General features: G+C 41.2%; 16 protein-coding genes across 18 annotated transcripts in view; 1 reads left to right on the top strand and 15 right to left on the bottom strand.

The window, feature by feature from the left end:
• LOC308287477 (calcium-dependent secretion activator 1) overlaps nucleotides 1-6540 on the bottom strand; it is a gene marked incomplete at both ends in the record, with an annotated part of 156978 nt that extends 150438 nt beyond the window's left edge. For 2 of the 3 annotated variants that reach the window (XM_080728659.1, XM_080728658.1), the window contains one exon: nucleotides 6166-6540. In XM_080728659.1, coding sequence (XP_080584785.1) covers nucleotides 6166-6540 — 375 coding nt within the window. The remainder of the gene's footprint in view (nucleotides 1-6165) is intronic. The other variant, XM_080728660.1, reaches the window with a different exon arrangement.
• A 31504-nt stretch (nucleotides 6541-38044) lies between these two features.
• On the top strand, nucleotides 38045-46909 carry LOC308287016 (synaptoporin-like; the record flags this gene model as incomplete). The annotated part of the gene is made up of 6 exons (XM_080728137.1): nucleotides 38045-38068; nucleotides 39076-39200; nucleotides 41233-41431; nucleotides 42305-42496; nucleotides 43125-43346; nucleotides 46778-46909. The coding sequence occupies 6 exons, from the start codon at nucleotides 38045-38047 to the stop codon at nucleotides 46907-46909; spliced, it is 894 nt and encodes a 297-aa protein (XP_080584263.1).
• An 11330-nt stretch (nucleotides 46910-58239) lies between these two features.
• On the bottom strand, nucleotides 58240-60374 carry LOC308287376 (green-sensitive opsin-like; the record flags this gene model as incomplete). Its single annotated transcript, XM_080728528.1, has 5 exons — nucleotides 58240-58338; nucleotides 58990-59229; nucleotides 59425-59590; nucleotides 59689-59857; nucleotides 60011-60374. 5 exons carry the CDS (start codon nucleotides 60372-60374, stop codon nucleotides 58240-58242), a joined length of 1038 nt encoding a protein of 345 aa, XP_080584654.1.
• A 2855-nt stretch (nucleotides 60375-63229) lies between these two features.
• Nucleotides 63230-65346, bottom strand: LOC308287377 (green-sensitive opsin-like; the record flags this gene model as incomplete). The annotated part of the gene is made up of 5 exons (XM_080728529.1): nucleotides 63230-63328; nucleotides 63523-63762; nucleotides 64452-64617; nucleotides 64709-64877; nucleotides 64983-65346. 5 exons carry the CDS (start codon nucleotides 65344-65346, stop codon nucleotides 63230-63232), a joined length of 1038 nt encoding a protein of 345 aa, XP_080584655.1.
• A 1513-nt stretch (nucleotides 65347-66859) lies between these two features.
• LOC308287378 (green-sensitive opsin-like) lies at nucleotides 66860-68802 on the bottom strand (the record flags this gene model as incomplete). The annotated part of the gene is made up of 5 exons (XM_080728530.1): nucleotides 66860-66958; nucleotides 67259-67498; nucleotides 67895-68060; nucleotides 68152-68320; nucleotides 68439-68802. The coding sequence occupies 5 exons, from the start codon at nucleotides 68800-68802 to the stop codon at nucleotides 66860-66862; spliced, it is 1038 nt and encodes a 345-aa protein (XP_080584656.1).
• Nucleotides 68803-71380: 2578 nt separating this feature from the next.
• LOC308287587 (green-sensitive opsin-like) lies at nucleotides 71381-73139 on the bottom strand (the record flags this gene model as incomplete). The annotated part of the gene is made up of 5 exons (XM_080728812.1): nucleotides 71381-71479; nucleotides 71715-71954; nucleotides 72189-72354; nucleotides 72447-72615; nucleotides 72776-73139. The coding sequence occupies 5 exons, from the start codon at nucleotides 73137-73139 to the stop codon at nucleotides 71381-71383; spliced, it is 1038 nt and encodes a 345-aa protein (XP_080584938.1).
• Nucleotides 73140-79703: 6564 nt separating this feature from the next.
• On the bottom strand, nucleotides 79704-81869 carry LOC308287590 (green-sensitive opsin; the record flags this gene model as incomplete). Its single annotated transcript, XM_080728815.1, has 5 exons — nucleotides 79704-79802; nucleotides 80124-80363; nucleotides 80955-81120; nucleotides 81206-81374; nucleotides 81506-81869. The coding sequence occupies 5 exons, from the start codon at nucleotides 81867-81869 to the stop codon at nucleotides 79704-79706; spliced, it is 1038 nt and encodes a 345-aa protein (XP_080584941.1).
• A 3853-nt stretch (nucleotides 81870-85722) lies between these two features.
• LOC308287591 (green-sensitive opsin-like) lies at nucleotides 85723-88130 on the bottom strand (the record flags this gene model as incomplete). Its single annotated transcript, XM_080728816.1, has 5 exons — nucleotides 85723-85821; nucleotides 86017-86256; nucleotides 86908-87073; nucleotides 87480-87648; nucleotides 87767-88130. The coding sequence occupies 5 exons, from the start codon at nucleotides 88128-88130 to the stop codon at nucleotides 85723-85725; spliced, it is 1038 nt and encodes a 345-aa protein (XP_080584942.1).
• An 11115-nt stretch (nucleotides 88131-99245) lies between these two features.
• Nucleotides 99246-101042, bottom strand: LOC308287592 (green-sensitive opsin-like; the record flags this gene model as incomplete). The annotated part of the gene is made up of 5 exons (XM_080728817.1): nucleotides 99246-99344; nucleotides 99588-99827; nucleotides 100074-100239; nucleotides 100349-100517; nucleotides 100679-101042. 5 exons carry the CDS (start codon nucleotides 101040-101042, stop codon nucleotides 99246-99248), a joined length of 1038 nt encoding a protein of 345 aa, XP_080584943.1.
• A 3768-nt stretch (nucleotides 101043-104810) lies between these two features.
• LOC308287589 (green-sensitive opsin-like) lies at nucleotides 104811-106717 on the bottom strand (the record flags this gene model as incomplete). Its single annotated transcript, XM_080728814.1, has 5 exons — nucleotides 104811-104909; nucleotides 105065-105304; nucleotides 105528-105693; nucleotides 105797-105965; nucleotides 106354-106717. 5 exons carry the CDS (start codon nucleotides 106715-106717, stop codon nucleotides 104811-104813), a joined length of 1038 nt encoding a protein of 345 aa, XP_080584940.1.
• Nucleotides 106718-110582: 3865 nt separating this feature from the next.
• LOC308287586 (green-sensitive opsin-like) lies at nucleotides 110583-112319 on the bottom strand (the record flags this gene model as incomplete). Its single annotated transcript, XM_080728811.1, has 5 exons — nucleotides 110583-110681; nucleotides 110861-111100; nucleotides 111352-111517; nucleotides 111627-111795; nucleotides 111956-112319. 5 exons carry the CDS (start codon nucleotides 112317-112319, stop codon nucleotides 110583-110585), a joined length of 1038 nt encoding a protein of 345 aa, XP_080584937.1.
• A 4300-nt stretch (nucleotides 112320-116619) lies between these two features.
• On the bottom strand, nucleotides 116620-118999 carry LOC308287588 (green-sensitive opsin-like; the record flags this gene model as incomplete). Its single annotated transcript, XM_080728813.1, has 5 exons — nucleotides 116620-116718; nucleotides 116886-117125; nucleotides 118092-118257; nucleotides 118349-118517; nucleotides 118636-118999. 5 exons carry the CDS (start codon nucleotides 118997-118999, stop codon nucleotides 116620-116622), a joined length of 1038 nt encoding a protein of 345 aa, XP_080584939.1.
• A 1445-nt stretch (nucleotides 119000-120444) lies between these two features.
• LOC308286279 (green-sensitive opsin-like) lies at nucleotides 120445-122691 on the bottom strand (the record flags this gene model as incomplete). Its single annotated transcript, XM_080727273.1, has 5 exons — nucleotides 120445-120543; nucleotides 120721-120960; nucleotides 121789-121954; nucleotides 122041-122209; nucleotides 122328-122691. 5 exons carry the CDS (start codon nucleotides 122689-122691, stop codon nucleotides 120445-120447), a joined length of 1038 nt encoding a protein of 345 aa, XP_080583399.1.
• A 1372-nt stretch (nucleotides 122692-124063) lies between these two features.
• Nucleotides 124064-127029, bottom strand: LOC308286477 (green-sensitive opsin-like; the record flags this gene model as incomplete). Its single annotated transcript, XM_080727512.1, has 5 exons — nucleotides 124064-124162; nucleotides 124342-124581; nucleotides 126122-126287; nucleotides 126379-126547; nucleotides 126666-127029. The coding sequence occupies 5 exons, from the start codon at nucleotides 127027-127029 to the stop codon at nucleotides 124064-124066; spliced, it is 1038 nt and encodes a 345-aa protein (XP_080583638.1).
• An 11910-nt stretch (nucleotides 127030-138939) lies between these two features.
• Nucleotides 138940-140581, bottom strand: LOC308286476 (green-sensitive opsin-like; the record flags this gene model as incomplete). Its single annotated transcript, XM_080727511.1, has 5 exons — nucleotides 138940-139038; nucleotides 139192-139431; nucleotides 139666-139831; nucleotides 139935-140103; nucleotides 140218-140581. The coding sequence occupies 5 exons, from the start codon at nucleotides 140579-140581 to the stop codon at nucleotides 138940-138942; spliced, it is 1038 nt and encodes a 345-aa protein (XP_080583637.1).
• A 1632-nt stretch (nucleotides 140582-142213) lies between these two features.
• Nucleotides 142214-143855, bottom strand: LOC308286598 (green-sensitive opsin-like; the record flags this gene model as incomplete). Its single annotated transcript, XM_080727683.1, has 5 exons — nucleotides 142214-142312; nucleotides 142466-142705; nucleotides 142940-143105; nucleotides 143209-143377; nucleotides 143492-143855. The coding sequence occupies 5 exons, from the start codon at nucleotides 143853-143855 to the stop codon at nucleotides 142214-142216; spliced, it is 1038 nt and encodes a 345-aa protein (XP_080583809.1).
• Between the last annotated feature and the right edge of the window lie 324 nt (nucleotides 143856-144179).

The raw sequence follows: 144179 nt of genomic DNA, 5'->3' as shown, positions 1-144179 counted from the left end.
GAGCAGCAGAGCCTCGATAAGAATGAGAACAGGCTCCATGCGACGCCACTTCCGGTCTGCGGCGAGTTCAAAGCGTGACGTAACTCTCTTATATACACTCTGGGTGGGACTTGCCAAAGAGTGAATTGCTCACGTGCTCCTTGTGGGCAGCGAATCAGCTGGGTTGGGCTGAAAATACGGAATTTCCCTTGCGGGAGGATGCAGGTATCTATCACGTTTACTGTTGCAGATATTACTGTTGCAGATAATAATGGACAATACTGTCTAATATAATTTACTAATATACACGTCAGACTCTAACGTTTTATATTTTAATAATTGGGTGTATGAGGCAGTTCTCTCAACAGATTATGATATGTGGATATAGAAGCAGGCACAGAACCAGGAAAGGAAGCAGTTAACATAGAAAGCAACACATCCCTGCCCTTTACAGCACCTCACTACATTATTTATATAGAAATGTTTGCTTTGTGAATTGTATATGTGGCTTGGTGGATTGTGTACGGTAGATTCTGCTAGAGTCACAATAACAATATGTATGCAAAGCAACATCAGCTACATGGAAGGGTTTAACTGCTGTAACTGCAGCCCAATCTTCCATTGACAGACTTGACATCTCTGAAAAAGCCAGAGTGACTGTTGTCTTTTTTATTGTTGTGACATTTAAAGCTCTTCTCCGTTAAATTGTGCAAATCACTGCTTTCATACTTGAAAACTCGTGTCTTCATTACTCTACTCTTTTTTTCCATGTGACCCTATCTTTTATGAACTTAATGAGCTTGGGTAGTTCCACTTCAGTTATCTCAATCTCCGTGAATCATTTGCATAATAATCTTTAAAAAGCCTGACTTGTGTTAGTAATTCAAGGAGGTGTGAGTCGGTGGAACAGTGACATGACATCGATGACATGAGATGGTGCACCACTGTTGCAGTGGCATTTTTCATCTTCTCAGTACAAAAGATGTGTTAATAACTACACCTTATTACCATGCTTTTGTTTTTCGCTTACATTCTGCAAAATATTCCACAGAAGATTATATGTGGCATTTTCTGTACAGAACATGTGCTTTTCCCTCCCACACATTTCTAGCACAGAGACATTTTTGCCAGCTTAGTGTCCCTGTGGTTAGAGCATCCGCCCTGAGACTGGGAGGTCGGGGTTCGATCCCCTGCTGGGTCATACCAAAGACTGAAAACTGGGAACATGCAGTGCTTCCCTGCTTGGCACTCAGCATCAAGGGTTGGGTCGGGGGTAAGTCCCTGAGAAATACTGTGCTAGCGTCATGTCCAGGGAGTGTACTTGTACATCAAGCTACCTCACCCTACAGAAACAGGAGATAGGCTCCAATGGGCCTCATGGCTCGGCAAGGCTTACTTACTTACAGAGACATTTTCACTTTGCTTTCCAATGTCTTGTTCTAGGGTCTGCCCAAATCTCCATCCTTATCCTTATCTTTGCTTAACTCTTCCCAGCACAATTGGCTATGGAAATATTTCCCTCATTCCACTCATAACATACAGAAAAAACAATTAGCCATTACATGTGTCATTTTTCATTCATATCTCAAGCCAACCAAGGGCCATGACCATATCATGACCCTTAGTTATGATTATTCTTGTCACTTAATTTCACTGGACAGTGCTCAGACAAGAGTGCTGACTGGACTTTATACTGCAGCTGTACAAATTCTAAACGTCAAAATAAGCCTGAGTCAGAGAGACCACTGTCACTAATAGAAGAATTTCAAATTAGCATTTCAATCTTGCCTTCTGTTCGTCAGCAGCTATGAACTATTACAGCTAGTGTAGTAGAAACACAAGTCATCCAAACCAAATTGGCTGAATGAAAAGGATAACAATATAAAGGATAATTGACAATAAATGAACAGAGAAGGAAGTCCGCACACTGTTTACAAGCTCCAGCGACAACTTTATTTTAATGGAACAACGTTTCAACCCTAGTGGGTCTTCTTCAGGTTTTGAAAACCTGAAGAAGACCCACTAGGGTTGAAACGTTGTTCCATTAAAATAAAGTTGTCGCTGGAGCTTGTAAACAGTGTGCGGACTTCCTTCTCTGTTCATGGTGCGTATTTTTGGTCCAGCACCTGTAAATACTTTTTGGAGATGTGCGTGCTTCCTCCTCTGCTCTGAATTCTAATTGACAATAAAGAAAGACTATCAAAGAATACCTAATGGTCACACATTTAAAAAAATAACTAGTTGTTGTTATTAAATGTCTCTCCTACTGTCCTGCCCCCAATTACACACACAACCACGTGGCTAACATTGTATAATTTCTGACTAGATTTTACCTGATGAGTTAATTAAATGACCTTTAATTAATGTTTAATATGATTAGCCTACTCCTGATGTGGTGATTAAAATGACCAACAAAACCTCTGGACAGCCATCATGTATAATACATTGCTGGCTGTCTGGTTCCCTCAAAGGGAACCAGACAGCCAGCAATTTGTCCTGTTGTTAGCCTTTTGAATTCAATTGAATTCAAAGCAGCAGTCCAGCTTATGTATTCTGCAGGCTAGACTCTTGTATTGTGATAGTAAAGCCACTGCTGTAACTGATTATAAAAGGATGTGATCCAAATACGGTAGTTCACAATTCACATAAAGTAAGTCTTTTCATCAGAGAAATTGTTTCATCACATCCCTGTAGACACCTTTTTACCAATCAAAGTGGGATAGAGTACAGTATCAGATTGTGTAGCAGAATTCTTTTGTTATTAAGTGAGAGAATATTTCTGGAAAATATTACATGAGCATAGTTTCAAGTTCATCTCCATGAAAACGTTCCCAGGGAATTAAGTGGAATCTATCTATTCTTCATACAATGTGGTTGTGAATTCTCTGTCTTAAATACATTTTTAAGCGATATAGCAGCCTCCAAAACATTATCTTATTTCCACCTTTACATTTAGCTCACCATTTACTGTAAGTTATTTTGTGTGACTAGTTGAGAAACCCAGTTTGGAATGATTCTGTTTGGTGATCTTTGTAATAATTCACAAACAAAAATAATAACCTGCTCACATAAAATAAAGAAATAAAGAAAAGATAATAAAATCGACTTAATTACACTGCACAAAGCAGCCACAAGGCAAATACAATATCTGAACAAACCAGATATTATAGAATGATTTAATAATGCCACTTCCTCCATTTAAATGAGTAAGTCAATGATCTGAACATCTATTTTGTGCATTTACAAAATGTGTTTGTGAAACAATTTATATCTTGAATCACATTCAAACACATAAGTGGTTTTCAACCAGTGGTCCTTGAGGGGGTACCAGGTGGTCCCCAGCTAAATGATGGAGAGCTGTTAACCAAATGGACACTTATAGATCTTTAAATCTTGAGAGTGTAAAATGCAGGTCCATTTGGTTTCATTTTACGCTCTCAAGAGTTAAATTGTTGTTAAGAATGTGTTAATTTGGTCACCGTTTGCGGATAAATGTCATGAAATGGTGGTCTGTGGCTCAAATGCCAAATAAATAATGGACCTTGATATGAAAAGGGTTGAAAACCACTGAAATACATCACTATCCATTGGAGGGGCAGCTTGACAGCTAGAGGCACAGTTTGTGTCTAGAACTGTATTATGTTTGTTTTCTTTTTCGTTTTTTAATCAACATTTGATCACTGCTGAACAAGACTGCCAAACTGTTCCTGCAGTTGCCAAAAGTAGGAAACAGTGTTTTTATTTTGCATCATACACCGCGCACGTGTGTGTGTGTGTGTGTGTGTGTGTGTGTGTGTGTGTGTGTGTGTGTGTGTGTGTGTGTGTGTGTGTGTGTGTGTGTGTGTGTGTGTGTGCGTGCGACTGCGTGCGACTGCGTGCGTGTACGTGCGTGCATGTGTGTGTAGTACACATTATCATGGGGATTCAGAAAGAGTGCATTAATTAACATTCTTTGGATTAAAAAACAAACAACAAACAAATTAAAAAACCTGCAGTTGATCCCTGCCATGAACTTGCATGACTCAGCAAAATCTCGGTAGGCATAAATATCACGTGATAGCGGATCTGTGGATGCACTGAAACAGTGAATGGTGGTCCATATGGAGCACAGGTGGAAAGGAGGAGACATCCTCTGTGATGCAACCTCTCATGTGATAACAGGCTAAGTCAGTGGTTTTTCAACGCTTTTTCATGTCAACTAAGGTCCATTATTTATTCGGCATTTGAGCCATTTGATGAAATTTAGCCTCTCAGACCCAAAACGCAAGAATATTGTTGTTGTCGTTGGATAGGAGTTTGTCCACAATTCCATGCTCTATTGATGTGGCACCGCATAGGTGATAGCTGATAACAGGTCAATGAAAATAACAATTATTCTACTTTCTGTAATTGTGTAGATCTCTTGTAAAGTAAGTAATGCAGGTGTCTAAGTAACAATAATTGAACTCTTCAGAGTGTAAAATGAAACCCATTTGGTTTCAATTTACACTGTCAAGAGTTAATGATCTACCGATACGGGTCTATTTGGTTACCAATCTCAATCATTTAGCTGGGGACCACCTCAAACCAGGTTACACCCCGCCACTCCGACATGTCTCCTTACTGACATGTCTCCATTCCGACACTAACCCTATCTCTAACCCTTACCCTAAACTTAACCCCTATATGGAAGTGTCGCCACTCCGACAATAAGAAGTCAATTTCGGAGTGGCGACATGTCGGAATAGAGAGCGACACCCCTCAAACCTCCTCAAGGACCACTGGTGGTCCTCGGACCACTGGTTGAAAACCACTGGGCTAAGTGACTATGTTTGACCAGTCATATTCACTGATGTAAGCGAACATTGATTTTGCATCAGAATACTATGGCTATATTTGTTATTATCAGCTGGATGTTGATCCTATAGAGTCTATAGTATATCGACAATGTTGCTAAGCTGAATAGGTCTAAAATAGCAAAAATAATGAGAAGCTATTGACCTTGGCTTTTCCAAGGTCTACCATAGGTCTACTGTACAGTAGACCTATCTATCGGCTCATATACAGGTGCCTATCTTTTAGGCCTGAGAATAGGACCATGCCTACAGTATGGGCAATAATAAATCAAACTGGTTAGTTTGTGTAACTGTAGGCCTATATATGTGTTTCACAAAAACAATGCAAAGAGAATGCCATAGAACAGAGCAACAGACTATGATATCTACTGCACTCCACAACTAGCCTGCAGTAGGCAGGCCTGTGTTATGTAATAAACTAAAACAATAACAACGGCCTAAGTCTTGAGCGTAATCAGGGTAACTTCTGATTCGATAACAGCCTCGACCCAGCAAACCAGAAATCAGATTAAACGCCATGCAACCCTGTAGTAGCAGTCATTAGTTATCAATGGACATCATCATCTGGGAAGAAGGAGAAAATCTACCCCCCATAGCCTAATTATCTCTCTCTTTCCCTGTCCGGGAGGTTCTAGCTGTGCCTTAAAAAGTCACCTTGGGAGAGAAAACAAATGACTGGATAAAAATGATGGCGCAAATGGGTTGGAATTGGGTGCATCCGCCAACCAACAGGAAAGAGCATATGGCATGTCGTTGCATGCCGACCTTAAGGGGGGCGAATGATGGTAAGAAGACTTCTTTGGCGAGAATGTGTAAGCCACTATAGGGCCAGCAATGACACTTGTTTTTTATCAATCCAACATCTCTTGAAAGCCAGGCTACTAATGAACGGGGGGGTTGCTGTTGTTGAGCCTCTGTAACTGGTTTAGTTTAGTGTTTATTTGTGGAGCTATAGGGACAACTGACTGCACAGTGTCTGCCATCCTGCATCTCTTCTCTGCAGTGCCATGTCTCCTCTCTCCTCTCCTCACTATCAAGGGCTTCGAAGCGCGATAATGTCCTTATGTTAGGCTACTGCATGGACCAGTGCTTCATTTCAATATTTCATTGTCAAGGAAAAAAACAAACCAGTCTTATAGCCTATAAATAGGTCTATACGTGTGCCCTAGTGAATTAGGCCTAGCGGTCAAAACCTATACAGTGGTGTGTCTTATGTAGGTCATCAATGACAGCATGTTAAAAAAAAAAAAAAAGATAGTGGGCTTATCTTTTCGTCAGCATGTGGCCATTATTTCTCTCTCTTGTTTTGTGTAACCTTTTTGCACACACAGAGTTCCACTTCCATCCTTACCTTCTGCTGTCGCCTGGCCATGTCGGTGGGCTGCTTGGCGTTGAACGGGTACGCGATGCATCGCATCACGAAGACGTACAGCTGCAGCTTCTTCTTGCGCTCCTCTTCCTCGCGCTGCAGCCTCTCCACCTCCTCCTTCTCGCCGTGCCCCTCGCCGCTGGCCGCCGACGGGCTGGGGCTGGTCGGCCGGCCCGAGCTGCGGCTGCCGCCGCTGCTGGGCGCCAGCCCGCCGGAGCCCTCGCTGGTCCGGCTCGGGGAGATGCGCGACCCGCTGCTGTGGGTGTCCCTGTCCCGGGGTGCCATCACCTCTTTGTGGCTTTCCTCCTCCACCATCCCACCGTCCGATTCCTCCTCGCTGGATGACGGATCCAACATTTTGAGCTCTGGAGATTTAGCTTTTTAATGCAGTAGCCTATGGTAAAAATGGATTGGTGTAGGCCTTTTTTTAAAGATAGTTTTGCCGTAGATTTGTCCGAACCGAACCGTATACCTCAGGCTTGCAGCAGGTTACGGTAGATAATATGAATGAAAGTCTCTAGATCTGATGATGATGATGATGATGGCCCCAATTCTACTCGCTTGCCTATGCTGAGCGATGTCAGCATCAACACGAACGAACGCTGCTTTGCTTGAAGAGGTCTATGCTGTGATAGCGCTCTGCAAGTGCACGCACAGCATCATCATACTCCCTCCGCCTGCGTCGAGATTCGTCGATGCTTACGTATTTTTTTCTGTATTTTACTCGCCAGTCACCGCTGCGGATGTGCACGCAGGGGCGGGGGGCAGGGTGTGTGTGTGTGTGTGTGTGTGTGTGTGTGTGTGTGTGTGTGTGTGTGTGTGTGTGTGTGTGTGTGTGTGTGTGTGTGTGTGTGTGTGTGTGTGTGTGTGTGTGTGTGTGTGAGATGAGTGAGTGGCTTTTCCAGTGAAAGCAGGATGGCCTTTTTACTGCCAGCTAGTCCAGGGACGCAGGCGCGAGGAGAGGAGCTGCTGTCCATGGTCCTGAACATAGCTCTACGAGCACACAGTAAAAAGACGGGCTCGAGAACTAACTGTTGTAATTCATCATAATATTCTGCAGCGGTACACCTAAGATGGCTGCCGTTATAGAATGTAAATAATATTGGCCATGGATGCGAGCATTGTTTTGGTCTCACCTGAAGACATGCATGGTATGGCATGCATTTTTTTTCTTCTTTTTTTTTTTACTCCTACTGTTGCTGCTTGACATTTCAACCGCGCCTGCCCCATGCATGCAACCTTGTTTTCTTGAAGGGTGTGGTAGGTTCTGGGGTGTGGCTGGCAGGCTTCTGTTCTTGATCAGAATATAATTAATCAATCAATCAATTAATTAATTAATTAATTAATTAATACAGTAATATATTATATAATATTTTATTCAAAGGACGACTTCACCACGTTTCAACCTTTCTTCATATAATTGGTCCTCTCTAATAGTTACGATAAAATAATAATAAAGAATCTACTCGCCTGTGGCTCTTAGGAGGGCTGTGGGCAGTTCAGAAACTTTCCTACCAGTGACATCATCATTAGGCAGATTATTATTTATTTTTTTGAGCGGTGGTCACACCGTCTCCTATGCGTGACTGCGTGTGTAACTGGCCACAGCCCTCCTATGAGACGCAGTCAGAGAAGAAAGAAATTGTGCTATTTTATTCATGAACATTAGCAAGGACCAATTATATGAAGATAGGTTGAAAAGTGGTGAAGTCGTCCTTTACGGTAAGGTTATCGGGAAACAGACTTTTGATGAAATAAAGTGATTTTGAAGTCACTGATTCATAAGTCAGTTCGATCCAGAGTCAGAGCAGTGATGATTTTGGCAGACGATTTTGTTTAGTTTTAGTCATAGTCTTTTGAATACAATTCTGTTGTTTAGGTATAGTCATATTTTAGTTGACTGAAATGTTTTACTTTTAGTCTAGTTTTAGTTGACTAAATATTATAAGATTTTAGTCGAATAAATCAACACTTGATTTAGTCGAATAAATCAATACTTAACTCATTGAGTGCCTATCCCGAATTAGTTCGGGATATATTATCGCATCCCAGAGTGCCTATCCCGAACTAGTTCGGGATATAAAAAAAAAAAAAAAAAAAAAAAAATTGAAATTTCTTTTTTTGAGATTTTTTTTTTGGACCCCATCAAATCTAGTGAACATGATTTCAATCGCGATTTTGCATGTTCCACCCCCATACAACCCCATCTAACATACAGGGCAGCCATGTTTGTTTACATAACATGTAAAACATAATGGCGATTATCTCAAGAATGCCTGAACGGATTTCCAATCGGATTTTTTTGTTTGAAAGCTGTGAACAAACTGCACAAATCTACTCCAATGCAATCCAGGATTGCATTGGATTTTTTAGAGCTCATTCTTCTCTGTTTTTTTCCCATGCATGAGGTGTGCAAGGTTTAATCATGGCTAAGTTGACGAAAATAAGGCTTCTAAAATGCTTGGTAGCCAATAGCTAACTTCAAGCTAACTTCATCCTCTTCCTGTACATGCACAAAGGAAAGTGTTCAGGCAAGTCATGGCTGCAGGGCTTCTGCATATACCAGCATATCTCTATGGGATTTTCTATGGCCACTGGGCGCCCTCTAGTGGTGAAAGGGGTGGCACTAAATGAGTTAATGGGCCTGATGGCATCAAAATGGCAGATTTTCACCTAGCTGAAAATAGCCGTTGCGACGCATTGTGAGCTTGTAGATCGTCTCCACGCTCACCCATGATGACTTGTCTTTTAGTTCTATACTGGATCTCTTCTCCAGTCCACTAGTCCTTCCCAAACATTTCTAGTCTAGTTTTTATTTGTTGATGAAATTGTCAGTCGACGAATATTTAGCCAAAGTATTAGTCATCATAGCTTTTTATTTAGTTTTCGTCAGTGAAAAAAGGTAGACGATGATGATTTTTTTGTCATAGATTTAGTCAACGAAATCAACACTGACTCAGAGACAACCAGAAGAAGTGAATACGCACTCATACACTAAGGGGTTACATACTGTACAACTTAAAAATGTAATTAGGGGCCAGGCAATTAAGTACCTTAAAAGTAATGAGGGAATCATAAAATCAATCCTAAAACAGCCTGGCAACTACAGTAGTGTAGGACAGTTTATACGAATAATAATGTTCAAATGATATGTTCAAATGAATATTGGGACATTCACACATTTTGATATATATATATATATATATACACACACACACTATAAATACAAACCTATTCGTCTATTTTCAAGAGACACACATTCACACAACCATGTGCGTGCGTGAGTGCGTGCGAGTGTGTGTGACTGTCAAATGAATATCATTTTGATTCATATTTTCATTTTCCTCTCCTTCCCCATTAGCCCTCCTGATGCCTGGTTCCCACTCTGTGACCCTGTGAGCTACGCTACACTGAGGGCCCGGCGTTGGAGGAGGATGATTCTATCTGCTTTCTTCACCTCTGATGCAATATTGCATCTGACAGCTGGACTGATGAGCTCCTCCTCCAGATGTTTACTGCCCCCGGTTTAGTCAGGAACTACGTGTTCCTTACTTTGTTACCGCGGTGGAAAGCCTGGTGACGCCAGGTTATTACTTTTTAGACTGAGAATATTGTGTGCACTGGCATCTTATCTGGGGTCAACTAGATTAGACAGGGGGACACAATTACTTGAAACACAAAAAAGGAAAAAAAAAACACAAAAAAAATCATGGTTGACCGGTTAACTGGAAACCATTAAGAGACCACTTATTCATATATATATATATATATATATATATATATATATATATATATATATATATATATATTAAGGCTGGGATGCGATTAAAAAAGTTAATCGAATTAATTACAGGTTTTGTAATGAATTAATCGCAATTAATCGCATTTTAATCACATATTAATATTTGACCCGAGAAGCATTTTTTTCAAGTAAAACACATTTTCTTGTACAAGTGAATCAACGAGTGAGTTTTTTAAATCTAAATTTCGCATCCACTGGGCCAAGCAAAGCGCTCTGATCGGCTACTTCTCCCTTTGCGTTGTCTCTTCTTGGTTGGTGCATCGCTATGATCAGTACGCCCGAAACTGAAGGTTCATTGGTGCAAAAATTAAGTGCGATTAAAATGCGTTTAATTGTTTTAATCGCGTTAATTTTCTGTAATTAATTCATCGCAATTAATCAGTTAAAGTCCCATCCCTAATATATATATATATATATATATATATATATATATATATATGTCACCGGATATAAGAGAACCAGCACATTCGAGACGCGGAGCACTCGTGATGCGGCACGGGGCGGAGCAAGCGGTCGCCACAACAACGTATTCCAGGCGGTGCGCCGCTCTATTGTCCACGACACTGCGAGCGGCTACCGAAGCCCCCCTGTATCCACGAAGCCCAAACGAGTTACGAGGCCCCCCTGGGTCCACGAAGCCCCAAGCGGCGCGAAGGCCAGCGGACCTTGGTCCTGCTCTTCGCCCCCGAGCGCCGCAGGCGCGAGTGGCCGCGAAGAGCGGGCCAGGGCCGCGCGGCCGGCGGAGCGCCGCGCGAGTTACGAAGCCGTGGTGAATGCAATCGTTATATTTATGCCCAGGCCGTAAGGCCTGGGCAAGCGCACGTTAAACGCCCTGTCCAAGTGACTACAATGGAGCTAATGGCTAGGCTAGGCTAGGCTAGGCTAGGCTAGGCTAGGCTAGGCTAGTAAATAAAGAGTAAACACTTCCGGTCTGCGGCGAGTTCAAAGCGTGACGTAACTCTCTTATCCAGTGGCTGACGTCGCCATCTGGTGGTGATTAGTGTGTGGTGAACGTCAAAACGAGTGCTCCTTGACAACTTTTACTGGTTTCTTGAACATACTGTAACATATATATATATATATATATATATAGTAAATGCTTTCTTGTTTGTTTTCTTGCTCTTTTCTTCTCTCTCTTTTTATTTTTTCTTCCTTTAATTATGCTGAAACAGAAAATTGTTACTCTGATAACATGTCCATTGTGTAACATTTGATAATCTGTTGGCAATAAAACATATTTGACAAAAAAATATATAGTAAATGCAAGAATAATGGCTGATATTATAGCACGCTAACCTTCCAGGCAATTCTGCCTTATAAGTTATACACAAAGAAATAAACAATGATGTGTAAAGTACTTGAAAGCCATACTTCTCATCCATGAAATCTACTTGAGTCAAATTGTTAAATTAGCTCACATTAAATTTACTTATGAAAAGTGTCTGGTGTTAAAACGTAGTTAAGTATCAAAAATAAGTACCGGTATCAAGCTTTTCATGCAAAGAAATATAACAGCCAGAAATAGCCTATCTACTACTCTTCTCACAAAGACACTTCCGTGGCAGGGATCCGCACACAGAACAGATTGAAATGCATAGGCTTACTTCCTAACCCTAACCCTAACCCTATACTGTGCAATCAACTGTATGCCTACTTTTGTACTATAGCACAAAATACTGGACAGCAGGCAACAATGTGATGTTTTAGTTTTAGTTCAACGGTTATGAAAAGCATAAAGAAAAATGTCCTGTACAACCAACCATCCAGAATATATTTGTTGAATTTGGAATGTGTTCCAGTTGGAATGTCTTACAGGGCCACAAGAAAACTCCATTGGGGCCGGATTTGGCCCACGGGCCTCCAGTTGAATATCACTGCTGTACAGTATTTAGGTGCTGGACATCAAGGCGAGAAGCACACTGTTTTTTAGCTCTGGTCCATCGCGTCACCTCCAGTGACGCTCTGACAGACCCGTCGGCAAATGACTAGACCGCGATTTCTCAGTCCCTACAAGCGCTCAAATTAAGTCAAAATAAACAAAACTACTTCACTACTCACCAAACCAAAGGTAGTTTTGCGTTGTTGAAAGTCTATTCTCCGCAGTGGTGAACCCATCAGCACCCCACCTACTCTGTAAAATACATTATTTTTGCCATGAAATAAAACGCACCCACCTCGAGCCATCCAGCGACCACCGCAGATACAATGGTTCACAACCCGGAAATAAGCGGCGGTCGAGTTGGATGCACTTTATTTCATGCAAAAAATAGTGTATTTTGCAGATTGGGTGGGGTGCTGAGAGATTCACTACCGCGGAGAATAGACTTTCAATAATGCAAAACTTTGGTGAGTAGTGAAGTAGTTTTGTTTATTTTGACTGAAGTTGAGCACTGCAGGGGCTGAGAAATCGTGGTCTATTCATTTGCCGACGGGTCTGTCAGAGCGTCACTGGAGGTGACGCGATGGACCAGAGCTAACTTCTTTTTTTTAATTAATGCAACGTTTCAACCGTTTGGTCTTCATCAGGCATGGTTTTGGAGCTTAAAAACAGTTTGCTGATGTTTTATCTTCTATGATGATCACATCACGTCTTTTTTTTCTTTTCTTTTTACCTCAGTTTTTTGTTTATTTGTTTGGTTTGTTTTATTATCTTTTTATTTATGGTTTGTTTCACAACAGGATAGAATTAAAATGCAGTATTTACATTGCAGGAAAGGAGGGAAGCCTGTTGTAAGGCTTCTAACTTGCCTACTTCATCCATATGGACTGTCGACATGGATTCTGCTCATGCTCCTGTTGGTTCTTCTCTTCTCGCACAGCTCTCTCCGTGGGCGATTATACCTGTCACTGCCAGGTAAAGCTGGGAAGCCCCCGTCCACACACACACACACACACACACACGCACACGCACACGCACACGCACACGCACACGCACACACACACACACACACACACACACACACACACACAGTAAAATCCTCAGTGTTCATTTGAGCTCAGAGCGTCCAAAGGTGGACACAAATGGACATTTGGATCCTTAAGTGGTCCATGTTTCACTGTACCACCCGATGCCTACTGCAGAACCCTCCTTGCATTCAGAACATTAATAATTGACTGATGTTCTCTGCCCTCCTCTGCTACAGTACTTCTGCTAGAGTGTGTGCACACATGTTGATGTGCTTGAGGGTACTACAATACATAGACAAAGTGGACCAAGATTGTCTGTCTGATTTGATCACTGTCAGTGTCAACAGGATATAGCTGGGATTTTCATTTCATCTTTAATTAGCAACACTTTTATTTTTGCGTTACAATGTGATTTCCCTTTAATGAAAAGTCAAGTGACACATATATAATCACATAAAGGAAAAGAAAAGAAAACATATTCAAAAATAGCAGATATACTAGCTCATAGTGTGGCAAATTTGAAAATGTGTGCAAATCTTGAATATATATTCTTTTTAAGCGAACATTTTTTGCTTCTGGGGGTCCTTGGAACAATATCTTGAGATGGGGGACCGCGCTCAAATACATATAATTCTAGGGGTCCTTGACATTAAAAACAGATATTGAAACATGTTTTTCAGTTTACAGTTTACAGTTTACAGTTTAGGCATTTAGCAGACGCTTTTAATCCAAAGCGACTTACAATAAGCAAATAAACATCACAATAATAAACAAGATTAAGTGTCAATACATCAACAGCAATATAACAAATGTGAATGAATATACAAAAAACTATATCATCCGTAAGAAAAAAAAGGTTTCTAAAAACCTAAAAACAAATGCTAACTAGCTTCATGTATGGTCATTGATTTTTCCAGTAGTGCTAAGGGTTTAGGTGGAGTCTGAAAAGGTGAGTCTTCAGTCCTCGGCGAAAGCTAGCGAGTGAGTCCGTTGTTCTAAGTGCGACAGGGAGTTTATTCCACAACTTGGGGGCCAGGAGGGCAAACTGTCTCGGACGAGTGGATTTTTGCCCTGGGGTTTTTAGCGAGGGTTCTGTCAACATCCCTGTGTTGGTTGATCTAAGTGCACGGGTGGGGGTGTAGGGGTTGATCAGGTTTTGGAGGTATGGAGGAGCCATACCTTTGGCTGCTTTGAAGGTCAGCATCAGAGTTTTGTATTCCGTGCGGGCCGCAACCGGAAGCCAGTGGAGGCTGCGGAGAAGGGGAGAGACATGTGAGAACTTAGGCTGGTTGAAGACCAGTCGTGCCGCGGCATTTTGGATCAGTTGGAGAGGTTTAAGTGCACATGCCGGGAGACCAGTGAGGAGAGAGTTACAATAGTCAAGTTTTGATATGACAGATGTCTGGATGAGGAGCTGGGCTGCCTCCTGGGTGAGGAAAGGTCTGATTTTACGGATGTTATAGAGTGTGAACCTACAGGACCGTGTGACTGATGCAATGTGTGCCTTGTATGATAGCTGGCTGTCCAGGACCACACCAAGGTTTCTAGCGGTAGGAACCAAAGTCACCAAGGCGTTATCTATGGAAATAGTGAGATCTTGCCTGGGGCAAGACTTAGCTGGGAAGAAGAGTTTTTCAGAAAACCATTAGGATTTAGAAGACATGTTTTTCAGGTCTTTTCAGGGTTAATGAAAAGTCACCTGACACATATAATCACATAAAAGAATAAAAGAACAGAAAACAAGAATAATCAAAAAGCAGTTAGTGCCATGCAGTCAGTTAAAGCTGTAAAACAAGACAGTGATGTATCAAGCCTGAGCTGCTCAGGCATTGGACAGAATATCTGTCCAATGAATGTTAATATCCATGAAATCTTATAGTCAAAGTACAGTGTTCATTTTCTTCTTTATTCTTTTTACTTTGTTTATTGGATTTTCCATTGAAGCATTCAAAATCAAAGTTGGTAGACTTGGTACAGTACAATACAGATACGTACAAAGATTGCAATAAACAGATTGAACACCCAAAACATAGAGAGAATACAGGTTAGATAAAAGTTTAAAATATAAAAAAACAAAACAGATAAACAGACAGATGAACAGAACAAAATAAATCAACATCAGTTGAACATTGTGTGTTGTTTTTGGTTCGTTGATATAATGGTAGACTGGCAGAAATGTATAGAGTAACAAATATGTGTATTGTGTACTTGTTCTCCTTCCACTCAATCTCATTGAATGGATAGTCAACCAGCTTTCACTGTGCACATGCTAATTCAGCTCATCTACAGCTGTCAATCTTAACAGCTGAGTTCTCCCCCACACACTCTCTCACTCTGTCAGCAAATCTGTACTGTGTGTAACTATTTGTAAGTTGTCTTTATGTTTAGTGCATGTCCTTATAAGACCATGTTTAGAATAGCATCTCTGTTGAATGAGAGTATAAGAATTGCATGAAAATGAGGCAGGGGGAGGCTTGTGCCCGGAGGGGCTGACAGGAGAGGCCAGGAGGCCTGCTCTGTTCAAACTTTTTTGCCTTTTTGAATAAAACTTTGTCAATTCTTCAAATCCGGCATCCTTGTGGAACATTAATTTGTTCCTATCACATGCTTTGCTTGGGTCTAGTCTAGACTCTGAGTTTAGTGTGAGCTCGAGTCCAAGACTGCGAGAGATGTAAACATGGAGGAGAAAGGATGAAATTAAGGGGGGCGAGGGAAAATAAAGTAAAGTAAAGGTAATAAGTAATGAGTTACTTGGCAAGGAAAAGCAATATTATTACTTTTTAATCAAGTAATAGGTAATATATTGTTTTTTTGTAACTTGCCCAACACTGCACCAGACAGTGTTCATTTTCTTGAACAGGCCATTGATTACATCTGCATGAACTCAAGGAGACACAACTGGGTTTTTTTTGACTGGTGATTTCTTATCTCTCAGCCAGCGATCTCTCACACTGACTTTCTGTTTCTCCAGTCTTTTGTCTACCAAAGATAACGAATGATGGGACGGTCAGGTCTGCTGTTTGCAGTCCAACCCTCCTCATCTCAGTGTTTGCCAACAGTGCTCATCTCTGTGGTCTAAAGGTTCAACATCAGCATATAAGCCGGCACACACGCACACACACACGCGCGCGCACACACGCGCGCACGAGCACACACACACACGCACACACACGCACGCACACGCACACACACGCAGGCTCTGAGCGTCTGCGGAGGTTGTTGAGGAGCTCTTTGAAATATTTAAATGCTGCGAGTGTTTTTAATCTGAGATTGACGGAATAGGGTCAGCAACACACAGCTATTACAGCCTTCTCACAGTTCTCCCACAGTGACAACACTCAACAGCCTCATCACAAACATGGTATTTTTACATTTCATTTGAAGATGCGTACTGTATATGCTGGAAATCTGTGAAATGTTGATAGAGGTAAATGAATTGCTCGAAAGAGCATAATTAGAGTGTTATTATAATCCCGTTACACGTTTCAAAAGTAAGGAGACCAAGGCAAGCAGAATTTCGATGCAGAGAACTAGGCAGAGTTATTAGTTCCACTATAAAGACCAAGTCTTTATAGTGGAACTTTGCAGGCCCCGGAATGTGGGGGATAATATCAATATGGAGCATATTTTGCGTGAATCGGTTCAAATGGATGCACCATTTGCTATGCTGCCTCTCTGGGCGACTGTTTTCCCCCCTTGGGATAAAAAGGGTATTTATCTATCTATCTACCTTTTACACTACTTTAGTGTCCAGGTACTGTAGCTCAGTCTGTCTTGGGTTTGATCCCTGACACCACACAACCAGGGACGTGCTGGGCCCCTGATTCAGCCCGGGAAAAATAGTTGGAGAGGCCCTCATTGCGCGCTATAGAGAGAGATCTCTCTATAGCGCTGCTGCTACTCAAAGATTTGCCGTTTCAGATCATGACAAGTGACAAGCCAGTGGGACAATTACTGTACATGAGTTATATTTTGTCGTTGTCAGGTGGAAACCTTGTATGACCAAAACCGTTTGTTATGTATTTATCATTTTAAAAATGTTTTAAACTAGTGAAAACAGATGATCTACAAGCACACAACGCCTCGCACCGCGAGGCGTTGTGTGCTTGTAAATCTACTGTTTTCACTACTTTTGTGCAATGGCCTTGTATGGTGAAGCAGGGCTTTGCTTTGTGAAAGAGATAGGAGGTTTCTGCCCGACAGTGACGATTTACTTTGTTGGCCGCCCAGCCCCCAAAATGGAACGAAGGCCGACATTTTTTTTTTTTTTTTTCCTAATGGCCGGCCTCGACCGGCCGGGAATGAACCGGCCCACTTTTCCCAATGGCCAGCACGTCCCTGCACACAACTCAGTGTACGAGTAGCACGGCTTGGGTGTGGCAAGTGGTGCAGTAAGCATTATAGGAGCTGGTGTGTGGCGCTCCACCTCAGCAATCCCACATTTTATATTGGTTGAATCAGGCCTAGAATTCCGTCGTTTTAGGGGCAAGGCCAATTGGCCTTTGGTGTTGTCAGTTTTTTTAGGGCACAAAGGCCAAATGCTAGGGCAGGAAGGCCATCAAATAAAATAAATAAAAAGGTTTAGACCATTGAAAGAATTAATTGAATTTAGGGGTTAAGGATGATTTTGAAATGCAGATTATCTGCAGTGAAAGAAACCTCAGCCCTGCACAAATCAAACTTACTGCGTTGGTCAGGGGTCGTCAACCCCTGGGCTTGTGATGGACATTTTCCTCAAAATATATTTTTGCCACGGACATACAAAAGGAGTGGTCAATAATATTACTATGAATAAAATACTAAATGTATACTAGTCAAGTAGACATGATGGAGAACACATGTGTGTTTTTAAAGAGGGAGAGTGGTTAGTCCTCATCCCAGTAAGTAGGAAAGCTGAGAGAGAAGGCGTAGATGGAGCAATTTATAACCCATTTTCAAAAATTGCTTTAAAAGTCAAGTGTATTATTTCCATGACGATCTCTGAACTTTTGTCTACTTTCTTACCTTCTTCACTTTCTATTTTTTCCTAGTAATGGCTTTAAACCTTTCAAAGCACTAAAGACAATTAGAGAAGAATTGTGATATTGACGTCATCTACCGGTCATCATTCATTTGCGTAAAAAACCCAGGCTCTTTATTAGAGTGTTAATGTCAAAGGCATTTGAGAAACGTAGCTCTTAAACTCTTATGTTAAAATTAGATCATTCATTGGCTTGGAAGATATTGTTTGGTATGGTGACAAGTAAGAGACACTGGTGTCTACATATTGACAAGAAAGAGACAGAGGAGAAAGTGGTAGGCCTACAGTCAGCTGGGGCATTAAGGCCACAGTGGCCTCAGGCCATGCCATTTTTTTGAGGGGCACAAGGCCAAACCGAGGGGCAACGACGGCCATGGCCTTCATGGCCTCCCTGAAATTCCTGCCCTGGGTTGAATGCTTGATTCTGATTGGTCAATCGCTGAAATCAGCGGTGTGTTATTATTTCTTGATAACAGACCAATGCCTATAATCAAAGGTTCAGTTCAGTTCAGTGCACCTGGCTGCACTGCATGAATGTTATGCCGTATCCAACATTACAGCCATGTACAGAAACACAGTGTCATTTACAACTAAACGTTGTTCTCTAGAATGTTTTTGAAAACATTTGAAACGAGAAATAGACGATGCAGTAACCAAATATGTATTCTATTTGATCAACACTTCCTTGTTTATTGTTTGAGGCAACATTGTGCTCTGCGAACACCCAGTGCGACACTTGTGGAATACTTTCAATGTTGTAAGCAAGGATATATTTAATTTTTGTCACTTTTGGGTCAAATTATGAATTATTATTCATTAAGTAGCCGTGTAATAAGCGGGATAAGATCTGGCATCAGCCTGTCGACAGTCTCCCGCGGTATCGGCTGATACCGTCATTAAGCTTGAGAACACAGAATTGGCGAAAGTGGCGAGAGAAATGCACCCTTGTGCACATTGTCAGGCCCTTTTGGCCCTTGTTCAATCTTGAAAGATGTTAACACTGCTGGGGTGCCCGCTGGCCTACTGGTCCAGGCACATACCGCTTAGGCATTGCCACATAGGCATGGATGCCTGGTGGTGTCGCCGGTTCGATTCCTGCTCTGGATGACCTTTGCCACGTGTCACTCCCCATCTCTCCACCCATTTCCTGCCAGTCTACTGTCCTATCAATGAAGGCATTAAAGCCCCAAAACAAATCTAAAAAAACAAACAAAAAAAGACTGCTTTAATTTCCTTCCAAAGCAGCCAACAGTGTTCTAGTTACTGGCCACTTTCATTCCTAAAAGCAGACTTAGAGATTTTACACATGTTGTTGAGGTTTGTGTCTTCAGGGACACCTGACACAACAATCAATAATATAATATTCTTATTATATTATTAGTAACTAAGTATATTACTCTGTAACTGCTTTTTTCAAAAGTATAAAAATATTAGACATAATATATGATAACTTGGGACATTCTGCATAATGAGTACTTTTACTTTTGGTACTTTATTTTGATGTCAATACTTTTGTACTTTTATTCAAGTAAATTGAGTAAATGTAAATGTAGTGTTTCTACATTGCAGTATTTATACTTTTACTTACACATTTAGTACCTTTTCAACCACCGAATAATACCTCCAACCATAATGGATTCCCAGTCAAGTCCCACGAAAAAAAAAATCGATTCTGTGGTTTAATGACCATGCAGACTCAACTGATAAAGACAGGTGGTGAAAATGGAAATATGACAACTTGCAAATCCCTCATTGGATATTTTAAAATCTCTCATGGCAGAATGTCAATGTGCATGTCAGGACCCCGGGTGTGTTTGGACCCACATGCAGGAACTCATCTCAAAGTAAGTGCAGGAAACCAAGAGGCAGATAATGTCAGAACATCAACAACAATATAACAAATGCATTATGAATATTAATCTAAAAAAAACTATAATCAGTAAAGAAAAAAAAAGGATTCTAAAAAACCTAAAAACAAATGCTAACTAGCTTCCTGTATGGTCATTGAGTGTTTCAGTAGTGCTATGGGTTTAGGTGGAGTCTGAAAAGGTGAGTCTTCAGTCCACGGCGAAAGCTAGCGAGTGAGTCCGTTGTTCTAAGTGCGACATGGGGTTTATTCCACAGCTTGGGGGCCAGGAGGGCAAACTGTCTCCGGCGAGTGGATTTTTGTCCTGTGGCTTTTAGCGATGGTTCTGTCAGCATCCCTGTGTTGGCTGATCTAAGTGAACGGATGACTTCACTTATGAAATAATAATAATACAAACACAGGTACACCACACACAGAGCGGAACTCAGGACACAGTAGAAATACACAGGAAGTCGGGAACTCACAGGAAGCAAACACAATACAATGTAGGCACAGGCAGTCTTAAAGGAGAATTCTGGTCTAAATAAGAAAGCCTTATTACCATATTTTGTTGTTATTTTGTCTCCAAAAAAAACAGGTTAAGGTGTTACTTTTAACCACCACAGCCTAACCACAGCCTATACAACGGGAGCAGTGGGGTACTTCTCTGCTGTTTATAAACACGCTGAAGAGATAACATGCAGAGGTTACTCCATGTTATTGTTGAGATTACGCCGTAAAACGGTTCGCTCTGGAGATACGGAAGTCTCGCGAGATGAGATTTAGAACGTGACTGAGGTTAGGCTGTGGTGGATTCGGCCAAAATGGACAATATATATTTTTTCTTCTTCTTTTTTTCTTGACCTGTTTTTTTTTGGAGACAAATTAACCAACTAAATAAGGTAAGAAAGCCATTTAGACCATAATTCAGATGCCCATATATGGACATTGTGTCTCATGTGGTCTATGTCGTCAGACATCTATGTCAGACATCAGTTGCAAGTGTCTTGGCCATATATGGAGCATGAGGTGTGACAGACAGACAGACAGACAGACAGACAAATGGACATGAGGACACGTTTTCGCAATTAAAGGTAGCAATTTTCTTCTGTCAATTGGATCTTATTCCGACAACAATTCAAAAGGAAATGCTTTGTACTGTTAAATCCTGTACATTTTTGATGCGTCCTTGTCCACCGGTAGTTTCCCCTTGATATCTTCCCAACTAACCACCTGGACTATAATGACATCTTTGAGAAATTTCAGTTTGGATTCAGAGCCTTCCACAGCACAGTCAGATACCACCCCCAGAAAAGACAAATAATTCACTCTTTACAACCGTGTGTAATACTTTTTGTTCTTAGACTCTACATTTGACACAGTTGGCCATTCACTCCATCTTGCCAACTCGCTTTGAGACTTGCATGGAACGGCCCTATAGAACACCTGCGTTCCTACATTGCAAAAATAACCTTCTCTGTTGTGTCCGGAGTCGCCTCAGGCTCATCCTCTTCGGCCCCACTTATACTGCCCATAAAGGGTCTGCTCTCGGACCATTTAACGTCGTTAATTTGTATGCTTGCTTTGGGCTACATCCTCCGCAAGGATGACCTCCATTGTCAGTGTTATGCAGACAATTCCCGATTGTGTGTGTGTCCTGGATTGCTGAAAGGCCTGCTTTGCTGATATAGATTCCTGGAAGACGCAGACATTCCCTCAGTTAACATAGAAAAAAAGCTTCCTTTTTGGCCCACCAGAATTCACCAACCATCTCAAAGACGACCCGGGCAGCTTAATGCGAAAACACCAGAAGAGGGCCCGGGGCTTGTATAGGGGCATGGCTATAATAATAATGTTTATTGTCCCCGAAGGGATATTTGTCTTCAGAAGTCCGTTCGAAAACAACAACAGAAACGACACATAACCATGTAACACAAAACAACATGTCACAAAGACAAAACATGAGGTCCCCACAGTGCACAGAAAACAGATCAACGGGGCAGTTTAGTGCCGCAATGGCTGAGGGGACAAAACTCCTGCTTCTTCTTCTTCTTCTTTCGTGTATCATCGTCTTTGATGATTGGTTGACGACATTTAATTTCACAAGATTCCTTGTTACTTAGGGGAGGCCATGCTAAACCGGACCTTTTCCCACTTCAGGGTTCTGTATCTTCGCCCAGATAGCATGAGGTTGAAGTAGCGATACAGGGGGTGATCAGTGTCATTTGCTATTGAAAGTGCTACGTGTCTGATGGCCTTATTGTTCATTATGTGACCTATGACTACCGGCATAATTAAATGACGGTACATGTCTTGCAGACTGCCCTGCAGATTGCCCTGCAGATTGTCCCTGTAAAAGTCCTTGGCCACAGTCAAAGTATCTGTCTATGGAACTGTATACCTTCTTAAACACTGGCATACAGTAGGTCAATAATAAGGTCCAATCTGACAGGATTGTTCAAGCTTCACAATATTATGTAGTATAAAATGTAAGACAGAATTTTAAACGAAACATATTTTTCCTAAAAACATTTGCAACCAGTTTCTCAGAATGTATCTAGTTTTCTGTTGTTTTGCATGCCACACACTAGGTGAAGTTCATCATTGTTTTGGAGATCTTTTGAAAAAATATAATAGTTTTTTTCTTTTACCTTTTCCTTTTGTGTCAAGACAAAATACAGTACAGTGCACAACAAGACCAAAACCATGACACCACCAAAACAGACAAAACATTACAGTAATATTAATAATAAATATAGCTGCAATCCGGGGGCCAAGAAATGCAATATGCAATATTGAAAAAGCAATATGCAATATGCCATAATAGAAGCTGGGCTTAGTCTGTATCCTGTGGCAGACCCCTGTTACCGAACAAACATTCTACAGGCAACCAACGAGTAGCCTACTACCAGAATATAAAGCAATTGAATGTGTATTTTATCAAAATAAATCACTTAACCTACCGGTACCTTTAAAACTAAGATTAACTCCACCTGCAGAATGTCGTCTTGCTGACGTTCAGTAGGGTACTCTTCCACGTAAGAGATACTGCAATTTCATGCCAGTTGTCAAACACACACACACACACACACACACACACACACACACACACACACACACACACACACACACACACACACACACACACACACACACACACACACACACACACACACACACACACACTCTCACACACACACACACACACACACACACACACACACACACACACACACACACGCGCACACACACACACACACACACACACACACACACACACACACACACACACACACACACACACACACACAGAGAGAGAGAACTTACAGAACTTACACTTTTTGACATGAAATAACACAAGTTAAGTAATAATTCAACTAATAACAACCAACTAAAGCAATTTCATTCTGTAATGGGAGATGGTATGGGGGCCATACACCCCAATATTTGATCAATTTCTTTTCATGTTAAGGACCGAAAAATTAATAGACATTTGGCCTGTGGACCCCACCGGCCCATCTGAAAATGTTTTTTTTTTTTTTTTTTATATCTTATGTACAAGCTCACAGCTTGGCACAGAGTGACACGATGTGAGCTTGTACATCTGCTTTTTTACGCTCCAACATCTGGCTTCCGGAAGAAGCGTCCCGGACAACGCGTCTAAAGCGCTCAAACTTTGTTGAACACCCAGGGTCACATTGGCCAAGCTTCGCAGGAGCAATGAAATTGTGAAAGTGTTTCAATACATTTTTTTAATAGCCAACGTATAAATGGATAAATCGGTTAAAATGATTTTTACCCCCCTTATCTCCCCCCTCCCCCCAAGGACCCCTGTGGGTCCCCGGACCGCACTTTAAGAATCACTGCACTGCAGGGGGACATTTTATGGAGAGATGTGTTCCATTCAGGATCTATTTAAAGAATTTGAGTTCCTTCTCTTTATTTCATTTACAGTTAAGATCAGCTCTTAAGGGCTAATGGAGTTCCGTGGTAAAATCCTCTTGCACCAAACCCACATATAACATGTTATACAACACTAGAAGCAGCACAAGTGGCCTGGTTTCCAGCAGCCTCTTATCTCACTGCACACATACGGTATAGATAGACCCCATGGTATTCAGTGGTGGAAAGAAAGTACTTGTATTCTTTACTTGAGTAAAAAATATCAATACCACCATGTAGAAATATTTGTTCCTAGTGAAAGTCCGGAATTCAAAATTTACTTGAGTAAAAAAGCATAGGTATCAAAATATAAAGTACTAAAAGTAGAAAGTACTCGTTATACAGAATGTCCCTATCCACACGTAAGTTTTTGCCAGACCCATGAAATGGGTAGGCCTACATAAGCAAATGTCGGTCTGTCCTGTTTTTCTCCATAGATGGTCATGATGATGACATGATGATGACATGAGGGAGGGATAGACCGACAGACAAAGCCTTCATGTCATCACAATGACATGAGGGAGGGACAGACCGACAGACAAAGCAAAAGGCTTTGTCTGTCGGTCTGTCCCTCCCTCTTTTCTCCATATTTGGTCACAATGATGTCACAAATGATGATGACATGAGGGAGAGACAGACAGCCTATAAAGGGACAGACAGCCTATAAATGTACTATTAAATTTATAGGCCCAGAGGGTTGGCAGAACCGGGGTCTGGCACAACCAGGTTGACCTGGTCTAGTTTACTTGTAGATCGGCTATTTTCAATAGGCCGAAATGCATAGGCCTAAAGTAGTAAATGTATGTTTTGTAATGATATTCAAAAGCTCCAAAGTAACTATAGTAACTAAAGTTGCCAAATAATTGCAGTCGAGTAAAAGTACAATGTTTGCCTCTGAGATGTAGTGGAGTAGAAGTAAACGTACCGAAAATTGGACATACTCGAGTAAAGTAAAAATACCTAAAAATTGTACTTAAGTACTGTAGTACTTGAGTAAACGTTACTTTACACCACTGGGTATAGACCCCATGGTATTGGATGATTAATGAAGGGCTGATATTTCAGACCTGGACCTATATAGGCTAATGTAGCTTTTACCATTTACAATGTGGGCATTTAAGCAGACGCTCTTAATCCAGAGCGATTTACAGTAAGCAAAGACAACATGGTAATACATGAAATGCATAGAAATATAGTAATCTAGGATCATAGGTAAACCAAGAACCTATCATCAGTCTAAACAGTACAATACAATATGTGTGTGATATATATATATATATATATATATATATATATATATAGTTATAGATCTCTATAGTATTGCTATAGAATGAGTGTGTAACACCACTCTTAGGAGTCGCTTGGTATCTTAAGAGGCTAGTCTTGTGACTAACAGTCCAGGGGCCCAGGTCTTCGTCGTCAGACCAACTAGATCTCCGTCTAGCTTCAACCAACGTCCTTGAATCCCTAGTGAATCTCTGAATCTCTTAAGAATTCAGAATTTTTAAGATAGGCCGGTTCAGAGGCTATCTTCACTGCTACTATACGCGTCGAGCAAGCTAACTGAAAGCTTGTGAGTCGATGCTCATTGAGGTAGACTTACCGAAGGTCTGTGGTCTCAGCGATGTAGGCTCACTCGAGGTAAACTTACTGAAAGTCTATGTCTCGGTGGCAAGTCACTGAGTGATTCCTTTACACCAGTGGGTTTGACGTATAGTGATTTGTGGTATAGATAGCTATTGATTATTGAAATCTCACATAATCTTCTTCACGGAACAGTTACTTATCGAGGAGCATTGTCCCTCCCGGATGTTTTGGGGAAGGTTCTGACAGCTTCCCTTTTGATTTGAATACTTTGTGGCCTCCAGAAATCCTGTATAAAGGAATGTATAATCCGTTCTCTCGGTACGTCTTAGGAGTCTTTTTTAATAATGGTTCCGCAGTCTATCCAACAGCAGTCTATCCAAGACGCGTTTCGTCATCGCTCCAGAAATCCTGATCACCAGCAAATAGGCATACTTTATAACTTCATATAGAGTGTATTTGACTCCCAGGAGATTCCCTCTGTTGAATTGAAACGTTTGCTTGGCCCCAAGCATTTTGTTCTATATGAAGGTTGTCGGGTAGGCCTACTTATCTACATAATGTTCTGGGAATGCTCTCCAGTGGCCAGCCTGTGGGGACGGGTTGCTTCTAACCTCCAAGAGATGTTTGAGATTACGGTGTCTCACTCACTAAACTCATTTTAAATGATATGTCCAAGAACAGAGAAACACTGGTGCAAAGCATAAATTAGGCTTTAATGCTTCATCATTCAGCATTGTCCATGGCTCCTGTATTCAGACCAAATCCCAGCTCCCCTCCTCTAATCTTGCTTTGTCTTTGAGGTGGAATTCCACAAGGTCCAGAGCAGGAGAACAGATAGGTGCTCACAGCTCCCTTTGTTTCCCATCAGCCATCACCCTCAACATTCACATTCTATTTTCATAATGGATAACCCCCCACCCCCCCCCACTCGCACACCCACTCCTCCCCCCTATCTAAACCAAAAGGACCCAGGAAGCCGATCTACAGTACAAGCTCACATAATGTGTCACAATGACACTAAAGAGATTTTTTTTGAAGGGTAAAAAAAAGGAGGGGCCCTATTATTGACCTGTAGCTGACTCCACAAAGTGTTTATTATTGTGCTTTATATGTCAGGTTGACCAGCATTCAAAGCAATATTATGCTAGTATCCTGACCTCAAGCAGGCTGGTGTTTTTCTACAGCATCTCAATTATTTAGCCCAAGACTATTTTATTCCCGATGCGGTGGTTTGTAAGGAGGAAGACAAAAGAAGCCATTGACTTCATGATGCAGGCCTAATAGACCTGGGTGGGGATGCTGTGCATCTCTGCTCTGTGCTGGGTAGAGCAGGGTTCATGTAAACCACACGACTCCTGTTCTGTGTGTTTCTTCTCCCTCCCACGGTTTTCATGGTAGAGAGAGACTACTAGAGAGAGAGAGGGGGAGTCTGGGACATAGTTCCAGAAAAAGATGTATAAATAATGCAGTGAGCGGCTGAAGCCTGCCTCCCGACTCCAATGTTGTGAATATTACCCAGACAGAGGAACAGGTCCTTCTCACCCATTGGATACAATTTGTGCTATAAAAAATAGCCCCGCAGATGATTGAGGCATATAGCAAGATTAAGTTGCTCTGCATACAAAATATATCAGTTTATTATTCCTTATTTATAGCCTAAGTGAAGGAGATGAATCAATGCTCTGAGAAAGACAGGAGGCTCATGATCATTACAGCGGACCTACTGTAACTTTCTAGAGCAGCATGGCTAAGTACTGCCCTCTCCTGGTAGTAAAATGCCTAGTAAATGCTTGCTTGGAGGGCGGTCGAGTTATATATATTTTTTCCTCCTAATTTTCAAAAGCATGTTGTGTAAAACAAAGGTAAGGCTGGCTGTTGCATCAAACGATTCTGATGGGGAGTATAGTCCATGGGGATGTATTGGTTAGCATTCAGCAATAAGCAGTCATTCATTCACACTCAACTGTCCTAAAATTGAAAAAAGAAGGAGAGAAAAAAAAGCAGCAGAGGACACAAATAGTTTCTTGTTCCCACATTTCCTGAGACCTTGAGTCCTGGCAGATGGCAACAGCTGGAATGATGAGTGAAGGGCTGGTGTGAATGATGGGTTGGGTAATTTATGAAAATGTATATATGGTTGGGCCAGGTTAACCACCTGTGTCATCGTGTTCTCATGTAGTGAGCGCTTCCCATACCAGAAACTCTTAAAAAAGCAGTTCCTGCAGAAACTGTGTGGGCTTGCTGAAAACACTATGTATATTGTGTACAAATATTGTGGAAGTAGTATGTACAGTAGGAACATCCCTCCTCAGATAGACTTTCAATTCAGCTCAGGCCCAAGCAGTAATATAAATGGTAAGACATAATTCACTTCCCTTAGGAATTCACTGGGAAACAGTTTTTACAAAAATCTCTTACAAAAAAGTGATTTGTAACGAGAAAAATCACACCCAATGTGAAGTGAGCGGTGGTCGTGCTTGCATAACGTCTTCAGACTAGGATTTGAGTCTAGGATGTGCAAGGTATGCTACACACACACGTTTTGCTATGGCAAAACGCTGAGGAAAAAAGCTACAGACATACAACATATGACATCACTAGACAAACATGATGCTACGTACACACATTTTACTATGGCAAAACGCTGAGGAAAAAGGCTACAGACACATGCACAGCCACTCTTAGGAGCGGTTTACCACCGCTCAAAAATACAAGCACGCATAACTGTGTAGTTGAAGTTTGAATGAAATTTGTAGCTCAAAAAATGTGGAACTAGTAGGATGCCAAGAAAAGTATCTGCGGACAACTAGTGTGCTCACTAAAGCGAACCCACAACTAGAAAGGTGCAATTCTGGGAAGTAATTCGCAAGGAATCTGATGAGAAATGAATTCCGTCTTACCATTAATATTACTAGAAGCTCGGGTGGCCGGCCTACTCGGGAACGATGTTATTAGGGAATGAATGCTCCACCCTTTAATTCAAACCCCATTATACCTGTTGTCATAGGACCCGTTTTGACCATCTGTTTGCCTGTGTGCATTTATGAACATATATGGAGATATCTGTATCTGTCTGTCAGCGTCCATGTTATGCCCATATATGGAGATATCTGTATCTGTCTGTCAGCGTCCATGTTATGCCCATATATGGAGATCTCTGTATCTGTCTGTCTGTGTCCCTTTATGCCTATTATGGAGATCTATGTATCTGTCTGTGCCTCTGACTGTGCAGTGTGCACCCCTTTTGCACAGGGGTGATGGAAATATGAGTGGCTGACTCAGCTCTATAAGATCAGATTAATTACCCCTTGTAACTGTCTGACTGTCTGTATGACTGTCTGTGTTGACTCATGTGGCGTACGTGATGTTAGAGCCTTTTGTGCCGGTTCCGGAAATCCCTGATGTCAGACACGGAGATACGGAGATTCCGAACCTTTCGGGCCAGTTCCAGAAATCCGCATAGTGGGTCGGTCGAGGCCGGGCACTGCACTCCCCACTGCGGCGGTGAACGCATGTGCCGAATTTGAAGCCGGTAGGACGAACGGTTCTCGAGTTATGTGGGGCACATACAGTACTCACAGAGAAATCTATTTGCACAGAAGTGATGTCAGAATGAGTCAGCAGAAGTGATATCAGAATGAGTCAGCGTTTGTGCCGGTTCCGGAACAGCCTGATGTCAGACATCAGCTCTGCATGTGGAGATTCCGAACCTTTTGCGCCGGTTCCGGAAAAACGCATATCGGGTCAGGTCGAGGCCGGCACTGCACTCCCCGCTGCGGTAGAGAATGCGCGTGCCGAATTTGAAGCCGGTGGGACGAACGGTTCTCGAGATACGCAGGGCACATACTCACAGAGGGCACATACTCACAGAGATTTCTCGCATTTATTGTAAGATATATTTTGATGTCAAGTGAAGCATGATCCATTGAACTCAATTAAAGGACTTTTGGGCTTGCAGAAAAGTCAAATGAAAACACATTTACTTTAGGTGACTGAAAAAGGTTAACAGAAAACAGGTTTACTTTAGGTGACATAAAAGTTCTCGGGAGCGCCCGCTGGCCTGGTGGTCAAGGCGCATACCACATACTAGGCTATGATGCCTGCTGGCGTCGCCGGTTCGATTCCCGATCCGGACGACCTTTGCCATATGTCATTCCCCATCTCTCTCCCCATTTCCTGTCAGTCTACAGTCCTATCAAATCTGGTCGCCTATAGCAACCACACTAATAAATGAAAGAGCACTCAATGAGTGACCGGTATGGTCAGTGTGTGTTTGCTAACACTGAAGCTCCTCAGTTTCGTGATGAGACATATGCCTTTTTTTTTTTAAATGTAGTGTATATTTGTCTGAAAGGCGAGTTCATGATTGTTACAGATATTTAAAGTTAGTGACTTCATGGCCCTTCATGAGAACTGGCCTGCTCCCAAAATACAGTTGCCTACCTTTGTCTTACTGACACAAAGTCAAGTCAAGAAACTAGGTGGCAACTGGGTGATCAATACACTTAAGAGAAGGGAAGGGCTGGTGCCATTCTGAATGCTGGCAACCACAACCATGTCATCAGCTTATGAGTGAGAGAGATCTTTGCTGTGGACAAGGCTGTATTCAGGACAAGGCATACCGTTTGGAGACGGTGTTAATTGTTAACAAACTGTTACAGACTTGTTGCTTGTTGGGGCCTCATGCAGGACAAGGCTACTCCTACTGACAATCAGATCAAACCGGCGCCTCAGGAGAAGATGGGGATGGACCGTGTTAAAAGCAGAAGAAAGATCTATAAAAGGTATGTGGATTTCTCCCCTCAAATGCAACTCAAGGCCACTAGGCCTTGTGCGTAGATAACCATCCATAGAGTGAGAATGGCATCCTCCACACCTCAGTTGTCTCAGAAGGCAAATAGTGCATGAGGTCCATGCTAAGCTCGGTCCGAGCTTAGCTTTTCGCAATGCGAGTTCCTCGCACACTGGACCAGAAGCTCCATGCGTTTGCTTAAGTGGTGGCAGTGGCTCAGGAGGTAGAGTGGCCGCTTGGCAACTGGAAGCTTCCCAGTTCGATCCCAGGCTCCCCAAAAGTTAATGTCGAAGTGTCCTTGAGCAAGATGTTGAACTCCTAATTGATCCCGGTGAGCGTGTTGGTGCCTTGCATGGTTTCATCCGCCATCGGTGTATGAATGGTTGAATGTAATGCACAATTTGCAGTATGTAAAGCGCTTTGGATAAAGGTTCTATATAAATCCACCATTTACCATTTAATAGAGTCTAGGGTCTAAAATCATTGATGTATTGTTATTGATGTATATTATAATGCACATATGCTAGTGTGCATATTAGGACAGGTTGTGAAAGTGTGTATGGTCATGATGAGAGATAGAAAGAGAGAGGGGGAGGGAGAGAAAGTCGCAGAGCAAGCTCATATATATCGTGGAAACCTTGTATGTCCAAAACAGTTTTTGTATTTTATTCTTTTATTATCTATGAAATATTTGAAAATAGACGATCTAATGTGTGCTTGTAGATCTGCTATTTTCACTACTTTTGTGCCACACTTTTGTACGATGAAGTATGGCTTTGATTTAAAAAAAATATACACATTTGAAACTCGGAGATACGAGGTTTCTGCCCGACAACAGCGATAGGCATGTGCGTGTGTCATGAAATGTCTCCTCATTGACTGCTTGATTTCCTCGGAGGCATGGAGGGAGCATCATGCTTACTGGATGGAGGCATGGAGGGAGCATCATGCTTACTGGATGGAGGCATGGAGGGAGCATCATGCTTACTGGATGCCATTTAGTCCGGGAGCCAAATGGGGATTTTTGGCTGAACGTGGATTCGCCTGTAAAAGTTTTTTTCTCAACTGATTCTTGTAGCTTGGGGTCACCTCTTAAGGATTCAAGATGATGACCAGTGATATCCATTGAGCATTTTTTATTATTAATAATAAAAAATGCTCAATGGATATCACTGGTCATCATCTTGAATCCTTAAGAGGTGACCCCAAGCTACAAGAATCAGTTGAGAAAAAAACTTTTACAGGCGAATCCACGTTCACCCCCACGGCTCCCGGACTAATTCTCATGTAAATGATTTTATCTGGCGAAATGTCCCGCAGCAGGCCTGTCACAGGAAGTGATTGAGCAGCTTTTTCCTCCGCTGATTCCACATGCCTCCAGAGAAATCTCAGCACACACGCACATGCTCGCTCGCACACACAGACACGTGCACGCGCACGCACACACGCACGCACGCACGCACACACACACACACACACACACACGCGCATGGACGCACATACTCACTCACACAAAGATACTTGCATGTCATCATGAATGCATGCATGCCACACAAACAAACAAAGGTAGTGTTGAATAATACATTTGATTGGTTTTGTGTGTAGTAGCACACACACACATATATATATATATATATATATATATATATATATATATATATATATATATATATCGACTAATCATGGTCAGTTGTGTAAAGTAACTGAGTAGGCTACATTTTCTCAAGGATTTCCAATTTTCAGTACTTTTACTTCTACTCCACTAATAATCTCAGAGACAAATATTGTACTTTTCCTCCACTATAATTATTTAGTTATTACTTTGTAGATTTGTATTATTGTTACAAAACATATATTAACCACTTCAACCCTATATACATTTCGGCCATTTGAAAATAGGCCATTTGAAAATCAAGCTCACAATGCGACACATTGTGAGTAGATCTGCTATTTTCAAAAGAGTTTTATACATTTGAAAACATGTGAAACGGGACATTCTGCATGATGAGTACTTTCTACTTTTGGTACTTTAAGTACATTTTGATACCAATACTTTTATTTGCTCAATTCTTGTGAGAATCAGGGTTCCCACGGTCATGAAATTCCTGGAAATATTTTTAAATCAGAAAAATATTTTTCCAGTACTGGAAAAGTTTTGGAATTGAAGGGTCCTGGAAGCCAAGGTCCTGGAAAAAATAGCTATGCATTGTTTTTAGTTATTGATTTTGTTTACTGCCACCATAAATCGACTTTGAGGGTTCCCTGCCACACCTTTCGTACCTTTTGATGTGGGTATGTGCATGTCTATCGTGCACGCCACGGTCCGTTCGCAGCGTGCCCGCTTTATTTTTGTTACACTGCCTGTCTTTGGGCATTGTAAGCGACTTGTTATTGCGCTGAATTATTGTTATATAGTCCTGGAAATTGGGTTGAATATTCTGGAAAAGTTTTGGAAATGTTTTGGAAATTCATTGGTAAAAATGTGTGGGAACCCTGGAGAATGAATGACCATGTTAGCGGTTGGAGTACAGTACAGAGGCCTTGTGTAGGTTTAAACCCAAAGGTGTTTCACTAGAAAGAAACCACACCAACTGTCATGTGAAGCTCAACCAATACTCCAGCTAACACCACTCCCAGACTTTCCACACCTCAATTGCACCTCATTGGCTCATTTTGGGGGCTGGGCGGCCAACAAAGTAAATCGTCACTGTCGGGCAGAAACCTCGTATCTTCAAGTTTTCACAAAGCAAAGCCCTGCTTCATCATACAAGGCCGTTGCACAAAAGTAGTGAAAACAGCAGATCTACAAGCACACCGCGAGGCGTTGTGTGCTTGTAGATCGGCTGTTTTCACTAGTTGAAATCATTTTTAAAATGATAAATACAAAACAAACGGTTTTGGACATACAAGGTTTCCACCCGACAACGACGAAATATAACTCATGTAATTGGCCCACTGGCTTGTCACTTGTCACGATCTGAAATGGCAAATCTTTGAGTAGCAGCAGCGCTATAGAGAGATCTTTCTCTCTATAGCGCGCAATGAGGGCCTCTACAACTCTTTTTCCCGGGCTGAATCAGGGGACCAGTACGTCCCTGAAGATAACTGTTCTCGCCTTTCAGGCGAGCCCACAATTAAAGTGCCAATGTGCTGTGTAAACAGGTAAAGAGTCCGTGTTGTGCAAATAGTCAATGAGGGTTATGTGCAAATATCAGTAACCGAGGAACTCTCTGTTGCAATTCTTGTTCAACTACATCAGTGGTTCTCAACCAGTGCTCTGGGGACCACCAGTGGTCATTAAGGGGGTTCCAGGTGCCAGGTGGTCCCCAGCAATAATGATGGAGAGTTTGTAATCCAAATGGACCCTTATGGATTTTTAACTCTTGACAGTGTAAAATTAGACCAAATGGACCCTAACGCGTTCATTTGGTTTCATTGTACGCTCTCAAGAGTGAAATGATTTTTAAACATCTGCATTACTTAATTTAGAAGAAGTCTACACAACTACAGAATGTAGAAGAATTGTTATTTTGATAGACCTGTTATATCTCCTATGGTACCCCATCGATACAGCATATAACTGAGGACAAAATCTTATCCAACGATAACAAAATATTTACATTTTTGTGTCTGAGAGGCTAAATCTCATCAAATGGTGGTCCGTGGCTCAAATGTCCAATAAATAATGGACCTTGACATGAAACATGTTTAAAACCATTGGCTTACATGAATTGTAATACAGAGTTTTAACCAGAAGAGGTCAGTAGATGCTTTTCAATAAGTGAAAACCATTCAGTTACAGTATCAGACACTAATCAGCAGCCCTTCAGTCAAACAGTATTCACTCTCAGGTTTTGGTATAACAATCTAAAATATTGTAATGACAGCCAAGCAGTGGTGTGAAATAACCAAGTACATTACTTAAGTAAGCCTACTGCAATTTCTTTCAAATTTTGACAGTGTTTCTACATTGCAGTATTGATACTTTTAAGTATAGTAAAGTAAAAACAAATAGAACTTTTTCCACCACCATCTAATACATACATGGGCCCGGGGGCCACATGCGGCCCCCACCTTCACTTAATGCGGCCCGCAGGTTAATACCGAAATACTAATATATTGATTTCAGCTGTTACAATTCCAAACATGACCTGCTTTAATTCCGTCAGTCTATATTAGTAGCTTAACTATAGTAGTATTAAGATGTGATCTTTTATGTCCAATGTATTTCTATTTATGTTCATAAAGTTAACATGAGTATATAACTAAATGCATTTGAAATTAAATCAAAATGTTACATTTCAGGATTCCAATTAAGAAATAACAAAAAATTATTCAGGATTCCAATTCAAAAGAAGCAAAAATAGCCGATCTACAAGCTCAAAACGCATCGCAGCGCGATGCGTTTTGAGCTGCTATTTATTGCTTCTATTGTATGCGATACTAGAATGACAAAGTAGGATGTAATGCAATGTGGCCCTCTGGAATGAAGGTGGAAATATAGTGGCCCTCACCATCATTAAAGTTGCCCACCCCTGGTCTAATATATTGTAATGGGATGGGTATGTATCTACTTCGAAGAAAGATCCATGACAACAGCTTGGACCACTCTTATTTAACGCAAGGACCTTTGTGGTGTAATCCTTTTAAAGTGTACTTAACCACGGCGCACAGAAGAGAGAGGGATATGCTCCTTGCAATCACTCCTTTCGATTAGTGCAGGGGTCTTCAACAGGGGGTCTGGGACCCCTAGGGGGTCCTCAGAGTTACTACAGGGGGGTCCTTAAAAATTTTGTGTGATAGAAACCTTTTTTCTTGTTTTTATATTAATCACTTGAACCCTAACGTCCATATTCGGAGAACTTTAGCCAAAAATAGCAGATCTACAAGCTCACAACGCCTCGCAGCGAGGTTGAGAGAACCATCAAAGGGTTTGGGACCTACGGTCGCAATCATTCTCAATTCTTTTTTTCAACGGACTAAAATCTTGTTTTATTTGATGGCCTTCCTGCCCTGGCATTTCGCCCTGTGTCCTCAAAAGGCAAGTTTCCTTTCCCCTAAAATGACTAAATTCCAGGACTGCTCGGCTACATTGAAAATGAGGGCCTGACCATGTAGTATTAGTTTAAATAAAGGTTATCATGGAGTCAAAAGTACAATATAGGGGCAGTCATCAGCTTGTAAAGAAAATTAATAATAATAATTTAAAAAAAGTACTCATGAAGTACAGTACTCAAGTAAATGTACTTGGTTACTGCCCACCACTGACCCTAACCCTAGTATTCTTACAGAGACCCAACAACAATGTCCCCATGCATGCATGAGCAAGTCCTTGGCCATGCACGAAAAAAGCTCTCCTTCAACAGGAAGAATCCATGGTGCTGAACCTGGCACTGGGTGAGATGGCCATCTGCTTTGACCGGTTGGGGTGAGAGAGGGGGGTGGAGAGGGGGGGTGAGACAAAGACCAGCAACACTGATGATAACAATAAGGAGAAAATGCACGCGGCCCACCCATCTGACCACTCGATTTGGGCTGGCTGTGAATGCTTTTGACATTTTCATGTGGGCCGTGGGAAGGTTGACAACCACATGGTGTAAGTAAGGCAGTAGCCTAGCATAACTAAGGACTAGGGCGGTCACGGTTTCTTCTTTTTTTTAGTTTTTATCCCACGATTTTGTAACCCATTTTTCACCCGGTGTCAATTATCTAATGTAATCATAGGCGCTACACTCCCTCTGCCAACCTGGAGAGACATCATGCTTCCTTCTATGCATGAGGACTCTAACCCTGCAAGGCCCAGCGTTGCTTTTTGGCAACATTTTTTTAAATCATTTTAAAAAAAATGTTATAATTAGTTTTCCTGTTCTTTTTTCACATTAACATCACCATTACATCCTATTGTTTAGTATTACAATGCCATTGGCCACGATATTTGCATATAAATACCCCCCACAGAGGCTGACATTCACACCTCCCAGAGAAGTTGAAAATCCAGCGTCTGGACGAACAACATCTCACTTTTTAACTGAAGCTATTCCTCACAAAAACAGAAGTAAAATGCCTGTAATCATTTTTTTCGTGGTAATTAGAATGTCTAGAACATGTACATGTGTTATTATTGTGAAAAATATCCCCAAAATGCAAATTAGAGCATGATTTATGATTTATGATTTATGGCTATAAAACCTTACAAAAACATTATTAATTTTTTAACATTACATTTTCCTGTGATTAGGACTCCTACAACACCATCTGATTAAAAAAAAGGAAAATTTGGCCAGTAGAAATTAATTCGGGTCTTGCAGGGCTAAGTTGCTTCTTTTCACCTGACGAGGGGAAATTCCCCGGTTGGACGTAGCGCATGGAAGGAACGTGTTATTCAGTTCCAGTACCTCCATCAGGCTGGCCAGGGGGAGGCAGTATAGAGACCAGGATTACTGCATGTTTTTGTCAGGGTACATACCCTAGGAGACACAGGGAGAACATGCAAACTCCACACAGAAAGGCCCTTTTGCCAACCCCACCTAGGGTGTGGGCACTGATGTCGCGGAGGAGAGAACATGCCCACAGCGTCTCCCGGCGGGAATCAAACCCAGAACCTTCTAGCTGTGAGGCATCAGCACTACCGACTGCACCACCTTGCCCCCTAGTCAGTCTCTCTTTAAATGAAATGTTTAGTCTTCTACATTTGTGACACTTAATTATGCTTGGTATATAGAGTAATCACACAATGTAATACAATAAATTGCCATGTGTCATTTGGCAATGTAAAGACTTGACAATTAAATATCAGAAACAATAGTGAATAATCAAGCCTTTACTGAACATAATTATTAATAAAGCTTTTTGAAACAATATAGGTTTTGAAATTGCAGTCACTTTGGGACACTCAAGTAGCAGCAATTTTTCTCAAAACAATTTAAATAGTAAAGGTAGCAGCTCTGTTTGTATGTGCAGGTCTAAACTAAAACACTCCTCATTTGCTACTAATTACTATGATTATGATGCCAAATTGCTCTGTGCCTGATGATGAAACATCCTTCCTCATGCAAGAAGTCAGGGTCATGAGATGTTTTAGATTCAAGTGACTGTTGCACTGCTATTGCAGATGTCCTCCATGTGCACTACAGTACGTTGTGCATGTCCTCCAGATATACTGATGTGTTTCATCTTTCCTAGGTTTATCCGCAGAGAGTTAATGCTTTACATTCTCTATTATAGAACGGTTCATTATTTAACATGTCCCTGTTCCATATCAGATATAATGTCTGACACAGTTTTATATGCCGTATTCTATTGAGGATTTAAAAATAACCGATCAGAGCGCAACACCCGAGCACAACCAAACATAACATTACTTGTTTTTTAGTTCTGCTGGATCTCTTCTTCCTCCCTAACATTTTACTCTAGTTTTTTTTTTTTTTTTTTTCGTTTTCATTTGGTTTTCGTTAGCGGAAAAATGGTTGTCGACAAACATTTTTCGTCATAGTAATTTCTTCGAAAATAATATTGCACTCATGTAATGTGATGATAAACAAATGAACCATACACATTAATGATGGCTTTATGTCTGTATTGAATTACATGTTACTGGGCCAATCACCACCTGTGGTGTGTGCGTGCGTGCGTGCGTGCGTGCGTGCGTGCGTGCGTGCGTGCGTGTGCATGGCTGCCTGCCTGTGTGCACTTGTGCCTGTGTAATTCACGAGGGACATGGTGTAGAGCTATACTTTAATCTCAGTGTGCAGAGAGCATTTGATAGGAATACTGGTGAGGAAGAGGCAGTGCAGAGATATACTGTATTATAGAAATATCTTCTAGACTAATCAAAACCTCAAGACTGGCGTTCCTTAAAGAATGATTCTCTCCTCTTACCGCATCCACAAGAAAAGCAGAATTATTATTATGATAAAAAGACAACTAACATCCCGTGGAGTAGAACCAGAGCTCTTTGGCTTTTAAATGTGCATGGTTATATTTGCTCCGGTAAGCTTCATTTCTTGTTGTAGACATTTGCTGTATCGATATTTTATTTTTATTTCTTAATGTTTGTTGTGGCTCACGATTGGATTAATAGGGCTAATTAATTCTGATTCAGTCAAGCCTATAGTGTTTATCTTGTAATGATTTGATCACATATTTAATTTTGTCCATGACTGGAAGTATACTGGTTGAAGAGGAACTGTGTAGTTTCTTTTGAATTGTTGATGATGCAAAAACATTTTCAGTTATGTGTAATAACATAACAATAGCAGGCTGTGATTTTACCAGGGAAAGATAAGACCCAGGAGATGAGGAAGGCAGACATACGCGTGACAGACAGACAGACAATCAGATAGATAGATAGATAGATAGATAGATAGATAGATAGATAGATAGATAGATAGATAGATAGATGGATTGATAGATCGAGAGAAACAGAGAGAAGCTATGCTGTAATACTTCAAAAAGTTTGTGTCACCCTGTGATGCTGTGAGAACCCTGTGGTGCACAACAGGCAGCTCAGTGTGCTGTCTTCCCATCTTTAAAATATTCATCTTTTAAAATCAATGATAACATTAAAGAGCCGTACTTGAATTTAACGAAGCGAAATGAGATACTCGGATACTGTAGTTGTGGCCATGTTTGCAGTTGGTGTTGACATTCATGTAATATGTAATGCTATTGCAGTAGGTATTATTAGATAGGCATATGTAATTAAGGTGATCATAGCAGTGCATTCCAGAAAGGTGCATTTCATTGATTTAAGTTGAAAGGCTACAGTATGCGGATGCTTTTTTGATGCTTTTTTTGTTTAGCAAATGACAAAGTGCCTTTACCATAATATAGAACATAGTTATTCTTTCACTGACAAAATGTAGGAAGCCAAGTCTCTACTACTAGATGATGCACAGCCTATATTCTGCTAAGTTAAAATCATATTGGCAGTTGATATTAAGTTTGTTTGTCTGTTTATCTATTTATTTAACTTTGTTCTGTTATTTATTTCCTAGATTTTTGCCATCTGTGCTTTTGCAACATGTGGAGGATACTATGGACAGCTGCGGGTTAAGGTGGACTGTGCAGATAGAAGGCAGAGTAACCTCAGCATCAACATTGACTTTGCATATCCTTTCAGGTGCTGTACTGTATGTGTTTTACTGTCAATATACAGTAGGCTCTATGCCAGGGGTCTTCAACGTTTTCAGTCCAAGGACCCCTTAGTTGAGAGAGAGATGAAGCAGGGACCCCCACAACCTTTTCAGAGATTCCATATAGTTTCATCGTTTGACAGCACAATCATCAGAGTATTTTGGATTCATGTCAATTTGTGTTTTCAGATTTTTAACCACTTGAACTGTCAATACATAATAAACTTGACCTTTCACTCTGTACTTAGTCTGCTCTTTTTCCCTTCTACACCAAAGCTCTTTGCCAAAAAATAGCCGATCTACAAGCTCACAACGCCTCGCAACGCGAGGCGTTGTGAGCGAGGCGCGAGGCGTTGTGAGCTTGTAGATCGGCTATTTTTGGCAAAAGTTCTCAGAATATGGACGCTAGGGTTCAAGTGGTTAATATAAAAAAAGGAGAAAAAAAGTTTCTACCACTCAATTGATTTGGAGGACCCCCTGTAGTAGCTCTGGGGAGGGGTCCCGGACCCCCTGTTGAAGACCCCTGCTCTATGCACACTATTGGAACGACACTGGGCCTCTTCCTTACTTCCTTCACAGCGGTTACCAATGATACTGATTAAGGCTCTGTTCCATTCCGGTCAAACAGAGTCAGGGTGTGCATGTTGGCAACACTGGAAACATTCTGCTACACCAGTGGGTCTCAAAGTGTGGTCCAGTTAAGACTCGTTCAGTTTTAGGCAAGGAATATTGGAGGAAGAGACACCAATGTCATTTTCGCTATCACGCAATTCCAAACGGCAGATTCATCGCACCATGGGTGCCAAACTGCAGCAGGAAGTTCGGTAGAATACACTGGAGTCAGTGGAAGCCTGTGGACCAGCTCATGCATGAACAAACACTATTTCTGAACAATTCAGACCTTTATAAAATACTCATCTCAGGAAAATAAAAGAAGACATGTCACACATCTTTTTTTGCTGTGTTGATTTTCGATGTGCGCACTGCGTAATTTTATAGAGGTATCTATAAAATGTGCCTGTCGGCATATTGACGCGGACCCCAATAAAATGATGTACTGTGCAGTGTGCACATCGAAAAGCAAGTGATTAGAAAACAACCTCTGATATGTCTTCTTTTATATTTCTGAACCGATTAAATGAAATTTAGAACAAAAGCACACCTAGTGTGAAGTGAACCGTGCTATTTATGAGTTAATTTCATGAAGCATCCGGTGAAGCTTGGCCAATGTGACCCAGGACGTACAACAAACTTTAGTTTTAAGCTGCTCCTTCCAGGAGCACCGCTCCAAAACTTGCATAATATGCATGCTCAGCCAATAAGAAACCTATTCTTCTATGGGGGCTGTCACTATCTAAGAACAGCAAAGACTCCCCATAGCCAATCCTCCAGTTTTCAGCAACCAGTGGAACAGCAGGGCATCTCATTAGAGGGCTCAACCATGTGATCATGGAGCGTACTGTGTAACTATCACACACAAAGGATTTTACCCTCCAACAGATGTCTAAATGCAGGAATAAAGTTAACCATTTATTTCAACAAATGGAATAAGGTTAAACTTGGCATTAAAGGCTCCGCTTTCTGAGATGTTCTCTGAATTTTGTCCGAGCAGTAGGCAAAACTGCAGGGAACGTTAAGCAAAACCCCCATAGGGATACAATAGTAGTACAATAGCAATACATTGACATATTAGTTTGAATCAGCAGACATAAAATCACAAGTATTGGAGCCTATGCCAGACAATGATCAAAAGGTGGATGCTGGGGTGGAGGAGACAGCTAATCATGCAGCAGCGGATGCGAAGCAGGCAGGACAAGAAGAGCTATAGTGAATGCAAGCCGCATTTAAAGGAGCCTCCAATGCGTGAGCTTTGATTGGATTATGACAGTGTGACGTAATGAGCAGCAGAGCTGTGAATGAGGAATAGGAATACTGTAGGAGCTGACTGACAGATACAGCTGAGGAAGGCGAGACTTGCGTGTCCTGCATGAACTAACGCTATGCTTCATTTTATTTTAGATTACAACAAGTGCACTTCAAAGCCCCCTTGTGTGAGAAGCACAAACATGAGGTGTTCTTCCTCCAGGGGGATTTCTCCTCGGCAGCTCAGTTTTTCGTGACAGTGGGCGTGTTTGCCTTCCTTTACTCCCTGCTGGCGACCATCGTGTACATCTTCTACCAGAAGAAGTACCAAGAAAACAACAGAGGCCCACTCGTGGTCAGTGAGTTCACATCTTTAAAGTGCGGGTGCCATGATTTTTTCCCCCTCTAAAACATGATTATCTACTAGTATGATTTTATTTTATGAAGATTTTTTTTCCAAAAAAGTGTACAGAAAGAGTTAAAATTATGTTTTTATGTGGCCACACCCACCAGTTCATTGGTATGCGTGGTTGTCATCGTGGGTGGTGACCCAGCTGAAGTTAGCCACACCCACATATGTTGGGTGAATGGTAATTAGGGGAGGGGTTGATTCTGTGATGTAATAAGTATCTGTGTTTTTGGACCGGCACGTTTGACCCCACAAGGTGGCAGCCTCCAGCTAAAACCCAAATAGAAAGGCAATACATAATTGCTCATAACAACCACACCAGGGGGTCTAATGAAGTACTGTCAACCTCCTAGACACATGAAAACCAGAAAAAGTACAAAACTATGGCACCGCCTCTTTAAATCCCAGACACAGTTATCAGTGTATAAGTACAGTGTTTCCAAACCTTTTCAGTGGGGACCCCCACACGCTATACAAGCTCACAGCGAGGCGTTGTGAGATTGTAGATCAGCTATTTATGGCCTATTTCTTATATTATTTGACAATTTGGCCAATGATTCACCAATATGGTCTTTTTATTCTGTCTTTGTAGTATTAAAAAGGTCTTGAAAGTCCTTAAATTGTCACTTCACTGTCATCTGGGGGACTCCCAAAACCAGTGGGGTCCCGGCCCACAGGTTGAGAACGACCATATTAATAGTGAATCAGTTTAAACTGAATTGTTCCTTGTGACAAATCTTTCAGTTATTTCATCCAATATATCAAGACTGTCTCTTTATAATAATGCTCCTTATACGGTCCTTTTTCTCTCCTGAACAGGATTTTGTTGTTACGGTCATATTCTCCTTGCTCTGGCTGGTCGGTTCTTGCACATGGGCCAAGGCTCTCTCCGATGTCAAGGACGCCACAGACCCCACCCAGGTCCTTCTGCTCATCACTGCTTGCAGGGCTTATGAGAATAGATGTACAGCTACCCAGGAGCCTCTCTGGACAGGCCTAAACTCATCTGTGGTAGGTATTCAGTAGCCTGGGATCCAGCCTGCTTGCTACGCTCTGCATTTTGTTTTTCTCACTCTGCTTTACAGTCTGGAAATCTCCGTGCCCAAACAGGTGAAAACGACTTGTGGCTTCTGATTGGTCTGTGGAGTGTTGTCCAATGTAAACCTCAAGTCACTTCCTGACTTGCATACGTAATGGAAATCCGAGTCAAACCCTGGCCAGGCTGACAATGCGTGCGACGGGCGTTATGCGACCCGGCAACTACTGGCGATCGATAGCAGGCGAAGAGGCGATAGTCGAAAAGTGGGCGGAGGAATGTCATCCAAAAACATGAAAATATTTTATCATATTGTCCAGCGAGAGCCAATCAAATTCATGTGTTGCTTTGTTTACCCAATGCAGTACGTAAACGGTAGTGGCGGCAGGAACACACACTAGGAGATTTTTATTGAGTCGCTGGCTGTTAAAACGTACCGTCAGAAGTGAGGGGAAAAAGCCTAACCTGGCGAATCAGGCTGTCCTAGGCTAGGTATTCAGATGCCAAAGTGGAACATGTGGTTGGCCACTGATTTAAATAAGATATTTATTTTTACTCCAAGAAACAGAATTTTGTATCTCTGCCCTTCTCCCATCTCTATAGGTTTTTGGTTTCATTAATCTGATCCTATGGGCCGGCAATATATGGTTTGTCTTTAAGGAGACGTACTGGTACAAAACGGGCCAACGGTATCCGACCAGGAGCGCTTCGGGTAAACGTTCCAGTGGATCAATGAGGCAACGGCTCTACAGCGAAAGCAGCTTCGACCAACAGGGTGACCAACAGGGTGAAGGTCTCGATCATCAGACCTACCGACAACAGAGTGTAAGTGAGTCGGAGGGGAATTTAGGTAGCATCAATCAGTCCCTGGGAAGCTTTGGCTTACCCCACACAAAGCTAGGCACAGGGGGCACACCGATCATCTATGGCCAGGAGAGCAGGACTACCCGGAAGGGGACAATGATATTGATCAAGGAGATTTAGATTCTGAGATATAGATTTCAGACAATAAGGCAGTGGTTTTCAACCTTTTTCATATCAAGGTCCATTATTTATTCAGCATTTGAGCCATGGACCGCCCAAAAAAACCTTGTGTTATCGTTGTATAAGATATTGTCCTCAATTCCATGCTGATGTGGTGCCATAGGAGACATAACTGGCAAATGACCAAGATAAAAAAAAAAAAAAAAATCTACATTCTCTCATTGTTTAGACTTCTTGTAAATTAAGTAATGCAGATCTTAAACAATAATTTAACTCTTGAGATTACGTTTGTTTGTTTGTGAGTGTGTCCGTCACGTTTGTGTGTCTGTGTACAGACGGAAATGATCAGTGTCACGTGATAAACAAATATCATTGAGATTTGCTTATTCCATTTCGATTGGCTATGATGTAATTCCAAGGCTTGTGGAAGTATTTCTTCTAGGTGCTTCAATGTGGTGGACAAGTTCAAATATCTCGGTCTCATCATTAGGGACCATTAATTGTGATGATGATGATGATGATGATGATGATGATGATGATGATGATGATGATGATTATGATTATTATGACGTTCAGTGACAGTGCTGTAGCCTATATTGTATGCACAAACCAATATGTTGTCATGTAAATTGTGAAGATTGCTCTTTTTTAAAAGCCTATTGTGGTGCAACTACAGTACATAACAGTTAGCTATAATAAGTTACACATGTGGCATAATAATGATATTTTATTTTTACTACAAAATTTACTCAAGTAAAAGTACAAAGTTATTGGTATCAAAATGTACTTGAAGTATCAAAAGTAGAATTTAAGTACTCATTATGCAGAATGTCCCATTTCACAAGTTTTCAGAAAACACAAAATGTATAAAAATAGCAAGTTCTCAATAGCCGAAATGTATACAATATTTTCCTTTGAGATGTAGTGGAGGAGGTAAAAGTATTGAAAATTGGAAATACTCCAGTAAAGTAAAATTATCTCACAATTGTCACAATAACTACAGTACTTGGGTAAATTTACTGAATACTGATATGGATACTGGATAAAACAACTCCTGCCACTTGTCTACTATATGGCATTTGGAGCATATTATTTCATACTCTGATGAGCCAATAATGGTATCATTCTGCTTGTCACTGAATTGTACCTTCCATGGGTTAGAAAGAAACATTTTCTGAACTTGGCAGGAAATATAAGAAGATGAAGTAGAAGTATTAGCGGTGTAGTTGTTTGGGCAAAAAGTGTGCGTGCTTGTGTGTGTGTGCGCGCGCGCGCATGTGTGTGTGTGTGTGTGTGTGTGTCCCTGCAAGCAAGCCTGCACTGGCCCTGTCCAGGCCCACTTAGGGCTGGCCAAACGGCCCCCTGTAGGCGGCCCACACTGGGCCCCAGAGGGTTTGAACATCGGCAAAGTGTTGGCCCCAAAGTGCTGGGCCTGCGTGGGCAGCCCTTACTTAGCCCTCACATTGTGAGGGCTAAGTATGGGCTGCCCTCACAAGCCTACACTGGGCCGGCATAGGCCCACTTGGGGCCCTGAATAGGCAGCCCTCACTTGGCCCTCAGGAAGCCCTATTTACTGCCCTAACTAGGCCCTCACTATGCCCACAATGGTTTTGTCTATTTCCTCTATTGCATCAATAATTATGTTTAAACCATTTCAAATACTGTAACTTAAATTCACTTTAGGAAAAAAAATTACTATTATTCTATTCATCTAAAATGTATAAAAAATAAATAACACCAGTCAAAGGGATTAAAATCAATGTATTTATTAAATGCAAAACAAATATAAAACAACACAACATATACATTCAGTAGAACAACATTGGGGTTTCCAATTTTCAATACTTTTACTTCACTATCTTAAAAGGCAGACATTATACTTTTATTCCACTACAATCATTTTAAAAATTTAGTTACTAGTTACTTTTTAGATTTTGATTATTATTAAAAACATACATTGCCCACCACAGCCCTATATACATTTCGGCCATTTGAAAAAAGAGCTCTACAAGCCTGTGATGTGACGCATAGTGAGCTAATAGATCTGCAATTTTCAAGATCTTACATTTGAAAACTTGTGAAATGGGACATCCAGCATAATGAGTACTTTCTACTTCTGGTACTTTAAGTAAATGTTGATACCAATACTTTTGTACTTTTACTTTGTTTGTTTTAGAGTATTCAGGGATTACGATAACATTATTTACATTCATCATCTCTTAATTAAATCCCTTATAACTACTCCTTATACCCTGACCTCAGCACTACCATGCAACTGTGGGTAAAAAAAAAAAAAAAGAGAAAATACAATGTCAGGAACTGAATAGCACAGTCTAACTTTGCAGCTTATTGTCAAGTGTTGATCTGGGTGGGGTGGATTGTGATTAAGGTCAAACAATAAACTGGAACGAAGGACCCAGAATATTAAGATTGTGTGATTGATTTCAAACAACAACAAAAGCACACACATTTTTAACAAATCGTTTTTTTTAAACAAACTATAAACAACAACAAAACAACCAACCTCCAGTCAGCCGTCAACGGCGAGTCCCCTATACCACCAGCCCACCTTGTAACTTGAGCCATGAGTACATTTTCCAGGATGTTTCTTCTCGTACTGCTCACAACCATTACCCAGGCTTGTCCTTTCTCATGGCTGAATTCATCTGGAAATATATAAAACATATTTATTATATCTGCATTTGAATTATTATATTATCTGCGTTTGTGTGTGTGTGTGTGTGTGTGTGTGCGTGCGTGTGTGCGTGCGTGTGTGTGTGAGAGTGTGAGACACACACATAGTGCTAACATGTTTATACTTCATTCCCATTGAAAAGCTTTGACAGAATCCACAGGTAGAATTAAACTTTGGTTGACCATGCCCTAAGGAACAAACAATAATCAATTTAATTCAAAAGCTCACCGTGCCTGGAGTGTCCTTGGAACTGTGACGCAGGAACTCTTCAACTATGGCTTGGAATGGCTTTGTCCCATTTTCTTGTATCCACTGTACCCTATAGATGGAGGTCTGCAAAATGTATCGGCCGAACTTAGTATGTTGTTTTTCAGCCACTCTGACATTTGCAGGACTTGCTCTGCAGTTACATCTGATTCTGTAATGAGCAGAGAAAAGAATACATTCTCACTTAGATCATCCGAGTTTACAATGTAAAGTTCTTTGTTGCAAAGAGCATACAGTCATCCACTTCGAAATGCAAGTGAGTTGAATATACTACGTTGTATTGACACCTTGATCTTGCTGTACCTGGCAGGATGACTCGGGTCTCTTCCCTCTTGTGGTGAATTCAACTGCCTGCCCTAGCGCTGTCGGCACCTTTTCCAGACATTGTGGAGGTGCTCCTCCGGATACCCTGATGCTGGTTTATGACTCCTCCCCGGGGTGAACCATTCATCTTAAAGTAAAGGAAATAAGCAGAAAGGAACACACACACGTTAGGAAACAACAGGCAGCAACACCAAGTTGACAATGTGTGTTCATAATTTGCTTTGTGCATTATATAGGATATAGTGTATAGTAGTTAGTCTAGACAATCCACCCATGTTAAAACAAGGTGATATATACTGCAGTTAGCGGCATTAGTATATAATCTGGCTAAGTCAGGCTATATAGTAGTAGCTTTACTTACATAGCGTGTGCCCTGGCAGTCCCTCAGGCATGGAAATTGATCCACTATCGATAATGCCAGGGTTGCCTTCATAGCTGAAGTTGGACTTACTGTAGACAATAGATATATAAATGCTACTAAGCAACCTAAACTATTAATTGAATACAGTCCTTACAAAATATTTTATGTAACAGCTTTTTGAAATGGATTGCTTGGATGGACCCCTACAGTATGTGGTTCACATAAGTGGAAATGTATCTACCACTAGTTAAAAAATTGCTTAATCTTGATTGATACTCACTTCTCTCCAAAGCGCTCTTCCATCAGGTGGGCATACAGTATGGACCATTGATATAGAGATTGATCAGGAGAGCTTCTTCTGAAGACCACAAAACAAACATTTCCGATCATCTATTTTGCTGAAGATCTAACAGATATTTTTAATAAAAAAGAGAAGGCAAAATAAATTAAAACTACAGAACATTAATTTCAAAATGTAGACTGTCTAGTCTACACCCTCCCCTCCCTACAGTCAATGAAGCAAGGCTGCAAAGCTGCTCGCACAGACAAAGTGAACTTACAAATGTTGCTCCATCTTCCACCAAAGCTCTTTGCTAGTCTGTAGGCAATACTGGTTGTGGTTCTGGTGCTGATATGGGCTGCAGCAAAATAGTAGGCTCTGGTGTGGGGCTAGAATAATAGAAAAGTATAAAAGTATGAAAAGAAAATTATTAGCACCAGGGTCAGAGCTACATTGTTAAAATGATAATAAAAAATAAAAAACATTTACACAAAACACTGCATACACTTACTATACAGTATAGTTCACCCTGTAATCCAGTGGTTCTCAATGTGTGGGTCAGGACCCTTCAGGGGATCTACAAGCTCACAACACCAGTTTGCGGTTGAACTTCTGAGCTTGTAGATCTGCCACTTTCACAATAATTACCAATGGAACCGAATCAAACAGTCCATGTGCTTGTCAGGGTTTGGGGGTCCCCAATTCAAATATAATATTTTTAGGGGGTCATCAATTCAATTGTGATTATTTTGTTGGGGTCCCCAGTTCAAAGTGGGGTCACAGTTGCCTGAAAAGGTTGAGAACCACTGCTGTGATCCATGTTTAAAATGCATGTCACATGGCTTAGACCAGAAGTTAACTACAGGCCCCAGCTTCCTGATAAGTAATGAAAGGAGCAATTCCCAGTTTTGATGAAAAAAATGAAAAATATCCTTTATCCCCAAATACCTTAACTAATAACTACATTTTGAAACACACATAACACATTTTGTCTCTTTAGACCTACTCTGGTGTACCTCAAGCAGGTGTCGTTGAAATTTCAGCCGTGGCCCAAGGAGATATACAGTATGAGGGATGCCAAGCGTTCTCCATTCCAGGAGAAAGAAGCACTCTGTGTCAATCCATTGCTCTGCAAAATATTGTTTTAACAGAGACACAAACTGTTTTTACAAGCTGTTTTTAAAGGCTGTCTGTTTCAAAGCGATAATGTGGTTATCTAATATGAGATAAATGCCAACAACAGTCATGTGAACTATTGTACATTCAGTAAAATGCATTCAGTAAAATGCCTATTACAGTACATACCTTCAAAACACGTGACCCACTCAGTCAGATTCCATGTATGCTATATGGTTATCTTTGACAAACTCATCCAACTTTAGGAAAAGAAGTAAGGAACAGAAAAATATTTAGGGCAACATATGATGGTGTGTGAGTGTGCACAAATTGTTAGCCATTTCTCACTAGTTTTGACACAAACCAAACTATAGCTAGGTAACAAATAATTCACTTGTTGCCACACTGTTTTATAACTTGCTAATTTAGCTGGATATGTATTTGACACACCAAGGTTAAGCTTTATTTATGCTCCATTGCACAATGTATTTGGTACCCGAAAATAGCAGATCTACAAGCTCACAAAGTTTACAATAATAACTTGGTGTAACACTGGGTCAACAGCTGGCCAGCTATGGCCAAAGTTAGCAAGTTGAGTTAGCTAAGTTAGCGAATGCCAATATCCACCCTTTGTGGTTTGTGTGAACAATGCTAAGAGAAATGAAAGAACAGAAAATTATTTATCTTATTGGCTATTGTCTTATATTAATGTCAAAAGCAGGTCCTTACTGTACCATTTCACCATTAAATAGCAGCCATGTCCAAATCACTGGTTCATCTCCTCCTGTCATTAGCTGCTGTCCAGTGGTAGTGAATGAAAAGGCGGGAACAATAAATGAATACATAAAGAAAGGTGAAAAGAGCGGCAAATTTTGAGGGCTGCCCTCAGTACGCCCGTTTAGGCCCATAGCATAGTTCTACCTTTGGGCCCAATGCAGTTTTTGTGTGGGCAGCCCACATCATTTGCCGCTCTTTTCACACGTACGGGCTGCCCACAGTACGCCCATGGTTAGCCCACGATGAATCAACAGCTGTGGGCTTCATTTGGGCAATCCCTCTATGGGCCTTTGCAGGTAAAGTGAGGGCTGGCATTGCCCTCACTGCCCACACATAGCCTGCAGAGGCCCACCCGAGGCTTGCTTGCAGGGGTGTGTGTGTGTGTGTGTGTGTGTGTGTGTGTGTGTGTGTGTGTGTGTGTGTGTTGATTTTCATATTCAGTTTGACAGTATTGTAGTCATTATACAATGTATCGTTGATTTTGCAAATAGGCCTAGTACAGTGTCTGAACAAAATAACATACTGTTACTGTCTGATGACAGCATTATACTGGTCAATTGACACCATTATGACTAATTATTTTTTATTATAGAAGTTTGGTGTTGTTATAACAGATGCCATTTTGTGGACTTGTGAAGTTAGCTCTGTGTTACATATATGTATATGTTTTTATATTTCAAATACATTTAGGCCTATGCATATTATGGATATTGTTTCATGTTGTCCTTCAGCAAGGCATAATGTTATTAATTGTTATTATTTGTAATAAATCAATACATTTTAGCTTGTACCTTGTGTGTCAATATGTATACATATGTGCCTATGCTGAAAAGCCAAATAGCCTAAGCATATCTGTGTTTTGAATGACTCTGGTTCTCTTGGGCTATTGTTTATCCTTACCAATTACATGAACCAAACTCCAAAAGGGTTGTGCAACAAATATGAAATTGATTTTACTATACAAACATACAGTAGTTAGAGCTAAAAAAGAATCGCATGGATGCACCTGGGACGTATCCTCAGTGATGTGGCCCAAGGTCATAGTAGCTACCTACAGTACGATCAGTCCCATTATAGGGAAAGACAGGGCCACACTCTGCTGCTCCGTAACTACTCTGCCGAGACTGGTAGAGGCAATCTGGTGCCTGGAAGGACCAGGCTCTGTCAGTTGTAAGGATAATGAACTGCAGCTAATCACCCACTGAGCCTGATAGGATTAGTCTAACTGCTGCTTGTGTTTGGGCCAATGATTTAATCTGTGTTAGGGACTTAGTTTCATCCCTCCCTAATAGACTGTTCATTCACTGAGTGGCAAAGTTCAAGAGAAAGATCACAGATTACAGAAGTAAACGACCATCGATTGAAAGTGCTGAGGCACGCAGTGGTCTGTAGCGCTGTCGCCTCACAGCTAGAAGGTCCCGGGTTCGATTCACGCTGGGCCGTGTTCTCTCCGTGTCATCAGTGCCCATGACCTATGGGGCTGGCGAAAGGGCTCTATACTGCCTCCCCCTGGGGGCGCCTGATGGAGGGGAAGGGAACTGGTTGGAATAACGGGTCGGGTCCCTTCCACGCGTTACGTTCTACTGGGGAAACTCCCCCCTGTCAGGAGATAAGAAGCGGTTTGTTCACTCCTCATGCATTGATGGAAGTTTGAGCTCAGTTTGGGGCTCTCCCCAGGTTGGCATGAAAAATGGGTTACATAAGCATGGGATAAAGATTTAAAAATAAAAATAAAAATAAATGTGCATAGACCATAAAAATGAATGGACATTAATGGGACCTCTGTTGTTCCTAATATACGTGAACGACATGGCATCTGCTTGCGACTGCAACCTGTTCCTGTTCGCGGATGACTCGGCTCTCCTAGTCTCCTATTACTGGGACCTCTGTTGTTCCTAATATACGTGAACGACATGGCATCTGCTTCCTGTTCGCGGATGACTCGGCTCTCCTAGTCTCGGGCAAGGACCACTTGCAGGTTGAAAAGACACTTAACTCTGAACTAAGTAAGATCTGCACATGGCTTAACGACAACAAATTATCAATTCACCTGGGAAAAACAGAGTCCATCCTTTTTGGATCAAATCATAACCTCAAAAAAGTCGAAAACTTCACAATCAAAGTGGGTGACAAGGTCATAACACGAAAAAACGAAATCTCTTACTTAGGATGCATCCTTGAAGCTAATCTTTCCAGTGAAAAGATGACTTCTAAAGTAATAAATAAAATCAACCAACGAACTCGTTTCCTACAGAGGATCGCCCCGATGGTCAATTTCAACACACTGAAGACCATAGCTGGTGGAGTCCACGTATGGTATCGTGACGCACCACAAGCCCTGAAAACTAAACTCCAAACAGCCCAAAATAAACTAATTAGGGTCCTGCTTATCCTTCCCTATCAGACTCACCTCACCGCTACTCACCAGTTAAGAGTGGGGTGGCTCAGAGTAGATGACAGAGTACAGCAACTTGCAATGGGCCTGGTGTACAAGATACACTACACCACTATGATACCCAAGTACCTTTCAAAATACTTTATAAACATTAAGGATGTCCATAATTACAACACCAGAGGCAGCGCCACAGATCACTTTCAACCCAGAGTTAAAACCAACAAAGGGTCAAACTCTTTTTTCTGCTATACCACCAAAATGTGGAAAGCCTTACCGAAGGCCATAAAGGAGTGTGGATCACTAGCATCCTTTAAAATTGCCCTGAAAAACCACTTACAGGCAGCAGCCGTTCGCAACTGGTAAAAAATGAACCTAGCCCAACCCTACCCTCCCCTGCCCCTTCTTTGTATATACTGTTTATTTTAGACTTACTGTATTTTTTTTGTTTTTCTTTACATATCTACTGCATAGTACTGTGTTCTATTTGTCTGTCATTCAATGTTATATGAGATACTTCAATGGTTTCCAGTGGAAATAAGCTTAGTCTTTTCATGGATCTCCTTTTAGTAGACCTTGTACCAGTGAACTGTACCGTCATGAAACTGTACCTTTTCCTATGCAAACTTCTAATAAAGTCTTCAACCAATCAATCAATGGACTCTACAGACGAAAATGAAGGGTAAATGAAGTAAATGAAGACTATTTGGCAAGCGTGTGCAATCCGCCATCTTCCTACATCCTGCCCTGAAATGGAAATGAAACCAAATTTATTTTGGTTGGGAGCTTGTCAATCAAGCTAGCTGCGCCCCTCCTACAGCGTATACCCTACTTTATCATCAATTTTAAAATACAATGGGACCATAATTTAACAAAATGCATACCATGGTGATTTATGAAAATGTTTATTATACAATCTTAGTCGACTAAATATCATATGATTTTAGTCGACTAAATCTACTGTTGATTTTGTCGCCAAAAGTTAACTTGGAAGGCCTTGATGGCAGCCTCGCGTAGCCAGGCTTACTCATCTGCGAAGAGAAAAGACTGGTTACGACCATAGGCTGAAACGGCATGAAACGGTGCTACTTCCGCCGGGAGAATTTCACCGTAAGACTGCAACGCATGACGTAACTTCCGTTAACCGCAGCACTTCCGATGTCTGCAGATTCATGCCATTTACATCGCCTATTGTGGCCAGGGTGCCTTGATAGTAGCCTGATTTACAGTCCACTCGGAGAGTGGGTGGGGTCTATGGGCTGGTACCAGGCTACCTTGATGGCGTCATAATGCCTGATTTTACACTTGAATGTGTGCTGAAAATAGCAGACAACGCATCCGGTGGTTTTATCCAGTATTATTGTTGCTATTGCTGTTTTTCTATTGGCACAGTCTTGCGGACCTTGTCACACTAGCATCTCGCTGCTACCTACTGTATATGAGTGACAAATAAACCCTCTTCATTCAATGTAATACCCAATACGACTGATGATACTGTAACACATCAGGGTTTTGTGTTAATTGCTTTACTCCATTTCATAAAACAGGACACAGGTGACATAAACCAACCAAATGAATAGCCTGGGGAGCCAAGACTAGTCACAGGTGAACTTTGGAAAATCTACGTTTTATGTTAGGCCACTCCCATTGCCACACCCCTTTTATCCAATAGAGCATCGCAGTTGAAGCCCCACCCCGTCCTCACTCTGGTGTCGGAAGCGTTTTCCGCATTCATTTCTTCCATAGACATTTCATAAAGTATTTATTTAAACGTTTTTAAGCCTTGGACAAAGCCACCTCGGCTGGAGAGGAATCATGTCAATATTCACATTTTTTTGAATGCAAAGATTAATTAGAAAGCTGAAAAAAGGGCAGGGTACAAGACTGTGTAGCCTACATGATTATTTTTAAAATTGCGGAAACTACACTCCCAGAATGCATTGCGAATGACAGTCTTGTTTCCTGAAATACAGCCCTTAAATCACGCTCAGTTTAGTTATCCAGGCCAGCATATGGCCTGAAATGTAGTGATTGTCATCTCTGTGGACGCTCTTATCGTCATCCTTAACATAGTGCATCATATTTGTAAAAGAAAGACGATCGCTCACGGAGTTCTGCTGAAGTGCAATAATCCGCCGGGAAGACAGGGGGCAGTAGCTACTTCCGCGGTAACCGCAAGATATGTGAAAGAAGAAGAAGCTAGACCAATCACAGACGTCGATTTCACAGGATGTACATGTTTAGCAGCATGGGAAATGCAGTTCTTCTCCGTGCGATCTTGATTAAAATGTGTTTTTACTAAAACTAGAGTGATTGCATACATACTGTACTCGGGGGTTCTACAGGAGCATATAGAACCATTTTACAACCACCAGCCTAGTGGTAAGTGTACATTGAATTGCTACGACTTTGTGGCTGATAATGAAAAACCCTATGGTAAAGATGAATGGCCAGCTTGCTTCCGACACCTCACTGTGATGCTCAATTGTAATGAAAACACTTCACCTCCATGCAACATTTTAGCCTCCTACGTCAAATATTGGACCTGTTAGAGAGGGTATTTTAATACTTTCTCATTTTGATAATTGAGGCAACCAATTAAATGTTCAACTGGTGTAGGCTATTTGCTGCGATACATTTTAGATTTGGTTGAAATCCTACTTTCAGCTAGCTTCTATAACGTTTGCCAACTCACAAATTGTAAATATTTGTTGCAGACGGGCCGGCGAGGGAAAAAAAAAAGACGGTTCAAGTACAACTATCAGGTCTGTTTCACCAAGAAATGAGGGTTAGAGTGTGAAGCATCTCAGTAAGATGCATCTTCTCTGTTCTCGCCCATGGCAATTAGAACGAACAAAAGGGCTTTTTGGAGCGACTGTAGCGATCCTCCCAATGGAGATGTTAAACCCACGCTGGTGTCCAGGGCTCTGGAATTTTCCTTGAAGGAAATTACAGTGGATGTGAACCCCAACGTAACAATTAGAGTCAGTTTAGCAAGAGGAAATAAATGGTTACATGAAGGAGCACGACACACAGTATGTGTTTACAAGAAGACAAAGAGGCGAGGGACATGGAAGGGATTGCCTGCGTGCATCTTGCATCTGAGCCCCGTTTTCACTGAGTTGAAATGCATCTCTTATATTTATAAATGTCCTCTTTCCTGAGTGCAATTATTCCAAATGTTTTTTTGTGTGAAATGGCAGTAGCAAGATATTAGATACTAGTACACATGAGTTCATGATGTAATTAGAAGAGTAGCCTAGTGTATAGCCTACAGTATATTTATTATAAATATTTTGTCTTATTGTATTGTGTGTGTGTGTGTGTGTGTGTGTGTGTGTGTGTGTGTGTGTGTGTGTGTGTGTGTGTGTGTGTGTGTGTGCGTGCGTGCGTGCGTGCGTGCGTGCGTGCGTGCGTGCGTGCGTGCGTGCGTGCGTGCGTGCGAGAGAGAGAGAGAGAGAGAGAGAGAGAGAGAGAGAGAGAGAGAGATTTATACTGTATATAAATCAGCAGTCCTATATCTTCGGCAGTCCTATATCTTCGAGACACTCATCCTCCACTGACAACGGAAGGCTTGTAGACCTCTTTTGCAGTTTACAGTTTACAGTTTAGGCATTTAGCAGACGCTTTTAATCCAAAGCGACTTACAATAAGCAGATACAACATCACAATAATAAACAAGATAATAGGTCAGTACATTAACAGCAATATAACAATGTAAATGGATATCTATCTAGAGAAAAACACAATATAATCAAGTTCTAAAGAAACCTAAAAAACAAATGTTAACTAGCTTCATGTATGGTCATTGATTTTACTGTAGTGCTAAGGGTTTAGGTGGAGTCTGAAAAGGTGAGTCTTCAGTCCACGGCGAAAGGCAGCGAGTGAGTCCGTTGTTCTAAGTGCGACAGGGAGTTTATTCCACAACTTGGGAGCCAAGAGGGCAAACTGTCTCGGACGAGTGGATTTTTGCCCTGGAGTTTTTAGCGAGGGTTCGGTCAGCATCCCTGTGTTGGCTGATCTAAGTGAACGAGTGGGGGAGTAGGGGTTTTGCAAGTAGCCTAAGACTTGTGGCCAAGACAGGGCTAAAGCAGCACGAAAAGAACAAAATGATATAGCAACCAAAACCAAAGGATCTGAGACCAATGAAACACATGAATCAAGTATAAATGTATCTTCCTCATTGAAAAAAGACAATTGCATCATGATTTATTTTCTGCAGCATGTAATTAGGGGATGACACTGTTAATTGGCTTTACTATTATACCGCCTTATACTGCTGCTGTATACGTCCCCTAAGGACCTTGTTTAGCTGTTATAAGCCAACTTGCTCTCTGTAAACACAAGGCATGCTGTGATTTGGTGTTGCAGGGAAGCTTTGAAAGTCAAAACGTCACCCCTGCAAAATAATAAATATGCGCAGACCAGTTGGTGCTTCAGTATTCTTTCCTGAAGTGCCCAGGTATTATTCTCTCTAAGACAATGGTTCTCAAGCCTTTAAGGCTGTGACCCCCCAAAAAATTATCATATATGAACTGGGGACCTCCCACCCTGACAAGCACTTGGAATTGTAGGAGATACATCATATTGTGAAAATAGCTGTTGACCAGCTTTTATAGTTTAGTCTGCTGATTACCTTTGATGCAGTAATTTTTTCTTTATTTGCCTTTAGATATATTTTTTAAGTTATTGAAAAGGTTTAAAAGTTCTTAAATTGTCACATGGTTGAGAACCACTGCTCTAGGATTCATGCACGAATGTCAAATCAAACTTAATTCCATGTCCTTTATCTATGAAACATGTCTTGAACCACAAAATAAACCTATACTAACTTTTTTGTCACGCTGAAGGTGTGGCCAAGACTATGACTTCACCCCTGTCCAAAGGCCGCCTTTTGCTGAACATTGGTAGGCCTATTGGCCTTGAAACTTCACATTGGCCTGTTAGACCGATTTTTGCTATTACTCGTACAGATTTTGTCCAAACATCGCGCAAATCGGTACACGTTTGATTTTTCATACTTCATCCTGATTGTCTAAGATTGACCTGGTGGCCTGGTGGAGACCTGTGATACGACAAGCAAATGTTTCTCGTTCATACATTTTTCAGAACAAAATCATCAAGTGGTACTGTATGTAGTAGCCTTTAGTGATGTGCAGTGGTGGAAAAAGTACTCTTTTTTTGTTACTAAAGTAAAAGTATCAATAATGCAATATAGAAATACTCTGTTAGGGTGCCCTCAGACCAAGGGTGCCCTCAGACCAAAATACCTATGAGAGTGGAATCCGCGTTCCGCCAATGCATTTCAATGAGAAGGGAGCGTTTTTTGCAGAAATCCTCTGCTGGCATGAAACCGCTTCACTCTCATTGAAATGAATTGGCGAAATGCGGATTCCACTCTCATAGGCATTTTGGTGTATTTTACAAGTAAAATTGAAGAATTCACATGTACTTGGGTAGAAGTACAAAAGTATTGGCATCAAAATGTAGCCTACTTAAAGTACCAAAAGTAAAAGTACTCATTATGCAGAATGTCCCATTTCAAGTTTTCAAATTTACAAACATCTTTTGAAAATAGCAGATTTACAAGCTCACAATGAGTTGCATCGCGACACATTGTGAGCTTCTAGATCAGCTATTTTCAAATGGCCAAAATGTATATAGGGCTGGAGTGGTTAATGTATGTGATAATAATCAAAATCTACAAAGTAACTAGTACCTAAAGTTCTCAAATACATGTCATTGTAGTGGAGTAAAAGTACAATAATTGGATCCGAGATGTAGTGGAGTAGAAGAGAAAGTATTGGAAATTGTAAATACTCAAGTACAAATACCAAAATGTCACTTATGTACAGTACTTAAGTACAGTGGTGTACAGTTACTTTACACCACTGTATGTAGCCTGTGATGTGATATAGCAGGCCTTTGGTTTAGACAAGAAACTCTCAAGAGGGGGTATTTTGTAGTATCAATCATGTAGACAACATCTTTTCATGCATGCATTATCATTTATTAATCTATTTCTAGACTTTTCTTATTTATAAAATATATACAGAATATTGTGACATACAGTAGGCCAACAAAAATGACATAAAAATGCAGATTCATTTCCATTCACATCTGAAGTTCATCCATTCATCACAAACATTTATTAACTAAAAAATAAAATAAAAAAACATGCTTTATTTTTAGATGTTTGACATGCTTGACCGTGATCCTGAGAATTCCTTACTCATTTTCTGGTATCAAAGGGTTTTGTCTCAGTGATGGGTTGAAGCAGTTTGGATCCAAGCCTTAACACTTTCACAACTTCAGATATACTTTATCCCACAGAAAATACATGGCTTCATCTGTTGATCTCTGCCATGTTGTGAATAACTATGTCCATTCATTGCAAGTCAGGTATTTGCATTTTTTTCTTTTTCCTAAATTGAAATGTATGTCAGTCCATGAAGATGATCATTCAGAATCAAGAAGACATTGTGAAGGAAAATGTCCATAATAACAATGACATCTCTTTCCTTAAGATGTGGTGGAGACTTCTGTCTTGCTGGTAGACACTGAGGTCTCATCTTCAACCATGCCACCCATTCCAACAGCCTGTAGAATGCAGCTACGGAACTGGAAAGGAGAACAAATGGGGTATAGTTGTGAAGTGAGGTATTTCCACAATACAATAACTACAACACTAAGGAGGACTCCTATTAGATTCAGGACATAGGGACTAATAATGAGGGGAGATGAATCAAACTATTCTGTTACTTGATCTGCCCAGTCGAGTACATTATCTTAATTGCATGATTAGGGTTCCATAATGGCAATAATTTATGAAGATAAAACAGCTTGAATTCATCAATTCATAAAAGCAGAAATTAGAGTTGCCAAAGTGGGAATTGCTGAAGTTAAAGGGTGGGGTAAGTGATATTTTTTGGGATTAAAACAAAATGGTTAAAGCTCTATCAGCAATCATTGCTATACTGTAGACTGTTTGTTCAGCTACTGGTTCTCCATGTCTCTCCAGCTCTTTAATAAACAGAAAATATATCATTTCAGCCAGTCAGGAGAGAGTAGTTTGTCCCAGCTCCAATTTTGTCTGTTCATTTCTTAGTGACAACACTTCACTTGTTTAAGCTGTATCCTGCTGTAACAACTATCAGAATATAGAGCTATTTAAAACATACGGTAACTAAATAAAATCACTTATCTTACCTTTAATAACTGTTAATAATATCTGTAACATAGTTGAGTAAGTGAATGTGTAATATATCTTACCTGTTTATTAAACAGCACATAGATGATTGGATTGACCAAGGCAGAGCTTTTTGCAAAGAAGGCAGGGATAGCCATGGAAATAGCACTGAAAGCAATCCCCTTGTTGAAGAAGAGATAGGCTGCGTAGCTGGCATAAGGTGACCAAGCAAACAAGAATCCCAAAACCATGAGCACACACATGCGTGTGACTTCCTTCTCAGCTTTCTGGGTGGATGCTGAGTCCTGCTGCTGAGCTGCTGCCTAAAATGGATCATGACATTAATAATATAAATTAGAATAGTTCATGTTTCAAAGGCTATATATACAGTATAATATGAACTTTAGTGATCAAAAGAAACCAGTTTCCAAGACTAGTTTTAATTTAAGTTAATGTTACGTTTTTCTTTGTGCTTATAGATTTAGAGAACCATTTTGGGACATTTTGGACTATCTTACCGCTTTGACTGTCAGCACAAGGCTTCCGTAGGTGAAGAAGATTGTGACAACTGGAACACAGAAGTGGCAACTGAACATGTACATGACGTATGCATCATTGTTGAATCCTGGAGCGTTGGTGTAGTAGTCTGGTCCACAGGAGGCCTGGATGCCCTCAGGAATGTATCTGATTAATTGAGTCAATTGAGAGCAGTGATTAGGAAGCCAATAAATGACATACATTCTGCCAATGGATGATATGATGATCTATTCATTTGAACCTACCTGGACCAGCCAACAAGTGGAGGGACAGCACAGGAGGCAGCCATGATCCAGCTGAAACCAACTCCAGCTCCAGCGTGACTGGCCGTGAACTTGAAGCTTCCCATGGGTTTGCACACAACAATGTATCTCTCAACAGCCAGCACCACCAATGACCACAGAGAAATTTGACCTGTAAGTGAATAGAAAATAAATGTTTAGCTTTACGTAATTACATCTAGGTCCAATGACCTTTTACAATTCCCATACAAAGGGTTGTGGCAATGACACAATGAAAGACATGTATGCAATGCATTTACAGGTACTATACAAGTCATATTCATACCTCCCATTGTAGACATGAAGCCCTCAATGACGCAACCAATTGGTCCAAAAATAAAGTAACCAAACATACACGTGACAAACGTGACGGTGAATCCAAAAATGACCATGATCAATCCGGCCACGGCCAAGTTTACAAGAATGAAGTTAAGAGGTTGACGGAGCTTCTTGTTCTGCAATGTAACAAACACTGTCAAACCATTGATGGGGAAGCCAGTGCAGATGAGGAAAAACATCCATGCTGCGAGTGCGTAGAAAGCCGCTGGTGGGGCCAAGTAATACTGAGGATATTCGTAAGGATTCCGCACGAGCCCACTCCTGTTGTTCATGGGAATGTAGAAGTTCTTTCCTTCTGTGGCGTTCTCCATGATGTTGCCGTATGCAGTCCCAGACCGTGCACTGTTTGACAAAACGCGTGTGCAGTGCTAAACCTTCTCTGCAACTGACCTCGCCCAAAGGTGCGAGTTTTATACCGTTAGGCGTGTTACTCTCAAATTAGATTACTGGGGGATTAAGAATAAATCTCAAGCTCAACCCTGGTTCTAATTCTTCTAACGCCGGATGGAAGGGCTCTAAATTCATTGTGTTTACGCAGGGCGTTCGTTCTGCCTCCAGTTGAAACTGAAGGGATATGACATTTTTGAAAGAAGGAATTGCAGAAGGTTGAAAGAATAATAAATGATTTGATGCTTAGATGTAGTGTACAGTAACCTGAGTACTGACTCACCCTTAGGGCGTCTTACTGGTAAATATACTTATAATCTATTCAGGGTTCGAATCCTACCTTTGCTTTGACGTTTTGATTTTGGCTGCTTTCAGTCAGTCAGCACCACTGTGTGTGTGTGTGTGTGTGTGTGTGTGTGTGTGTGTGTGTGTGTGTGTGTGTGTGTGTGTGTGTGTGTGTGTGTGCGCGTGCGCATGCGTGCGTGTGTGTGTGTGTGTGTGAGAGAGAGAAAGAGAGAGAGAGAGAGAGAGAGAGAGAGAGAGAGAGAGAGAGAGAGAGAGAGAGAGAGAGAGAGACAGCTGCGCTTGACTGTACTCGCTTGGTATTAACTCTCTGCATGAATAAAAGTTGAATAAGCATCTTTCAGGTGGGAATAAGTTTATCTATTTGGACATTTAGGTATGATATATGTAGGACTGTCAGTCCAATATCGAAAAAAAAAAGTTAAACACTTAGAAAAAAAAGAGACCCCCATAGGGGTTTTTGACTATGGGGGCTCAGACTTTATCTATGGGTGCCAAGCCCCCATTGGCCCCCCCTTAATTCAAAGTCTGAATGTATTACAAGATCCTTATAACACTGTATAATTATAGTTACGGTATAAGCACTCATACGTTTTCATAATGCTTAATTGATTGATTGAAATGTGTTGATTGCAATCAACACATTTCAAAGCCTTTCATGATGACATAAACTAAAGTATTATAATTCTTCATAATGACTAAGCACTGGCAGACTGGACATGACACTAGTATATCACAGGGACTGTTACTGATTAGCTGTAGTGCTGAATCAGAATTAGAAGGATTTTAATAACCAAGTAATACATGTATGGGTATTGTCTTGCTGCCTCATTAAAGTTTTACCATGTAACTTTTTTTATAAAACAAATCTTAAAATTGTCCTAACTCTTAAATCACTAAAGTTTTAGAACACCCACTTCGTTATTTTCAGCTTCTGAAGCCTTCTCTTTATATGTTTTCTATGATCCTGACCGGGGTCCGGTTTTCGCGCAAAAATTACGTCATCATACACTACCGGCCAATCACAGCGAGGGTTATACACTGCCGGCCAATCACAGCGCATCTTGAAGTGGGGTCGCTAGCTATCACAATAGGGCGGCCATATTTGTAGGCGCCTGTGTCTCTATCTATACTCGGGTGAAACACTCCGTTTCTCCGGAATGTCTGAACGCACAGGAACCAGGGACCCCTCTAAAGATAGATCTCGGCGAGGTGGAGGCAGACGCGGGGGTGACGCGGGGGTGTGAGGCCCGGTCCGCGGCGAAAAACGGCCGAAAGACGCGGACGCTACTGACCACTAGTTGAGCAACTTACACAGTATAGCTTTAAGTACAAGGAAAACAATGGATCTTAGATACCTGTGCATATTTTCTAGCATGTACAGTAGCCTACATGAAGTTATCGGTATCTAAGATCCTCCCTCTGAATGACCAGAAGGGGGATATCCCTAGGCTAAATGGAACCCTACATTTTTGAGTGGTGGTCACACCGTCTCCTATGCGTGACTGCAGCGTGTGTATGTTAAGGCTCATTCATAGTCCAGGGTGGAGTGAGCGCATTCGTCATTGAGTTCAACCTTTTGGTCAAGTTTCAAAAACATTTTTGGCTACAATAGCAACAATACATAAGCAACCACATTCGCAATTCCCCAAATTGCATCTCCCTAGATCATACATGGGCAACAGGTGGCCCGGGGGCCACATGCGGTCCCCACCTTCACTTAATGCGGCCCGTAGGTTAAGACTGATATATTATTGATTTCAGCTGTTCGAATTCCAAACATGCAAATATGATCTACTTTACTTCAGTCTGTAATAGTAGCTTAATGACAAATATTTAAGAAAAACATTGTCTTTTTCATGTCGAATGTATTTTTATTTAAAGTTGTACCATGTAACTTTTTTTATAAAACAAATCTTAAAATTGTCCTAACTGTTAAATCGCTAAAGTTTTAGAACACCCACTCCGTTATTTTCAGCTTCTGAAGCCTTCTCTTTATATGTTTTCTTCTTAGCAGTGACAGGGGCGGGATTTCGCGCCAAAATGACGTAATCTGCATCATCTGTATACGTTGTGTATACGTTTCAGTCACATCTGAAGATCATCCATTCATCACATCCAATCCAAACATTTTTTGTTAACGAAAAAAAGGTCCTTTACAGTGTATCTGGTATCAATTTCAAAATGGTGGATTAAATTGGTTTGGATCTGAGTGTTAGCATACACTTACACTTCTTCAGATATACTTCATTATTTGTGACCACACAGCAAATGCATAGCTTCATCTGATCATCCCTGTCATGTGGTGAAGTGTGAAACCTATTTCCATTAATTGCAGGCGCAGGTATTTGCATTTTGTCCTTTTTTCAGAATTGAAAAAAGAAAAAGAAGTACATCCATGAAGATGATCATTCAGAATCAAGTAGATATGATAAAGGAAAATGTCCATAATACTGATGGCATGACATCTCTGTTCTTAAGATGTTGTGGACACTTCTGTCTTGCTGGTAGACATTGAGGTATCATCTTCAACCATGCCACCCATTCCAATGGTCTGAAGCATGCAGCTACGGAACTGGAAAATAATACAGTGGTAGCTCAGAAACATTCACCAAAATAGATTCTTACAATTTAACATATGTCATAATAAGATAACTAAGGAGGACTGTCTTTCATACTGTGGGTGTGGGAATTACCACATTTAATAACTAATCTGTAACATAGTAAAGTATGTGAATGCAGTCATCTTTGGTCTGTAAAATATCTTACCTGTTTATTAAACACTACATAGATGATTGGATTGACCAAAGCAGAACTTTTTGCAAAGAAGGCAGGGATAGCCATGGAAATTGCACTGAAAGCAATCCCCTTGTTGAAGAAGAGATAGGCTGCGTAGCTGGCATAGGGTGACCAAGCAAACAAGAATCCCAAAACCATGAGCACACACATGCGTGTGACTTCCTTCTCAGCTTTCTGGGTGGATGCTGAGTCCTGCTGCTGAGCTGCTGCCTAAAATAGATCATGACAGAAATGACAGAAATAAGAATAGTTCTCGTGTCAAAGGCTATATAGGCCTATATAACATATGAACTTTGTGATCAAAAGATACCAATTTACAAGCCTAGTTTTAATTAAAAGGAAACTAGGCAAGTCTGTGTGTGTATACAAACACTTTCCTCCCTACACAGGCATTAAACAGGTAGCTGTCTTTGATGCTTTCATGGATTAGAGAGATCACTAATGAGCACTTGACACTTTTATGGCCCAATCAATTACCTCAGTGCACAACCCATTTGAAGTTCAAAGGGAGCAAGCCGGTTGAGCTCCCCCCGCCCCTCATATATATATATATATATATATATATATATATATATATATATATATATACCGGTATATGTATATATATATATATATATATATATATATATATATATATATATATATATATATATATATATATATATATATATATATATATATATATACCCACACACACACACACACACACACACACACACACACACACACACACACACACACACACACACAAACACACAGACACACACACACACACACACACACACACACACACACACACACACACACACACACACACACACACACACACACACACATAGTCTTAATGTTACCTAGTTTCCCTTTAAAACTTTTCTTTGGGACATTTTGGACCATCTTACCGCTTTGACTGTCAGCACAAGGCTTCCGTAGGTGAATAAGATTGTGACCACTGGAACACAGAAGTGGCAGCTGAACAGGTACATGACGTATGTATCATTGTTGAATCCTGGAGCGTTGGTGTAGTAGTCTGGTCCACAGGAGGCCTGGATGCCCTCAGGAATGTATCTGATTAATTGAGTCAATTTATAACAGTGATTAGGAAGCCAATTACATACATTCTGCCAATGGATGATCTATGACATTCATTTGAACTTACCTGGACCAGCCAACAAGTGGAGGGACAGCACAGGAAATAGCCATGACCCAAGCGAAACTAACTCCAGCTCCAGCATGGGCGGCCGTGAACTTGAAGCTTCCCATGGGTTTGCACACAACAATGTATCTCTCAACAGCCAGCACCACCAATGACCACAAAGAAACTTGACCTGTAAAAGTGAATATAAAAGAAATGTTTAGCTTTAATTAATTACATCTAAAGAACTAATCTAAAGAACACAATGAAAGACCTACAGTATATGTATGCATTATACCTCCAATTGTAGACATGAAGCCCTCAATGACGCAACCGATTGGTCCAAAAATAAAGTAACCAAACATACACGTGACAAAGGTGACGGTGAATCCAAAAATGACCATGATCAATCCGGCCACAGCCAAGTTTACGAGAATGAAGTTAAGAGGTTGACGGAGCTTCTTGTTCTGAATTGTAACCAACAATGTCAAACCGTTGATGGGGAAGCCAGTGCAGATGAGGAAAAACATCCATGCTGCGAGCATGTAGAAAACAATGGGATCTGCCAAGTAATACTGAGGATATTCGTAAGGATTCCGCACAAGCCCAGTCCTGTTGTTCATGGGAATGTAGAAGTTCTTGCCTTCTGTGGCGTTCTCCATGATGTTGCCGTATTATGCAGTCCCAGACCGTGCACTGTTTGACAAGAGATGTGCAGACAAAGCAGTGCCAGATCGACCAATTTGTAACCGTGCTCACCAAAGGTGCGAGTTTTATACCTTTGGGCTGTGCAGTGTTGCCGTGGTCTTGGGTCGCGCGCCCCCGGCGACCCATATCTTTTTTGAGCCGGGGTCTCGCACGCCCCCAAGTTCACACCTCGACAACTGTTTTAACAAAGAAACAAGCCTATATGCATATCAATAGACCTGTATAGTAGGGGTTGAGCGACGTTCGCGACCCCCCAAACATTGAATCACCACTGCACCACTGGGGCTGTGCTCTCACATGAACTGAATCTGGAGGATTACAAAGACAAGCTCTTTTAAAACCCATATGGAAGGGTTGTGTGTTCATCATATATCTTACCAAAATCTAAATGCAGCCTATAAATCTTCTTAACACCTTAAGGTCTTTATTGTTGTTGTTGTTGTATCATAACCATTACACAGGGGTGTTTGCACACACACACATACACACACACTTTAGTTCTCAAATCTTCTTAACACCTTATGGAATGGTTTTGTGCCCATCATATCACATACATGACCTCCTGGCATTGTGCCCACCACTGATTGGCATTGCAGGGATAAGCACTGGGCTGCAGCAGCATGCCATTAAAGAAAAGCCTGTAGGTCTGGAAGGAAACTATGATTGCTACTCCTGATGCACCAGTGTGCAGTGTCAGGTACCCTAGCACAGTTGTTCTCTACCACTAGGCCCGGAGTAACAATAGAACTAGCTGGAGTTTAAGCACCAGGGCCCGCCGTCTGCGGGGCCCTGCGTAAATTATGCATCACACGCCTACCACATGACAAGCATTATAGAAATCAGGATCTCTTGATACCATTTCTTATATGAACCTTACTATAAAGTGTGATTGCGTGTGTTTAGAATAAGCAGTAAAACAACAACAATTTCTTTTTTCATGCATGCATTTATTAACCTAATTCTAGACTTTTGATATTTATAAAATATGTACAAGAAAGTTCTGACATAGGCCAACAAATATGCCAGCCCCAGAATGACATAAAAATACAGATTCGTTTTCAGTCACATCTGAAGTGCATCCATTCATCACATCAAAACAACAAAAAAGGACGTTGTCTTTCTTTTTTTTGATGTTTACATAATTTAATATGCTTGATCTTGATCCTGAGAATTTCCTACAGTGTCTCTGGTAATATTTTCAAAGCATATTGTTTAAATGGTGGATTACATTAGTTTGGATCTGAGTGTTAGCATACATTTTCACTTCTTCCGATATACATTATTATTTTTGATCCCACAGCAAATGTGTGGCTTCATCTGTTGATTTCTTTCATGTGTGAATAACTATGTCCATTCATTGGAGTTCAAGTACGGTATATGCATTTCTCCTTTTTTTCCCGAATCCATGAAGATGATCATCCAAAATCAAGTAGATAGCGTAAAAGGAAAATGTCCATAACATCCATCTTAAGATGTGGTTGACACTTCTGTCTTGCTGGTAGACATTGAGGTCTCATCTTCAACCATGCCACCCATTCCAATGGCCTGTAGAATGCAGCTACGGAACTGGAAAAGAGAACAAAAGGGGGTAGTCAGACATGAAGCGAGGTTTATATATATATATATATATATATATATATATATATATATATTTTTTTTTTTTTTTTTTTTTTTTTTTTTTTGAAAATGATGCAGTGGTAGCTCAGAAAAAATCACCAAAATAGATTCTTACAGTTTAACATTTGTCATAATAAGATAACTAAGGAGAACTGTCTTTCTTACTGTGGGTGTTGGAATTACCACAGTTAATAACTAATCTAGTAAAGTATGTGAATGCAGTCATCTTTGGTCCGTATAATATCTTACCTGTTTATTAAACAGCACATAGATGATTGGATTGACCAAGGCAGAGCTTTTTGCAAAGAAGGCAGGGATAGCCATGGAAACAGCACTGAAAGCCATCCCCTTGTTGAAGAAGAGATAGGCTGCGTAGCTGGCATAGGGTGACCAAGCAAACAAGAATCCCAAAACCATGAGCACACACATGCGTGTGACTTCCTTCTCAGCTTTCTGGGTGGATGCTGAGTCCTGCTGCTGAGCTGCTGCCTAAAATGGTTCATGACAGAAATTATAGAAATAAGAATAGTTCTCGTGTCAAAGGCTATATAACACGATATGTACTTCTGTGATCAAAAGATACCAATTTCCAAGCCTAGTTTTAATTAAATAGGAACTAGGCAAGTCTGAACACCCCAGCACAATAACATAGTGACTGATAAAGGGAAATAACTGCAAAAGAATCATATATATATATATATGTGTGTATATATATATATATATATATATATATATATATATATATATATATATATATATATATACATATATATATATATATATATATTAAAAATAATCTCAATGTTACCTAGTTTCCCTTTAAATTTTTTCTTAGTGCTTATAGATTTAGAGAAGCATATTTTGGGACATTTTGGACTATCTTACCGCTTTGACTGTCAGCACAAGACTTCCGTAGGTGAAGAAGATTGTGACAACTGGAACACAGAAGTGGCAGCTGAACAGGTACATGACGTATGCATCATTGTTGAATCCTGGAGCGTTGGTGTAGTAGTCTGGTCCACAGGAGGCCTGGATGCCCTCAGGAATGTATCTGATTAATTGAGTCAATTGAGAGCAGTGATTAGGAAGCCAATTACGTACATTCTGCCAATGGATGATCTATGATATTCATTTGAACTTACCTGGACCAGCCAACAAGTGGAGGGACAGCACAGGAAATAGCCATGATCCAAGCGAAACTAACTCCAGCTCCAGCATGAGCGGCCGTGAACTTGAAGCTTCCCATGGGTTTGCACACAACAATGTATCTCTCAACAGCCAGCACCACCAATGACCACAGAGAAACTTGACCTGTAAAAGTGAATATAAAAGAAATGTTTAGCTTTAAGTAATTACATCTAAAGAACACAATGAAAGACCTACAGTATATGTATGCATTTACAGGGACTATACAAGTCATATTTTATACCTCCAATTGTAGACATGAAGCCCTCAATGACACAACCGATTGGTCCAAAAATAAAGTAACCAAACAAACACGTGATAAAGCAGACGGTGAATCCAAAAAAGACCATGATCAATCCGGCCACAGCCAAGTTTACGAGAATGAAGTTAAGAGGTTGACGGAGCTTCTTGTTCTGAATTGTAACCAACAATGTCAAACCGTTGATGGGGAGGCCAGTTACGATGAGGAAAAACATCCATGCTCCGAGTATGTAGAAAACAATGGGATCTGCCAAGTAATACTGAGGATATTCATAAGGACTCCGCACAAGCCCAGACCTGTTGTTCATGGGAATGTAGAAGTTCTTGCCTTCTGTGCCGTTCTCCATGTTGCCGTACATTCAGTCCCAGACCGTGCACTGTTTGACAAGAGATGTGCAGACTGAGCAGTGCCAGACCGACCAATCTGTAACCGTGCTCGCCAAAGGTGCGAGTTTTATACCTTTGGGCTGTGCTCTCACATGAACTTAATCTTATTATAAAGACAAGCTCTTTTAAAACCCATATTTAGGTTTTTGTTTTCATTATTTATCTTAAATGCAGCATAACTCTTCTTAACACCTTAAGGTCTTTATTGTTCTCCATCCCACATTTTGTTTACACACACACACTTTAGTCTTTAAATCTTCTTAACACCTTATGGAATGGATTTGTGCCGATCATATCACATACATGAGCACCTGGCATTGTGCCCACCACTGACTGGTATAGCAGGGATAAGTGTACACTGGGCTGGCAGCATCAAAGACAAGCCTGTATTAAGGTCTCCCGATGCACAAATATGCAGTGTCAGGTACCCTAGCACAGTGTTCTCAACCAGCAGGCACGGATTAACAATGGAACTACCTGGAGATTAAGTGCCAGGGCCTGCCATCTGCAGGGCCCTGCAAATTCCCCTTCAACAATTCACATAATTCGTTGTTCATGTACGATATGCTATAAACACTGTGGGATTAACCTGCAGACTGCATGGCCCTGTGTGTGAATTAGGCTATATTGAATTGTCAGTCAGTCTTGAGATCCCGTCTGTTATTTTGAAAGCCTCCCAGTTGTAGGAAGCGTTAAGTCCGATTTCTATGTAGCCATTTGGCATTACACAAAGCTAAACACAACAACAGACTGGAATTAAGCACAAGAAGTGGACAAAACTTCAAACTGAATAAGAAAGGTGAGTCTAATGATCTCATCTGGTTACAGTAGCTTTGTGCTCTAAACTGTAGCTACACACAATCTGCACACAGACTGTTGCATTGTCATCAATTAAAATACACTTTCTGGTTAGGTCGCAAGTGCACGTGTACTCTTCCCGCACCTGAGGGGGGCCTTTTCAGGCTACCATTGCCCTCTAAAGTGTGCGTATGCGATTGTGACCTGACGGTCGCTTATCACAGCTTAACACCGAACTCTCCCCCTTGTTGATTATGACTTGTTTATTATAGTATAATATTATTTGTCTAAATATATCCTTTTAAAAATCATTGTAAACCGTACCACTGTACAATTTGCAAACTGTTAATAAAGTATTCAATCAATCAATCAATCAATCAATAAATCAATAAATCAATCAATCAATCAATCAATCAATCAATCAATCAATCAATCAATCAATCAATCTGAAGCTCATCCAGTCATCACATTGAAACATTTGTTACCCAAAAAAGAAATGAAAGAAACAAACATGTTTATGTTCATCCATTGCAGGTTGGTGCAATTCTCCATAATAGTTTTTTAGGCAGTCGCAGACTGTGCACCGTTTAACTAGAGGTGCTCTCAGTGCTAAACCACTCTGCAGCTGAGGTTGAAAAGAGTATGGGTTTTACACCTTTCACAGAGTAATTTCAAATTGACTTAATAAGTTTAATAGCACCTTTATTAACCTAAACCTCTTTTGCTAATTAATTAACCTCTCACAAATTCATGAACCATGGGCAGGCATTTCAGTCAATAGACTTGTAATTAGCTTAGCCTTCTGACTCTCTGGCTGACAGAGAGGCAACACAGTCCAATATGTTGCTATAATTGAAATTATACCTTCACTTTGTGTACAATTTGAAGAAGAAACATGATTATATTGCCCAATGAGGTTGTAAACATCTTCATGGACAACAATGGAAACAAGCTTCAGCTTTTTTGTGACTTGATGTTGGCATTCTTAAGGTGCATTGTTTGCTTTTGTTCATTATTAGATTGATAAAATGCCTGTTGACTGAAAGAGGAGCAGAGAGTCTAATTCATTATGCATTACACGCCTGCCACATGACAAGAATTATAGAATTCTTGATATAATTTCTTATATGAACCTTACTATAAAGTGTGATTTTGTGTGTTTAGAATTAGAATAAGCTGTAAAGTAACAACAAATGAAACTTTTTTTCATGCATGCATTTATTAACCTATTTCTAGACTTTTGATATTTATAAAATATATACAAGAAAGTTCTGACATAGGCCAACAAATATGCCAGCCCCACAATGACATAAAAATACAGATTCATTTTCAGTCACATCTGAAATGCATCCATTCATCACATCCAAACAACAAAAAAGGACGTTGTATTTCTTTTTGAGATGTTTACATAATTGAATATGCTTGATCTTGATCCTGAGAATTCCCTACAGTGTCTCTGGTAATATTTTCAAAGCATATTGTTTAAATGGTGGATTCAATTATTTTGGATCTGAGTGTTAGCATACACTTTCACTTCTTCAGATATGCATTATTATTTTTGATCCCACAGCAAATGTGTAGCTTCATCTGTTGATCTCTTTCATGTGTGTGAATAACTATGTCCATTCATTGGAGGTCAGGTTTCTCCTTTTTTTCCAAATTGAAGTTGCTTTTAATCCATGAAGATGATCATCCAAAATCAAGTAGATAGCGTAAAGGAAAATGTCCATAACATCCATCTTAAGATGTGGTGGACACTTCTGTCTTGCTGGCAGACACTGAGGTCTCATCATCAACCATGCCACCCATCCCAATGGTGCTCATCATGCAGCTACGGAACTGGAAAAGAGAACAATGGATGAAGTCAGATGTGAAGTGAGGTGGTTTATAGTCGTTTAGTTTGCTTAGAAAAGTGTGCTGTGGTACAGTATAGCTCAGAACAAGGCACCAAATAGATTATAACAATATAGCATTGTCACAGGAACTTTCTTTCATACTGTGGGAGTCACCAAAGTTAATAACTGATCTGTAACCTTGTATGTGAATGTAATCTCTGGTCTGTAAACTATCTTACCTGTTTGTTCAGCAGTACATAGATGACTGGATTGACCAAGGCAGAGCTTTTTGCAAAAAAGGCAGGGATAGCCATGGAAATAGGACTGAAAGCAATCCCCTTGTTGAAGAAGAGATAGGCTGCATAGCTGGCATAGGGTGACCAGGCAAACAAGAATCCCAAAACCATGAGCACACACATGCGTGTGACTTCCTTCTCAGCTTTCTGGGTGGATGCTGAGTCCTGCTGCTGAGCTGCTGCCTAAAATGGATTGTGAGAGAAATAAGAATAGTTTACATGTCAAAGGCTGTATAGTACAATATGAACTTTCACGATCAGAAGCAACATGCAGTATTAAATTCACTGTGGTGTTGAGGTAAAATGTGTGTTCTGTTATGTTTTGTGATGCTACAGAATTCCTGTATCTACAGTAGGCTAGGTACATTGTGGGTTTAGAAACTACCATGATTGTACAGAATGTAATAATGTACTTACTGCTTTGACTGTCAGCACAAGGCTTCCGTAGGTGAAGAAGATTGTGCAAACTGGAATACAGAAGTGGCAGCTGAACATGTACATGACGTATGTATCATTGTTGAATCCTGGGGCGTTGGTGTAGTAGTCTGGTCCACAGGAGGCCTGGATGCCCTCAGGAATGTATCTGAAAATCATCAATTGAGCCAATAGAGAGCAATGATTAGAAAACCACACCACTAACATACACACTGCAATGGGATATTGAGTTGAACTCACCTGGACCAGCCAACAAGTGGAGGGACAGCACAGGCGGCAGCCATGATCCAGCTGAAAGCAACTCCAGCTCCAGCATGAGCGGCCGTGAACTTGAAGCTTCCCATGGGTTTGCACACAACAATGTATCTCTCAACAGCCAGCACCACCAATGACCACAGAGAAACTTGACCTGTAAGTGAATAGAACATACATTTTTAGCTTTAAGTAATTACATCTGGGTCCAATGACCTTTCACAATTTCCATGGCAACTCAAACAAAGGGAATGACACAATGACACAATAAAAGAGCTGTTTGCATTTACAGGCATTATAAAAGTCATATTTCATACCTCCCATTGTAGACATGAAGCCCTCAATGGCGCAACCCATTGGTCCAAAAATGAAGTAACCGCAAATACAAGTGATGAAGGTGCAGGTGAATCCAAAAAGGACCATGATCAATCCGGCCGCAGCCAAGTTTACAAGAATGAAGTTGAGAGGCTGACGGAGCTTCTTGTTCTGAGCAGTGACCACCAACGTTAAACCATTGATGGGGAAGCCGAAAGCCATGAGGAAAAACATGTAGGCTGCGAGTGCGTAGAATGCCGCCGGTGGGGCCAAGTAATATTGAGGATAATGGAAAGGACTCCGCACAAGCCCACTCCTATTGTTCATAGGAATATAAAAGTTATTGCCTTCTGTGCCGTTCTCCATGTTGCCGTACATGCAGTCCCAGAGCGTGCACTGTTTGATGAGAAGTCTGTGCCGTGCTAAACCACTCCGCAGCTGATTTGTTAAGCGACTGAGTTTTATACTTTTCGGACAGTGCTTTCAAATTACCCTGTCTTAACCTTAACAGTTTAGAATAGCAAGGTTAATTTGTTTTATACCATCCTACAACCTCAGCCATTAGTCTAATTACCCTTTGACTTCTAAAGCTTTAAAAATGCAGCCATCCACTTAAGCAATTAGGCACCTGTTAGGACCCCGGACACTCCAACAATATGGACTGCCCCTCATGAAAAATTACTGTTGAATTACTACACAAAAAGTCATGTGTAGCAATTGTGTAGTAAATCTGTAATTTATACACTACTCATGACACACCAGTAGAGTTTTGTAATGAAACAGTAATGTTCCCAGTAGTAATCAAGCAGAGTTGTGAAAAAGCTGTTAAAACTACAGCTGCTTCACTACAAGAGCATTTAAATAGTGATTATGTAGAGATTGCACTACTTACTTGTGTAGTGAATATGTAGTAACAAGTAGAGTTTTTTACTACACAGCGGTCATGTTTTGGGGCAAACACAGGTATTCTGATTGGAGTAGAACATTATGCCAATCAAAACAATTGAAACACCTGTGTTTGATCCAAAACATATATAGTGAATAATAACAACACTACAGAAACACTACTTGTTCTACCTTGGAACCAGTTTAAACCGGTTTGTGGGAGGCTGCTGCTAACAGCCAGGAGTTTTACCAGCTGTCATGGATTCATTTAATTTATTCCTTTTCGGTAGGTGAAACTTAAAACACTGGATAATGTAACTGTTACATGTATGTTAAGGATGTTTTCTGTCATGTTTTTATAGAAAGTGTGTATTTTCCTGCATGTTAGCTAACCAGTAAACAAATACTAAGCTAATGCTAAGCTTAAGAGTATCAATGGGCCAGGTGCCAAATGTTTGCAATTAGGGAAGCATATATATTATCTTTTCACCACGTGAGCTTCATTCTGCCATTTTATGTGTGTGTAGCAGAGCTGTGTGAGTCCACCCTGACAAGCACTTGGAATGTAGTGAGCTTGTAGATCTGCTATTCACAATATGAGTACCTGAGACGAATAACAGTCTATATATATATATATATATATATATATATATATATATATATATATATATATATATATATATATATATATATATATATATATTAGGGCTGGGACTAGGGTTGGACACGGTAACCGCCGTACCGCCGTACCGCGGTAAACCGAGGTCTACCGCGGTGTCAGTGTGCTTACCGCGGTAAAAAAAGACAAAAAAAAGTATATTTTTTATTGGAAAACAAGCGAGTTTTAAAACAGGGGAGAAGCGAGGACCGCATGCGCTCCATGCCGCTCTGCTCTGGGCCGTGTACCACAGTTTGGAAGCCACATACGTCACTCTCACTCAGACACAGACAGTCACTCCTGCAGCTGCCTGCGTAGAGGAGTACAGAGCAGCGTAAACTTTCTTTGTAATCCACTCGACACAAGGAGGTTAATACATACCTTGTGTTGTGGCATATCTTTTTTTATTCATACGGATTACTGGCGGAGCGCGGGCCGCGTGGACTGAAGCCGAAAATGAAACTATTTTACTTTTTCCATCGCGTCGCACGTTGTGCCCGTTCGGCGGCGCGTCGGAGATTTTATAACCTTTTCTGTCAAGTCTTGTAACTAAAACCTGTATATAGCAGCACTCAATCACTGCGATTTGAGAGTTGAGACGTGACGTGAGTTTACAGAATCACTGTACACGATCTGACTACCCTTCCTCTTCTGGTTTGTTCACACAGCTGTTTGTGTCTGAAAAGCCTACTAGCTAGCCTACGTTACTATGGTAACCCGACAGTGCAGATCTAAAAGCTCAGAACGCGTCGCGGATGCAATGTGTTGTGAGCTTGTAGATCTGCTCCTTTCAAAGCCATACCCGCTGTGCTGTACGGAGAAGTATAACTCGGGCGGTCAGGCTGTGTCGCCTCTCCACTGTGGAGAGGCGACTTTAGGGAAGATGATTGCAATATTTTGGCTTATCGCCGAACCTTAATTAATAGATACGGGGGTGCGGTAATTACCGCAGTACCGTCGGTAAATGGGAAGACGGTAATCGCGGTAACAAAATGTCGATACCGCCCCAGGCCTAGCTGGGACTTTAACTGATTAATTGCAATTAATTGCTTACAGAAAATTAATGCGATTAAAAGAGAGATTTTTTGATTTACAAGACTGTAAACCACTAACTAGTCATGTTTAATCTGTTAAATTGTAAATGCACTTTACCCTCATTTTGTTCAATTGTCTGTTTTATTCTTATGTGCTCTTATACTGTTGTTCCACAAACTGTTGGAGATATACTGTTTTTCCACTTTCCATAAGTATTATGTCTTATAATTCCTAATATATATGAGTTAAGTAAAAAAATGTCTATGTTAACTTTTTTTAAATAAGGACTTAGACAGTTTTTCGTCTCAGGTACTCAATTGTTGCCTCTTATATCGTTTGACAATTTGGCCAATGTTTGACCAGTTTTTATATAGTTTGTTTTTCACTTTTGATGTTTTGGTCTTTTTCTTTCTTTTTTTCCCCCTATGGCATGGCAACATGTGTCAGCTTGTATAATTTCTGGAATACATTTTGTTTAATTTATAACAACAAACAAATGTGTGTCTGTGAAGATGCAGCTTCTGAAGACGGTTCAGAAAGCGACAACCCCCAAAAAGGAATGATCCCTTAAAGGGCCAGTTCACCTCTGGGGCAACCAGATCTTATTTTATTGTTGTTTGGGACACGATCAACTCAATCCTGAGTTATTTTTTGTGTTCAATCTGTGTTTTGAGATATTTTAGTATTTCAGCATGAATGATGATGCATTTTGCATCATATGATGCAGCATGATGACTCATATGATGCAAAATGCATCATCATTCATGCTGAAATATTAAAATATCTCACAACACAGATGGAACACAAAAACAACAATAAAATAAGATCTGGTTGTCCCAGAGGTGAACTGGCCCTTTAACCCATTTAGGCCTAACCTATAGAATAGGGCTAAATCAGAAATTAGCCTACAAAACAAATATGTTGCTACATACTGTACATGTACGGTAAGCCCCTCCCAAACAGCAAAATGTGTTCCCGGCCTGAATGGGTTTTAAGAGAAGAGGGAGACTGCTTTCAAAGCAGCCATAAGTTTCCAATGAAGACACCAATGACTCCACCATCTCAGAGAGATCTTCCACCATCTGGATCAACACAATCTGGATGCAGGTTGAACAGTTGGAAATGGTAAGGACACACTTAATGTTTGTGTATAAATGCAGTTTCTACTCTTACAGTAAACCATGGACTAGAAACCAGAGGTTTAACTGTAAAATAAGGACACATATTGCAATAATATTTTTTGTAGGAGTAGTGTATGAATGCAGTATTATGAATGCAGTATTTTGTGTATGAATGCAGTTATGTAAAGTGTAAACAAGGGACTAGAAACTTGCTCTTAATTTTAGGTTACACTCGATGGAGGAATGTAAACTGAACCATTCTTTCTTTATCTGTCTGTGTCATAGGATGAACTCTGACGAATCCTCGATCGAGGGAACTCCTACTTTGTGCCTGAACTGATGACCCACTGTGAGACCTTTTTATGACAAGGCAACAGTTTTACGGAGTGTTCAAAAAGTTGATGAAAGCCCCTGCAGCTAAACAAAAGTAATTACCATTTCTGGCAGAGGTTCCCATGAAAGTATTGTTTGTTTAGATAACTGTCTACAGTAAATTCATGTTTTTAACATTGCAGCACGTAACAGCAGCATGCCTGAAATGTATCCATAACATGATGTTAGGATAGCACATGCTTGACAAACTTTCATATTTGACTATACAATTAAAAATACAATGCGTGAATTGTTTGTGATATTTTTTTGTTTTGTTTTTCTTTGTGTTTGTGTCAGTCTGCAGAAGACCCCAATATCTTTCCTCAGGCGAGACCACTCAGCCTGCCGTGATCATCGATGAAACCAACTGCACAATTGGGGCCATGCCTGTGTTGACGATATATCTCATGGCGTGTTCACTTTTCACCTCACATACCCCAAGTGCAACATGACTATAGGAAAAGACCCGAAGGCAAAAACGTTTGCGGTTGCACACTGGACTGTATTGGCTGACCCCGGAACAGATTAACCTTAAGGTGCTGTAAGTAATGTCTTTGTTAAAATATGTTTTAAATATCTCTTTCCATAGCAATCATTGCTTGTTTAGTGAGAAGTGCATTTTTGGTAAAAGCATCTTCATTCTATCTACTGCTATGCCACCAATATATGGAATGCCCTATACCAACAAACATCCAAAAGTGTGACTCCTTACCCTCAAGTCTGAAAGAAAGCTAGGACTCTCTCCCTTGTTGATATGACTTGTTTATTATAGTATATTATTATTTGTCTAAATATATCCTTTTAAAAATAATTGTAATCTGTACCTCTGTACAATCTGCAAACTTTTAATGAAGTATTCAATCAATCAATAAATCAATAAATCAATCAATCAATCAATCAATCAATCAATCAATCAATCACCTGAAGCTCATCCAGTCATCACATCCAAACATTTGTTACACAGAAAAGAAATGAAAAGAAACTAGAAGAAGTGCTCTTCCGAGCACAGGTCTCCACCAGCCACGCGTCCTGGTGGTGGTATAATAGGCCAATGTAAAAAGGGTGGCATGTGTTCTTCACCAATCTTAGGCCTTTCATGGCGCCACCATGAGGCTGATTTGAAAATTTTGTAGTGTAATTTCTTCCTTGGCCTTTTGCGAATGTGCGTGCACAATTTCATTACAATTGCACGCTGTGTTTGATTTGAGGCGTTTTGTTTGAAACGGATCAATCCTGCAAAGTTTGGAGGCCAATCTTAGCCAATCAGGCCAATCAATACCTTGCATAAAAATATTTTATGCAAGGAAAGGGTTTTTCCTTGGCCTATAGGGAGTGCGCTTACAAAGTTTGAAACTGATCAGTGGAGTTATAGGTAAAACCACGAATTGGCCTGTTATAGCACCACCATGAGGCTGATTTCAAAAATTTGAGGTGGCATTTCTTCCTCATCCTAGTGGGAACGTGTGTATGCGATTTCATGTTAATTGCACTCTGCGTTTGTGATTTGAGGCATTTTGTCCAAAACGGACCAATCTTACAAACTTTGAAAGCCAATTTCAGCCAATCAGGATGGAATATGGACAATCAGACAGATCCGTGTCGATCACATGACTGTAGAGATGCTGTCTACCGATTTGCGTGATTTTTGGACAAAATCTGTAGGAGTAGTGTACAGAAATGTGTTTTGCAAACATCGGCCTCATGGTGGCGCTAGAACAGGGCCATTTGAAAAATGTGGGGCAGAGGTTCTGAATTGGCATCCAGTGAGTGTGTGTGCTCATCAACCCAACGGCGCCGGAGATTAGCTGTACACAAACTCGGAGGACGCACGGACGGACGCACGGACGGACAGGGGCGAAAACATACTCTCCCCCTGCCTTCGGCTGGTGGAGACAAAAACATATCTTTTGAACTATTATGTTCATTCATTGCCGGTCAGGATTCCTTTTTTCCAAATTGCTTTTGGTGCCGTTCTCCATAATAGTTTTTTAGGCAGTCACAGAGCTGTGCACCGTTTATAGAGGAGCTCTCAGTGCTAAACCGCTCTGTATGCAGCTGAGGTTGAAAGGAGTATATATGTTTTACACCTTTCAACCAGTAATTTCAAATTTACCTAATTGATAAAATGCCTGTTGACTGAAAGAGGAGCAGAGAGTCTAATCCATTACATTATGCATTACACGACTACCACATGACAAGCATTATAGAAATCAGGATCTCTTGATATCATTTCTTATATGAACCTTACTATAGAGTGTGATTTTGTGTGTGTTAAGAATAAGCTGCAAAGTAACAACAAATGATTGTTTTTTTCATGCATGCATTTATTAACCTATTTCTAGACTTTTGATATTTATAAAATATGTACAAGAAAGTTTTGACATAGGCCAACAAATATGCCAGCCCCACAATGACATATAAATACAGATTAATTTTCAGTCACATCTGAAGTGCATCCATTCATCACCTCCAAACAACAAAAAAGGATGTTGTCTTTCTTTTTGAGATTTTAGATAATTTAACATGCTTGATCTTGATCCTGAGAATACCCTACAGTGTCTCTGGTAACATTTTCAAAGCGCATTGTTTAAATGGTGGATTACATTAATTTGGATCTGAGTGTACATCTGAGCATACACTTTCACTTCTTCCGATATACATTATTATTTTTGATCCCACAGCAAATGTGTAGCTTCATCTGTTGATTTCTTTGATGTGTGAATAACTATGTCCATTCATTGGAGTTCAAGTATATGCATTTCTCCTTTTTTTCCCGAATCAAAGTTTCTTTCAATCCATGAAGATGATCATCCAAAATCAAGTAGATAGTGTATAAGGAAAATGTCCATAACATCCATCTTAAGATGTGGTGGACACTTCTGTCTTGCTGGCAGACACTGAGGTCTCATCATCAACCATGCCACCCATCCCAATGGTCTGAAGCATGCAGCTACGGAACTGGAAAAGAGAACAAATGGGGGTAGTCAGACATGAAGCGAGGCGTTTATATATATATATATATATATATATATATATATATATATATATATATATATATATATATATATATATATATATATATATAATTGAAAATGATGCAGTGGTAGCTCAGAAAGATTCACCAAAATAGATTCTTACAATTTAACATTTGTCATAATAAGATAACTAAGGAGGACTGTCTTTCATACTGTGGGTGTGGGAATTACCACAGTTAATAACTAATCTGTAACATAGTAAATTATGTGAATGCAGTCATCTTTGGTCTGTAAAATATCTTACCTGTTTATTAAACAGCACATAGATGATTGGATTGACCAAGGCAGAGCTTTTTGCAAAGAAGGCAGGGATAGCCATGGATACAGCACTGAAAGCCATCCCCTTGTTGAAGAAGAGATAGGCTGCGTAGCTGGCATAGGGTGACCAAGCAAACAAGAATCCCAAAACCATGAGCACACACATGCGTGTGACTTCCTTCTCAGCTTTCTGGGTGGATGCTGAGTCCTGCTGCTGAGCTGCTGCCTAAAATGGATCATGACAGAAATTATAGAAATAAGAATAGTTCTCGTGTCAAAGGCTATATATATAACAGTACGATATGAACTTCTGTGATCAAAAGATACCAATTTCCAAGCCTAGTTTTAATTAAAGGGGAACTAGGCAAGTCTGTGTGTATACAAACACATGACTCCCTACCCAGGCATTAAACAGGTAGCTGTCATTGATGCTTTCATGGATTAGAGAGATCACTAATGAGCACTTGACACTTTTATCGCCCAATCAATTACCTCAGTGCACAACCCCTTTGAAATTCAAGGGGAGCAAGCCGGTTGAGCTCCCCCTCCCCTCACAGATAGATATAACAGAGGTGATGCAAACCTCCCCACCCAGGCTTTGAACCCAGAGCTCCCGCGTGAAAGTCCAATATCTTAAGCATCACTCCAAAGGGATATCCCTATGGAACAAGGGAGATACTAGACTTTTTGAGGCTTGAGGCTGGGGCTGCAACTCTCTCCGCCACACATATATTAAAAATAGTCTTAATGTTACCTAGTTTCCTTAGTGCTTATAGATTTAGAGAAACATATTTTGGGACATTTTGGACCATCTTACCGCTTTGACTGTCAGCACAAGGCTTCCGTAGGTGAAGAAGATTGTGACAACTGGAACACAGAAGTGGCAGCTGAACAGATACATGACGTATGCATCATTGTTGAATCCTGGAGCGTTGGTGTAGTAGTCTGGTCCACAGGAGGCCTGGATGCCCTCAGGAATGTATCTGATTAATTGAGTCAATTGAGAGCAGTGATTAGAAAGCCAATTACATACATGATGGATGATCTATGATATTCATTTGAACTTACCTGGACCAGCCAACAAGTGGAGGGACAGCACAGGAAATAGCCATGATCCAAGCGAAACTAACTCCAGCTCCAGCATGAGCGGCCGTGAACTTGAAGCTTCCCATGGGTTTGCACACAACAATGTATCTCTCAACAGCCAGCACCACCAATGACCACAGAGAAACTTGACCTGTAAAAGTGAATATAAAAGAAATGTTTAGCTTTAAGTAATTACATCTAAAGAACTCATCTAAAGAACACAATGAAAGACCTACAGTATATGTTTGCATTTACAGGGACTATACAAGTCATATTTCATACCTCCAATTGTAGACATGAATCCCTCAATGACGCAACCGATTGGTCCAAAAATAAAGTAACCAAACAAACACGTGATGAAGCAGACGGTGAATCCAAAAAAGACCATGATCAATCCGGCCACAGCCAAGTTTACGAGAATGAAGTTAAGAGGTTGACGGAGCTTCTTGTTCTGAATTGTAACCAACAATGTCAAACCGTTGATGGGGAAGCCAGTTATGATGAGGAAAAACATCCATGCTCCGAGTATGTAAAAAACAATGGGATCTGCCAAGTAATACTGAGGATATTCATAAGGACTCCGCACAAGCCCACTCCTGTTGTTCATGGGAATGTAGAAGTTCTTGCCTTCTGTGCCGTTCTCCATGTTGCCGTACATGTAGCCCCAGACCGTGCACTGTTTGACAAGAGATGTGCAGACTGAGCAGTGCCAGATCGACCAATCTGTAACCGTGCTCGCCAAAGGTGCGAGTTTTATACCTTTGGGCTGTGCTCTCACATGTACTGAATCTGGAGATTTAAAATATAAGCTCTTTTAAAACCCATATATAGGGTTTTGTTTTCATGTTTCATCTCAAATGCATTCTAAATCTTCTTAACACACAGACACACACATACACACAGACTTTAGTTCTTAAATCTTCTTAACAACTTATGGAATGGTCATATCACATTACTTCCTGGCATTGTGCCCACCACTGACTGGTATTGCAGGGATAAGTGTGCACTGGGCTGACAGCATGCCATTAAAAAAAAGACTGTATTAAGGTCTGGAAGGAAACTATGATTGTTACTCCCGATGCACCAGTGTGCAGTGTCAGGTACCCTAGCACAGTTGTTCTCAACCAGCAGGCCCGGATTAACAATGGAACTACCTGGAGATTAAGGCTATTATACTATTGGTGGTGGTGGTGGTGGGGGGGTGGGTGGGGGGGGGTCGCACGTGCGCCTGTACTCCTCCCGCACCAGAGGGGGGGCCTTTTCATTTGGTGAAGCGACAGGGCCCTGGAGAGGCTTAATACAGCACTAGTGTCAACCAGTGGTCCATCAAGGGATTCCAGGTGGTCCCCAGCGAAATGATGGAGAGTTTGGTAACCAAATGGACCCTTATAGATCTTTTACTAAGCGAGACAGGCTCGACAGTTGGACATACGACCTCCAGGTTTCAAGAAGATAACAAAGTTCCATTTATTTAGCAAGAAGCTATACCGAATCACATGCTGCTTTCCATGCTGTACGGTACTATACCTACCTCGCCTACGATCGCCTACGCATTTTTTTGAGAGGAACTGGGTATGCTGAAGTCTTTTTTTAAGTGGTACTATACCTTAAATCCTGTAGCCACAAAACAAATTTACAGGAGAGCAGATGGTCATCTTCTGTCCAGACAGTGAACACTCTCCCTGAATGATTATGGAGATTACTTCCATGCACAACGACAACCAGCTCTGAGTACAATTACAGTTTGACTCAGGCCAGGTTACTTATACTTACTTATGCTTATCACTCCTTTTCATGGAGCATAGGCCGTTGATTACAGTCCGCCAGAGTCCTCTATCCTGGGCCTTCTTTTCCAGCTCTTTCCATGTCAGTCCACGCTGCTTGATGTCAGTCTCAAGGTGGCTTCCTTGCGGCTTTCATCACTCAGTACAGGGCCTCATCTGGGAATGCCCATACTGTATATGGACATTTATTTATTTTATCCTTTATTAAAATATATCCATATATATATATATATATGGACTTAATATTAACGTTTTTGGGGAAGGTAGGGTGTAAATCAGAGTAAACAGGATCTTGGGCCAGTTAGGGCCTGGGATTGATGACATCAGAAATCTCCATAAATGGGCATACAAGGGATTTTGTTTCTGGGAATGACCATATATTCATATATTTATTTTATCCTTTATTAATAATAATATGTATCCATATACATACAATATATTTTATGCCCATTCGTGGAGATCCCTATCTGAACCAGCCACACAGATATGAGCCATGCCTTTGCCATCTGGCCAGTGATATATATCAATGACATTGGGATCTTCATATATGGGCATAAAAGGGATACCCATATATGAACTTTTAGATACTGTAGGTGATGTGATGTGACGTGATGTCACGTGACATCACTTCCTGTACTGACGGATGGACAAGCTACGACATTTCTCATGGTATACTGCGACCTTTGGTCGCAATAACACTCAGGTCAATGGTATGGCAGTTCTGCCAATTGCACAGGGCAGGGATCACAGTTATACTGTTGCTGCTTCAAAGATAGGCTCAACCATAACAAGGCTAACAAGGCTGTAACATAAACAATAGCTAGGCCTATATATAGTGGAGACATCTAGGCTCAAATATCATAATCAGATTTTGCCCTAAAATCACGCACAGCGGTCCACAGTATCTCTAAAGTCATGTCATGAACATGGATCTGTCCCATTTCCCATATTCCCTCTTGATTGGCTACCATTGCCCTCTAAAGTGTGCGTATGCGACCTGACAGTCGCTTATCTCTCGATTAGGGAGTGTTACTGGTACTGTAAGTGATGGTAAAATATAAAGGTTAGATATAAGGAGCCTTGTAATAATTAGTTCCTCAAGTTCCACTGATCTCACTCAACCCAGATTCATCACAAACATGGGGTCAACTCAAAGTCATTTTACTGCTATGCCATCAATATAGAATGCCCTACCAACAAACATCCAAAAGTGTGACTCCTTACCCTCCTGTCTGAATTTTGTCTAACAGTCCTAGAAACACAGCTTAACACCGAATAGAACTCTCCCCCTTGTTGATTATGACTTGTTTATTATAGTATAATATTATTTGTCTAAATATATCCTTTTAAAAATCATTGTAAACCATACCTCTGTACAATCTGCAAACTGTTAATAAAGTATTCAATCAATCAATAAATCTGAAGCTCATCCAGTCATCACATTGAAACATTTGTTACCCAAAAAAGAAATGAAAAAAAAAAAAAAAAAAAAAACACGTTTATGTTCATTCATTGCAGGTTGGTGCAATTCTCCATAATAGTTTTTTAGGCAGTCACAGACTGTGCACCGTTTGACTAGAGGTGCTCTCAGTGCTAAACCACTCTGCAGCTGAGGTTGAAAGGAGTATGGGTTTTACACCTTTCACACTGCAGTAATTTCAAATTGACTTAATAAGATTAATATAGCACCTTTATTAACCTAAACCTCTTTATAACCTCTCACAAATTCATGAACTATGGGCAGGAATATCAGTCAATAGACTTGTAATTAGCTTAGCCTTCTGACTCTCTGGCTGACATAGGCAACACAGGCCAATATGTTGCTATAATTGAAATGATACCTTCAATTTGTGTACAATTTGAAGAAGAAGCATGATTATACTGCCAAATGAGGTTGTAAACATCTTCATGGACAACAATGGAAACAAACTTCAGATTTTTTTTGACTTGATGTTGGCATTCTAAAGTTTGCTTTTGTTCATTATTAGATTGATAAAATGCCTGTTGACTGTTGGAGCAGAGAATCTAATTCATTATGCATTACACGCCTACCACATGACAAGCATTATAGAAATCAGGATCTCTTGATATAATTTCTTATATGAACCTTACTATAAAGTATGATGTTGTGTGTGTTTAGAATAAGCTGTAAAGTAACAACAAATGATTTTTCATGCATGCATTTATTAACCTATTTCTAGACTTTTGATATTTATAAAATATGTACAAGAAAGTTCTGACATAGGCCAACAAATATGCCAGCCCCACAATGACAAAAATACAGATTCATTTTCAGTCACATCTGAAGTGCATTCATTCATCACATCCAAACAACAATAAAGGACGTTGTCTTTCTTTTTGAGATTTTAGATAATTTAACATGCTTGATCTTGATCCTGAGAATTCCCTACAGTGTCTCTGGTAACATTTTCAAAGCGTATTGTTTAAATGGTGGATTACTTTAGTTTGGATCTGAGTGTTAGCATACACTTTCACTTCTTCCGATATACATTATTATGTTTGATCCCACAGCAAATGTGTAGCTTCATCTGTTGATTTCTTTCATGTGTAAAATAACTATGTACATTCATTGGAGTTCAAGTACGGTATATGCATTTCTCCTTTTTTCCCGAATCGAAGTTTCTTTCAATCCATGAAGATGATCATCCAAAATCAAGTAGATAGCGTAAAAGGAAAATGTCCATAACATCCATCTTAAGATGTTGTGGACACTTCTGTCTTGCTGGTAGACATTGAGGTATCATCTTCAACCATGCCACCCATTCCAATGGTCTGAAGCATGCAGCTACGGAACTGGAAGATGATACAGTGGTAACTCAGAAAAATTCATCAAAATAGATTCTTACAATTTAACATTTGTTCATAATAAGATAACTAAGGGGGACTGTCTTTCATACTGTGGGTGTAGGAATTACCACATTTAATAACTAATCTGTAACATAGTAAATTATGTGAATGCGGTCATCTTTGTTCTGTAAAATATCTTACCTGTTTATTAAACAGCACATAGATGATTGGATTGACCAAGGCAGAGCTTTTTGCAAAGAAGGCAGGGATAGCCATGGATACAGCACTGAAAGCCATCCCCTTGTTGAAGAAGATATAGGCTGCGTAGCTGGCATAGGGTGACCAAGCAAACAAGAATCCCAAAACCATGAGCACACACATGCGTGTGACTTCCTTCTCAGCTTTCTGGGTGGATGCTGAGTCCTGCTGCTGAGCTGCTGCCTAAAATGGATCATGGCAGAAATTATAGAAATAAGAATAGTTCTCGTGTCAAAGGCTATATATAACAGTATATGAACTTCTGTGATCAAAAGATACCAATTTCCAAGCTTAGTATTAATTAAAGGGGAACTAGGCAAGTCTGTGTCTATACAAACACATTCCTCCCTACCCAGGCATTAAACAGGTGTCTTTGATGCTTTCATTGATTCGAAAGATCACTAATGAGCACTTGACACTTTAATGGCCCAATCAATTACCTCAGTGCACAACCCCTTTGAAGTTCAAAGGGGTTGAGCTCCCCCTCCCCTCACAGACAGAAACATCCCTCCAAGGGATGAATGTCAACATAAACAGTGGAAAACCAAATATAACCAAATTACAGCCAGAGTGGTGTGTCTTTCTGCAAGGAAACACCCCAGCACAATAATATAGTGACTGAAAAAGGGAAACGATGGCAAAAAAAGGGGGAAAAAAAGGAAAAAAATAATATATATATATAATATATATATAATATATATATATATATATATATATATATATATATATATATATATATATAGTCTTAATGTTACCTAGTTTCCCTTTAAACACGTTTTCTTAGTGCTTATAGATTTAGAGAAACATATTTTGGGACATTTTGGACTATCTTACCGCTTTGACTGTCAGCACAAGGCTTCCGTAGGTGAATAAGATTGTGGTAACTGGAACACAGAAGTGGCAGCTGAACAGGTACATGACGTATGTATCATTGTTGTATCCTGGAGCGTTGGTGTAGTAGTCTGGTCCACAGGAGGCCTGGATGCCCTCAGGAATGAATCTGATTAATTGAGTCAATTGAGAGCAGTGATTAAGAAGCCAATTCACCCTTTGTCAAGTCCCGCCTCTTGTCCTTCCCCTCTTCATACCCATTGGTTGCTGTGTCTTAGTGGGACACTCGGTGGGACACTCCATCCACTACCATTTTAATTCAGTTGCTTTGTATTGTTATTCTGTGTGTTCAATTCTAATTTCAAACTTGGTTTCAGTAAAATGGAGCTGCTCAGTGGCAGTATAGTGACTCATTATGTTTTTAAATGTTTTTATTTCTCCAAAATATATGTTTTAGCAAATTCAACATGAAAAAAGGTGGAACCTGGGCGGGACAAGGCAGATAGAGCCTGCTGGTTGGTCAGTCAGGGACACATTCTGCCAATGGATGATCTATGATATTCATTTGAACTTACCTGGACCAGCCAACAAGTGGAGGGATAGAAGAGGTACAAGCCATGAACCAAGCGAAACTAACTCCAGCTCCAGCATGAGCGGCCGTGAACTTGAAGCTTCCCATGGGTTTGCACACAACAATGTATCTCTCAACAGCCAGCACCACCAATGACCACAGAGAAACTTGACCTGTAAAAGTGAATATGAAAGAAATGTTTAGCTTTAAGTAATTACATCTAAAGAACACAATGAAAGACCTACAGTATATGTATGCATTTACAGGGACAATACAAGTCATATTTCATACCTCCAATGCAAGACATGAAGCCCTCAATGATGCAACCGATTGGTCCAAAAATAAAGTAACCAAACATACACGTGATAAAGCAGACGGTGAATCCAAAAAAGACCATGATCAATCCAGCCACAGCCAAGTTTACGAGAATGAAGTTAAGAGGTTGACGGAGCTTCTTGTTCTGAATTGTAACCAACAATGTCAAACCGTTGATGGGGAGGCCAGTTATGATGAGGAAAAACATCCATGCTCCGAGTATGTAGAAAACAATGGGATCTGCCAAGTAATACTGAGGATATTCGTAAGGATTCCGCACAAGCCCAGTCCTGTTGTTCATGGGAATGTAGAAATTCTTGCCTTCTGTGCCGTTCTCCATGTTGCCGTACTTGCAGTCCCAGACCGTGCACTGTTTGACAAGAGATGTGCAGACTGAGCAGTGCCAGATCAACCAATCTGTAACCGTGCTCACCAAAGGTGTGAGTTTTATACCTTTGGGCTGTGCTCTCACATGAACTGAATCTGGAGGATTTTAAAGACAAGCGCTTTTAAAACCCATATATAGGTTTTTGTTTTCATTATTTATCTTAAATGAGCATAAATCTTCTTAACACACATACACTAGTTCTTAAATCTTCTTAACACCTTATGGAATGGTTTTATGTCCATCATATCACATTACCTCCTGACATCGTGCCCACCACTGACTGGCATTTATATATAGGTTTTTGTTTTCATTATTTATCTTAAATGAGCCTAAATCTTCTTAACACACAGACACTAGTTCTTAAATCTTCTTAACACCTTATGGAATGGTTTTATGTCCATCATATCACATTACCCCCTGACATCGTGCCCACCACTGACTGGCATTGCAGGGATAAGTGTGCACTGGGCTGGCAGCATGCCATTAAAGAAAAGCCTGTATTAAGGTCTGGGGGGGATCTATGATTGCTACTCCCGATGCACCAGTGTGCAGTGTCAGGTACCCTAGCACAGTTGTTTACTGTCAATATTCCAGGATGACCTCCCACTTGGGTAATGACGCCCCCTGGCGATCATTCAGAGAAACTACTTCAGCTCCCGTACTAACGTAGGTAGGAAGGGCCTGTCACTCAAACCGGAGTGACCCGCCTCCAGGCTATATAAGCCCCCGGAGGCGGAAGTAACATCCTCTTTTCACTCTCTGCGATATCACATTCAGATAAGTTGAAACTCAGCCTTTGTATTATTTCTTCGCGCATTAGCCTAAAGCGGTGGCATTAGGAGTCGCCCACTGGCGAGTGTTGAATTAACCCGTACTTAAGAATACTTATTCTTGTTCCGTCCTAAATCGACGGTTATTTCCTTTTATAACAAAGGATTATTACTGCTTGTTCAGGCCTCCGCCGAAGCAAGCGTGGCATAGCATTAGCCGTTAGCTTGTTAGCTCGTCTGCTATTGTTAACGTTAGCTACACTGCTCACCGCTTGTTCAGGCCCTGCCCGAATCAAGCGTGGCCTAGCCTTAGCCGTTAGCTTGTTAGCTCGTCTGCTTCTGGTTAACTCTATCTACAGTGCTTCGCCATGGATCCTCTGGCCTTCCTGCCGAGGCAATGTCCAGGCTGTCCAGGACTCATCGACGGACAGGATCTTCACCATCTCTGTGTCGGCTGCATGGGCGTTGCACACGCCTTCTCTGCACTGAGTCCTCAGGGGAGAGCAGGACCTTTCCGTGACTGCTGCGTGGCCTACGACCACGATGTACTGATACACCGGTTCTTCCTAGCCAGGGCAGGCCTCGGGGCCTGCGCTCCACCAGGTGGGTCCACTGCTCTCAACCCCACAGCCCAGTCTTTCCTTCCCCAGGCGGCCCGCACCGTTGGTCAAGGTGCGGCGCTGCCTTCCGGAGATCCGCTTGACAGCCAGCGCGCCATTCCAAGTCAAGATGGCGCCGTGCTACATGAGACACCGCCTGCCGCGCAACCGACCGCAGCTAGCTCCACTGTCACTGGAGCTGGCGGGTCTGGTGAAGTCGCCGCTAAGAAGGCGACCAAGAAGGCTAACACCCAGACGAAATCTCCGGTAGCCTTTTCCCCTTCGGGCGCGGTGCCCAAAAAGAAACGCTTGGATGTGACCGTCGGGGACGTCCCCCTCGACGTGAGCATCACCAAAACAGTCCAGACCTTCAGGCGAGAGTCGGACCTGAGCTCCGGTCAGAGCGAGGGTTCTGGTTCTGAATACTCTGGATACACGGCCGAGGAGGAGGAGGACTCCGTCGAGGACGAGGGTTCTCGACTCACGGTCACTGTGAAAGGTAATGCCCCTGCGGCTCCAGCACGTCAACTGGACGCCGCAGGGAGCTCCCAGGCCTCCTCAGGCACCACTGCCCCTCCACCCGCCAGTCAAGCGAGTGAAGCGGGAGCAGAGGACGTCGATTCTGCAGCATGCCTCCTGTGTCGGCAATAAACATGTTGAAAGAACAAAGTCTGTCTCTGTCCAACTCTCTCGCACTAGCACAGACGACCCCATCGTGCATGCCTCCTGTAGTAATGATGAAGTCCTGTCAGGACTCGATAATCAATCACAGGTTTTATCAGAAACCAGTAATGTTAATGTCAAACAATTATGTGGTTCCTCAAGCGCGCGAGTGGGATATCCCTCGCGTCGACAATATGAATCCTTTATGCATGCCTCCTGTAAGAATGATGGAGTCCCGTCAGGACTCTTTAATCAGTCAGAGGTTTTATCAACAACCAGTAATGTTAACGTCAAACAATTATATGGTTCCTCATGCGCGCGAGTGGATTTTCCCTCGCGTGAGCGATGCTATGAATTTAACCTTGAGTCAGAAATTCTGTCGGCCTACTATGAGCCCGGGTCAAGGGACAAGCATAAAGGCCTTAGAGCAGGTATTAAACGTAAAAGTTCCTCTCCTGTCAGGGGAGAATGCTTTAGTTGTGGGCGAGTCTGTTTATCAGTCGAATCGCTTTGCTCTTCCTGTCGCTCTATCGAGCCAAAACCGAACGCTTCCGGTTTCACCGGATACGGATTCGCTAGCTCCCCGCTTCCGGTCCGGCCGCAAAAGAGCTCCGCTAGTCAAGCGGTACAATCGGAAGGTGTTCCCACCTTGCGGCCTATTGAACCCCTGCGCTCCGCATCCGGGTGTTCCGGATACGGATACGCAGGTTCCCCACTTCCGGTCCCGCCGCAAAATAGCTCCGCTAGTCAAGCGGTACAACCAGAAGGTGTTTCCGCCATGCGGCCTATTGAACCCTTGCGCTCCGCATCCGGTCGTTCCGGATACGGATACGCAGGTTCCCCACTTCCGGTCCGGCCGCCAAAAAGCTCCGCCGTCACGGAAGCACAGTGGTGGGGTTTCTCTCGCTCAAAACACGCTAGCACGCTGTGCGCGCCAGTGGAAGTTATGCAACCCGAGCCATTGGGTATTTCGAACGATAACCAGGGGTTACAGGTTACAGTTCGCAGACATACCCCCGCTTTCGAGCAGGGTTATTCATACCAGAGCACGTGGTTTAAAAGCAAGTCTTTTGAGAGAAGAGATCAGCTCATTGCTAAGCAAGGGTGCTATAGTGGAGCTGGACAGGACCCAATCCCGCATGGGATTTTGGAGCCGTTATTTCCTGGTGCCCAAAAAGGGGGGGGGGCTACGTCCCATCCTGGACCTAAAGGCACTAAACGTGTACCTGAAGAAGTACGTTTTCAGGATGCTAACAGTACCCACCATGTTACGGTCGGTCAGGCAAGGGGATTTCCACTGTTCAGTGGATCTGAAGGATGCTTATCAGCACGTCCAGATTTATCCCCCACACAGGAAATTCCTTCGGTTCGCCTTCGAGGGTCGCCTGTACGAGTATACAGTACTCCCTTTCGGTCTGTCACTGAGCCCGAGGGTTTTCGTGAAAGTGACCGAAGCAGCCATCGCCCCGCTGAGACGGCAGGGCGTCAGGTTGGCGACGTACATCGACGATTGGATGATTTCAGCGAGCTCCGCCCACGAAGTGGCGCGTCACACACAAGTGGTTTTGGCTCACCTGAAGGCCTTAGGTTTCATAGTCAACCACGGCAAGAGCATGCTGACTCCAGCAAGTCGTCTTACATTCATTGGGGTCCTTCTGGACTCATCCGACATGTCGGCCCGTCTCTCAGAGGAGAGGGTGGACAGGTTTCGGGAATGTCTCGACTCCTTTCAAGTGGGCCAGGAGGTCACTTACAGGAGTTGCATGGTACTGACGGGAATGATGGCTTCCGCAGTACATCTGTTGCGTTTGGGCAGGTTTCATATGAGACCTTTTCAAAGATGGATGTTATCCCTCGGGATCCCGCCCTCCTTGAAGTACAAGAAGGTTACGGTTTCCCCTTCCTGCGCGATCGCCCTGTCTCCGTGGCTGGTGGAGGGGTTCCTCACCAGCGGAGTCTCGATTGGCGAGGTGGTTTCCCACAAGTCGATCACGACAGACGCCAGTCTCAGTGGATGGGGAGCCACTTTCGAGGGGCGCACAGCGCAGGGGCTTTGGCCTCTGGAGATGAGGGGTCGTCACATCAACTATTTGGAGTTGATGGCTATACTCCTGGCGCTCAAGCATTTCGAGCCTTGGATTTTGCATTGTCACGTCCTGGTCAGGACAGACAATACGACGGCCATGTTTTATGTCAACAAACAGGGGGGCCTGTCGTCGTTGCCACTGGACCGTCTGGCTCGAGAATTGACGGTTTGGTGCTTGTCGCGCCTCAAGTCGATCAGGGCCTCACACGTCCCAGGTCTCCTCAACAGCGGAGCAGATCTCCTGTCCAGGGGAGGTCCTCGCTACGAGGATTGGTCTCTCCACCCCAGGGTGGTGAGCCAGATTTTTCGCAAGTTTGGTCAGCCAGTGGCGGACCTGTTTGCGTCAGCGGAGAATACGAAGTGTCCGTTGTTCTTCGCGGTGAAGGGCAGTCCTCCCTTGGGGTTGGACGCCTTAGCGCACACGTGGCCGAGAGGTCTATTGTACGCGTTTCCCCCCTTCGACTTAATCCGACCCACTCTGGAGAGAGTCAGGAGGTTCGGTCTGGAGATGCTCCTGGTGGCTCCCTACAAGGGCACGTGGAGATCGGCGATCGCCCCTCTCCTTTGCGAACCGGGTTGGCAGCTGCCTCAGTGCAGGGACCTGTTGAGTCAGGCCAGGGGGGAGATCTTCCACCAAGGCCTGCAGGTCCTAGACCTGTGGGTTTGGCACGTGAAAGGTTAAACCTGCTGGCAGCCGGTTTTTCTTCTGAAGTGGTTGATACCATTCAGAGTGCTAAGGCGCCCTCTACGAGGGCGTCTTATGATGGAAGGTGGAATGCCTTTGAGGACTGGTGCGAGTCGCGTGTTCCACCTGTGGTGGCTCATGTGGCGTCAGCCCAGGAAATTCTGGAATTTATGCAGAACCGCTTGAGAAGTGGTCTAGCATTTTCTACCCTTAGGGGGTATTTGGCGGCTATTAATGCCTGTCACCTGGGGGTGGCGGGCAAGGCACCTTCTAAAGTCCCGGAGGTCATCAAGTTCATGCAAGGAGTTGAACGTTTGAGGCCGGTGACTAGGTCTTTGTTCCCAGTTTGGGATCTGCAGGTGGTTCTAGGGGGCCTATGTCGGGCTCCCTTTGAGCCGCTTGTAGGGTTGCCTTTGAAACTTTTGAGTTTCAAGACGGCTCTTTTGCTGGCTTTGGCCACGGCTAAAAGAGTTGGTGACCTGCAAGCTCTCTCGGTGTCTGCGGAGTGCATGCAGTTTATGAACAATGATCTCAAGGTGTTGCTCAAGCCTCATCTTAAGTTTGTTCCTAAGAACATGGTGGTCCCTAAGGAGCCTGTTGTTCTTCTGGCTTTTCATCCTCCTCCGTTTGTCTCGGCGGAGGATGAGCGGCTGAATTGCCTTTGTCCTGTCAGGGCATTGAAGGCCTACTGTGACAGGACTGCTGGTTCTAGAGCTTCTTCTCAGCTCTTTGTAGAAATGGGCAATGTTCTTGTCAGAAAGCCGGTGTCTAGACCCACTCTTTCGAGGTGGATTGTGGATGCTATTAGGCTGGCTTACTCTAGTGCGGGTGTGGAAGTGCCGGCGGCACTTAAAGCCCATAGCACTAGAGGTGTGGCTACTTCGTGGGCACTGGCAAAGGGAGTCTCCGTTCAGGAGATTTGTGTTTCGGCGAATTGGTCTTCGCCTTCTACCTTTGCAGCCTACTATCACCTGGATATCGAATCCTCTTCGCTAGCGCATTCGGTTCTGGGTGCAGTTGCCTCCTCTACGTCATAGAGGAGTCGGATCTTCCCCTCCCACAGGTGGGCATGTAGCCACCTGGGGTATTTTGGGGGGGACCCTGTGTTTTCCTTATATAGTGTGTCTTACTTATAAGGCGGACTTGTCCTTTTCATTTAGTTGAATGAGGCGGACTTCGGTCTGTCAGGGTCTCTCCTTATTTTCTCATGCCTTCACACCCAGGTCCGGTGGGCCTGGGACCTTCTGGGTGATGGTTCACGCCCGTTTGGGCTGTGCTCACCCGTATGAGGGGTGTGTGGGGGTATGAGAGTAGGTTGTGGCTTAGAGGGGAGTTTAAGAATCCCAAGTGGGAGGTCATCCTGGAATATTGACAGTAAACGGTAGGTTCCGTACGGAACCATTGTTTACTTAGATATGGAAGGATGACCTCCCACGTAATGCCCCTCTGTTTCACTGAATGTGGCAGAGAGTGGTATTAAGAGGATGTTACTTCCGCCTCCGGGGGCTTATATAGCCTGGAGGCGGGTCACTCCGGTTTGAGTGACAGGCCCTTCCTACCTACGTTAGTACGGGAGCTGAAGTAGTTTCTCTGAATGATCGCCAGGGGGCGTCATTACCCAAGTGGGAGGTCATCCTTCCATATCTAAGTAAACAATGGTTCCGTACGGAACCTACCGTTCTCAACCAGCAGGCCCAGATTAACAATGGAACTGAGTTTAAGGCCATTATACTGGTGGTGGAGGGGGGGGGCGGTCGCACATGCGTGTGTACTCCTCCTGCACCAGAGGGGGGGCCTTTTCATTTGGTGAAGCGACAGGGCCCTGGAGAGGCTTAATACAGCACTAGTGTCAACCAGTGGTCCTTGAAGGGATTCCAGGTGGTCCCCAGCTAAATGATGGAGAGTTTGGTAACCAAATGGACCCTTATAGATTTTTTACTCTTGAGAGCGTAAACCATTTGTTTTCTACGATCTCAAGAGTTAAATTATTATTAAACATCTGCATTACTTAATTTAGAAGTCTACACAATTAGAGAATGTAGAGGAATTGTTATTTGATCAACGTGTGCCTGTTACTGTATCTCTCCTATTGCACCACATTAACACGGAGGCTAAATCTCATCAAATGGTGGTCTTTAGCTCAAATGCCTAATAAATAATGGTCCTTGATATATGAGGTTGAAAACCACTGGCCTAGCAGGTCCATTTACTCTGACTTGTGTGCACAGTGCACCCCAGGAGTTTTTTTTATACTTGATTCAATACAATATTTGAAATGGATTTTATCAGCATATCGGTCAGATCGGTGGTTCTTGGCAACTGCCTATACGTATATATAGTAAGCGAGACAGGCTCGACAGTTGGACAGACGACCGCCAGGTTTCAAGATAACAAAGTTCCATTTATTTAGCAAGAAGCCATACCGAATCACATGCTGCTTTCCATGCTGTGGTACTATACCTACCTCGCCTACGATCGCCTACGCATCTGTTTGAGAGGAACTGGGTATGCTGAAGTCTTCTTTTAAGTGGTACTATACCTTAAATCCTGTAGCCACAAAACTAATTTACAGGAGAGCAGATGGTCATCTTCTCTCCAGACAGTGAACACTCTCCCTGAATGATTGTGGAGATTACTTCCATGCACAACGACAACCAGCTCTGAGTACAATTACAGTTACAGGCCAGGTTACTTATACTTACTTATACTTATCGCTCCTTTTCATGGAGCATAGGCCGTTGATTACAGTCCGCCAGAGTCCTCTATCCTGGGCCTTCTTTTCCAGCTCTTTCCATGTCAGTCCACGCTGCTTGATGTCAGTCTCAAGGTGGCTTCCTTGTGGCTTTCATCACTCAGCGTCATACTTCTTCTTAATGAAGAACCTCTCTCCACCAGGGTTGGATTCTGTCTTTTTGTTTTCAACATTTTGTAGCATATTTTTTTACGGTTTGGGGTTGCTGGCCCCAAGCCCAAACTTCCCCCATTTCTGGGTTCAGGGTTGTTTTGGGGTCGGTTTGTTAGTCCCCTTCCCTCAACGTATTGTCCTCCAGGCAATGGATAACACAGTCTCATACCACGTGAGACCAGACAGGTTTTGGGTCGTGTACAAGCTGTCCCGTCATGTCAAGCCCAACCAACCCCTGCTACTGTGTAAAGAAAGCCTATGCCGGCATTCCACACCAGCAGCGCGAGACAGACTCAGGCCAGGTATGACTGTTTAAATCAGCAATCCTCCATCCCACAATAGGATAATGCTAAATGCCTAAATTTGTAAATTGTAAAGATGAAATTACCTTCCTGGGTTGTACAGTATAAGAGGACAACGTTTCAAGTTGGCAAAAAGGTAATCAGAAACGTCAACCAAAGAACAAGATTTCATTTAGGATCTCCTCTGTAGTTAGTGGGAACACACTGAGGACAATAGCTGGAGCAATCATCCAATGTCATATCCGCTATGCATCTTACAGTCGTGGTACTTTGGCACTGTACTGAAAGTTTTTAAAAGGGGTGAAATAATAGTCCAAGGAAAAACGTCTAAGACAAGGTTTACTGAAAGGTTACAAAAATGGCTTCAGGTTTACAGCAGCGTTAAAGTGAGTCTCTGTCGCTGGTCTGCTCTTGCACAATCAACAACAACACAGTTGCAAGCGGAAGTATAGTTTTCCCGGCTTTTTCAGGTTGTCACATCACACAATGTTTGACCAAAACGTAACTTCCTGCACATATCTTCAAAATAAAACGTCTTAAGTGGTTCCAAATAAAACACAATATATATTGCAACAAATACAATAAAAGTGCATGCATTGGATGTGTTTTTAACTGTAAATAGCAGTTCTTTTTAACTGTTTACTATTTATTAACTCAATGTTTTTATCACAAATTAAAGTATACCTTTTAACCACAAATCAATATAATTATGAAATAAATCACAACAATCACCACAGATGCTTCAAAAACGAAACTGCAGGCCTCTCAAAACAAACTGGTCAGGTTACTACTTGGCCTTGCGTGCAGAACTCACCTAACCCTTGCTCATTATGCAACTTGCAATGGGCCTGGTCTTCAAGATAAGCAAGAAAACAGGGATACCCATGTACCTGTCAGATTGCTTCAATAGCGTAAAAGACCCACACATGCACAACACCAAAGAGAGCTTGTCATGGAATTCTGGATCAATCAGTAATCGATGAGGCAAATAGGACTCAAGAGTCTGCACACTGGTTAGTGTATTGCTGGTCAACATTTCGATCTTAATAGATCTTCATCAGGACATGACCTGATGAAGATCTATTAAGATCGAAACGTTGACTATGTCCTTCTTCATGATTCTGCTTGTCTAGCACCTGGGCCACGGATATGCGTGCACTACTCTCTTCAAATAGGACTCAAGACAATATTCTAGGAGGTGATGGTTATGCTTTATGTAACATCATGGGGCGAAGTACAACTAGTAAGACGCCTCAGGGCGACATGCAACCTCGGAGGTTGCCATGCGACATGCGACCTGCAAGATCGCGCCAATTCTTGGCCATCTGGCCAGTGATGTATATCGGACTAGTTACCCATATATGGAGACCCCTGCAAGATAGTCAACAATGTCAAAACATGCCCATATATGGGCATTACGAAATATGGGCATTCCCAGATATCTCCTTAAAGGAGTGAGGAACCCAGCCTCTTTATTTGTTTTACCAGAATTCAGAATATGGAAAGAAATCTAAAATGTAGGAGTGGTTTCTAAAATGTAGGAGTGGTTTCTATAACGTAGGAGTGGTTTCTAACATGTAGGAGTGGTTTCTAAAATGTCGGAGTGGTTATCTGCAGTTGTATAAGCCACCTCACGAAAGAAAAAACACGTTTGTAAACTTTATGTTCATCCATTGCAGGTTGGTGCAATTCTCCATAATAGTTTTTTAGGCAGTCACAGACTGTGCACCGTTTAACTAGAGGTGCTCTCAGTGCTAAACCACTCTGCAGCTGAGGTAGAAAAGAGTATGGGTTTTACTCCTTTCACGTCAGACCGTGCATGAGCTATCAATGCACGAGTGGTGACTAGGGAAGGTTAGACGATCGCCGATTTTCGGATGAAAATCATTTATTCCGGTTTTAATGACAAAGTCCGGGAAAGTACGGCGTGGCTGAGACTCCTTGCTGGGATGTGCGATATACTACGGTTTTAACATTAAGGGGCTCCCCGTGGCTTACAAAGGGTTAATAAGATTAATAGCACATTTATTAACCTAAACCTCTTTTGCTAATTAATGAACCTCTCACAAATTCAAGAATCATGGGCAGGCATTTCAGTCAATAGACTTATAATTAGCTTAGCAGTCTGACTCTCATGGCTGACAGAGACGTAACACAGGCCAATATGTTGCTACAATTGTAATTAAACCTTCAATGTGTGTACAATTTGAAGAAGGAACATGATTATACTGCCCAATGAGGTTGTAAACATCTTCATGGACGACAATGGAAACAAGCTTCAGCCTTTTTGTGACTTGATGTTGGCATTCTAAAGGTGCATTGTTTGCTTTTGTTCATTAATAGATTGATAAAATGCCTGTTGACTGAAAGAGGAGCAGAGAGTCTAATTCATTATGCATTACACGCCTACCACATGACAAGCATTATAGAATTCAGGATCTCTTGATATCATTTCTTATATGAACCTTAATATAAAGTGTGATTTTGTGTGTGTTTAGAATAAGCTGCAAAGTAACAACAAATGATAATGTTTTCATGCATGCATTTATTAACCTATTTCTAGACTTTTGATATTTATAAAATATTTACAAGAAAGTTCTGACATAGGCCAACAAATGTGCCAGCCCCACAATGACATACAGATTCATTTTCAGTCACATCTGAAATGCATCCATTCATCACATCCAAACAACAAAAAAGGACGTTGTATTTCTTTTTGAGATGTTATAATTGAATTATGCTTGATCTTGATCCTGAGAATTCCCTACAATGTCTCTGGTAATATTTTCAAAGCACATTGTTTAAATGCTGGATTAAATTAGTTTGGATCTAAGTTTTAGCATACACTTTCACGTCTTCAGATATACATTATTATTTTTTATCCCACAGCAAATGTGTAGCTTCATCTGTTGATCTCTTTCATGTGTGTGAATAACTATGTCAATTCATTGTAGGTCAGGTACTGTATATGCATTTCTCCTTTTTTTCCAAATTGAAGTTTCTTTTAATCCATGACAATGATAATCCAAAATCAAGTACTTGTCCATAACATCCATCTTAAGATGTGGTGGACACTTCTGTCTTGCTGGCAGACACTGAGGTCTCATCATCAACCATGCCACCCATCCCAATGGTGCTCAGCATGCAACTACGGAACTGGAAAAGAGAACAATGGATGAAGTCAGATGTGAAGTGAGGTGGTTTATAGTCGTTTAGTTTGCTTAGAAAAGTGTGCTGTGGTACAGTATAGCTCAGAACAAGGCACCAAATAGATTATAACAATATAACATTGTCACAGGAACTTTCTTTCATACTGTGGGAGTCACCAAAGTTAATAACTGATCTGTAACCTTGTATGCGAATGCTGTAGTGTAATCTCTGGTCTGTAAACTATTTTACCTGTTTGTTCAGCAGTACATAGATGACTGGATTGACCAAGGCAGAGCTTTTTGCAAAGAAGGCAGGGATAGCCATGGAAATAGGACTGAAAGCAATCCCCTTGTTGAAGAAGAGATAGGCTGCGTAGCTGGCATAGGGTGACCAGGCAAACAAGAATCCCAAAACCATGAGCACACACATGCGTGTGACTTCCTTCTCAGCTTTCTGGGTGGATGCTGAGTCCTGCTGCTGAGCTGCTGCCTAAAATGGATTGTGAGAGAAATAAGAATAGTTTACATGTCAAAGGCTGTATAGTATAATATGAACTTTCACGATCAGAAGCAACATGCAGTATTAAATTCACTGCATGTGGTGTTGAGGTAAAATGTGTGTTCTGTTATATTTTGTGATGCTACAGAATTCCTGTATCAAAGACCTACAGTAGGCTAGGTACATTGTGGGTTTAGAAACTACCATGATTGTACAGAATGTAATAATGAGTCTTACTGCTTTGACTGTCAGCACAAGGCTTCCGTAGGTGAAGAAGATTGTGACAACTGGAACGCAGAAGTGGCAGCTGAACATGTACATGACGTATGTATCATTGTTGAATCCTGGGGCGTTGGTGTAGTAATCTGGTCCACAGGAGGCCTGGATGCCCTCAGGAATGTATCTGAAAATCATCAATTGAGCCAATTGAGAGCAAGAGCAATGATTAGAAAACCACACCACTTACAAACATTCTGCTATGGATGACCTCTGGGACATTCAGTTGAACTCACCTGGACCAGCCAACAAGTGGAGGGACAGCACAGGCGGCAGCCATGATCCAGCTGAAAGCAACTCCAGCTCCAGCATGAGCGGCCGTGAACTTGAAGCTTCCCATGGGTTTGCACACAACAATGTATCTCTCAACAGCCAGCACCACCAATGACCACAGAGAGATTTGACCTGTAAGTGAATCGATTTTTTTTTTTTTAGCTTTTATTAATTACATCTAGGTCCAATGACCTTTCACAATTCCCATGGCAACTCAAACAAAGGGAATGAAGCAATTACACAATACAAGAGCTGTATGCATTTAGAGGTACTATACAAGTCATATTTCATACCTCCCATTGTAGACATGAAGCCCTCAATGGCGCAACCCATTGGTCCAAAAATGAAGTAACCGCAAATGCAAGTGATGAAGGTGCAGGTGAATCCAAAAAGGACCATGATCAATCCGGCCGCAGCCAAGTTTACGAGAATGAAGTTGAGAGGCTGACGGAGCTTCTTGTTCTGAGCAGTGACCACCAACGTTAAACCATTGATGGGGAAGCCGAAAGCCATGAGGAAAAACATGTAGGCTGCGAGTGCGTAGAATGCCGCCGGTGGGGCCAAGTAATATTGAGGATAATGGAAAGGACTCCGCACAAGCCCACTCCTATTGTTCATAGGAATATAAAAGTTATTGCCTTCTGTGCCGTTCTCCATGTTGCCGTACATGCAGTCCCAGAGCGTGCGCTGTTTGACGAGATGTCTGTGCCGTGCTAAACCACTCCGCAGCTGATTGTGTTAAGCGACTGAGTTTTATACCTTTCAGACAGTGCTTTCAAATTAACCTGTCTTAACCTTGACAGTTTAGAATAGCAAGGTTAATTTGTTTTATACCGTCCTATAACCTAACTAACTAGGTAATTAGTCTAATTACCCTTTGACTTCTAAAGCTCAGCAAATGCAGCCATCCACTGATGGCTGCATTAGTGCCTACAATTAGGCACCTGTTACAGTGGAGCCCCACATTGTTATATTGGAGCCCTACAATATGCAAGGGTAAGTTCTCTTGCACTGAGGACCCCGGACACTCCACCAATATGGACTGTGTACCTTCTGGCAACGCTATAGGCTCAGACTCAAGGCGTCGAGCAGCAGACTCCGGGAGAGCTTTATACACCAGGCAAATAGGCTTATGAACATTAGATACAACAGGCCTTGTCTGTCTGTCTGCCTACTGCTGCTTCTAACACACACACACGCACGCACGCACGCACGCACGCACGCACACACACACACACACACACACACACACACACACACACACACACACACAAACACACACACACACACACACACAGGTGCAACTAAGAATTAGTGGCGTTTTCAAAGGTCTTCTTTAGTTATTCAGCATTATGTCAACTATTTGTAAGTTACCTTCCCTTTATAATGATTTGATTGATAAAATGCCTGTTGACTGATACAATGCATGTTGACTGAAAGGGGAGGAGAGCAAGCCCCCAGAACGGCTTGTACATATTGAAGCAGCAGACCATAGTGGTCAAAGCTGGAACTACAGGCGGGGTGAAAAATACATGCACGAGCCCAGGGCGCGCCGGCGCGGCCTGGTGGGCCAGCGAATGGCCTGGCCCCTGGATATTGAAATACCTGAGCCTGTCGTTTCATATCCGGCCCCTGCGTTTCATTTCCGGCACGACCCACCTGTGTGTGTGTGTGTGTGTGTGTGTGTGTGTGTGTGTGTGTGTGTGTGTGTGTGTGTGTGTGTGTGTGTGTGTGTGTGTGTGTGTGTGTGTGTGTGTGTGTGGCTAATCTGTCACAAGATTAGATGTATTGACAAACGCATTCTCATGCATACACTGTAGGTTGCAGTAACTCCAATGTGTATAGTGATATTATGTATAGCTGGCATTTAGTTTAGACTAGAAACTCTCCTTAGGGGGTATTTTGTAGTTGGAATCAAATATGTATACAGTATACTTACAATTAATATTTTCATGCATTCATTTATTAATCTCTAGACTAGACTCTAGACATTTCGAGACTTTTGTTATTTATCAAATATAATAATACAGAACATTGTGACATACAGTATAGGCCAACAAATATGCCAGCCCCACAATGACATAAAAATGCAGATTCATTTCCATTCACATCTGAAGTTCATCTATTCATCACATCCAAACAAGAAATGATACCAGTGTCTCTGATATCAATCAAAAGCTTTGTTTCAATAGTGGATTAAATTAGTTTGGATTGTTGGAGTGTTATAGCATAGTCTTGCACTTCTTCCGATATACACTTTCTTGTTTGTGAAGAATTTCCATGAAGACCAGGGCTGGATTAACCATGGGCCTGTGGGGCCGTTGCCAGGGGCCCTTGGCTCTTATTTTTGTTATTGTTAAGGAGGACTGGTTTTCATACTGTGGGTGTAGGAGTCACCAAAGTTAAGAAGCTGATCTGTATAGTAAAGTATGTGAATGCAGTCATCTCTGGTCTGTAAAATATCTTACCTGTTTATTAAACAGAACATGATTGGATTGACCAAGGCAGAGCTTTTTGCAAAAAAGGTAGGGATAGCCATGGAAATAGCACTGAAAGCAATGCCCTTGTTGAAGAAGAGATAGGCCGCATAGCTGGCATAGGGTGTCATGACCAAGCAAAAAAGAATCCTAAAACCATGAGCACACATGCGTGTGACTTCCTTCTCACTTTTTGCTAGCCCCTGACATAAACATACATTTTCATTTTCAGTCACATCTGAAGTTCATCCATTCATCGCATCCAATCCAAACATTTGTTAAAAAAAAAGATTTGTTTGGATCAGAGTGGTACACTTTCACTTCTTCAGATATACTTCCTTTTTTGTGACTGCACAGCAAATGCATAGCTTCAGCATCTGATCATCTCTGTCATGTGGTGAAGTGTGAAACCTATTTACATCCATTGCAGGTATTCGCATTTGTCCTTTTTTCAGAATTGAAAAATAAAAAAGAAGAAAAAAAAGAAGAACATCCATGAAGATAATCATTCAGAATCAAATAGAAATGATGAAGGAAAATGTGCATAATACTGATGGCATGACATCTCTGTTTAAGGGATTCCAGGTGGTCCCCAGCTAAATGATGGAGAGTTTGGAAACCAAATGGACCCTCATAGATCTTTAACTCTTAAGAGAGTAAACCGTTTGTTTTTTACACTCTCAAGGGTTAAATTACTGTTAAACATCTGCATTACTTAATTTGAAAGAAGTCTACACAATTAGAGAATGTAGAAGAACTGTTATTTGATCAACGTGTGCCTGTTACTGTATCTCTCCTATTGCACCACATAAACACAAACTGACTAGAGAAGCTCTCAGTGCTAAACCGCTCTGCATGCAGCCGAGGTTGAAAGGAGTATATATGTTTTACACCTTTCAACCAGTAATTTCAAATTGACTTAATAAGATTAATAGCACCTTTATTAACCTAAACCTCTTTTTCTAATTAATTGACCTCTTGCAAATTCATGAACCATGGGCATTTCAGTCAATAGAGTTGTAATTAGCTTAGCAGTCTGACTCTGGCTGACAGAGAGGCAACACAGGCCAATATGTTGCTATAATTGAAATTATACCTTCAATTTGTGTACAGTTTGAAGAAGAAGCATGATTATATTGCCCAATGAGGTTGTAAACATCTTCATGGACAACAATGGAAACAAGCTTCAGCTTTTTTGTGACTTGATGTTGGCATTCTTAAGGTGCATCGTTTGCTTTTGTTCATTATTAGATTGATAAAATGCCTGTTGACTGAAAGAGGAGCAGAGAGTCTAATTCATTATGCATACACGCCTACCACATGACAAGCATTATAGACATCTGAACCTTACTATAAAGTGTGATTTTGTGTGTGTTTAGAATAAGCTGCAAAGTAACAACAAATGATTCTTTTTTCATGCATGCATTTATTAACCTATTTCTAGACTTTTGATATTTATAAAATATGTACAAGAAAGTTCTGACATAGCCAACAAATATGCCAGCCCCACAATGACATAAAAATACAGATTCATTTTCAATCACATCTGAAGTGCATCCATTCATCACATCCAAAAAACAAAAAAGGATGTTGTCTTTCTTTTTGAGATTTTACATAATTTAATATGCTTGATCTTGATCCTGAGAATTCCCTACAGTGTCTCTGGTAACATTTTCAAAGCGAATTGTTTAAATGGTGGATTACATTAGTTTGGATCTGAGTGTTAGCATACACTTTCACTTATTCCGACATACATTATTATTTTTGATCCCACAGCAAATGTGTAGCTTCATCTGTTGATTTCTTTCATGTATGAATAACTATGTCCATTCATTGGAGTTCAGGTGTATGCATCTCTCCTTTTTTCCCCCAAATTCTTTCAATCCATGAAGATGATCATCCAAAATCAAGTAGATAGCGTAAAAGGAAAATGTCCATAACATCCATCTTAAGATGTGGTGGACACTTCTGTCTTGCTGGCAGACACTGAGGTCTCATCATCAACCATGCCACCCATTCCAATGGTCTGAAGCATGCAGCTACGGAACTGGAAAGGAGAGCAAATGGGGCAAGTCAGATGTGAAACGAGGTGGTTTATAGTAGTTTGCTTTTAGAAAATGATGCATTTAATATTTGCAACAATACAACAACTACAACATTAAGGAGGACTCCTATTAGTTTTAGGTCTGTAAAATAACCGACCTGTTTGTTAAACAGAATGTAGATGACTGGGTTGAACAAGGCAGAGCTTTTAGCAAAGAAGGCAGGGATAGCCATGGACACAGCAGTGAAAGCAACTCCTTTGTTCATGAAGAGATAGGCTGCGTAGCTGGCATAGGGACTCCAAGCAACCAAGAATCCCACAACCATGAGCACACACATGCGTGTGACTTCCTTCTCAGCTTTCTGGGTGGATGCTGAGTCCTGCTGCTGAGCTGCTGCCTGAAGTGGATCATGACAGAAATGACAGAAATGCGAATACATGTCGAAAGCTATATAGTACAATATAAACTTTCACGATCAGAAGCAACATGCAGTTTTTAATTCACGGTGGTGTTGAGGTAAATGTGTGTTCTGTTTTGTGATGCTACAAAATTCCTGTATCACAGACACTATGGGTTTAGAAACTATATTGTACAGTATGTAATGTAATAAGGAGTCTTACTGCTTTGACTGTCGCCACAAGGCTTCCGTAGGTGAAGAAGATTGTGACAACTGGAACAAGAAAGTGGCAGCTGAACATGTACATGACGTATGAATCATTGTTGAATCCTGGAGCATTGGTGTAGTAGTCTGGTCCACAGGAGCATTGCATCCCCTCAGGAATGTATCTGAAAATCATCAATTGAGCCAATTGAGAGCAATGATTAGAAAACCACACCACTTACAAACATTCTGCTATGGATGACCTCTGGGACATTCAGTTGAACTCACCTGGACCAGCCAACAAGTGGAGGGACAGCACAGGAGGCAGCCATGATCCAGCTGAAAGTAACTCCAGCTCCAGCATGAGCGGCCGAGAACTTGAAGCTTCCCATGGGTTTGCACACAACAATGTATCTCTCAACAGCCAGCACCACCAATGACCACAGAGAAACTTGACCTGTATAGTCAATAGAAAATACATTTTTAGCTCTCATTTGGAAAAAATCAAACCTCGGTTCGAAGTGGAGCGGTGAATCTGAGCAGCTATACCCTTTGTGTGTTGCTAAATGCCTAAACTGTAAACTGTAAACTGTGCCTGTGAGTGAGTGGTGAGTGTGCCTGGCCTGCACAAAACAGCGCCCCTCCTTTAACTAGTGTGTTGTGTGTGGCCACTCAAGGTATTGCCAGGCTACGGACACGGCCAGCCACCCAGCCACCCACCCAGGGACATACCCACGGACATACCTGTCTATTGGGAGCGCTTTCACCGCTCCAAAAAGACCTTGACAGGCAACACAAATTGAAAGACCATTATGCATTTAAACAAAAAAGTCCAAATGTTATACCTCCCATTGTAGCCATGAAGCCCTCAATGGCGCAACCCATTGCTCCGAAAACGAAATAGCCATTCAGAGCACTGGTGATGGTGATGGTGAATCCAAAACAGACCATGATCAGTCCAGCTACAGCCAAGTTTACGAGAATGAAGTTGAGAGGTTGACGGAGCTTCTTGTTCTGCATAGTGACCACCACTGTTAAAGCGTTGATGGGGAAGCCAGTGCAGATCAGGAAAAACATGTAGAATGCGAGTGCATAGAACGCCATTGGTGGCGCCAAGTAATACTGAGGATACAAGAAAGGACTCCGCACAAGCCCACTCCTGTTGTTCATAGGAATATAAAAGTTATTGCCTTCCGTGCCGTTCTCCATGTTGCCGTACATGCAGTCCCAGACCGTGCACTGTTTGACGAGAAGTGTGTGCAGTACTAAACCACTCTGCAGCTGATGTCGAATAGCGAGTGAGTTTTATACCTTTCGGAGAGTGCTTTCCAATTAACCTGTCTTGACCTATACTGTTAGAATAGCACGGTTAATCTGTTGATTTGATTGTAAACAATCTAATTACCCATACTAATTTACTAATTAGCTATACAATATATCTAATTACCTATACTAATTACCCTAGAGGCTCAGGCTAAAGGTCAAGGGCAGAAGACCAAAGGTTAAGGGCAGCAGATCCTGGGATATCTTTGCACGCACGCAAGCACACACACACACACACACACACACACACACACACACACACACACACACACACACACACACACACACACACACACACACACACACACACACACACACACACAGGTGCAAATAAGAATCAGTGAAGTTTCTAAAGGCCAGTCTTCTTCAGTTATTCAGCATTATGTCAACTATTTGTAACCTTCCCTGTATTATTACTTGATTGATAAAATGCCTGTTGACTGAAAGGGGAGGAGAGAGAGCCTAATTCATCATGCATTACACGCCCTACCACATGACATTCACTGTTAATTCAGTGTAGTTCTGAATCAGAAGGATTTAAATAACTAAGTAGATTAAAATGTATGGGTATTTGTCTTGCTGCATATTGATAACCCCCATGTGAAATTATTGCATGCAGTTACCTCATTACGTACAAGGAAAATAATGGATGGCCAGGGGGAGGCATTATAGAGACCAGGATTACTGCATATCTTTTGTGAGGGTACCTACCCTAGGAGACACGGAGAGAACTTGCAAACTCCACACAGGAAGGCCCTTTCGCCAACCCCACCTAGGGTGTCGGCACTGATGGCGCGGAGGAGGGAACACGCCCCCTGCGCCTACAGCATCCCCCGGCAGGAATCGAACCAAGGATCTTCTAGCTGCGAGGCGACAGCGCTACGGACTCTATGTCCTCGCAGTGGGGGCTCCCTACTGGCAGGTGAGTCAAACGGTTGACAGGGGGAGGAATCAATTGGAATAACTACATTGTTGGGGAAAAAAAGGGGTCAACAGCAAAACATAATTATAGCTAGAAGCAGTGCTCTTCCGATCACAGGTCTCCGCCAGGTAGATTATTGTGGCCTCCTGGTGGCGCTATAATAGTTGTCTGATAAAGAGGATATTCTTGGTGAAGCCAAGGCCCGTCTCCACTCTTCTACAACAACACACCATACCAGGTCACCAGCCGACAGGGCTACTTGCATAATAGTAATAATGAATGAATTGCATTTTTATAGCGCTTTTCCAAGTGCTGAACGTGCGAAATGTCCGTGAGATTTGTGGGGTTTCCCGAGTTTTGCATGCAGTAACAGCAACCATGATCACATCATATAACAGATATCTAACAGCACAGCACCATAACTGCACTGCCATGTTGATATTCCATAGTTGTTGAGCTGGGCATGGATTAGTTACTTCATAAGTTGATTCTTATACTTGCAATGTATCAGATCAGATCAGTTTTATGACCGTTGGATCTCCACTGGGTGAGTGTCTGTGTCTGTGAGTGAGTGCAGAGTCAGAGTGCGTCGCGGACTGCACTGCGGCCCCGCCCCCAGATCAAATGGCTCTTCTTTTTTCTTTTCTCTCTGATTTTTTGGTGCCCTTTGGCAGCGTGATGCCTGAAGCGCACTGCTTCATGCGCTTCATAGTAGCGGCGGCCCTGGGCCTAGTGGGAACGGCCACGATTTCACCAAAAGTCCACGCTGCATTCATGATTTGTGTGTGTGTGTGTGTGTGTGTGTGTGTGTGTGTGTGTGTGTGTGTGTGTGTGTGTGTGTGTGTAATCTGTCACAAGATTAGATGGATGGACAAACGCATTCTTTTGCATATACTGTAGGTTGCGGTAACTCCAATGTGTAGTGAAGCTGGCCTAGTTTAGACTAGAAACTCTCCTTAGGGGGTATTTTGTAGTTGGAATCAATTATGTAGACAACAAAAACATATTTTCATGCTTTCATTTTTTTCATTTCATTTTTCATTACCTGTTAATTAAAAAGCACATGATTGGATTGACCAAGGCAGAGCTTTTTGCAAAAAAGGCAGGGATAGCCATGGAAATAGCACTGAAAGCAATCCCCTTGTTGAAGAAGAGATAGGCTGCATAGCTGGCATAGGGTGACCAGGCAAACAAGAATCCCAAAACCATAAGCACACACGTGTGTGACGACTTTCTTCTCACTTACTGCTAGCAGGTATTTGCATTTGTCCTTTTTTCAATGGACCCTAGATCTTTGACTCTTAAGAGCGTAAAGTGTTTGTTTTTTATGCTCTCAGGGGTTAAATTATTGTTAAACATCGGCATTACTTAATTTGAAAGAAGTCCACAATTAGAGAATGTAGAAGAATTGGTCCTTGATATGAGAAAGGTTGAAAACCACTGCCCTAGCAGGTTCATTTACTCTGACTTGTGTGCACCCCAAGATTTTTTGGGGGCATAAGTGTGTTAGGGTACACACTTATGCCCAAATATGGAGATCCCAAGGCATCAAACCCAGGCCCTAACTCGCCAAGGCCCTGCTTGGCTTTACTAATATATATCACTGACCAGATGGAAAAGGCATGGCCCATATCTGTGTGGCTGGTTCAGATAGGGATCTCCATGTATGGGCATAAAATAGATTGTATGTATATGGATACATATTATTATTAATAAAGGATCAAATTAAATAAAAAGTCCATATATGGTCATTCCCAGAAACAAAATCCCTTTTATGCCCATGTATGGAGATTTCTGATGTCATCAATCCCAGGCCGAAAACTATACTATTAAGTCCATATATGTATATGGATATATATTAATAAAGGATAAAATAAATAAAATGTCCATATAAAGTATGAGCATTCCCAGATGATGCCCTTTATTAACCTAAACCTCTTTTGCTAATTAATTGACCTCTCACAAATGCATGAACCATGGGCAGGCATTTCAGTCAATAGACTTGTAATTAGTTTAGCAGTCTGACTCTCTGGCTGACAGAGAGGCAACACAGGCCAACATTGCTATAATTGAAATTATACCTTCAATTTGTGTACAATTTGAAGAAGAAAAGTGATTATACTGCCCAAAGAGGTTGTAAACATCTTCATGGACAACAATGGAAACAAGCTTCAGCTTTTTTGTGACTTGATGTTGGCATTCTTAAGGACTCTCTTGTTTGCTTTTGTTCATTATTAGATTGATAAAATGCCTGTTGACTGAAAGAGGAGCAGAGAGTCTAATTCATTATGCATTACACGCCTACCACATGACAAGCATTATAGAAATGAGGGTCTCTTGATATCATTTCTTATATGAACCTTACTATAAAGTGTGATTTTGTGTGTGTTTAGAATAAGCTGCAAAGTAACAACAAATTATTCTTTTTTCATGCATGCATTTATTAACCTATTTCTAGACTTTTGATATTTATAAAATATGTACAAGAAAGTTCTGACATAGGCCAACAAATATGCCAGCCCCACAATGACATAAAAATACAGATTCATTTTCAATCACATCTGAAGTGCATCCATTCATCACATCCAAACAACAAAAAAGGACGTTGTCTTTCTTTTTGAGATTTTACATAATTTAATATGCTTGACCTTGATCCTGAGAATTCCCTATCTGTTCATTTCTTTCATGTGTAAAATAACTAAGTCCATTCATTGGAGTTCAGGTATATGCATTTCTCCTTTTTTCCGCCAAATTGAAGTTTCAATTCATGAAGATGATCATCCAAAATCAAGTAGATAGCGTAAAAGGAAAATGTCCATAACATCCATCTTAAGATGTGGTGGACACTTCTGTCTTGCTGGCAGACACTGAGGTCTCATCATCAACCATGCCACCCATTCCAATGGTGCTCATCATGCAGCTACGGAACTGGAAAAGAGAACAATGGATGAAGTCAGATGTGAAGTGAGGTGGTTTATAGTCGTTTAGTTTGCTTGCTTGTCACTGGAACTTTCTTTCATACTGTGGGAGTCACCAAAGTTAATAACTGATCCCTAACCTTGCATGTGAATGCTGTAGTGTAATCTCTGGTCTGTAAACTATCTTACCTGTTTGTTCAGCAGTACATAGATGACTGGATTGACCAAGGCAGAGCTTTTTGCAAAAAAGGCAGGGATAGCCATGGAAACAGGACTGAAAGCAATCCCCTTGTTGAAGAAGAGATAGGCTGCATAGCTGGCATAGGGTGACCAGGCAAACAAGAATCCCATAACCATGAGCACACACATGCGTGTGACTTCCTTCTCAGCTTTCTGGGTGGATGCTGAGTCCTGCTGCTGAGCTGCTGCCTAAAATGGATTGTGACAGAAATGATAGAAATGAGAATAGTTTACATGTCAAAGGCTGTATAGTACAATATGAACTTTCACAATCAGAAGCAACATGCAGTATTCAATTCACTGTGGTGTTGAGGTAAAATGTGTGTTCTGTTCTGTTTTGTGATAATACAGAATTCCTGTATCAAAGACCTACGGTAGGCTAGGTACATTGTGGGGTTAGAAACTACCATGATTGTACAGAATGTAATAATGAGTCTTACTGCTTTGACTGTCAGCACAAGGCTTCCGTAGGTGAAGAAGATTGTGCAAACTGGAACACAGAAGTGGCAGCTGAACATGTACATGACGTATGTATCATTGTTGAATCCTGGGGCGTTGGTGTAGTAGTCTGGTCCACAGGAGCACTGGATGCCCTCAGGAATGTATCTGAAAATCATCAATTGAGCCAATTGAGAGCAAGAGCAATGATTAGAAAACCACACCACTTACAAACATTCTGCTATGGATGACCTCTGGGACATTCAGTTGAACTCACCTGGACCAGCCAACAAGTGGAGGGACAGCACAGGCGGCAGCCATGATCCAGCTGAAAGCAACTCCAGCTCCAGCATGAGCGGCCGAGAACTTGAAGCTTCCCATGGGTTTGCACACAACAATGTATCTCTCAACAGCCAGCACCACCAATGACCACAGAGAAATTTGACCTGTAAGTGAATCGATTTTTTTTTTTTAGCTTTTATTAATTACATCTAGGTCCAATGACCTTTCACAATTCCCATGGCAACTCAAACAAAGGGAATGAAGCAATTACACAATACAAGAGCTGTATGCATTTAGAGGTACTATACAAGTCATATTTCATACCTCCCATTGTAGACATGAAGCCCTCAATGGCGCAACCCATTGGTCCAAAAATAAAGTAACCGCAAATGCAAGTGATGAAGGTGCAGGTGAATCCAAAAAGGACCATGATCAATCCGGCCGCAGCCAAGTTTACGAGAATGAAGTTGAGAGGCTGACGGAGCTTCTTGTTCTGAGCAGTGACCACCAACGTTAAACCATTGATGGGGAAGCCGAAAGCCATGAGGAAAAACATGTAGGCTGCGAGTGCGTAGAATGCCGCCGGTGGGGCTAAGTAATATTGAGGATAATGGAAAGGACTCCGCACAAGCCCACTCCTATTGTTCATAGGAATATAAAAGTTATTGCCTTCTGTGCCGTTCTCCATGTTGCCGTACATGTAGTCTCAGACTGCACTGTTTGACGAGTCTGTGCCGCGCTAGACCACTCTGCAGCTGATTTTGTTAAGCGACTGAGTTTTATACCTTTCGGAGAGTGCTTTCAAATTAACCTGTCTTAACCTGAACTGTTAGAATAGCACGGTTAATTTGTTGTTTATACCAAATTAATTACCCTTTGACATCTAAGGCTTAACAATGGCAGCCAGCCATTCACTGATGCAATTAGGCACCTGTTATACTGAAGCTCTACATTTATATATGGGACCCCTACAATATGCAAGGGTAAGTTTTCTTGTATCTTGCACTGATCTTGCATGTCCTTCTTTTTCAAGAGATCCAACATTACAAGACATCCAACATTCCGACAATATGATGCTAGTGGTCAAGTTGTACCAAAGCATTTGTGTACACCACAATTAGAAGAATTAAAATGATTATATTCTGCACAATGATGTTGTAAATGTCTTCAAAATATTAGTAAGGACCCCGGACACTCCAACAATATGGACTGTTTCAGCTGCTATAACCTTCTGGCAACGCTATAGGCTCAGACCCAAGGCCTTGAGCAGCAGACTCTGGGAGAGCTTTTTACACCAGGCAAATAGGCTTATGAACATTAGATACAACAGTCTGTCTGCCTACTGCTGCTTCTAACACACACACACACACACACACACACACACACACACACACACACACACACACACACACACACACACACACACACACACACACACACACACACACACACACACACACACAAATAAGAATGAGTGAAGTTTCTAAAGGCCAGTCTTCTTTAGAATTATTCAGCATTATGTCAACTATTTGTAACCTTCCCTTTATTATTAGTTGATTGATAAAATGCCTGTTGATTGATAAAATGCTAAATGCCTGTTGACTGATAAAATGCCTGTTGACTGAAAGGGGAGGAGAGAGCCTAATATTCATCATGCATTACACGCCTACCCCATGACATTCATCCACACTTTGACTATATGGAGTCCACGTATGGTACCGCAACGCCTCAAAGGCCCTTAAGGCTCCAAACAGCCCAAAACAAACTAATTCGGCTTCGGCTTAACCTTCCATCTCGCCCTCACCTTACCACTAATCACTTTCTAAGGGTGGTGTGGCTCACGGTAGCCAGAGGAGGATATCAAAAGCAGATCGGTGCATGGATTTCTCCCACAATCCTCCCAGCAAATGGAACCCTACAGTACATGTAGATAGATAGACTATCTGCGCCCGCTTCCCCCGTTTTATAGCAAGATATTATGATGTCACGTGAAACTTGACCAATCATGGAGATTAGCCCCTCTCGTGGCCCTTATATGCCTTGATGTTATGACGTCACCCTCTCTGCCCCTCTCTGATTGGCTATGGGCACATGCCATAGACACAGATAGCCTACACAGTCAGTACACACACAGACATAGTCGAATCTATCTACCCTGTTATTTATATCAGGTCTGTTGATGGCGACGTCACCAAGAATGCTGGTCCCTCATTGCCTGAAATATCATTTGTGGAGAAATAAAAACATTTAAAAACATGCCCAGTCACTGCACTTGAGAGACTCTTTTTTTACTGAAACCAAGTTTAAAATGAGAATTGAATACACAGAATAACAATAAGAAGCAATTGAATTTCAATGGTAGTGGATGGAGAGAAAGGACTTTTGACAACGGGCGGGACTTGACAAAGGGTGAATTAAGATGGAATCGAGCGTCTAGTCAACAACCTGGCCAACTCGGGAGCAAGGTAAATAGGGAATGAATGCCCCGCCCTTTAATGCAAACCCCATTATACCTATTGTCATAGGATCCGTTTTGACCATCATTTTGTAAAGTATGTGAATGCAGTCATCTCTGGTCTGTAAAATATCTTACCTGTTTATTAAACATGATTGGATTGACCAAGGCAGAGCTTTTTGCAAAAAAGGCAGGGATAGCCATGGAAATAGCACTGAAAGCCATCCCCTTGTTGAAGAATAGATAGGCAGTGTCGCTGGCATAGGGTGACCAAGCAAAAAATAATCCCAAAACCATGAGCACACATGCATGTGACTTCCTTCTCACTTTTTGCTAGCCCCTGACATAAACATACATATTCATTTTCAGTCACATCTGAAGTTCATCCATTCATCACATCCAATCCAAACATTTGTTTAAAAAAAAAGGAAAAAAGTTTGGATCAGAGTGGTACACTTTCACTTCTTCATACTTCATTATATACAAAGGCTAAATCTCATCAAATGGTGGTCCGTGGCTCAAATGCCCAATAAATAATGGTCCTTGATATGAGAAAGGTTGAAAACCACTAGCAGGTTCATTTACTCTGACTTGTGTGCAGTTTTTTCAATGGCTTTGATTCAATACACAATATTTGAAATGGATTTGATCATCATATCGGTCAGATCGGTGGTTCTTGACAACTGCCAATACGTGTATACAGTAAGTTATCTTGAACTTGCAATGTGTGCAGGTCTTCATCTTACTTATACTGTCTTGTCGCCTATGCATCTTCTTGAGAGGAACTGGGTATGCTGAAGTCTTCTTCAGCATCTTCATTCTATCTACTGCCTATCTATCTATGCCACCAATATGTGGAATGCCCTATACCAACAAACATCCAAAAGTGTGACTCCTTACCCTCATGTCTGAAAGAAAGCTAGGACTCTCCCCATTGTTGATATGACTTGTTTATTATAGTGTATTATTATTTCTCTAAATATATCCTTTTAAAAATAATTGTAAACTGTACCTCTGTACAACTGCAAACTGTTAATAAAGTATGTACAATCAATCAATGAATCAATCAATCAATGAATCAATCAATCAATGAATCAATCAATCAGTCAGTCAATCAATCAATCAATCAATCAATCAATCATTCAATCAATCAATCAATCAATCAATCAATCAGCTGAAGCTCATCCAGTCATCACATTCAAACATTTGTTACACAAAAAGGAAATTAAAAGAAAAACATATAACTTTGTGAACTATTATGTTCATTCATTGCCGGTAAGGATTCCTTTTTTCCAAATTGCTTTTAGTGCCGTTCTCCATAATAGTTTTTTAGGCAGTCACAGAGCTGTGCACCGTTTGACTAGAGGAGCTCTCTGTGCTAAACCGCTCTGCATGCAGCTGAGGTTGAAAGGAGTATGGGTTTTACACCTTTCAACCAGTAATTTCAAATTTACTTAATAAGATTAATAGCACCTTTATTAACCTAAACCTCTTTCTCTAATTAAATGACCTCTCACAAATTCATGAACCATATGGGCAGGCATTTCAGTCAATAGACATCTGATTAGCTTAGCAGTCTGACTCTCTGGCTGACAGAGAGGCAACACAGGCCAATATGTTGCTATAATTGAAATGATACCTTCAATTTGTGTACAATTTGAAGAAGAAACATGATTATACTGCCCTATGAGGTTGTAAACATCTTCATGGACAACAATGGAAACAAGCTTCAGCTATTTTGTGACTTGATGTTGGCATTCTTAAGGTGCATTGTTTGCTTTTGTTCATTATTACAGTAGATTGATAAAATGCCTATTGACTGAAAGAGGAGCAGAGAGTCTAATTCATTATGCATTACACGCCTACCACATGACAAGAATTATATAAATCAGGATCTCTTGATATCATTTCTTATATGAACCTTACTATAAAGTGTGATTTTGTGTGTGTTTAGAATAAGCTGCAAAGTAACAACAAATGATTATTTTTTTCATGCATGCATTTATTAACCTATTTCTAGACTTTTGATATTTATAAAATATGTACAAGAAAGTTCTGACATAGGCCAACAAATATGCCAGCCCCACAATGACATAAAAATACAGATTCATTTTCAGTCACATCTGAAGTGCATCCATTCATCACATCCAAACAACAAAAAAGGACGTTGTCTTTCTTTTTGAGATTTTACATCATTTAAAATGCTTGATCTTGATCCTGAGAATTTTCTACATTGTCTCTGGTAACATTTTCAAAGCGTATTGTTTAAATGGTGGATTACATTACTGTAGTTTGGATCTGAGTGTTAGCATACACTTTCACCTCTTCCGATATACATTATTATTTTTGATCCCACAGCAAATGTGTAGCTTCATCTGTTGATTTCTTTCATGTGTAAAATAACTAAGTCCATTCATTGGAGTTCAGGTATGCATTTCTCCTTTTTTTCCCCCAAATTGAAGTTTCAATCCATGAAGATGATCATCCAAAATCAAGTAGATAGCGTAAAAGGAAAATGTCCATAACATCCATCTTAAGATGTGGTGGACACTTCTGTCTTGCTGGCAGACACTGAGGTCTCATCATCAACACTGCCACCCATCCCAATGGTGCTCATCATGCAGCTACGGAACTGGAAAAGAGAACAAATGGATGAAGTCATATGTGAAGTGAGGTGGTTTAGTTGGCTTGCTTGTCACTGGACCTTTCTTTCATACTATGGGAGTCACCAAAGTTAATAACTTAGTAACCTTGTATGTGAATGCTGTAGTGTAATCTCTGGTCTGTAAACTATCTTACCTGTTTGTTCATCAGTACATAGATGACTGGATTGACCAAGGCAGAGCTTTTTGCAAAGAAGGCAGGGATAGCCATGGAAACAGCACTGAAAGCTATCCCCTTGTTGAAGAAGAGATAGGCTGCGTAGCTGGCATAGGGTGACCAAGCAAACAAGAATCCCAAAACCATGAGCACACACATGCGTGTTACTTCCTTCTCAGCTTTCTGGGTGGATGCTGAGTCCTGCTGCTGAGCTGCTGCCTGAAGTGGATCATGACAGAAATGATAGAAATAAGAATAGTTCTCGTGTCAAAGGCTATATAACAGTACGATATGAACTTCTGTGATCAAAAGATACCAATTTCCAGGCCTAGTTTAAAGGGGAACTAGGCAAGTCTGTGTCTATACAAACATACATTCCTCCCTACCCAGGCATTAAACAGTTAGCTGTCTTTGATGCTTTCATTGATTAGAAAGATCACTAATGAGCACTTGACACTTTTATGGCCCAATCAATTACCTCAGTGCACAACCCCTTTGAAGTTCAAAGGGTGCAAGCCGGTTGAGCTCTCCCTCCCCTCACAGACAGAAACATCCCTCCAAGGGATGAATGTCAACATAAACAGTGCAACAAAACCAAAATACAGCCAGCGTGATGTGTCTTTCTGCAAGGAAACACCCCAGCACAAAAATATAGTGACTGATAAAGGGAAACAACTGCAAAAAATTATATATATATATATATATATAAGTAACAGAGGTGATGCAAACCTCCCCACCCGGGCTTTGAACCCGGTCCTATCTTAACCATCACTTCAAAGGGATATCCCTATGGAACAAGGGAGATACTAGACTTTTTGAAGCTTCAGGCTGGGGCTGCGACTCTCTCCACCACACTCACCCCCTTTAAACCTCCTCCTACAGGGAGGGAAGCCCAATCCGGGCCACGGCAACATTGTAACAGAGGTGATACAAATCTCCCCGCCTGGGCTTTGAACCCGGGCCTCCCACGTGAAAGTCCAATATCTTAAGCATCACTCCAAAGGGATATCCCTATGAAACGAGGGAGATACTAGACTTTTTGAGGCTTCAGGCTGGGGCTGCGACTCTCTCCGCCACACATATATATTAAAAATAGTCTTAATGTTACCTAGTTTCCCTTTAAACGTTTTCTTAGTGCTTGTAGATTTAGAGAAACATATTTTGGGACATTTTGGACCATCTTACCGCTTTGACTGTCAGCACAAGGCTTCCGTAGGTGAAGAAGATTGTGACAACTGGAACACAGAAGTGGCAGCTGAACAGGTACATGACGTATGTATCATTGTTGTATCCTGGAGCGTTGGTGTAGTAGTCTGGTCCACAGGAGGCCTGGATGCCCTCAGGAATGAATCTGATTAATTGAGTCAATTGAGAGCAGTGATTAGGAAGCCAATTACGTACATTCTGCCAATGGATGATCTATGATATTATTTTGAACTTACCTGGACCAGCCAACAAGTGGAGGGACAGAAGAGGTACAAGCCATGATCCAGCTGAAAGCAACTCCAGCTCCAGCATGAGCGGTCGAGAACTTGAAGCTTCCCATGGGTTTGCACACAACAATGTATCTCTCAACAGCCAGCACCACCAATGACCACAGAGAAACTTGACCTGTAAAAGTGAATATAAAAGAAACGTTTAGCTTTAAGTAATTACATCTAAAGAACACAATGAAAGACCTACAGTATATGTATGCATTTAGAGGGACTATACAAGTCATATTTCATACCTCCAATTGTAGACATGAAGCCCTCAATGACGCAACCGAATGGTCCAAAAATAAAGTAACCAAACATACACGTGACAAAGGTGACGGTGAATCCAAAAAAGACCATGATCAATCCGGCCACAGCCAAGTTTACGAGAATGAAGTTAAGAGGTTGACGGAGCTTCTTGTTCTGAATTGTAACCAACAATGTCAAACCATTGATGGGGAAGCCAGTTACGATGAGGAAAAACATCCATGCTGCGAGTATGTAGAAAACAATGGGATCTGCCAAGTAATACTGAGGATATTCATAAGGACTCCGCACAAGCCCACTCCTGTTGTTCATGGGAATGTAGAAGTTCTTGCCTTCTGTGCCGTTCTCCATGTTGCCGTACATGTAGTCCCAGACTGTGCACTGTTTGACAAGAGATGTGCAGACTGAGCAGTGCCAGATCGACCAATCTGTAACCGTGCTCGCCAAAGGTGCAAGTTTTATACCTTTGGGCTGTGCTCTCACATGAACTGAATCTGGAAGATTATAAAGACAAGCGCTTTTAAAACCCATATATAGGGTTTTGTTTTCATCTTTCATGTATCCTAAATCTTCTTAACACCTTAATGTCAGCAATACATAAAACAAACACTTTAGTTCGTAAATCCTCTTAACCTTATGGTCAGCAATACATAAAACAAACACTTGTTCGCGTTCGTAAATCCTCTTAACACCTCAGGGTCATCAAATCATCATGTGCATGAACCTCCTGGCATCGTGCCCACCACAGACATGTGCACTGGCTGGCAGCATGCCATTAAAGAATGTACAGTGTATCGTCGTTGTCGGGTGGAAACCTTGGATCTCCAAAACCGTTCATTTTGCATTGATCAATTAAAAAATCAACTAAACTAGAGAAAACAGCTGATCTACTGTACAAGCACACAACGCCTCGCACCGCGAGGCGTTGTGTGCTTGTAGATCTGCTGTTTTCACTACTTTTGTGCAACGGCCTTGTATGATGAAGCAGGGCTTTACTTTGCGAAAACATTTACACATTTGAAACTTGGAGATGCGATATGTATGTATGTAGGTGTGTATATATGTGTATGTGTATGTGTGTGTGTGTGTGTGTGTGTGTGTGTGTGTGTGTGTGTGTGTGTGTGTGTGTGTGTGTGTGTGTGTGTGTGTGTGTGTGTGTGTGTATTGATATCATTTCTTATATGAACCTTACTATAAAGTGTGATTTTGTGTGTGTTTAGAATAAGCTGCAAAGTAACAACAAATGATTATGTTTTCATGCATGCATTTATTAACCTATTTCTAGACTTTTGATATTTATAAAATATTTACAAGAAAGTTCTGACATAGGCCAACAAATATGCCAGCCCCACAATGACATAAAAATACAGATTCATTTTCAGTCACATCTGAAGTGCATCCATTCATCACATCCAAACAACAAAAAAGGACGTTTGTCTTTCTTTTTGAGATTTTACATTATTTAACATGCTTGATCTTGATCCTCAGAAATCCCTACGTTGTCTCTGGTAACATTTTCAAAGCGTATTGTTTAAATGGTGGATTACATTACTGTAGTTTGGATCTGAGTGTTACACTTTCACTTCTTCCGATATACATTTTTATTTTTGATCCCACAGCAAATGTGTAGCTTCATCTGTTGATTTCTTTCATGTGTAAAATAACTATGTCCATTCATTGGAGTTCAGGTATATGCATTTCTCCTTTTTTTCCCCCAAATTGAAGTTTCAATCCATGAAGACGATCATCCAAAATCAAGTAGATAGCGTAAAAGGAAAATGTCCATAACATCCATCTTAAGATGTGGTGGACACTTCTGTCTTGCTGGCAGACACTGAGGTCTCATCATCAACACTGCCACCCATCCCAATGGTGCTCATCATGCAGCTACGGAACTGGAAAAGAGAACAAATGGATGAAGTCAGATGTGAAGTGAGGTGGTTTATAGTCGTTTAGTTGGCTTGCTTGTCACTGGACCTTTCTTTCATACTATGGGAGTCACCAAAGTTAATAACTTAGTAACCTTGTATGTGAATGCTGTAGTGTAATCTATGGTCTGTAAACTATTTTACCTGTTTGTTCATCAGTACATAGATGACTGGATTGACCAAGGCAGAGCTTTTGGCAAAGAAGGCAGGGATAGCCATGGAAACAGCACTGAAAGCCATCCCCTTGTTGAAGAAGAGATAGGCTGCGTAGCTGGCATAGGGTGACCAAGCAAACAAGAATCCCAAAACCATGAGCACACACATGCGTGTGACTTCCTTCTCAGCTTTCTGGGTGGATGCTGAGTCCTGCTGCTGAGCTGCTGCCTAAAATGGATCATGACAGAAATGATAGAAATAAGAATAGTTCTCGTGTCAAAGGCTATATATATAACAGTACGATATGAACTTCTGTGATCAAAAGATACCAATTTCCAGGCCTAGTTTAAAGGGGAACTAGGCAAGTCTGTGTCTATACAAACATACATTCCTCCCTACCCAAAGCCGGTTGAGCTCTCCCTCCCCTCACAGACAGAAACATCCCTCCAAGGGATGAATGTCAACATAAACAGTGCAACAAAACCAAAATACAGCCAGCGTGATGTGTCTTTCTGCAAGGAAACACCCCAGCACAATAATATAGTGACTGATGAAACGACTGCAAAAAATTATATAGGCCTATTAAGTAACAGAGGTGATGCGAACCTCCCCACCCGGGCTTTGGACCCGGTCCTATCTTAACCATCACTCCAAAGGGATATCCCTAAGGAACAAGAGAGATACTAGACTTTTTGAGGCTTCAGGTTGGGGCTGCGACTCTCTCCACCAGACTCAGCCCCTTTAAACCTCCTCCTACAGGGAAGCCCAATCCAGGCCACAGCACCATTGTAACAGAGGTGATACAAATCTCCCCACCTGGGCTTTGAACCCGGGCCTCCCACGTGAAAGTCCAATATCTTAAGCATCACTCCAAAGGGATATCCCTATGAAACGAGGGAGATACTAGACTTTTTGAGGCTTCAGGCTGGGGCTGCGACTCTCCGCCACACATATATATTAAAAATAGTCTTAATGTTACCTAGTTTCCCTTTAAACGTTTTCTTAGTGCTTATAGATTTAGAGAAACATATTTTGGGACATTTTGGACCATCTTACCGCTTTGACTGTCAGCACAAGGCTTCCGTAGGTGAAGAAGATTGTGCAAACTGGAACACAGAAGTGGCAGCTGAACAGGTACATGACGTATGTATCATTGTTGAATCCTGGAGCGTTGGTGTAGTAGTCTGGTCCACAGGAGGCCTGGATGCCCTCAGGAATGAATCTGATTGAGTAAATTGAGAGCAGTGATTAGGATCCAATTAAATACATTCTGCCAATGGATGATCTATGATATTCATTTGAACTTACCTGGACCAGCCAACAAGTGGAGGGACAGAAGAGGTACAAGCCATGATCCAGCTGAAAGCAACTCCAGCTCCAGCATGAGCGGTTGAGAACTTGAAGCTTCCCATGGGTTTGCACACAACAATGTATCTCTCAACAGCCAGCACCACCAATGACCACAGAGAAACTTGACCTGTAAAAGTGAATATAAAAGAAATGTTTAGCTTTAAGTAATTACATCTAAAAAACTAAATGAAAGACCTACAGTATATGTATGCATTTAGAGGGACTATACAAGTCATATTTCATACCTCCAATTGTAGACATGAAGCCCTCAATGACGCAACCGAATGGTCCAAAAATAAAGTAACCAAACATACACGTGATAAAGCAGACGGTGAATCCAAAAAAGACCATGATCAATCCGGCCACAGCCAAGTTTACAAGAATGAAGTTAAGAGGTTGACGGAGCTTCTTGTTCTGAATTGTAACCAACAATGTCAAACCGTTGATGGGGAGGCCAGTTACGATGAGGAAAAACATCCATGCTGCGAGTATGTAGAAAACAATGGGATCTGCCAAGTAATACTGAGGATATTCATAAGGACTCCGCACAAGCCCAGTCCTGTTGTTCATGGGAATGTAGAAGTTCTTGCCTTCTGTGCCGTTCTCCATGTTGCCGTACATGTAGCCCCAGACCGTGCACTGTTTGACAAGAGATGTGCAGACTGAGCAGTGCCAGATCGACCAATCTGTAACCGTGCTCACCAAAGGTGCGAGTTTTATACCTTTGGGCTGTGCTTTCACATGAACTGAATCTGGAGGATTAAAATATAAGCTCTTTTAAAACCCATATATAGGGTTTTGTTTTCATCTTTCATGTAGCCTAAATCTTCTTAACACAATACATAAAACAAACACTTGTTCGTGTTCATAAGTCCTCTTAACACCTTATGGTCATCACCTCATGGTCATCCTGGCATCGTGCCCACCACAGACATGTGCACTGGGCTGGCAGCATGCCATTAAAGAATGTACAGTATGATGTATGTATGTGTGTATATATGTATATATGTGTATATGTATATATGTATGTGTGTGTGTATTCTATATATATATATATATATATATATATATATATATATATATATATATATATATATATATATATATATATATCATATATATGTATATATATATCATATATATGTGGCGGAGAGAGGCGCAGCCCCAGCCTGAAGCCTCAAAACTCTAGTATCTGCTCTCGTTCCATAGGTGTATCCCTTTGGAGGTAATGGTTAAGATATTGGACTTTCACACGGGAGACCCGGGTTCGAAGCCGGGTGGGGAGGTTCGGATAACCTCCGTTACATATATATACTGTATATATATATATATATATATATATATATGTATTGATATCTTTTCTTATATGAACCTTACTAGAAAGTGTGATTTTGAGTGTGTTTAGAATAAGCTGCAAAGTAACAACAAATGATTATGTTTTCATGCATGCATTTATTAACCTATTTCTAGACTTTTGATATTTATAAAATATTTACAAGAAAGTTCTGACATAGGCCAACAAATATGCCAGCCCCACAATGACATAAAAATACAGATTCATTTTCAGTCACATCTGAAGTGCATCCATTCATCACATCCAAACAACAAAAAAGGACGTTGTCTTTCTTTTTGAGATTTTACATAATTTAACATGCTTGATCTTGATCCTCAGAATTCCCTACACTGTCTCTGGTAACATTTTCAAAGCGTATTGTTTAAATGGTGGATTACATTACTGTAGTTTGGATCTTAGTGTTACACTTTCACTTCTTCCGATATACATTATTATTTTTGATCCCACAGCAAATGTGTAGCTTCATCTGTTGATTTCTTTCATGTGTAAAATAACTATGTCCATTCATTGGAGTTCAGGTATATGCATTTCTCCTTTTTTCCCCCCCAAATTGAAGTTTCAATCCATGAAGATGATCATCCAAAATCAAGTAGATAGCGTAAAAGGAAAATGTCCATAACATCCATCTTAAGATGTGGTGGACACTTCTGTCTTGCTGGCAGACACTGAGGTCTCATCATCAACCATGCCACCCATCCCAATGGTGCTCAGCATGCAGCTACGGAACTGGAAAAGAGAACAATGGATGAGGTCAGATGTGAAGTGAGGTGGTTTATAGTAGTTTAGTTTGCTTGCTTGTCACTGGAACTTTCTTTCATACTGTGGGAGTCACCAAAGTTAATAACTGATCTGTAACCTTGTATGTGAATGCTGTAGTGTAATCTATGGTCTGTAAACTATCTTACCTGTTTGTTCATCAGTACATAGATGACTGGATTGACCAAGGCAGAGCTTTTTGCAAAGAAGGCAGGGATAGCCATGGAAACAGCACTGAAAGCCATCCCCTTGTTGAAGAAGATAAAGGCTGCGTAGCTGGCATAGGGTAACCAAGCAAACAAGAATCCCAAAACCATGAGCACACACATGCGTGTGACTTCCTTCTCAGCTTTCTGGGTGGATGCTGAATCCTGCTGCTGAGCTGCTGCCTAAAATGGATCATGACAGAAATTATAGAAATAAGAATAGTTCTCGTGTCAAAGGCTATATAACAGTACGATATGAACTTCTGTGATCAAAAGATATCAATTTCCAAGCCTAGTTTAAAGGGGAACTAGGCAAGTCTGTGTCTATACAAACACACATTCCTCCCTATACCCAGGCATTAAACAGGTTGAAGTTCAAAGGGAGCAAGCCGGTTGAGCTCCCCCTCCCCTAACAGACAGAAACATCCCTCCAAGGGATGAATGTCAACATGAACAGTGGAACAAAACCAAAATACAGCCAGCGTGATGTGTCTTTCTGCAAGGAAACACCCCAGCACAATAATATAGTGACTGATAAAGGGAAACGACTGCAAAAAATGATATATTATGTATATAAGTAACAGAGGTGATGCGAACCTCCCCACCCGGGCTTTGAACCCAGTCCTATCTTGAACGATCGTTCATGAACACGTTCATATTTTGGGCGAACGTGAACTGAACGCTCTGTGTTTCCGCTTGATGAACGTTATTGTCGAACGCGTTCATTCTGACGTCCGCAAACGGTGCTCGTCGGCCCGTTCGGCCCTTTCGTGCGGCGGTCCGCGGTCGCCTGTCCTCTCGTCTTTCTTTGCATTCACATGCTCCAATACCCAGCTGCAGGCTCGCAGACCTCGCGGACGGGACGTTGATATGTGAGCGCCTGAGCGGTGCTGTCTGCACTCTGCAGCTGCGTGCTTCCTTTTACATGAAGCGCTGAGTGAGTCTCCTCCTCGTTACGTTGTCTCCTACCCAAGTAAAGCCTGACTATATACTTCGTCGTGTGACGTGTGTTGCATGCCAAAATAGCTGATCTGCAAGCTCACAACGCACCGAAATGTTCGGTGAGTTCTGTTTTCCGACGTGCAAATTTCCGAACTCTCATTCGGTCTAATGCTTTTCAGAAGTCCCCAGCGACATAATTTTATGGTCGAAAAGGACCTTTTGACGGAAATCTCCGGTTTCGGTCGATGTATGGACAGCCCTTAAGGGTGAGGAAGACTGGGCACTGCACTGGGCACCTAAATATTGTGGGCACCTCAATGTTAAGTTGGATGAAATAATTGCTGTGTTTGGTTCTATATGGGCTTTGTCCATAATTTTGACAAATAATAGCTTTCAGCAACGACTAAAAAAAACATTTGATTTGAATAGCCAAAAGTATAAAAAAGAATAACGAAAAAGAACTAAGTTAGTTCATTTTGAGGAACCATGAACTTTAGTTCAAAATGTAGAATTATGAACTATGAAGTGAACTAGTTCATTTTAGAAGTTTTGAACTTGAACTTGAACTAGTTCATTTTGAAAGTAAACTTTCCCAACACTGCCTATGAAACGAGGGAGATACTAGACTTGTTGAGGCTTCAGGCTGGGGCTGCGACTCTCTCCGCCACACATATACAGTATATTAAAAATAGTCTTAATGTTACCTAGTTTCCCTTTAAACTTTTTCTTAGTGCTTATAGATTTAGAGAAACATATTTGGAGACATTTTGGACCATCTTACCGCTTTGACTGTCAGCACAAGACTTCCGTAGGTGAAGAAGATTGTGGTAACTGGAACACAGAAGTGGCAGCTGAACAGGTACATGACGTATGTATCATTGTTGAATCCTGGAGCGTTGGTGTAGTAGTCTGGTCCACAGGAGGCCTGGATGCCCTCAGGAATGAATCTGATTAATTGAGTAAATTGAGAGCAGTGATTAGGAAGCCAATTACGTACATTCTGCCAATGGATGATCTATGATATTCATTTGAACTTACCTGGACCAGCCAACAAGTGGAGGGATAGAAGAGGTACAAGCCATCATCCAAGCAAAACTAACTCCAGCTCCAGCATGAGCGGCCGTGAATTTGAAGCTTCCCATGGGTTTGCACACAACAATGTATCTCTCAACAGCCAGCACCACCAATGACCACAGAGAAACTTGACCTGTAAAAGTGAATATAAAAGAAATGTTTTGCTTTAAGTAATTACATCTAAAGAACACAATGAAAGACCTACAGTACATGTATGCATTTACAGGGACTATACAAGTCATATTTCATACCTCCAATGCAAGACATGAAGCCCTCAATGACGCAACCGACTGGTCCAAAAATAAAGTAACCAAACATACACGTGATAAAGCAGACGGTGAATCCAAAAAAGACCATGATCAATCCGGCCACAGCCAAGTTTACGAGAATGAAGTTAAGAGGTTGACGGAGCTTCTTGTTCTGAATTGTAACCAACAATGTCAAACCGTTGATGGGGAGGCCAGTTACGATGAGGAAAAACATCCATGCTCCGAGTATGTAGAAAACAATGGGATCTGCCAAGTAATACTGAGGATATTCATAAGGACTCCGCACAAGCCCAGTCCTGTTGTTCATGGGAATGTAGAAGTTCTTGCCTTCTGTGCCGTTCTCCATGTTGCCGTACATGTAGCCCCAGACCGTGCACTGTTTGACAAGAGATGTGCAGACTGAGAAGTGCCAGATCGACCAATCTGTAACCGTGCTCGCCAAAGGTGCGAGTTTTATACCTTTGGGCTGTGTTCTCACATGTACTGAATCTGGAGATTTAAAATATAAGCTCTTTTAAAACCCATATATAGGGTTTTGTTTCCATCTTTCATGTAGCCTAAATCTTCTTAACACACAGTACATAAAACAAACACTTTAGATCGTAAATCTTCTTAACACCATATTGGTGAACCATAATGACCTCATAAATGACCCCTGACCCTGATCCTTACATCCTGGCATGATCCTGGCATCGTGCCCACCACAGACGTGTGCACAGGGCTGGCAGCATGCCATTAAAGACAATATGTATGTATGTATGTGTGTGTGTGTGTGTGTGTGTGTGTGTGTGTGTGTGTGTGTGTGTGTGTGTGTGTGTGTGTGTGTGTGTGTGTGTGTGTGTGTGTGTGTGTGTATATATATATATATATATACACAGCAAACATTCAAGAGTTGAAATTTCAGGGTTAAACATTTCAGTGTTGATTTCTACTCCCAAAGTGTAATTTTAACACCTTCATATTTAAATTAGGTTCAAAGTTGGAGTTATTTAAAAGAGTTGATCATGTCAGTGTTGCCCAAAAGTGTAATTTTTTAACTCTTTCTGGTGTAATGGTTAAGTGTTTAGAGTCAGATTTACCCAACTCTGCCTGGGGTGTTAATTTTAACACTTTCTGGTTTAAATGGTGTTCACATCAGTGTTAACCCAACTCATCAGAGATGTAATTAAGCTCCTCCTGCCCACACCTGCATTTCAGTTTGAATTGATGAAGAGACAAGAGCACAGAGGAGAACAGACAAGGCGGGCCTTTTTTTCAATGTGTGTTCTTCTAACAACATAATGTCATGGTAAGTGCAGACTTATTGAAATAATTGTAAATGTGTGCTGCAAACTAACAGCAGTATGTATGTATTGTACAGTATATAGGCTATAGGCTACTTATTTCCTAGACTTCACTGCTGTATTGTATTCTTGTTTTATAAAAGCCCTGTTTTCTTTGTGGCTGAATACATGATCCTTGGGATGGTTTAAGCTCATTCCTAGGAAAAAAAACAACATTATTACTCTCTGACAAGGCATCTAGCTCTCTAGCATATTCGGTAGCATGTCCATTTGCACAGTGTGATGTACTGCAGAGTGTGTGGCAAGATCTTCTCAGATGCACATTATTCTTGTCTAATGTTCGGTTTCCTTATCGCAACCCTAGGTGCAGTTTGGAAGAGCATCTACGCAACCAGAAGATCTGCAGCTGTACCTCCTTGCTGTTGGGCACCAGAAGAGCAAGATCAACAGCTTCCACAAAGTCATGGATCAGCATCTCATCCCATGCCAGGCAAACCGCTCGCTGTGAGCATTTGATGAACTTTTCAAACCACATTTTGAGCAATGGCCATCTGATGCTCATTTTTAGCCAGTGAGTTCTGTTTTCCGACGTGCAAATTTCCGAACTCTCATTCGGTCTAATGCTTTTCAGAAGTCCCCAGGGACAGTTTTTTATTGTATTTATTTTATTCTAGAGAAGAGAAGACACGACAGCCCCCACCTGGGGAAGAACCTTTGTTGAACTGTTTAGACCTAGGTTGATTTATCCCTGACTTTTGTGAAAATTCATAGCCTACTTGCGTTGCATTTACCTGCCATGTTGAAACCTGCAAAGTGTTAATAAATGCCCAGAGTGGCAACACTGTCTTGCTCTCTTGTGTCTGGTTTGGGTATCTATCTATCTGTCTATCTCTATCTCTATCTCTATCTATCAATTATTAGAAGGTAAAATTGTATACTCTTATAACATATTTTGGAATCCTGAATTGCCATTGTTGATGTATATGGAAATTCCCTTTATCATGGTTCCTTTATCTCAATTTATTCATTTTATTTCCCTCATATTTGCTATAGGCCGATGTATCCTTAAATTTTAAACACTGCAACAACCGATCATTGTAATTACTCCATGTATACTAGGATAGGCATTCATAAGTTTTCAGCTTCAGCATATTCCTTTTGATCACCTGTAACAATGACTAAGTGGATGTATGACCTGATAAATGTATGTGAGTGATCAAATAAACTAAACTAAACAAAAACAAAAAAGGGATTCCAGGTGTTCCCCAGCTAAATGATGGAGAGTTTGGTAACCAAATGGACCCTTATAGATCTTTAACTCTTGAGAGCGTAAACCATTTGTTTTCCAAGCTCTCAAGAGTTAAATTATTATTAAACATCTGCATTACTTAATTTACTGGAATTCTACACAATTAGAGAATTGTTAATTGATCAACGTGTGCCTGTTACTGTATCTCTCCTATTGCACCACATAAACACAGAGGCTAAATCTCATCAAATGGTGGTCCTTGGCTTTAATGCCCAATAAATAATGGTCCATTGGTCCTTGATATGAGAGGTTGTAAACCACTGCCCTAGCAGGTTCATTTACTCTGACGTGTGTGCAGGTTTTTTTTTTTTTTTTATGGTTTTCATTCAATACTTATACTATTTGAAATGGATTTGATCAGTATATCGTTCGGATCGGTGGTTCTTGTCACAGCCCCTGTAGTCTGGCCTACTAGAGCCTGTGTGGTTGTAGTAGTACACCCAGCCTTTTATAGTGCAACCAGGGAACACTGGTCAGGGTTTAGACTTCTCACATTTTCCACACATCCACATACTGCTGACACGACTGATTACACTGATTAACACACCCCATAGGATTATTTGTTGAAACCTTTAAGTTATTATTTTATTAGACAGAAATGGAGAACAGTACAAGTATAGTCAATACAATTGAAATGTAGTACAGTACAAGTACAGTTAAACACCCTGCCTAAAAGGAACATCTCAAATAAGACCTTTTATGTTTTTTCCTTTTTTTACGTTGAAAGCCCTCGGTATTTAATTCATGGACATAATAAATAGCAAGCAAAAAGAAAAAAAAAACGTGCTCACTTCTCACCTGTCTATGGGAGACGTGATAACTACCTCCTTCTCTGGCCTCCTAAAAGATGAGTTTCCTGGGCAGTTTTGAAGGATGCCAGCAGCTAAATGTTTTAAGGGAGGTAGTCAAGTAATTCCACACCTGGGTGGCAGTGTTGTAGAAGGAGAATTTACCCATATTTGTCTTATGGGTTTGTGATATTATTGTTTATAGTGTAAATAAACATGTGTTGTGCACTTTTAAAAGCTGTGTCTGATGGAATTTTGGATCATATTCCATATGGATAAACAGTTTTCCCCAATCATAATAAAATACTCCACACACAAGAAATGATGAATGTCCACACCAGGGAATATGCGTTTTTGTGTTGAAGTTTAGTCAGAGTTCAAATTGTAGGTACTGTATAAGTACAGTAGAGAGCATTGCCACCCATAGTATCTCTCTGAGTGACAAAGCATAATCATTTCACATATATAGTTGAATGTGTACAGCATAAAATACATTAGTCACATTATGATTGGACAATTAAACATAACATGGATATCAGATGTTGTTGTGACTGAGTCTCGTGGACTCAGAAGCCAAGGATGTAGAATGTTTTGGCTATTCATTATCCCGTGTCCTGGACACTTTGACATTTCGCTGGTCAATCTTTCTGTCCCTGGAGTGGGGCAGATTCTCGTCTCGTGCATTAGTTATCAGATCAAAACATCATGGCATTGACTTTTAACACTGAGAATGATATCTATACCATATTAAACATTTTAATCTTATCAATCCCCCGTGAGATAGCATTTGAAGTGTTAAAGGGTCAAAGGATAATAAAACAACAAGGGAAGAAAACATGGGTTAAACTTTTTAAAGGTATTTGAAACAGAACATAATAATTGAACAATTTAAGTCAAAACATTTCGATAGCTTTAAGTTTTTTAAAGAGGAGAGTCAAAAGAACTGTATATTTCCAAAGGTATTTAAGTCTTTTAAAGGTATTTAAATCAGAATACAACCAAAGGTAAAAATATTTTGATAATGAAAGATAAAGGACTGTATAATTTGGAATCATTAGGGGGAGTGCGTCAAAGGGCAGTCTGAGATTAAACCAAGGATATTTTCTCTAATAAGGCCTGTTTAATTTGGGGCCTGTTTAAATTTAGATAACATGATTTAGAATATTTTTATGAGAGTGAGGAGACAATCACACGTTCCTTAAAATATATTGATAGAAAAAGGAAACCTTTGATCCATCAATAACAAACATTGTCCTGTCGCACCATGACAAACTTTATCACTAAATTTAGAATCTTTCCAAAGTTTCTTCACAGCCTCACCTGGGTTGATGGTGGGGTGCACTACAAAGAGTGCCTTTAATGAAAGAGAATATATATATATATATATTTTTTAAGTTTTGATTTGTTTGGTGAAGTCGCCTCACCTGAGATTGACGAATGTAGAATTTTGAAAATTTGATTCTTTATCACGTGTGGTGGAGCGGTCATGGTCCATTCCTTGCTTGACCTATGACCTTCGCGATATGTCCCAGCCAGGGTGGACCTTTTTTGACTCCACAACAGTAAGGTATAGGACCTCTGTCCTCATCATTTCAGTAAGGTTTTATAACCAATATGACATTTCAGTATTTAACTTTTCCAAGACGAGGCTATGAGATCTTATCAAAATAAGAGAGTTGTATGTTGTGACAAGACAGCTGTAAATATTAACAAAAATGATATAGGAACTCATGTGACTTGAATCCTCATACTCACGAAAAATGATCCTTCGTCACAGATCATGGGAAGAGATATGGACCATCTGTCATAGATAAGTCAATTAATCTGAAAAATAAAATAAACATCAGAATTACTTGGACGTTAAGACCATTGGGTGTATTTATGTATAGAAACGTTTGATTTGTTTTAGATATACATCACCAAGGGACACGGTTTGTGTCTAATTGTAATAAGTTTGCTCTGTTAGGGGTAAACAGATTTAAACATGGTTAAGCAAAGTGAAATATATATATATTCTGAAATAAAATGAGATGAAAACAAAATGAAATATGTAAATATGAAATCAGAAAATGAAATATGAATTCAGAAAATAAAATATGAATTCAGAAAATGAAATATGAATTCAGAAAATGAAATTCTCCAAACACATTCCCTCCCGTTTGCCACAGCCAAAAATATTGGGTGTGACAAAAATTGTTTTGTTTGGAGGATAATTTGTTAAAATATGGTTAAATGAGAAACAGATGGTACCGAGGTACAGTAGGGTACCGAGGTACAGTAAAGGACAATGACTCTGCTCACTGTCAGAGTTAGAGTGAGCTTCCAGGCCTGTGAGGGGGGAAGTGTACAATAGTTAGCGAGGCCTGTTTAAAGCCTCTCTAACCAGAAAATGAATGAAAATAAAATAAGAAAAAATGAAATAGAAACATAACATAATCATAATGTCTTTTTTTTTTTTTTTTTTCATAATGTGTAATCCCGTATAAGCCCAGTAGGGTTGTAATAATTGTGGAATTTGACTGAACGGGTTTGAATGGAGCCCAGCCATCTAAATTGTTTTTGGAACCGTCTCAGCCTGCTTTTACTCAAGTAAAGAGGATAAAGTATTACCAAAAATAAACCAACATGAGAAATTAAAGGTTGAGTAAAGCAGGGCTAGGCCTCTTCCATCCTTAACCCATACTGCAGTTTATGTGTTAAGAATGGTAAAAGTAAATGTTTTTGGTTCATGTCCATAAGGTGTGGTTTAAAAAAAACAGGATTACTAAATAATTGAGGATCTAGAGTTAAAATGTTGAGTTGGCGACAGATCTCCCACACACAGACCCTCTGACCTTGAAGGCCTGTCTTCTAGCAGACCTGTATTATCAGTTGTTTTAGAAAGGAATGAAAACAAGTCAGTTGTTTACACGTTCTCTGCAAGAGGAACGGTTTTCACGACAAAACAGGAGGACAGGAGAAAATGGGTTAAAATAAAATAAACAGTCATGAAATTAAACTGGCTAAAATAAAATTGAAATAAAACCGTCAGTCCGTCAGTTAGTCAAGTTGAGTGTCAGTCAAGTTGGTTAGCGAGTTAGTGGAGTTCCTTCCACGATACCTGTCTATCCAGGTCGAGTCCGTCCTGTCCCCTAAAATGAAATAAATAAAGTAAAAATAATCCCTACCACATTGGTGAAAAAGAATTAATACATTAGGGAGAAAAACATTTGGAGAATTACATGGGGACAGATTCAAATATAACCCCAGCGTTGGTTGTTATCAAGTACGAGTGCAGTCATAACAAGAGTGAATGAGATCCCTTTTTAGAGAGAGAGAGAGAGAGAGAGAGAGAGAGACAGTCATATGTGTAAATAATTCCTAGTTTTGCAAACCAGGCAAGTGAGTTAGAACACAAACAGAGGGAGAAAAACCCAAGACAGATTCAAATATAACCCCAGCACATTGTTATCAAGCCCTGTATTAGAATGTAAACAGTAGATTATACAGAACAAGAGCGAATGAAACCCATTTTTTGAGAGAGAAAGAGAGAGCAAGGTCACACAGAAACTGAAACGGCTCGTGGCCTCTCAAGGTAAAAATAAGAAAAAATGAAAATAAAAAAAACAATTCCAGCCCCTCATAGTTTTTTTTATAAGCAGCGTAAGCAGCTCACGCGAGCAGCAGGCATTGAGCAAGCAAGCAGCATAAGCCAAGCACATATTGTACCATATTGCACACAGAAGTAGCACCGCTCACTTTATACTTGGTTTGATTTTCCTGCTTTCATAATAGACAAACCGAAATGTAACCAGGGGAGGAAAATTGGATTAGAGATGATTAGACAGACATAGATTATCAAAAACATTTAACACACAGGTTTGTCAGTCAGAACTTGATTTTTCTTTTTTTTTTCTTCAGAAGTCGTTCTTAGTCAAAAGTAAACAAAATATATAGTACCATTATCTCGGGGCGTCCCAAGGGTCAAGAGTGTTTGTTCTTTTCGGGACATTGTAATCCATGAAAGTCACGTAGCAGATCGACAAGCTCACAACGCGCCCCATCGCGTTGTGAGTGAAAGGCCAGCCAGGTTCGGCTGGGGGGGGGGGGGGGGGAGCTCTGTCAAGCCCTTCAGCATCTTGAAAACATTGCTTGCGTCCTCTGTTCCTTCCTGATGAGGTTCGAACATCCAGTGGCAAATAATGTCCGATTTCTCCACAGCTCCGCACATATCCATTGACATGTTCCAGGAAAAGTTTTAGGCAGTGTTGATAACTGGGAGTCCCCGATGATCTTCCAGAATGACTTGAGGTCCGGGTTAAAAAGAGGTTCTGGGTTTAGATTGTAACCTTTCATCCGTGTGGGTCCAGGTTTTACACGATAAAAACACTGCTTCTCGGAGCAGGGGGCTTTTTTAGCTTGAATGGTCATGTTTCTTAAAAATGTTCTTAGGAGCGCTGAGATAAAAAGCTCCTGTATTCAACATCTCAGAGTCGCCTGAGACGGAAATAAAATAAAATAAAATAAGATAAGACTGAGACGAAAACAAAGACGTGTAAGCGTAAAGCATGAAGATTTCCGTCAGAACGTTCTGTTCTGGAACATAAAGGAAATCTACCAATTAAAATAACCACGCTATTTCTTATGTGATTAAGTAGCTGGAAACAGCTATTATTAATAAAATAACCACGCGATTTGTTATGTGGTTAAGTGGCTGGGTTATGCACTGGCCAAGAGATTCTCCCTTCAGAACAATTGCTTTTGTTCTGGGTACACTAAACAAAATCGTGTAAAGATTTCCTTCTGGACAGAAATAACTTTCGTCCTGGCAACACTAAACTGGAGTCTCGTGCTAAATAACACCAACTAATAATATGGACAAGCATGAATCTGTGACCAACAGTCTGCTATGTCCTCAGAACAGGAAACCGCAGTCCCTATTCTGTTACTCAAACGTGCAACGAAAAGCGATAAAACAATAGACTACAAAACATTAAACAATAAAAATGCAGCTGTGTTAAGAGCTAGCTAGACTCTTAAGACAGCAGGTATAAACGTATGACCTGGGTTCTGTTGAATTAGGACAGTGTGTGAGAATGAAGCCCGCCTCTCAAGTCTCTGTGAGAGAAACTGTCTGTGTCCGGTCCCTGGTGTGGAACGCTGTGCCAGAGCCAACCCTGGCTGCCTCCATTTCGGCTTTCTTCAGACCGTTGTGAGATTTTATCGATATGTTGATGTGGGAGAGAGTCATCATATCCGAATTCCTTTCTCCATATGGGCAAAAATGGTGCAATTGTGGGGCACCTAGAAACAACCGGTTTCATTTCCTCATTGTCTATCTTAGACATTAAAGCTGTTATCAGTTCATTCCCCAAGCTTTGAAGAGACGCTTCAATTCAAAGGTGTTGTTCCGTTTGTAAAAAGGTTGTTTAGATTTCGGCAGGTGTTTTCTGCCTTCCTGTGCCGCGCTCAGGAGGAAAAAACGTGGAGGGAGTCCTTTCAGTGTTACTCCGTGGGAGTCAGGGGAAACGTCTGATAATATCCTCGGCTGGTTGTTACTAGCAGAGATGAACGAAGTGGGATTCCAAAACAAACTGTCCAGCTGTATCGAATCCATAAACGTCAAATCAGTAGAAATCCGTAACTGGTTCTAGCAGCGGAGAAGACAAAATGAGTCCAACAATGTTGAGTCCCCAATATCTCCTCGGAGCTAATCCGGCAATCGAATGGGCCATTTGATGGAATTTTGGATCATATTCCATATGGATAAACAGTTTTCCCCAATCATAATAAAATACTCCACACACAAGAAATGATGAATGTCCACACCAGGGAATATGCGTTTTTGTGTTGAAGTTTAGTCAGAGTTCAAATTGTAGGTACTGTATAAGTACAGTAGAGAGCATTGCCACCCATAGTATCTCTCTGAGTGACAAAGCATAATCATTTCACATATATAGTTGAATGTGTACAGCATAAAATACATTAGTCACATTATGATTGGACAATTAAACATAACATGGATATCAGATGTTGTTGTGACTGAGTCTCGTGGACTCAGAAGCCAAGGATGTAGAATGTTTTGGCTATTCATTATCCCGTGTCCTGGACACTTTGACATTTCGCTGGTCAATCTTTCTGTCCCTGGAGTGGGGCAGATTCTCGTCTCGTGCATTAGTTATCAGATCAAAACATCATGGCATTGACTTTTAACACTGAGAATGATATCTATACCATATTAAACATTTTAATCTTATCAGTGTCCCTCTCCTTTTTTTATGACCTAAGAGTCAGGTCGTAACAATGTATATGCAGTAAGTTATATTGAGACTTGCAATGTGAGCAGGTCTTCATCTTACTTATACTGTCTTGTTGCCTACGCATCTGCTTGAGAGGAACTGGGTGTGCTGAAGTCTTCTTCAGCATCTTCATTCTACTGCTATGCCACCAACATGTGGAATGCCCTACCAACAAACATCCAGAAGTGTGACTCCTTACCCTCCTGTCTGAATTTTGTCTAAAGAGTCCTAGAAAGGCTTCACACCTAATAGGACTACCCCTTGTTGATTTTTGACTTGTTTATTATAGTATATTATTATTTTTAAATATATATATCCTTTTAAAAATCATTGTAAACTGTTACGGCTGCTAGTAACCCCAATAGTTAAACAGCCGGTAGGCTAAGCATGGGAGATTAAAAGACTGGATGACGCGCACCTTAAAACACTCACATCCACAAAATCACTCATAAGTTTAAAAATCAAACCTCGGTTCGAAGTGAAGCGGTGAACTTTTATTCTATAGTGTTCTAGAGCTATGAACTCTGTGATCTATACATTCTTCCAATTCTGAATGAGTGAATGATTTTATCTGAGGGCCGAATTATCATGTGAAGCTTGACCAATCCTCAAAGTATGGTCTCATTGGACATTTTTAATCATCCAATCATCAAACCGGGACGGACGTTACACACATATTCTGGATGTACAGGACAGATAAAACCTGTTCATTCTGGGCTGTAATGACCATATATGGACATGAACGGGACACACACGGGACACACATGTACGGGACAGATAAAACCTGTTCCTTCTGGACTGGAATGACCATATATGGACATGAACGGGACAAACAAAGCCACTCCTTGGAAGCGGCTTTCACCGCTTCAAAAATGCTTTACTCATAATTTTCAGTGACACCAATAATTACAATTATGCGATCAAATAATGCAATAAATATGTGTATGAAAATAAGTTAATAGCAGTGAGCAAACAACAATGAAAGTGCGATTTAGAGCTATAGAAAGTGTGTATGCGGTCAACAAAAGTTTCTCTCCCCCAGCTCACTCTACCTCCAAGAACACAACGAGCCTTCAAGGTGAGCATGGGAGAACTGTCTTTTGTTACCTCTGAGGCCACCTACAGAGACACACCCATGAAACGAGGTGCCAATGAGGTTCCTCCATCAATAGCCAATCAATTACCCAATCAGCCTCAGCCAAGTGCCCAAATACCAAATAAGCTGGCTCCTACATAAACCATACCTCTGTACAATCTGCAAACTGTTAATAAAGTATTCAATCAATAAATCAATCAATCAATCAATCACCCAAAAAAGATGTTCATTATGTTCATTCGTTGCCGGTCAGGATTCCTTTTTTCCAAATTGCTTTTGGTGCCGTTCTCCCTAATAGTTTTTTAGGCACATGCAGTCGCTTTGCACCGTTTGACTAGAGGAGCTCTCTGTGCTAAACCGCTCTGCAGCTCAGGTTGAAAGGAGTATGGGTTTTACACCTTTCTTTCACACAGTAATTTCAAATTGACTTAATAAGATTAATAGCACCTTTATTAACCTAAACCTCTTTTGCTAATTAATTAACCTCTCACAAATTCCTGAATCATGGGCAGGCATTTAGACTTGTAATTACCTTAGCAGTCTGACTCTCTGTCTGACAGAGAGGCAACACAGGCCAACATGTTGCTATTATTGTTATATAATTGTATACTTGTTATACCAAAGCCCTTGTGTATAAGAAGAAAGATGATTATACTGCCCGATGAGGTTGTAAACATCTTCATGGACAACAATGGAAACAAGCTTCAGCTTTTTTGTGACTTGACGTTGGCATTCTTAAGGTGCATTGTTTACTTTTGTTCATTATTAGATTGATAAAATGCCTGTTGACTGAAAGAGCAGATTCTAATTCATTATGCATACACGCACATGACAAGCATTATAGAATTCAGGGCCTCTTGATATCATTTCTTATATGAACCTTACTATAAAGTGTGATTTTGTGTGTGTTTAGAATAAGCTGTAAAGTAACAACAAATGATTGTTTTTCATGCATGCATTTATTAACCTATTTCTAGACTTTTGATATTTATAAAATATATACAAGAAAGTTCTGACATAGGCCAGCAAATATGCCAGCCCCACAATGACATAAAAATACAGATTCATTTTCAGTCACATCTGAAGTGCATCCATTCATCACATCCAAAAAAACAAAAAAGGACGTTGTCTTTCTTTTTGAGATTTTACATAATTTAACATGCTTGATCTTGATCCTGAGAATTCCCTACATTGTCTCTGGTAACAATTTCAAAGCGTATTGTTTAAATGGTGGATTACATTACTGTAGTTTGGATCTGAGTGTTAGCATACACTTTCACTTCTTCCGATATACATTATTATTTTTGATCCCACAGCAAATGTGTAGCTTCATCTGTTGATCTCTTTCATGTGTGTGAATAACTATGTCCATTCATTGGAGGTCAGGTATATGTATATATATTTCTCCTTTTTTTCCCAAATTGAAGTTTCTTTCAATCCATGAAGATGATCATCCAAAATCAAGTAGATAGCGTAAAAGGAAAATGTCCATAACATCCATCTTAAGATGTGGTGGACACTTCTGTCTTGCTGGCAGACACTGAGGTCTCATCATCAACCATGCCACCCATTCCAATGGTCTGAAGCATGCAACTACGGAACTGGAAAGGAGAGCAAATGGGGCAAGTCAGATGTGAAACAAGGTGGTTTATAGTAGTTTGCTTAGAAACTGATGCATTTAATATTTGCAACAATACAACAACTACAACATTAAGGAGGACTCCTATTAGTTTTAGGTCTGTAAAATAACCGACCTGTTTGTTCATCAGAATGTAGATGACCGGGTTGAACAAGGCAGAGCTTTTAGCAAAGAAGGCAGGGATAGCCATGGACACAGCAGTGAAAGCAACTCCTTTGTTCAAGAAGAGATAGGCTGCGTAGCTGGCATAGGGACTCCAAGCAACCAAGAATCCCACAACCATGAGCACACACATGCGTGTGACTTCCTTCTCAGCTTTCTGGGTGGATGCTGAGTCCTGCTGCTGAGCTGCTGCCTGAAGTGGATCATGACAGAAATGACAGAAATGCGAATACATGTCCAAAGCTATATAGTACAATATAAACTTTCACGATCAGAAGCAACATGCAGTTTTTGATTCACGGTGGTGTTGAGGTAAATGTGTGTTCTGTTTTGTGATGCTACATAATTCCTGTATCACAGACCTATATACACTATGGGTTTAGAAACTATATGATTGTACAGTATGTAATGTAATAAGGAGTCTTACTGCTTTGACTGTCGCCACAAGGCTTCCGTAGGTGAAGAAGATTGTGACAACTGGAACAATAAAGTGGCAGCTGAACATGTACATGACGTATGATTCATTGTTGAATCCTGGAGCATTGGTGTAGTAATCTGGTCCACAGGAGCATTGCATCCCCTCAGGAATGTATCTGAAAATCATTAATTGAGCCAATTGAGAGCAATGATTAGAAAACCACACCAATTAAAAACATTCTGCTATGGATGACCTCTGGGACATTCAGTTGAACTCACCTGGACCAGCCAACAAGTGGAGGGACCGCACAGGCGGCAGCCATGATCCAGCTGAAAGTAACTCCAGCTCCAGCATGAGCGGCCGAGAACTTGAAGCTTCCCATGGGTTTGCACACAACAATGTATCTCTCAACAGCCAGCACCACCAATGACCACAGAGAAACTTGACCTGTATAGTCAATAGAAAAGACATTTTTAGCTCTCATTTGGAAAAAAGACCTTGACAGGCAACACAAATTGAAAGACCATTATGCATTTAAACAAAAGAGTCCAAATGTTATACCTCCGAGTGTAGCCATGAAGCCCTCAACGGCACAACCCATTGCTCCGAAAACAAAGTAGCCATTCAGAGCACTGGTGATGGTGATGGTGAATCCAAAACAGACCATGATCAGTCCAGCTACAGCCAAGTTTACGAGAATGAAGTTGAGAGGTTGACGGAGCTTCTTGTTCTGCATAGTGACCACCACTGTTAAAGCGTTGATGGGGAAGCCAGTGCAGATCAGGAAAAACATGTAGAATGCGAGTGCATAGTACGCCATTGGTGGCGCCAAGTAATACTGAGGATAATAGAAAGGACTTCGCACAAGCCCACTCCTGTTGTTCATAGGAATATAAAAGTTATTTCCTTCCGTGCCGTTCTCCATGTTGCCGTACATGCAGTCCCAGACCGTGCACTGTTTGACGAGAAGTGTGTGCAGTACTAAACCACTCCGCAGCTGATGTCGAATAGCGAGTGAGTTTTATACCTTTCTGACAGTGCGTACAAATTAACCTGTCTTGACCTAGATACTGTTAGAATAGCAAGGTTAATTTGTTGATTTGATTGTAAACAATCTAATTACCTATACTAATTGACTAATTTACTAATTACCCGATGGCTCAGACTCAAGGCTATGGTCTGCCTACTGCTGCTGCTACTAACACACACACACACACACACACACACACACACACACACACACACACACACACACACACACACACACACACACACACACACACACACGCGCGCGCACGCGCGCGCGCACACACCCACGTGCGCACCCATATATGGGCATAAAAACAGGTGACATCACAGTGATGTCAGATACTCAGAGCAGGGGTCATCAATATTAAGCCCATATCAAACAGGACTTCAAATGGGAATGCCCTTATATGGAGGCCACATCGGCCACATACCACACTAACAGAATCCATATAAGGCCAAGACAGATGGCCAAGACAGTCCGTATCTGTGTGGCTGGTTCTTTATTAACCTAAACCTCTTTTGCTAATTAATTAACCTCTCACAAATTCATGAACCATGGGCAGGCATTTAGACTTGTAATTACCTTAGCAGTCTGACTCTCTGGCTGACAGAGAGGCAACACAGGCCAATATGTTGCTATAATTGAAGTTATACCAAAGCCCTTGTGTATAAGAAGAAACATGATTATACTGCCCGATGAAGTTGTAAACATCTTCATGGACAACAATGGAAACAAGCTTCAGCTTTTTTGTGACTTGATGTTAGCATTCTTAAGGTGCATTGTTTGCTTTTGTTCATTATTAGATTGATAAAATGCCTGTTGACTGAAAGAGGAGCAGAGAGTCTAATTCATTATGCATACACGCCTACCACATGACAAGCATTATAGAATTCAGGGCCTCTTGATATCATTTCTTATATGAACCTTAATATAAAGTGTGATTTTGTGTGTGTTTAGAATAAGCTGCAAAGTAACAACAAATGATTATTTTTTCATGCATGCATTTATTAACCTATTTCTAGACTTTTGATATTTATAAAATATGTACAAGAAAGTTCTGACATAGGCCAACAAATATGCCAGCCCCACAATGACATAAAAATACAGATTCATTTTCAGTCACATCTGAATTGCATCCATTCATCACATCCAAACAACAAAAAAGAATGCTGTATTTCTTTTTTAGATGTTTACATAATTTAAAATGATTGATCTTGATCCTGAGAATTTCCTACAGTGTCTCTGGTATTATTTTCAAAGCATATTGTTTAAATGGTGGATTAAATTAGCTTGGATCTGAGCATACACTTTCACTTCTTCAGATATACATTATTATTTTTGATCCCACAGCAAATGTGTAGCTTCATCTGTTGATCTCTTTCATGTGTGTGAATAACTATGTCCATTCATTGGAGGTCAGGTATATGTATCTCCTTTTTTCCCAAATTGAAGTTTCTTTCAATCCATGAAGATGATCATCCAAAATCAAGTAGATAGCGTGAAAGGAAAATGTCCATAACATCCATCTTAAGATGTGGTGGACACTTCTGTCTTGCTGGCAGACACTGAGGTCTCATCATCAACCATGCCACCCATTCCAATGGTCTGAAGCATGCAACTACGGAACTGGAAAGGAGAGCAAATGGGGCAAGTCAGATGTGAAACAAGGTGGTTTATAGTAGTTTGCTTAAAAACTGATGCATTTAATATTTGCAACAATACAACAACTACAACATTAAGGAGGACTCCTATTAGTTTTAGGTCTGTAAAATAACCGACCTGTTTGTTCATCAGAATGTAGATGACCGGGTTGAACAAGGCAGAGCTTTTAGCAAAGAAGGCAGGGATAGCCATGGACACAGCAGTGAAAGCAACTCCTTTGTTCAAGAAGAGATAGGCTGCGTAGCTGGCATAGGGACTCCAAGCAACCAAGAATCCCACAACCATGAGCACACACATGCGTGTGACTTCCTTCTCAGCTTTCTGGGTGGATGCTGAGTCCTGCTGCTGAGCTGCTGCCTGAAGTGGATCATGACAGAAATGACAGAAATGCGAATACATGTCCAAAGCTATATAGTACAATATAAACTTTCACGATCAGAAGCAACATGCAGTTTTTGATTCACGGTGGTGTTGAGGTAAATGTGTGTTCTGTTTTGTGATGCTACATAATTCCTGTATCACAGACCTATATACACTATGGGTTTAGAAACTATATGATTGTACAGTATGTAATGTAATAAGGAGTCTTACTGCTTTGACTGTCGCCACAAGGCTTCCGTAGGTGAAGAAGATTGTGACAACTGGAACAATAAAGTGGCAGCTGAACATGTACATGACGTATGATTCATTGTTGAATCCTGGAGCGTTGGTGTAGTAATCTGGTCCACAGGAGCATTGCATCCCCTCAGGAATGTATCTGAAAATCATTAATTGAGCCAATTGAGAGCAATGATTAGAAAACCACACCAATTAAAAACATTCTGCTATGGATGACCTCTGGGACATTCAGTTGAACTCACCTGGACCAGCCAACAAGTGGAGGGACCGCACAGGCGGCAGCCATGATCCAGCTGAAAGTAACTCCAGCTCCAGCATGAGCGGCCGAGAACTTGAAGCTTCCCATGGGTTTGCACACAACAATGTATCTCTCAACAGCCAGCACCACCAATGACCACAGAGAAACTTGACCTGTATAGTCAATAGAAAAGACATTTTTAGCTCTCATTTGGAAAAAAGACCTTGACAGGCAACACAAATTGAAAGACCATTATGCATTTAAACAAAAGAGTCCAAATGTTATACCTCCGAGTGTAGCCATGAAGCCCTCAATGGCACAACCCATTGCTCCGAAAACAAAGTAGCCATTCAGAGCACTGGTGATGGTGATGGTGAATCCAAAACAGACCATGATCAGTCCAGCTACAGCCAAGTTTACGAGAATGAAGTTGAGAGGTTGACGGAGCTTCTTGTTCTGCATAGTGACCACCACTGTTAAAGCGTTGATGGGGAAGCCAGTGCAGATCAGGAAAAACATGTAGAATGCGAGTGCATAGTACGCCATTGGTGGCGCCAAGTAATACTGAGGATAATAGAAAGGACTTCGCACAAGCCCACTCCTGTTGTTCATAGGAATATAAAAGTTATTTCCTTCCGTGCCGTTCTCCATGTTGCCGTACATGCAGTCCCAGACCGTGCACTGTTTGACGAGAAGTGTGTGCAGTACTAAACCACTCCGCAGCTGATGTCGAATAGCCAGTGCGTTTTATACCTTTCGGACAGTGCGTACAAATTAACCTGTCTTGACCTAGATACTGTTAGAATAGCAAGGTTAATTTGTTGATTTGATTGTAAACAATCTAATTACCTATACTAATTGACTAATTTACTAATTACCCGATGGCTCAGACTCAAGGCTATGGTCTGCCTACTGCTGCTGCTACTAACACACACACACACACACACACACACACACACACACACACACACACAC

The sequence above is a fragment of the Nannobrachium achirus genome, assembly GCF_963921795.1.
Source record: "Nannobrachium achirus genome assembly, chromosome: 6".
NCBI classification, from domain to species: Eukaryota; Metazoa; Chordata; class Actinopteri; order Myctophiformes; family Myctophidae; genus Nannobrachium; species Nannobrachium achirus.
The sequence above is the reverse complement of the archived record's forward strand: the minus strand, read 5'-3'. Positions and strand labels throughout refer to the sequence as shown.